The sequence below is a fragment of the Salmo salar genome, chromosome 15, assembly GCF_965601325.2.
Source record: "Salmo salar chromosome 15, fSalSal1, whole genome shotgun sequence".
In the NCBI taxonomy this organism is placed as follows: Eukaryota; Metazoa; Chordata; class Actinopteri; order Salmoniformes; family Salmonidae; genus Salmo; species Salmo salar.
The window spans coordinates 55,853,057-55,997,235 of record NC_138305.1 but is presented as its reverse complement, the minus strand read 5'-3'; the positions used below and the strand labels follow the sequence as shown (position 1 = coordinate 55,997,235).

The 144,179-nt window shown below is 42.7% G+C and overlaps 2 protein-coding genes and 1 long non-coding RNA gene across 3 annotated transcripts; 1 reads left to right on the top strand and 2 right to left on the bottom strand.

The window, feature by feature from the left end:
- The first annotated feature begins 76,455 nt into the window (after positions 1-76,455).
- Positions 76,456-135,624, top strand: vsnl1a (visinin-like 1a). The gene is made up of 4 exons (XM_014144860.3): positions 76,456-76,707; positions 88,026-88,192; positions 134,190-134,405; positions 134,792-135,624. The coding sequence occupies exons 2-4, from the start codon at positions 88,031-88,033 to the stop codon at positions 134,987-134,989; spliced, it is 576 nt and encodes a 191-aa protein (XP_014000335.1). The 5' UTR covers positions 76,456-76,707; positions 88,026-88,030; the 3' UTR covers positions 134,990-135,624.
- On the bottom strand, positions 123,690-128,531 carry LOC106571606 (uncharacterized). The gene is made up of 3 exons (XR_001320951.3): positions 128,080-128,531; positions 127,674-127,759; positions 123,690-127,502 (listed from the first exon to the last, which is right to left on the bottom strand). It is a non-coding gene; the product is annotated as an uncharacterized LOC106571606 (long non-coding RNA).
- A 2,244-nt stretch (positions 135,625-137,868) lies between the features above and the next one.
- sf3b6 (splicing factor 3b, subunit 6) lies at positions 137,869-143,441 on the bottom strand. The gene is made up of 4 exons (XM_014144864.3): positions 143,298-143,441; positions 139,879-139,997; positions 139,593-139,731; positions 137,869-138,248 (listed from the first exon to the last, which is right to left on the bottom strand). Exons 1-4 carry the CDS (start codon positions 143,325-143,327, stop codon positions 138,159-138,161), a joined length of 378 nt encoding a protein of 125 aa, XP_014000339.1. The 5' UTR covers positions 143,328-143,441; the 3' UTR covers positions 137,869-138,158.
- Between the last annotated feature and the right edge of the window lie 738 nt (positions 143,442-144,179).

Here is a 144,179-nt window from a genome sequence, read left to right as displayed (position 1 = left end):
ATTTGGGCTTGGTTAAAACCCTGTATGGGAGATCAAAGGGTAGCTGTGGATATATAGATCAACTCTCCAGTAGGAGGGGCAGCACAGCCTATAGTTTTTTCTGCCAGTGGATATAACGTTGAATATCTGACGTTGTTGTAACAGACGTTTGTCTATGTTGAAATTTGGTCACCATGATGACATAATCCTGTGGTTGAAATTTCACCCTCAAAATAACAGTTGATGACTTTCTTCAAATCCAATGTATTTTCCAAGTAAATTCCACGTCACAATATGTTGACAAATTACGTTGAAACAATGTTGATTCAACCAGTTAGTGCCTAGTGGGTAGCCCCTTTGTCAGGTGGGTGATTGGTGGTTTTATTGTATGATTGAGCATTAAGACTGAACAATGTATTAAGAGATGATTGTGTTATGCTCAGGCATTAGAAATGAGTGTGGTTTTGGCCAGTAAATTGATATAGATGCAAAGAATCACTTATCCCTTAACACTTGGTTGGCTCCAAAAAGGTTGGCATTTCTTAAACATGCATACATTTATATCTTTTCCCAAAGCCACCCTCATCCTAGCCTGGGTTCCAGTCTGTTTAGCTAACATTCCACTCCTTCCCACTGGGCACAGACGTCAATTCAACGTCTATTCCATGTTGGTTCAATGTAATTACGTGGAAACAACATTGATTCAACCAGTGTGTGCCCAGTGGGTTGTAAAAGACTGCAGAGAGGCCAATCTGTTTAGCATAACAACGAGTGCCAAGGAGTGGAATGATAGCTAAACAGACTGGTCCCTAGGCTTTCCTCCTCCATCTCTGATAAAAATGCTATTATACCAGCCTGCATACAGTGTCTCCGCTGTAATAATAATTCACCCATGCTAAAATATGACAACCACCCTTATTTCCAAAATTGTGCATGATTTGAGCATGTGAAGGCAATTTAAATAAATACAATTGATCTTCATCAAATATTTACTGTATGTCTCTAAGTGCCAGCAGGGTAAACGGACTGGAAACGAAGCACTTGTATTTCACCTAATTTCCACCCCCACCTAACGGTATAATATATTAAAGAGTGGATATCCCCAGATGTATCCCGGATCATCTCAAGAACAGCCGTGCTCCATGCGATTGGCCCAGGACGGCAAACAAGGCTTGTCTGTTTTTGACGCGACCACACCTGACCCACCTATCTTTATGGAAATGGAGCGGAACAGAAGATCGTGCCGTGTCCCCATCCCAGCCTGCCTCTCCCCATTCCCAATCAATGTCCCCCATCCCATATATGGAAGCAGTCGATAACCTTATCAAGACATGCAGAAAGATCTGCACTTGACTAGAGTGGGTGTGGCAGGCAGTCCCATGCAGCCCCAGCTCCACGATTTGAACAGACAGCATTGTGTCTATTGCACCCCGCCTACCCTCTATCCGTACCTCCCTCCACCCCGCCATCTCTCCCTCCATCCTTTTACCAAAGGGAGTGAAGGAGAATCCCTTTTTTTGAACTGCAGTGTTTTTTTTTCTGTAATAGGTTGACTGGCTGACTGTCTGCAGTGGCGGGGAGAGGGATGGACCCTTACAACCTCTCCCTACCTCTTCCTCTCTCTTCCCCTCTCTCAGTCTCTCTTCCTGTCTCCCTCGCTCTCCCTCTCTTTCTCTCCGATTGGTATTCTGGAGCAGTGGGCCTGTTCTGCAGTGTGGGTTTGTGAATGCTCGTGCACGTCGAGAGAGGAGAGGGGAATCGCATTTCAGTGGTGGGCGGGGTGAGGACTGGAGGGAACTGGGAGTGTACATGCACGCACGGTGCTGCGCCAGGAAATCCTCTCTGGAAGGACTATGTCATGGTTTTATTTTAGAGGCAGAGCATGTATGTAGATCTGTGATTCATACAGAAATGGAATATCGTATTATTGACTATTTTCATAAACCACGAGCTGACATGCTATCTGTTTTCTGATACAATGAGATCGAATGTCCCCCAAAAAATCTTATTGTTTTAGAAGGCTCTTTTCCTTGTCTCAGTGTTGTGAAATGACATTGATAGAATAGTACGGTACATAGTAGCCTTGAGACATGACTTTGAAAGGTGAGAAAAATGTCTGATGAACAGAACACCATTCAGTTTAAGCAGGCATTGGGTCAAGAATCAGTGCGGCTTGGTTGGGTTCTGTTTCGGAGGACGCACGGCTCTCGACATTCGCCTCTACCCGAGTCCGTACGGGAGTTGCAGCGATGGGACAAGACTGTGACTACCAATTGGATACCATGAAAAAGGGGTAAAAAAATGTAATAAATAATAAACCTGACAGAGCTTTTTTATTTTATTTAACCTTTATTTACCTAGGCAAGTCAGTTAAGAACAAATTCTCATTTACAATGACGGCCTACCCCGGGCCAAACATGGACGACGCTGGACCAATTGTGCGCCGCCCTATGGGACTCCCAATCACAGCCGGATATGATACAGCCTGGATATACTGCACAGTACACTACTGTAGCCTAATTCTGAAGAGTCTGTAGGTTTTTAATGAGTACAAATTTACATGGTGGTTGCAGCAGTATCGTAAGGATGTCCCATTATTAGCTTGGCTTGTTCATTCCTATGGTTTAACCAGAATGCAGCAGCCACTACTCTTAAACCTTTGGATGCCGTCTACCATAGTGACCTTCGCTTATCACAGGCGACAGTTTTAATACTCAGCACTGCATCCTGTATCAAAAGGTTGGTTGGTCCTCCATTGAAGTCCCGTAGATCACTTCACTATTCCCTTTTTGTTTACAAGCTTCTGACTTACCTAACTTTGTTGGTGAAGTATCAAAACCTGAGTTACAAAAGCCGTTGACAGGGTTGGTTAACTCTTGAGGTTCCGCGGGCATCCACCGAATTAGGTTAACCAACTTTTACTTTTAATGCGCCTCTTCCGCTGGAACAATTTGCAGAACTCATTGCAATTAGATGCTCTGGTGCTGCTCAGGCAGTTTATGGTGTTAATTGAGGACCAAGTAGCAGAAGGACTACCTGTTTTTCATACACTTTGTGTTTTGTATTAATTGCTGTTTGTTTTCCATTGGATTGGTTGTTCTATGGTTGTGATCAGGGCACCCTTGGGAATGAGACCATGGACTCAATTGGTTTTCCCTGAAAAAATACAGAATAATAATGAGAATAGGGCTATTTCCATTGTATTTTCCCCTCACTGCCGGCACCCGCAAGCCACAGAATGGACAGTCTGTTCCCTAGAATACGTTACAGGGGGACTGGGGAAGACTTCAATGGATTTTCTCTGAGCGCCGGTTGAACCCAATTACACTTGAAGCAATAAATCCTTACCAATGCAATTTCCCTTCCAGACCTGCCAGCCCCCTCCCCTCTCTTATCCTCTCCTTGCTTTCTCTCTCTCTCTCTCTCTCTCTCTCTCTCTCTCTCTCTCTCTCTCTCTCTCTCTCTCTCTCTCTCTCTCACTCTCTCTCGTATCCTCTCCTTGCTTTCTCTTGCTCTCTCTTATCCTCTCCTTGCTTTCTCTCGCTCTCTCTCTCACTCTCTCACTGTCTCTCGCACACGCTTGCTTGTTCTCTTTTTCTCTTGCTCTCTTGTTATAGCACTGACCTTCATCTTTCTCTCCCTTCCTTTCTTCCTCCTCCCCATCGCCCGCTCTCCCTCCCCCCTTTCTTCTCCCACCCTCTAAGTAGCCCTCTGTCACCCCACCTCTCTCTTTCTCAATTTCCCTCTCTCATCTCTCTCCACCTCTCCCTTTCCTTTCCAACCCCTGCCCTCACCGCTTTCTCTCTCTCACCCCCACTCTTTCTCAGCATTCCACTGGGGGCAGTCTTTTCCCATTGGGCTGTGGCACATATAGCTTCTTGCCCTCTCCCAGTCTCTCCCTGGCTCTGACGGGCTGTTTAACAGTAACCACCTGTGGGAACAGAACAGGCACATCAAGACATATTAACAATTAACCAGAAGGTCTGTCTGTCTGTCTGTTTGCGTGTCCTAAGTGCAGCCGTTCTCTGGACATGATGACCTCTTCACTTGACAGATGCTATCACCTCTGTCTCTCATTCAGTAGCGACCCATCATTCAGGGAAGGTAGCCACAGATAAAATTATGTCAAATCACGTTATATGTACAGTAGCTTTGATTGGACTGATCATGTCAACATCATACTTTCAAAATCTTAGCTAGCAGCCATCATTTAGGAATCAAGTCGACATTCTACTGGCTCAATGACGTCATCATGATTCAACCTTGTTTTTTCCGAGTTCCCAGTTGTTTTGAAAGCACCATAAATCCAGAGAATGCCAGACTTCAATGACAACATTTGCCCACGAAGGACTGCTGTGCCACCTTTCTGTTCAAGTGAGCCCAGCACAACAAGGTGAGTCCAAAGATGTATTGTATGCTGCTTCATAAATGATGTACTATGCCAGGGAGATATGTATATTGTAGCTAAGAAAGTAATACTAAGTTCTGAATTCTGTCACTGTACATTTCAATAGTGCTAAACAAATAGTTATATTGACTACGTCCGTCCTAGCTCGCTCATTGATGTCTTAATCGAAATTACAGATTGCCTCTTATCCGCTTGTCGTCCCCTTATGCCATAGTTTATACATCTCAATTGTCATTAGAAACCACATTTGTTTAAGCAAGTCAGCCATGTTTTTTTTTTAAAAGGCGGTAAATGAGGCTGAATGAACTGTTTCGCTGCCAGACAAGGCTCCGCTGATAGCCAGGTGTAGCAGTGATAAAGTGTTGGGACAGCTTTATGTAGGCCCTAACAGTTTGTGGGCACTGTTTGTCACCGTTATAGTGCAATTAATGTATTGTGAAGTGTTGTGTTGTGGCTTTTCTGGAATCCAGGCAGAGATGGAGATTCATTTTCTTAGGTATTAATCATTCAAACATTTATTTTGTATTGTGGCATGGCATCAGTGAGATTCAAACGTATGATCTTCTGTTCTCTATCCATGGAATTATCCACTGTGCCACCAGGATGGAGCTAGCATGCCATATTTTTTTTTAACTCCTACAAAGCTGTTCATTTTGATCAATTCAAACAGACCCCATTTCAAAAGGAAACAAGCGCTCATTAAGATCAGGTGTGGCCAATTCGTGGGCACGACCAACACACCTGAACACACTTAACAAGATAGAGGATAGAGAGTTTCGTTGATGCTGAGAATTAAATGTATGTGTTTTTAAGTAACATTCTTAGTTCTTGTGGTTTTAACGGATAGTTTTGTTAAAGTTCTGAGAAAGGAATGTATGTTTCTAAATAACATTCTTAGACCGTTCTTTGAACATTACTAAAGTTTTCTTGTGTTTTTCATGTAAAGTGTTCTTAAGGTTATGCTGAAGTACTGAACTTTCCACAGAAGAACATTGTTTCTTAACATTCTCTGAACTATTTGAGAACGTAACTTGAAATAGAACCATGAGGAAACCTGTAGGAAACGTTATGCTGAAGTACTGTAATTCCCACAGAAGAATGTTGTTAACGTTCTCAGAACTATTTGAGAACCTTCCCAATGTCAAAACAGCTGGAGAACATTCCTAGAATATTACGAAAATGGAGTTAAATGTAACTTGTTTTAACTTTTAGGAAACATTCTGTTAAAGTAATTTACAACACTTTTTTTGTTGTTGGTTAATTTCCTTAATTGTGCTGAGAATGTTTCAAAGCCAAGCAACTATCCTGCACCATTCCCAGAAAGTTGTGGGAATGTTGTATGCAAAATAACCACAGGACAACCACACTCTCACTAAGCTCTAAGAAACATATCCTTCTCAGAATATGATGTGCTAGCTCAACAACATGTAAAATCACCAAAGGTAATGATACAAACAGTATCACTGAGACATTATTTATGCTGTAAATTGTGTTTGTCAAATGATGCCTCATCAGAGGCACAGCCTGAGAGCCTAATGTCAGAGATTACTAGTTGTTACGAGCTGCAGCACCACCACCATCTTCTCCTCAACATGGAGACTCACTAACCCAGGGTTTCCCAAACTCGGTCCTCTGGACCCCAAGAGGTGCCCGTTTTGTTTTTTTGTCCTAGCACTACACAGCTGATTAAAATAATCAACTAATCATGAAGCTTTGATAATTTGAATTAGCTGTGTAATGTCAGGGCAAAAACCTAAATGTGAACCCCGCTGCACTAACCCCTGCATATTTAATAGGGCCTCTTTTGAACACCTATTTTTATCAGCTGGGTTGAATAATTCAGTGCATACTTCTCCTGTTCAGTTCGGTCTGCGTGCATGTGTGTTTATGTGTGTGTGTGTGTGTGTGTGTGTGCGTGTGTGTGTGTGTGTGTGTGTGTGTGTGTGTGTGTGTGTGTGTGTACCCCTCCACTAAACAGAGAGTCAGGAACGGAACACTTTGTTTTCATCTGTCAGTCATGTACTTCGGTTTAGCGCCCTGTTGTATTATCAAAAGTCTTCCTACGAAGAAAATAATCAAATATTCAGTTTATCCTGTCAAGTGCGTGGGAGAAACATTTTGTTTTTTAATCTTAAATTTCAGAGCCTTCGTCATCACCCCAGAGTCTTACGACAAATCGGAGTGGGTGTAAAATATGTCTGGACAACACATAATCCACTGGAGTTTAGGCTGGTGTGTGTGTGTGTGTGTGTGTGTGTGTGTGTGTGTGTGTGTGTGTGTGTGTGTGTGTGTGTGTGTGTGTGTGTGTGTGTGTGTGTGTGTGTGTGTGTGTGTGTGTGTGTGTGTTTGTGTGTGTGTTTGTGTGTGTGTGCGTGTGTGTGTGTACGTGCGCGTGTGGCTCCTGTATTCAACATTGTATATGGCCTCTGCTAACAACGACGCCTCGCCTCAAACCATTCTCCAAAAGGCCAGTGGTTGAATAGCATCCCACAATCACGCACAGAGAGCAACAACCAAGACTAAACGTTTGATTTGCAACCAAACAGCACAATCAGGGAAGTAGTCCCTCTTCATTGGCTTATGTCTTTTAATGGCATGATAACAGCTAGCTACCATTGCAGAGAAGTAAGGCTCTTAGTTGCCACCACCGTACTTCAAAGTGTTGTCATACAAAATATTGAATTAAACACCAGTTATGACAGCAGCAGTCCTGAGCTCTGAGCTCCAGAAATAGGCAATAAACAGTCACTGTTCCACATTTGACTGGGCAGTTGGGTTATGCCAATTATCCAGGAAAAGCTTCAGATGTACAGTTGAAGTCGGAAGTTTACATCCACTTAGGTTGGAGTCATTAAAACTCGTTTTTCAACCACTTCACAGATTTCTTGTTAACAAACTATAGTTTTGGCAAGTCAGTTAGGACATCTACTTTGTGCATGACACAAGCAATCTTTCCAAAAACTGTTTACAGACAGATTATTTCACTTATAACTCACTGTATCACAATTCCTGTCGGTCAGAAGTTTACATACACTAAGTTGACTGTGCCTTTAAACAGCTTGGAAAAATCCAGAAAATGATGTCATGGCTTTAGAAGCTTCTGATAGGCTAATTGACATCATTTGAGCCAATTGGAGGTGTAACTGTGGATGTATTTCAAGGCCTGCCTTCAAACTCAGTGCCTCTTTGCTTGACATCATGGGAAAATCAAAAGAAATCAGCCAAACACCTGAAGGTACCACGCTCATCTGTACAAACAATAGTACGCAAGTATAAACACCATGGGACCATGCAGCCATCATACCGCTCAGGAAGGAGACGCGTTCTGTCTCCTAGAGATGAATGTACTTTTCTGCGAAAAGTGCAAATCAATCCCAGAACAACAGCAAAGGACCTTGTGAAGATGCTGGAGGAAACAGGCACAAAAGTATCTATATCCACAGTAAAATGAGTCCTATATCGACATAACCTGAAAGGCCGCTCAGCAAGGAAGAAGCCACTGCTCCAAATCTGCCATAAAAAAGCCAGACTACGGTTTATGACTGCACATGGGGACAAAGATTGTACTTTTTGGAGAAATATCCTCTGGTCTGATGAAACAAAAATAGAACTGTTTGGCCATAATGACCATCGTTATGTTTGGAGGAAAAAGGGGGAGGCTTGCAAGCAGAAGAACACCATCCCAACCGTGAAACACGGGGGTGGCAGCATCATGTTGTGGTGGTGCTTTGCTGCAGGGACTGGTGCACTTCACAATAGATGGCATCATGAGGAAGGGAAATGTATGTGGATATATTGAAGCAACATCTCAAGACATCAGTCAGGAAGTTAAAGCTTGGTCGCAAATGGGTCTTCCAAATGGACAATGACCCCAAGCATACTTCCAAAGTTGTGGCAAAATGGCTTAAGGACAACAAAGTCAAGGTATTGGAGTGGCCATCACAAAGCCCTGACCTCAATCCTATAGAAAATTGTGGGCAGAACTGAAAAAGCATGTGTGAGCAAGGAGGACTACAAACCTGACTCAGTTACACCAGCTCTGTCAGGAGGAATGCGCCAAAATTCACCCAACTTTTTTTGGGAAGCTTGTGGAAGGCTACCCGAAATGTTTGACACAAGTTTAACAATTTAAAGGCAATGCTACCAAATACTAATTGAGTGTATGTAAACTTCTGACCCACTGGGAATGTGATGAAAGAAATAATAGCTGAAATAAATCCTTCTCTCTACTGTTATTCTGACATTTCACATTCTTAAAATAAAGTGGTGATCCTAACTGACCTAAGACAGGGAATGTTTACTAGGATTAAATGTCAGGAATTGTGAAAAACTGAGTTTAAATGTATTTGGCTAAAGCGTATGTAAACTTTCGACTTCAACTGTAAGTCAACCTGTTGCTGCCTCAGCTGTGTGATGCTGTATGACTGTAAAGAATGCTACACACCATGAGTATGTTAAAGAGCTCTGAAATACATTTACTGTATTATCTTGCTTTTGCTGACCGGCATGGCAGAATAGGCTTTCAGTTGTGATTATGAACTTGTTGTGTATTTGTGTGTGGTAGTATGTGTGAGAGAGAGAGAGAGAGAGAGAGAGAAAGAGAGAGACAGATGGTCCAGGCACAATCTTGTCCTGTGTTTTAGCCGCATGTGTGTGTGTGTGTGAAGTCTTGTTCACTGTGTGTGTCCCGTAGTGTTGTGTTGTTCTCTGCGTCGCTCCAGGGCCGGCGCTGTGGCACCTGATGGTAAACAGGGTGAAATGCCAAGACAACAGGCTATCTATTCACTAAGGAATGCTATGAAGAGACAGCACAGAGCAAGCTGTTGCACTGCAGTATTTCCACAATGTGTACACACACACACACACACACACACACACACACACACACACACACACACACACACACACACACACACACACACACACACACACACACATTCATTAATTCCAATTAGACTGGTTTGGATTCCTCATTTACCAAAATGGTTGCCATTATCATCCCATTCTGGAACTTTGAGGGTTGATGACCTGGCACCTCTAGTAATTTAATGGGATCTCTTTGGTCATGACTAACAAAACAATAGTGCCCACTCAAATACACTATCCAGCTAGCACATAACATTCTGAGAACCATATGTTTCTTAGAGTTTTGTGAGAGTGTGGTTGTCCTATGGTTATTTTGCATACAACTTTCCACAACTTTCTGGGAATGGGGCAGGATAGTTACTTGGCTTTGGAACATTCTCAGCACATTTAAGGAACATTACTTTAACAGAACATTTTGTAAAAGTTAAAACATGGTTATATTTCATTTCAATTTTGGTCCTGTAATGTTCTAGGAACATTCTCCAACTGGTTTGACATTGGGAATGTTCTCAAATAGTTCAGAGAACGTTAAGAAACAACCTTTGTCTGTGGGAATTTAAGTTCTTCAGCATAACCTTTCCTACAGGTTTCCTCTTGGTTCTATTTAAATTCACTTTCTCAAATTGTTCCAAGAAAGTTAAGAAAACGTTCCACAAAAAAAAAAAAACATTAGTAACGTTCAGAAAACGTTCTAAGCATGTTATTTAAAAACATATATTCCTTTCTCAGAACGTGAAAAAATCTTACCATAAAACCACAAGAAAACATTAGTAATGTCATTTAAAAACATTCCATTCTCAGCATCAACAAAACTCTCTATCCTCTCTTGTTAAGTGTGTTAAGGTGTTGCCACGGCTGTCTGAAGAAGGAGACCAAGGTGCAGTGTATGTATTGTTCCACATTTTATTATAACTGTGAAACTATGCAAGACCTACAAATGAGCTACTAAACAAAATAACAAACCGTGACGAAGAGGTGAAACATACACTACCTCAACATAATCTCCCACAAAACCAAGTGGGAAAAACAACAACTTAAATATGATCCCCAATTAGAGACAACGATGACCAGCTGCCTCTAATTGGAGATCATCCCAATAAACAACAACATAGAAATACAGAAACTAGAACCAACATAGACATAAATCAACTAGACAAAACCCCCTGTCATGCCCTGACCTTCTCTACCATAGAAAATGAAAGCTTTCTATGGTCAGGACGTGACAGTACCCCCCCCCCCCCCCCCCCCCTCAAAACTGTGGACTCCGAACGCACAACCTTAAACAACAAAAAGACAGGGAGGGTTAGGGTGGGTGTCTAATGTCGGTGGCGGCTCTGGTGCAGGACGAAGAACCTTCACATCCCGCGGATCCTCCTGAATCGGAGGCGGTTCTGGTGCGGGACGAAGAGCCCTCACATCCTGCTTATCCACCAGCATAGGAGGCGGCTCCGGTTCGGGGCGTAGCCCCCGCTCCGCCAGCTGATCCCTCCGCTTTCGTGTCACAGGACCGCGGATCATCGCCGGAGACTCCGGACTGCAGACCGCCGCTGGAGACTCCGGACTGGGGGACGTCGCTGAAGACTCCGGACTGGGGGCCGTCGCTGGAGGCTCCGGACTGCGGGCCGTCGCTGGAGGCTCCGGACTGTGGGCCGTCTCAGGAGGTTCCGGACTGTGGGCCGTCTCAGGACGTTCCGCACTGTGAGCCGTCTCAGGAGGTTCCGGACTGTGGACCGTCTCAGGAGGTTCCGGACTGTGGGCCGTCTCAGGAGGTTCCGGACTGTGGGCCGTCTCAGGAGGTTCCGGACTGTGGGCCGTCTCAGGAGGTTCCGGACTGTGGAACTGTCGCCGGAAGCTTTGGACTGTGGAACTGTCGCCGGAAGCTCTGGACTGGGAACTGTCGCCGGAAGCTCTGGACTGGGAACTGTTGCCGGAAGCTCTGGACTGGGAACTATCTACAGAAGCTCTGGACTGGGAAGGCGCACTGGAGGCCTGATGCGTGGGGCTGGCATAGGTGCCGCCAGACTGGTAACACGCACCTCAGGGCGAGTGCGGAGTGCAGGAGCAGGACACACCGGACTGGGCAGGCGCACTAGAGGCCTGATGCGTGGGGCTGGCACAGGTGGCGCCAGACTGGTGACACGCACCTCAGGGCAAGTGCGAGGAGCAGGCGCAAGGCGTACCAGGTTGGATAGACTCACTGGAGGCCTGGTGCGTGGGGCAGGTACAGGATATACTGGGCCGTGGAGGCGCACCGGAGGTCTCGAGCGTAGAGCTGGCACAACCCGTCCTGGCTGAATGCTTACTTTCGCCCGGCAAATGCGTGCGCTGGCACAGGACGCACTGGGCTGTGAATGCGCATTGGCGACACAGTGCGCGGAGCCAGCACAGGATATCCTGGACCGAGGAGGCATACTGGAGACCAGGAGCGCTGAGCTGGCACCACCCTTCCTGGCTGAATGCTCACTCTAGCCCGGCAAATGCGGGGCGCTGGCAACGAGCGCACCGGGCTGTGAATGCGCACCAGAGATACAGTGCGCATCACCGCATAACACGGTGCCTGACTGGTCACATGCTCCCCACGATAAGCACGGGGAGTTGGTTCAGGTCTCCACCCTGACTCTGCCAATCTACCTGTGTGACCCCCCAAGTTTTTTTGGGGGGGCTGCCTCTCGTGCTTGCCTTGATGGTATAACGCCTCGTAATATCGCCGTTCTGCTCTCGCTGCCTCCAACTCCTCCTTCGGACGGCGATACTCCCGGGCCTTGTCCAGGGTCCTGCTCTATCCAGGATTTCCTCCCATGTCCAACTCATCTTCCCCATAAACGCACGCTGCTTGGTCTTTTGGTGGTGGGAGATTCTGTCACGGCTGTCTGAAGAAGGAGACCAAGGCGCAGCGTATGTATCGTTCCACACATTATTATAACTGTGAAACTATGCAAGACATACAAATAAGCTACTAAACAAAATAACAAACCGTGACGAAGAGGTGAAACATACACTACCTCAACATAATCTCCCACAAAACCTAGTGGGAAAAACAACAACTTAAATATGATCCCCAATTAGAGACAACGATGACCAGCTGCCTCTAATTGGAGATCATCCCAAAAAACAACAACATAGAAAAACAGAAACTAGAACCCCACATAGAAATAGATAAACTAGACAAAACCCAACATAGAAAAAAGAAACTAGAACCAACATAGACATAAATCAACTAGACAAAACCCCCTGTCACGCCCTGACCTACTCTACCATAGAAAATAAAAGCTTTCTATGGTCAGGACGTGACAGGTGTGTTGGCCGCTGCCACTAATTGGCCACACCTGATCTTAACGAGTGCTTGTTTCCTTTTAAATGGGGTCTGTTTGAATTGACAAAAATAAACAGCTTTGTGTGCGTAAAAATAAATGGCATGCTAGCTCCATCCTGGTGGTGCAGTAGACTAATCCTAAAGATACAGAATGGAAGATTATACGTTCAAACCTCACTGATGCTGTGTCACAATAAAAAATACATTTGTTTGCATGATTAATGTCTAAGGAAATGAATTTGTGTCCCATCTGTGCTTGTAGTTAAAACAAGTTAACCCAAAATCACCTAGCAGTGTTATTAAAGGTCTTAATGAAACATTCAGTGAACTTTTGAAGAAAGTTATTCAAAAACCTCCAAATAACCTATCATTTCTGTTGTCAGTGTTAATAAAATCTCCTGGAAAACTTTTAAGGAACCAGAGTTAACTTAGAATCTCCCTGCAACCTAAAAATAAATGTTCCCAGAACAGGCAAAATGTCTCACATCTTTTCTCAGAACATTTAAAAACATTACGTTTTGCCAGTCAGGAAATGTATGGCTTCATTCCTACAACCAACGTGAAACCAAAAACCTACGTTCCCACAACTTCCAATGAACCAAACGTGCTAGCTGAGTAGATATACTTAATTTACAGCAATGCAGCACTCTGTCAATCTATCTCTTTATAAAAAAGATAGATTCATAACACTTAGTTGGTTTTGTGAGATGAGATACTTATGATGATGTGTTGTGAATGCCCCAAGTGGCCAAATTGGCTGCTACACACACGTATTACCATAAACTGATTAGCAGTCTGACAAGTCTGACTACCTATCTGCATTTCTGGAGGACAGTTGATAGAACGGATGGAGGGAGGAATGGGAATGGAGGTGCGCACACACACACACACACACACACACACACACACACACACACACACACACACACACACACACACACAGTTGATAGGCGAGGGAACATGCAGTATAGCAGTCCACTGTAGCACATTATGTAATAGAAACACTATTATGCAACAACATCAGAAGGGGGTAGGGATGGAACATGAAGTCCATAAGAATATTTAATCACACACACAGTTATATCCTATTCCCTATAGTGCACTTCTTTTGATCAGGGTTCTGGTCAAAAGTAATGCATTATATAGGGAATAGGGTGCTATTTGGGACACAGACAAAGCCTATAACTTTCTCTAGCTGTCTTGGTCCCGTTAGCTCGTGATAACTAAGTCATGTTAATATCGACCCTCTCTTGACGAGGATTCATTCATTACACGATAAGAACACAGGAAGGGCTCCCTCCTCCAAGCTAGACTGATACAGTCATGTATGACTAAGAGCTCTGGGTAATTGATGTGTTGCTGTATCGGCACCGTTACAGTATGTTGCCTGGAATTTAAAGGTACAATCTGTGATGTTGCTGTACTGCTGTTCACTGGTCATATCAATTCATGCTACAGCCTAACCATTGATTCTTGAATAGTTACACTTTCAAATGCATCATGAGTTTAGTACAACTGTCTTAGCCCATCATAACTCCAAAATGAGGAGGAAATTGAAAATCATGTGGCTGAAAAACAAATCGCAGATTTTGGCTTTTAGAGCTGTAATGGTTGGCTAGCTGGAGGATCCTCCTCGGCGGTCGGTCGCTAAAGCGACGTTACGTAAAAGAGACGCGTCTTCACTAAAAGCCAAACTGAGTGTATGTGTGTGCGTGCATGCGTACGTCTGTTTCTCTGCTGTAATGACCCTTGTTATGAAAGGACTTCTAACGGTAGACTAAAGAAAGTTTGTGTGGTAGACTGGTACTAGAAATGGAAAAAGTCATCATTATCCCTGGCGCTGGTTCCTGTCAAGGGAGAGAAAGACCAAGGTAATCGCTTTTTTCTTAAGAGGAGTACAAAGTACATTAGCTCAAAGGAGCAACATTTGTTTTAAGAATCATTGATGTTCACAGCCACTATATCATACAAACTCCTACATTAGCTAATATTGGGGCATAGTTCATGTCTGTTGTTCAGGTATAACTGTGAGGGTCTAAATCCACTTAATATCAAATAGACCCACTTTCATATATTGTGTTTTTTCTCTTTCCCACCAGACAACTGTGGCAAACTGCAGTAATGTCAGTTGTAATCTCTTTATCACATTTCAATGTATCAGTTACTTCTCAAAACAACAAATCACATTTTGATGATGTTAATCAAATCATGTAGTACAATAAGACGTATTGTTGCCATATTTCACTTTTGGTGGTGGATACACAAGGCATTTTAAGAAATATCATTTTTTTATTTAGCCAGTTAAGAACAAATTCTTATTTTACAATGAAGGCCTACCCCGGCCAAACCCTCCCATATCCCGGACGACGCTAGGCCAATTGTGTGCCTGCCCTATGGAACTCCCGATCACGGCTGGTTGTCATACAGCCCGAGATCGAACCAGGGTCTGTAGTGACGCCTCTAGCACTGAGATGCGGTGCCCTAGACCGCTGCGCCACTCTTGAGCAAAATGTGGCTGCTTATGCCAGCAAATGCACACCTTGCATACGTTAGTCACGTTGCATACGTCAATGAATCAGATGTTACAAGAATACATCTGAACGTCATAAAGAGCTGAGAGAAATCCACGCTGTCAGTGGTGGCATTGCTTAGCAACTGATGCATATGGCGCAGAAACATACACGCGCGCGCACGGTCATACACCAACCTTAATCTCGAGACACAACCTGTTCCCTTCAGTTTACGACTCCATTAATTTCACTGCAGTTGGCTTTAGGCCCGCACCACGATACACACCCATCTGTCCGTCCTGCAGAGACCCTGAGAGAGAGCGAAAGAGCGAGAGAGAGAGAGCGAGAGAGAGCGAGCGAGAGAGAGCGAGCGAGAGAGAGAGAGAGACCAGCGCCATCTCATGGGCCTTGGCTGGCCATTGTGGCAGTTCACATTAAATGAAATGCTGAAGTCCACATAAAGAAGTTTAGGCAGCCAAATGAGTTGAGTCTGCCTTTTTTCCCAAGCTAATCCTTTCTGAATCAGTAAGGCCTCAACAGTAACGGACAACCACGAAGTAAAGATCAGCTCAGTAAGGTTTGTTAAGAGATGGAGATGTGGAGTGGTGCAGCCTGAGATCTTGTGTTGTTTTGTGCTGACAGTGACAGTAGCCACAGCTATCGATTTCAATATTCAGTCACATTACACGTCTTGTCTAGCCTAGTGTGTTTGTTTGTTAGTTTACCTGTTTGTGTGTGTGTGTGTGTGTGTTCAGTAAATTTCCGCCGTCGAAGAGGTAAACAGTGTGTGTGTGTGTGTGTGTGTGCGTGCGTGGTAGGAGATTAATGTATGTGGATTCAATTGAATTCCAGTCACAGTCATATTAATCATTGTAGAAAACAACCCCCTAGTGACAAAATGCATGAATCTCACCCTCCTGTATATGCCACATCTTGCAGTAAACGTGTTGGGCACCATGGAGGCTCAAAGTCAAACAGGAACTGAAGAGGGAGGACATTGAAACGTGTGGTAATTGTTACATATAGAGACCAACGCTTTAGAGGAGACACCGCTCTGTACAATGGTGAATGGATATTGGAAACGCGCTGGTGTTGAATAACGTTCAGAGATTTTGCTATTAGATCTCAAGGAGGAAAGCACAAACCAAAATCATGATACAGTCAGGGATATGATTCTCTCACACTGACTGTCATGATCTGACATTCTATTTGATGTAGAGTTGCGCAATTCTGGTATCCTTATTTAAATTCCAAGGTTTTCCTGGGAAAGCCTCCAACTCTAATTTGATGTCAAAGTATTTGACCCACAACACAGGGGGAAAGTGACCATGGTTATGAGGCACCACAGCTCTCTGTGCTGGAACGTCAGCGGTGAGTCACACTGGTAATTAGAAGCGGTACAGTGCACCAATTGTGTTGCACACTCCTACACACACAGTCAATGTAAACATTAGCATAATAGCAGAAAACCTGGCAGCTAGCAGCAGGTGCAGCAGGTGGGTTTAGACTATAGAGAAACCAGGTAATTGAACCCTTAAGAGTCTAAGCCTTTTGGGGGTTTGGGGGGGGGGTCTACCAGTGTTGTAGTACTTGAGATCGGTTTCGAGATCACATATTAAGTGTCTTGGTCTTGTCTCTGTGTCAGATACATTTGTACTGGGTCTTGACTCGGTCTCGGACAGTGAGGACTTGTAATTTCATCCCTAGACCAGCGTAGTAAAAAAACTCCTACTTATCAGCTTCCATTCAGTCAGCTCATAAAACTGCTTCGCCAGGCCACATATATCCACTCCTTTATTGAAACATGAATACAGTATCTTAACAGCCTTTATCTCTATTATAGACATGTTAGTACAGTGGTGAACCTATAGGTCTTCAGTGTGTGACAGGTTAGTACAGTGGTGAACCTATAGGTCTTCAGTGTGTGACAGGTTAGTACAGTGGTGAACCTATAGGCCTTCAGTTTGTGACAGGTTAGTACAGTGGTGAACCTATAGGTCTTCAGTGTGACAGGTTAGTACAGTGGTGAACCTATAGGTCTTCAGTGTGTGACAGGTTAGTACAGTGGTGAACCTATAGGTCTTCAGTGTGTGATAGTTTGGTGATGCTGAAAGGACAGCAACTGTAATACCAGCGCACTCATGTAGGAGAAAGCACTTTTTGTAAAACATAAAGGTCCAGTGATTTAGTGGAGGTTATACGCAGGTAGAAACGGTATACCCACTTTTTTTACTGTGGCGTTGAGTATACTCCCTTCTTAATCCCTACTGATGTGTAACAAACTAGTGTAGTTGAGGCATACAATTTATCAATTAAAGTAGTCTACGGAATTGCAAAGCAGGTGAATTATATTCTCTAATTTTCTCTCATTTTGATACCATCGATCACCACATTCTTTTGGAGAGATTGGAAACCCAAATTGGTCTACATGGACAAGTTCTGGCCTGGTTTAGATCTTATCTGTTGGAAAGATATCAGTTTGTCTCTGTGAATGGTTTGTCCTCTGACAAATCAACTGTACATTTCGTGTGTTCCTCAAGGTTCTGTTTTAGGACCACTATTGTTTTCACTATATATTTTACCTCTTGGGGATGTCATACGAAAACATAATGTTACATTTTAATGCTATGCGGATGACACACCACTGTACATTTCAATGAAACATGGTGAAGCCCCAAAATTGCCCTCGCTACAAGCCTGTGTTTCAAACATAAGGAAGTGGATGGCTGCAAACTTTCTACTTTTAAACTCGGACAAAACAGAGATGCTTGTTCTAGGTCCCAAGAAACAAAGAGATCTTCTGTTGAATCTGACAATTAATCTGGATGGTTGTACAGTCATCTCAAATAAAACTATGAAGGACCTCGGCGTTACTCTGGACCCTGATCTCTCTTTTGAAGAACATATCAAGACTGTTTCAAGGACAGCTTCTTTCCATCTACGTAACAATGCAAAAATCAGAAACTTTCTGTCCAAAAATGACGCAGAAAAATTAATCCATGCCTTTGTTACTTCTAGGTTGGACTACTGCAATGCTCTACTTTCCGGCTACCCGGATAAAGCACTAAATAAACTTCAGTTAGTGCTAAATACGGCTGCTAGAATCCTGACTAGAACCCAAAAATGTGATCATATTACTCCAGTGCTAGCCTCCCTACACTGGCTTCCTGTTAAGGCAAGGGCTGATTTCAAGGTTTTACTGCTAACCTAAAAAGCATTACATCGGCTTGCTCCTACCTATCTTTCCGATTTGGTCCTGCCGTACATACCTACACGTACGCTACGGTCACAAGATGCGGGCCTCCTAATTGTTCCTAGAATTTCTAAGCAAACAGCTGGAGGCAGGGCTTTCTCCTATAGAGCTCCATTTTTATGGAATAGCCTGCCTACCCATGTGAGAGACGCAGACTCAGTCTCAACCTTTAAGTCTTTACTGAAGACACATCTCTTCAGTAGGTCCTATGATTAAGTGTAGTCTGGTCCAGGGGTGTGAAGGTGAACGGAAAGGCTGGAGCAACGAACCACCCTTGCTGTCTCTGCCTGGCCGGTTTCCCCTTTCTCCACTGGGATTCTCTGCCTCCACCCCTATTACAGGGGCTGAGTCACTGGCTTACTGGTGTTCTTCCATGCCGTCCCTGGGAGGGGTGCGTCACTTGAATGGGTTGAGTCACTGATGTGGTCTTCCTGTCTGGGTTGGCGCCCCCCCTTGGGTTGTGCCGTGGCCGAGATCTTTGTGGGCTATACTCGGCCTTGTCTCGGGATGGTAGGTTGGTGGTTGGAGATATCCCTCCAGTGGTGTGGGGGCTGTGCTTTGGCAAAGTGGGTGGGGTTATATCCTACCTGTTTGGCCCTGTCTGGGGGTTTCATCGGATGGGGCCACAGTGTCTCCTGACCCCTCCTGTCTCAGCCTCCAGTATTTATGCTGCAGTAGTTTATGTGTCGGGGGGCTAGGGTCAGTCTGTCACATTTGGAGTATTTCTCTTGTCTTTCCCGGTGTCCTGTGTGAATTTAAATATGCTCTCTCTAATTCTTTCTTTCTTTCTTTCTTTCTTTCTTTCTTTCTTTCTTTCTTTCTTTCTTTCTTTCTTCTCTTTCTTTCTTTCTTTCTCTCTCTCTCTCTCGGAGGACCTGAGCCCTAGGACCATGCCTCAGGACTACCTGGCTTGATGACTCCTTGCTGTCCCCAGTCCACCTGGCCGTGCTGCTGCTCCAGTTCCAACTGTTCTGCCTGCGGCTATGGAACCCTGACCTGTTCCCCGGACGTGCTACCTGTCCCAGACCTGCTGTCCCAGACCTGCTGGAACCCTGACCTATTCACCGGACGTGCTACCTGTCCCAGACCTGCTGTTTTCAACTCTCTAGAGACAGCAGGAGCGTTAGAGTTACTCTCAAAGATCGGCTATGAAAAAGCCAACTGACACTTACTCTTGTGTTACTGACTTGTTGCACCCTCGACAACTACTATGATTATTATTATTTGACCATGCTGGTCATTTATGAACATTTGAACATCTTGGCCATGTGCTGTTATAATCTCCACCCGGCACAGCCAGAAGAGGACTGGCCCTCCTCACAGCCTGGTTCCTCTCTAGGTTTCTTCCTAGGTTTTGGCCTTTCTAGGGAGTTTTTCCTAGCCACCGTGCTTCTACACCTGCATTGCTTGCTGTTTGGGGTTTTAGGCTGGGTTTCTGTACAGCACTTTGAGATATCAGCTGATGTAAGAAGGGCTATATAAATACATTTGATTTGATTTGATTTTGATTTGATGTGCGCTGCACAGATAGCCTAGTATCAAATCAAACTGAATACAACAAGTGTAGACCTTACCGTGAAATGCTTACTTACAAGCCTTTCTAATGTTATTTATGATTTTAGATGATTCCAACATGGCGGCTATCTGTATTGCGTAGTGTATTTTTCTGAGCAGAGTACTCAGATTATTGCAAAGTGTGCTTTCACAGTAAAGTTATTTTGAAATCTGTCAATGCGGTTGCATTCAGGAGATGTTAATCTTAACAGTTAACAGTTTAATATTTTATCCACGTTTTATAATGAGTATTTTTGTAAATTCACCGGCAGTTTTGGGGGAGATACATTTTCTCAACGTCACGCGCCGATGTAAAATGCTGTTTTTGGATATAAATATGAACTTGATTGAACAAAAAATGCATGTATTGTCTAACATAATGTCCAAGGATTGTCATCTGATGAAGATCACCAAAGGTTAGTGCTGCATTTAGCTGTGGTTTTGGTTTTTGTGACATATATGCTTGCTTTGAAAATGGCTGTGTGTAATGTTTTGTCTATGTACTGTCCTAACATAATCTAACTTTATGCTTTCGCCATAAAGCCTCTTTAAAATCGGACAACGTGGTTGGATTAAGGAGATGTTTATCTTTCAAATGGTGTAAAACAGTTGATTGTTTGAGAAATTTAAATTATTAGATTTTTGCTGTTTTGAATTTCACGCCATGTATCTTGTCAAGCAATCCCGTCACAGGGATCAGAACGGGAAGGGGTGGCCCCAAGAGGTTAACCAACAGTGCAGTTCAAGAAGAGTTAATAAAATATTTAGCAAATAAACTAAAGTAAAAAAAATACCAAAAAAATAACACAATAAAATAACAATGATGAGGCTATATACAAGGGGTACTGGTACCGAGTCATTGCGAGTAGCAGCAGTGTACAAACCAAATTAATGGGGGGGTGGGGGTAAATGTATATAGTCTGGTGGCCATTTGATTAATTGTTCAGGTGTCTTATGGCTTGGGGGTAGAAGCTGTTAAGCAGCCTTTTAGGTCCTAGACTTGGCCCTCCGGTACAGCTTGCCATGTGATAGCAGAGAAAACAGTCTATGACTTGGGTGACTGGAGTCTATGACAATTTTTTGGGCTTTCCTCTGACACCGCCTATTATATAGGTCCTGGATGACAGGAAGATTAGCCTGGGTGATGTACAGGTCCGTACGCACTACCCTCTGTAGCGCCTTACGGTAAGATACCGAGCAGTTACCATACCAGGCGGTGATGCAACTGGTCAGGATGCTCTTGATGGTGCAGCTGTAGAACTGTTTGAGGATCTGGGCACCCATGCCAGTCTGTGCTAGAGTCACTGATACTTCCTGCTTTAGTTTTTGCTTGTAAGCAGGAATCAGGAGGATAGAATTGTGGTCAGATTTGCCAAATGGAGGGCGGGGAGAGCTTTGAATGCATCTCTGTGTGTGGAGTAAAGGTGGTCTAGAGTTTTTTTCCCTCTGGTTGCACATGTGACATGCTGGTAGAAATGAGGCACAACGGATTTAAGTTTGCCTGCATTAAAGTCCACAGCCACTAGGAGTGCCGCTTCTGGATGAGCATTTTCTTGTTTGCTTATAGCCTTATAGAGTTGTTTGAGTGCGGTCTTGGTGCCAGTGTCGATTTGTGGTAGTAAACAGACGGCTACGAATAATATACAGTACCTTGCAATCCCTTGGGGGATGAATGGATTTTTATTTGAATTTCACATAATGGGGGATGAATGGATTTTTATTTGAATTTCACATAATGGACATACACAAAATTGTCCAAATTGGTGAAATGAAATGTAAAATATGTGTTGTTAAAACATAAAAAAGAAAAAAAAGAAAAGTGGTGCGTGCGTGCATATGTATTCATATTCTTTGGTATGAAGCCCCTAAATAAAATCTGGTGCAACCAATTACCTTCAGAAGTCACATAATTCGTTACATAAAGTCCACATGTGTGCAATCTAAGTGTCACATGATCTGTCACATGATCTCAGTATATATACACCTGTTTTGAAAGGCCCCAGAATCTGCAACACCACTAAGCAAGGGGCACCACCATGCAAGCGGCACCATGAAGACCAAGGAGCTCACCAAACAGGTCAGGGACAAAGTTGTGGAGAAGTACAGGTCAGGGTTGGGTTATAATAAAATATCATAAACTTTGAACATCCCACGGAGTACCATTAAATCCATCATTAAAAAATGGAAAGAATATGGCACCACAACAAACCTGCCAAGAGAGGGCCACCCACCAAAACTCATGGACCAGGCAAGGAGGGAATTAATCAGAGAGGCAACAAAGAGACCAAAGATAACCCTGAAGGAGCTGCAAAGCTCTACAGCGGAGATTGGAATATCTGTCCATAGGACTACTTTAAGCCGTACACTCCACTGGACTTTACGGAAGAGTGGCCAGAAAAAAGCCATTGCTTAAAGAACAAAATAAGCAAACACGTTTGGTGTTCACCAAAAGGCATGTGGGAGATTCCCAAAACATATGGAAGAAGGTACTCTGGTCAGATGAGACAAAAATGTAGCTTTTTGGCCATCAAGGAAAACGCTATGTTTGGCGCAAACTCAACACCTCACATCACCCCAAGAACACCATCCCAACAGTGAAGCATGGTGGTGGCAGCATCATGCTGTGGGAATGTTTTTTTTTTTATCGACAGGGACTGGGAAACTGGTCAGAATTGAAGGAATGATGAATGGCGCTAAATACAGGGAAATTCTTGAGGGAAACCTGTTTCAGTCTTCCAGAGGTTTGAGAGTGGGATGGAGGTTCACCTTCCAGCAGGACAATGACCCTGAGCATACTGCTAAAGCAACACTCGAGTGGTTTAAAGAGAACCATTTAAATGTCTTGGAATGGCCTAGTCAAAGGCCAGACCTCAATCCAGTTGAGAATCTGTGGTATGACTTAAAGATTGTTGTACACCAGCAGAACCCATCCAACTTGAAGGAGCTGGAAGAATGGGAAAAAATCCCAGTGGCTAGATGTGCCAAGCTTATAGAGACATACCCCAAGAGACTTGCAGCTGTAGTTGCTGCAAATGGTGGTTCTACAAAGTATTGACTTTGGGGGGGATGAACAGTTATGCACGCTTAAGTTTTCTGTTTTTTTGTCTTATTTCTTGTTTGTTTCACAATAAAAAATATTTTGCATCTTCAAAGTGGTAGGCATGTTGTGTAAATCAAATGATACAAACCCCCCCCAAAATCAATTTTAATTCCAGGTTCTAAGGCAACAAAATAGGGAAAATGCCAAGGGGGGTGAATACTTTCGCAAGCCACTGTAGATGAGAACTCTCTTGGTAGATAGTGTGGTCTACGGCTTACCATAAGGTACTCTACCTCAGGCAAGCAATACCTCAAGACTTCTTTAATATTAGACATCGCACACCAGCTGTTATTGACAAAGACACACACCCCCACCCCTCGTCTTACCAGACGTAGCTTCTCTGTTCTGCTGCTGCATGGAATATTACATTTACATTTAAGTCATTTAGCAGACGCTCTTACCCAGAGCGACTTACAAATTGGTGCATTCACCTTATGATATCCAGTGGAACAACCACTTTACAATAGTGCATCTAAATCTTTTAAGGGGGGGGTTAGAAGGATTACTTTATCCTATCCTAGGTATTCCTTAAAGAGGTGGGGTTTCAGGTGTCTCCGGAAGGTGGTGATTGACTCCGCTGTCCTGGCGTCGTGAGGGAGCTTGTTCCACCATTGGGGTGCCAGAGCAGCGAACAGTTTTGACTGGGCTATCCCACCAGGTCTATATTATCCGTGTCGTGTCAACGGAATATCATCTGCAGGCAGCAAGAGTGTGCAGCTCTCCACTGGTTTTGTCATGGAGCAGCTCACAGAAGATTGACATCGGTAGCCGGTAGGGTAGGAAAGACGTATCAACTTATGATATCTACCAGTAAATTCTAACTGTGGCAACAATGGGTATGCAAACCAGGTATTGAAAAAGTTTAGTACGAAGTGTTGGTTGGTAGGCTATTTGTGATGCGCAATTGTCATCATGCTCTGTTTGCATCAGGGGCGTAGACATGTATGGGTTATTTTGACAGTGAAAATCTGAATAATCGAAAGGAAAAACTCATACAAAGACAAAAAAAAAAGGATTTTTCACACAGGGTGCCGTTCCTTCGCTCGGCGGGCCGTTTGGGAATTGTTGGGCAGAATTTGAGTATACTCACTCCTCCAGGCACCAGGGCCGATGGCATGGATGGACAAATGGCATGGATGGCATGGATGGGCTTGGATGATTTTGAGAGTGAACATCTGAAAAATCTATTTGAAAACTCATCAAATACTTTTAAAATAACATAAGATTTTTCACACAGGGTGCCGTTACTTCGCTGGGCGGGCAGTTTTGGAACTTTTGGGCAAAATTCTAGTATACCCACTTCTTCAGGCACCCCTACATACGGCCGATGGAAAGACAGCAGTCACACACAGCATGATGTTAAAGGATAAGCAGTCCATAAACTCAGACATAATAAGCCAGTAGGTCCCAATCATGAGATTACAAAAACACAACCATTGAGCATTTCCCAATTGAAATGTACAACTATTACTTCCCATTGCAAAAACATTTTACATTTAGCACACAAAGTAACCAGTGACCTAAAGTTTAAAGTGGAACTGACAGCGTTTTAACTCCTGAAACAAAGAGACAAAACGTCAAACACAAATATCAAATTCCCAGTTTTTGCTACAAAACCAACTTTATAAGAGGTTTTAAAAATCGGCTATTTTTGACTCAACATTCCATGATGTACACTAAGGCATTGTTGGCTAAATAGATGGATGCACATCAATGTATGATTCATATAATTCAGCAATAATCATATAATTACACTTCCTGGTAGTCCAAAAAATATTGCTATCAGGTTGTAAGCAGGCCTGGAACATTGTTGGCTGCCTCCATTCTGGATGCATTGTTTCAGTTTCAATGACTCAATATCCTGGACAAAAACGGACAAATGCAACTAAGGCTGGGAATGTCAATACAATCAAACTAGCAAGGGCAATGATCACAAGTAAGTCATATTGTGGCTAATAGGCTAGCATATCTATTTATGTACCAAGCTAAAAACACGGAGCCTAACGTTAGCTAGATGACTAGCTAGTTAGCTGCTAGGAGAATGTCATGTCATGTCATGTCATTGGAGGAGTGGGTGAGTGACTGACTTTTTCCTCTCATATCCTTTTTCGGTGGCTATACAGCTATAGATGCAGGTGTCATTTGGTTAGCTACCAAGGACTTGAAAGACAGTTATCCAGTTTGCATATCTCTATCTACTCCGATTTCAGAGTACTCTCGTCTGAGTGTGCCAGAGCGCAGAACAACTGATGAATTTACGAATGCACAACACCCGCTGAATATGACCATAAAGGTAGACAAAAAAAGTAATAGTCAAGAACGCTCTAGATCTGCTACAGCAAGTAAAATTGTCAGAGTGAGGTGTTCTCTCATTTGTGTCTGGAAGTAGCTAGCTAGCAAGCTAGCCAACATTAACAAGTTAGCTTGGGTACTTGGTTGGGACAAGCATGCATTGGCAGGCAAGGTAAAATGGTGCTAGAGAAGAAGGCAGACGTTTTACGTGTCCTCAACCGATTGTGTTTTTTTGTTCGTTTATTTGTGTTGTTTGTAACTTAATTTTTTACTTATTTTGTACATAATGTTGCCGGTACTGTCTCTTATGACCAAAAATAACTTCTGGACATCAGGACTGCGATTACTCACCACTGACTGGCAGAATCCTTTTTTTCCTTTAACGAGCCCGATGCGAACGATATACTGCTTTCTCGGAAACAGACCCAGATCCCCGTGATTTACATGAAGAGGAGGCGGAGAAAAAGGGACCAGAGGGCGGGCTGCCTTCTGAGAATTTGTAGGCGATCAAATAAACCCCCACTTCCTTCCATTCTGCTAGCAAACGTGCAATCTTTGGACAATAAAATAGATGACCTACGAGGAAGATTAAACTGCCAACGGGACTTTCAAAACTATAATATCTTATGCTTTACGGAGCCATGGCTGAACGATGACACTATCAACATACAGCTGGCTGGTTATACGCTGCACCAGCAGGATAGAACAGCGACTTCTGGTAAGACAAGGGGCGGCAGACTATGTATTTTTTTTAAATAACAGCTGGTGCATGATATCTAAGGAAGTCTCGAGCTATTGCTCACCTGAGGTAGAGCATCTCATGATAAGCTGTTGACCACACTATCTACCTAGAGAGTTTTCATGTATTTTTCGTAGCTGTTTACAAACCACCACAGTCAGAGGCTAGCACTAAGGCAGCATTGAATGAGCTGTATTCCGCCATAAGCAAACAAGAAAACGCTCACCCAGAGGCGGCGCTGCTAGTAGCCGGGGACTTTTAATAGAGGGAAACTTAAATCCGTTTTACCAAATTTATATCAGCATGTTAAATGTGCAACCAGAGAAAAAAAAACTCTGGACCACCTTTACTCCACACACAGAGATGCATAGAAAGCTCTCCCTCGCCATCCATTTGGCAAATCTGACCATAATTATATCCTCCGGATTCCTGCTTATAAGCAAAAATTAAAGCAGGAAGCACCAGTGACTAGATCAATAAAAAAGTTATCAGGGGACTGAAAAGATTTGGCGTGGGTCCTCAGATCCTCAAAAAGTTCTACAGCTGCACCATCGAGAGCATCCTGACGGGTTGCATCACTGCCTGGTATGGCATCTGCTCAGCCTCTGACCGCAAGGCACTACAGAAGATAGTGCGAACGGCCCAGTACATCACTGGGGTCAAGCTTCCTGCCATCCAGGACCTCCATACCAGGCGATGTCAGAGGAAGGCCCTAAAAATTGTCAAAAGGCTCCAGCCACCCTAGTCATAGAGTGTTCTCTTTGCTACTCCATGGCAAGCGGTACCGGAGCGCCAAGTCTAGGTCCAAGAGGCTTCTAAACAGCTTCAACCCCCAAGCCATAAGACTCCTGAACACCTAATCAAATCCCTACCCAGACTATTTGCATTGCTCCCCCCTCTTTTACACCGCTGCTACTCTCTGTTGTTATCATCTATGCATAGTCACTTTTATTACTCTACCTTCATGTACATATTACCTCAACTAACCGGTGCCCCTGCACATTGACTCTGTACCGGTACCCCCCGTTTAGTCTCGCTATTGTTATTTTACTGATGCTCTTTAATTACCTGTTACTTTTATTTCTTATTCTTATCTGTATTTTTTTAAACTGCATTGTTGATTCGGGGCTTGTAAATAAGCATTTCACTGTAAGGTCTACACCTGTTGTATTCGGTGCATGTGACTAATAAAATTTGATTTGATTTTGATTTGAAGGTGCAGAAGGACACGGAGGCTACAATTCCTCATCGCTTATCAGTGCAATTTTGATGGCCAACTAGCTGAAAAAGTTTGAGAGGGTTTTTCCAATGTTCCTTCGTTAGCTTTTAGCTCAGCTTCCTCTGGCTAGCATTAGTTGTTTATCTTGTTGATGTGCCTAATGGCTTGTTTGTATAAAGGTTCATTGTAGCTCTGATTGGCTATAGCACACCGGTCTGTGTAGATTCTAGTCCTTGACAAGACAGATGTTTTTATTTACTGCAGTGTCTGTCTGTTAATTGTCCAAACGCATGGCCACTTTCCCATTCTATATTGCTATGGAATTTTCACAAATTCCTTAGTATACGTAATTCCCAAACATTCTAAGATTTTATGAAAACGTGAAAATGACCATACGACCTAAGTGGTTGTTTGTAAGAAAATGTTTTAAAAAGCGTAATTTTCTTCCTGGGGATGAACAGATTTGAATAAGATTTAATGTTGCTAAAATGCTGTCAGTTCCACTTTAAATGCAACGATGTTTCACACACATATATTATTTTCAAAGAGATGGCTAAACACAGCAAGCGTGCTGCAGTAAAAAACAGTTCCTTTCACCAGATGATGATCATTTGAAACTTAACTTCTTGTTGAAAGTTATTTTTGAAAAGGGAGAAGCTAACAAATTAGCAACAGCATCCTCTTTGATAACACCTGCTGCAGCCGCTTCAAACTAGCCGACAACAAAAGCTAGCTAGCTACACCTTGGGAAACTACTGCTCGCTATTGTGCAGTGACCTGTTGGCTTTCAAGAAGGCAGAAGTTTCCATACATTTTCGTAAAAACGGTCCCAGCCATTAAGTCAAAATGTGATTGGTTGATTCCACTGTCACTCCAAAACTTTGCCCTAATGAATGGCAGATTCCTTTATGTAGCTTCTGATGATCTAGCCAATGGCTGACTTACAGTAGCTAGCTAGATTTATCTCCCCAAAGACCAGCAAAGAAAAATCCTGATTGAATCTTTTTTTTCTTCTCTCTTCTGTGTTAACCGCCCCCCTTCGGTCTTGTTCTTAACTCTTGGTCTTGGTCTTGAATCGGTCTTACTTTAGGTGGTCTTGAACACAACACTGGGTTCTACTAAGCTAACATATTTAATTGTTTAAAGATGGTCATACAAAGGATCATTTGGATATTTGATTTGGAATTTTAGGACGCCTGTAGGTAAAAAAATGTATACAATTTAAATACTTGATGAAACTTGGAATTTGGCCTTTCTGCTATGAGCCAGTAGATTGAATAACATATTCTTACAAAAAAAAACAGATAGTCAAAAAATATATCAAAAGAAGGTATGGTTTAAAGTGTCTGAAATGCATCTACGAAATATAGGAAAGCATACATTTAAAAATAAAAAATAGTTACATGTGTAACCCTGGTTCCAAAAAAGCCTATTCATTTTCTTATTTTTTTCTCAATTTCTTTTACCCCTTTTTCTCCCCAATTTCGTGGTATCCAATTGGTGTTTACAGTCTTGTCTCATCGCTGCAACTCCTGTATGGACTCCGGAGAGGCAAAGGTCGAGAGCCGTGCGTCCTCTGAAACACAACCCAACTAAGCCGCACTGCTTCTTGACACAATGCCCACTTAACCCGGAAGTCAGGAAACACCGTACTCCTGGCGACCATGTCAGCGTGTACAGCGCCCGGCCTGCCACAGGAGTCACTAGTGCGTGATGGGACAAGGACATCCCTGCCGGGCCAAACCCTCCCCTAACCCGGATGACACTGAGCCAATTCTGCGCCACCCCAGGGGTCTTCCGGTCGTGGCCGGCTGTGACAGAGCCTGGACTCGAACCCAGAGTCTCTAGTGGCACAGCTAGCACTGCGATGCAGTGCCTTAAACCACTGCGCCTCTCGGGAGGCCCAAGCCTATTAATTTTCATTCATTTTTTTACCGGTCTGTACCGGGTTACCTTCAGATGAGTCTCGTGAAGCTTGTGGGCATCGTAGACCAGATGGAGAACACATTTGTGTTCATGAGCGTGTGAGCTTTCTATATTGAACAAAAACATAAACGCAACATGTAAAGTGTTTCATGAGCTGGAATGAAAGATCCCATAATTGTTCCATACACCCAAAAAGTGTATCTCTCAAATTTTGTGCACAAATTATTTTGCATGCATGTTAGTGAGCATTTCTCCTTTGCCAAGATAATTCATGCACCTGACAAGTGTGACATATCAGGAAGCTAATTAAACAGCATGATGATTACACATGTGCACCTTGTGCTGGGGACAAGAAAAATGTGCAGTTTTGTCATACAACACAATGCCACAGATGTCTCAAGTTTTGAGGGAGGGTGCAATAGGTATGCTGACTGCAGGAATGTTCATCAGAGCTGTTGCCAGAGAATTGAATGTTTATTTCTCTACCATAAGCCACCTCCAACATCGTTTTTGAAAAATTGACAGTACGTCCAACCGGTCTCACAACCGCAGACCACGTGTAACCACGCCAGCCCAGGACCTCCACAACCGGCTTCTTCACCTGAGACCAGACACCCGGACAGCTGATGAAACTGAAGAGTATTTCTGTCTGTAATAAAGCCCATCCATGGCTGCGTTCCTGCACAATCATGTGAAATCCATAGTTCAGTGCCTATCAAATGTATTTAAATGGACTGATTTCATTATATGAACTGTAAAATCATTGAAATTGTTGTATGCTGCGTATATATTTTTGTTCAGTATAGCCCAAACCATGCAGACATTAGCATGCCATGCAGACATTAGCAGACGTGTACTAGACTCTTTCTGCAATCAGCCGCTCTAGCTACATTGTAATCAGACAGGGACTTAGGCTATATTAGAGACATACAACATAATTGATATCTGACCGAAGGGACTGAGAATCCTTGAATGCTTTGGCTGCTCTTTATCGTTCATAGAGATAATCTCTGGCCTGCTGTATTTATTTCTAAACCACCAGAGGCCTGTGTGTATGATCTAATATGGAGAACCAGTGAGCAGTGGGAGGAGGAGAGAGAAGGTCCAACTGTAGCTGCAGGACAAATCTGTTGTTTCTGGCCCATAGTGAATTATAATGAATTAGTCTGCTATCCCTGTTGTGTCCTCATGCTGTTGTAGGTACATTATTAGGACAAACCAAGAGGCGATGAACTGCATCCCAAATGGCACCCTATTCCCGATGTAGTGCACTACTTTTGACTAGGGCCCATTGGGGGCCTTATTAGGATTACATGATTAGGATGTTCAGGGGTCCATTAGATTTGTGTTCTCAAATATTGAATGTGGAGTGACATTTTTTTTTTATGGGAAGACTGAGTCTATGGCTTGTTGTTGTGTATTACTGAGATAATCAAGACAAAGTCAATGAGGGCCAGAGTTCTCTAATACTGTACACGGGATAGAATTATGACTCCACTTATACGGAGGGTAGAGGCAGCAGCTTCTCAGTACGGTGCACTTCAACCTAATTTGTTTCTTTCTGGGGCATGGCAGCCTTATCCTTGTTTTACGACCAGAGGCCTTGTCAGTGTTGTTAGAACTAATACAGTGGTTGAGGCGACCTTCTCCAAGCGTCCAGTCAGCGTGAGGAGAAGGGATTAGCTGGCTGCTCCATTGAGGGTGATCCTATGCTGCTCAGTACTCGCTACAGAAAAGCCTCCTGCCATTTTAACCACAATGCTCTCTGTGGTCATTTGACATTATCAATCATTGGCACAGGATTTCCTCTACGTGAAAAACGACGATTCAATCTGAAATGTCAGAAAATGACGCCGTCATTTTCTATTAAATATTCAGCAAACAGTTAAAATATAATTCCCCCAGAAAATCCAAACACCGCAATTCCTTCTGTTTGTTTTCCCTTTAAAAATCAGCAGGGGAGCAGCTTGGGTTGATGTCATTTAATAATTTGATTTCAGATTTTTTTTCTCCCTTAGTAAAACTCAATGTACTCCATTTGTTGTGGTGTTCGAGGGGGAATCCAGGCTGTGGTAATTAAGCTGCTGTGTTTTCCAGACATGCCCGGTTAGAACTGGCTCTTCTCTCCAGATCTCTCCACATTCCACAAACACACACACACGCTCACATGCATGGATACACGTAGGGACGCGCGCACACAGACACTAACGCACAGGGTTAGGACTGGGCCTACTCTCCAGAGAGCTCTCGTCGTCTCCTCATCAAATTAGCAGCCTCAGTAATGATATCTGACACACTATCAGTGGAACTCTCCTCACTACGCCTGTCACGTCCAGTCAGTGTGAGGCTCGTCCCCCCTCTGTTCAACCATGGTCCATACACAGAAGGGTCCATAACGCAGGTGTGTGTGTGTGTGTGTGTGTGTGTGTGTGTGTGTGTGTGTGTGTGTGTGTGTGTGTGTGTGTGTGTGTGTGTGTGTGTGTGTGTGTGTGTGTGTGTGTGTGTGTGTGTGTGTGTGTGTGTGTGTGTGTGTGTGTGTGTGTGTGTGTCTATATGTGTGTGCTGCAGGACTCTATGTAAAACTATGCAGTATTCTTGTCTGATACCGCTATGGGTTCTTTGACATTCTTTCCCTGTTACTATTACATTAAGGACGCACCAATAAACTTTTCCTGTTGAAAAACAATATCCCAAGTATAAATACAGAAATACATACACACTTAAGTTTAATTAATTAATTTATTTTTAAACAAAATTGTGTTTTTTTTTTTTTAGACATAACTGCACACTCAAGGAGTTAGTCTGATGTGTGCACTCTGATGTCATCGGTCTCCCTCCTGGCTTGCGGGAACAATAGAGGAAAGGCCCAAAAGAGGAAAGCCCCCCCTCCCACTTGTGCCATGTCATGTCATACCCGGAGATGCGAATTTTGTTCAGTCAACCAGGTGATAATGAGGTCTTTAATGTCTTTAGAGGTTTGTAACTCTCAGTCAGAGTACGAAGTGAAACTCAAACAGCCATCGAATTAGGCCCAGAACCCTAGTCCCAAAAAAAGCACCCCAAAAAATGTTCTGAGTGTGGAGGATTAATGAACAATGAATTCCTCTCAGCTCCAAATCAATTTCCCATCACACACATCCGTCCTAAAATACCCTCAAATAGTAACCCAGGACTCTGGGAGAGCTCAGTTCAGTACAGTGCTGTTGCAGCAACATCTATTTAAAGCTATGTGCGATGCAGACAAAGCACAGACCGAGTTGGTTCTATCGATTGTATTCCTTTAACAATCCCCACATCTTTCATTTGAAAGTCTGCTTTGGGATCCACCCGGGAAGTTAAGCGAGCATCTTAAGAGACAGAAAGTCTGGAGGGAAAAAAACGACTGATGCAGCTCAGTATGAAATCAGCAGACAAAGCAGATGAGCCGACAGTAAACTCCTCATTGTGCTCTAGTGAGCTAATGTAATAGGACAGATGAGCACAGTTCTGCTTATCTAAGTGTGCACGCGTGCGTGAATGTGTGTGCGTGTGTGTAATATGTGTGGTGTACAGTGATTGGTGATTTTCTCTGATATGGATCGTCCCACCACCCTCCCTATGCCTCCCACCTCACCCTTAGTGCCCAACAGAACACTGTTGATGATGTTACCATGTTTCATAATGATTGGCTGTGGAAACAGCCAGGAGCAGATGTGGGATGTGTGCTGCTGCGTGTGACGGTCACGGTGCTTTACAGATGTCACCGTCTCATTTCCAAGCGGGTCTGATGAACCAAACGAGACCGCGGCGCTCGTTATGACGATGGAGCTCGATAGTGGATTGACGGATCAAGACCAAAGTGACTTGGTTGTTTTCCTCCGTCTTCATTTCTTTAATTTCCTTAACTTAAGTAAAAAATCATTCCATAAACGGTAATTATCTTTACAGTATATGAACATGCCATGCATTTTCCAATATGATTTAGTGTATTTTGTGACCCCAGAAGAACTCTAACTATCCGAGTATTATCCAAGTACTATCCAAGTGTTCTGTGTGGTTCAGTGCTTCAGGCTCAGTCCTCTCCAAAAGGTTATTATGACCCACAGCAGCTGTTACAGCTCTGGACTCCCCACGGACACACTTCCCCAAATTGCTGAATATTCACCATGCAGCACTTTCTAATGGACTTTGAATTAAGGCAGCATAAACTTTGAACAAACACACAAACACACTCAAGCATCAGCATACGCCCACACACACACTCTCTCTCGCTCTCTCTCTCTCACACACGCACATGCACACATACAACACACAAACACACAGGCAAATGCACACACACACACACACAAACAAAAGCACTTTCGTGAGGGCTTTCACCTTCCGTTTTGCCTAAAATATAAAGGTTTGTATTTTTGTTGTGCGTTCAATGTGGCCCCTAATGTATCCTGCATTATGTATCTTTCAGGAAATGTATTAATTCTAAAGAACACTTTTGTGATTATGTATGCCCTTCTATTCTCTCAGATGCCCTTGTATTGTATGTAGTAGGCAGCAGTGAGAGTTTTTCCTAGAAGCCCTAATGGGACAGTGGGTGGTGGGTGGACAAAGGTGTGTGTGAGGGGGGGGGGGGGGTAGCTAGAGATGGAGAGAGAGGGGGGGGGTTCGAGAGAGAATGAGTGCTGTTGAGGTGGCAGCGGATGGAAATTGCCTTTCATAACAACAACAGCGATCAGAAATCCAGAGGGGCCTCATCAATATTCATTGAACGACGCAGACCCCAACAAACACAAAGGCATCTCAGCAAGAAGGAATGCCCGAGCTGTGGTTTTCCTAATCACAAATTACACGGAGGAACACGATAGCACAATCTGGAGCCATTAGATATGTGGTATTAGTTATTATAGCGACCAGGGCTGCACAGCTTCATTTCATCTGAAAGATAAAACTCCTTCTCTGTGGACCAAAGAAAGAAAGAAAGAAAGAGAGAGACAGACAAAAAGAGAGAGCGAGAGAAAAGGGGATGAGAGAGATGCCAGTCAGAACAGGCTTACCGTTAGCTATGTATTTAGTCCGGTTGGTATTTACTCACCGAGTGACTGATTTACACGGCAGTTAAATCTAGTCGTTGGAATTGTTGTGTATTCTGATTAGTGTTGGACAGAACAGTAAATCATGGGGCAGCTACTTCCATCAATACTCTCTGTGTGTGTGTTTGTGTTTACGGGAGTGTGTGTGTGTTTGTGGGAGGAAGCTGCTAGAGAGATTTCAGCATAGCATTTCAGTATATTACAAATATACAGTGACTATACCAAACATTAGGAACATCTTCCTAATATTGAGTTGCACTGCCCTTTGACCTCAGAACAGCCTCAATTCATTGGGGCATGGACTCTGAAAGGTGTCTAAAGCCTTCCACAGGGATGCTGGCCCATGTTGACTCCAATGCTCCCCACAGTTGCGTAAAGATGGCTCAATGTCCTTTGTGTGGTGGACCATTCTTGATACACACAGGAAACTGTTGAGCGTGAAAAACCCAGCAGCGTTGTTCTTGACCCAAACTGGTGTGCCTGTCACCCACTACCACACCCGTTCAAAGGCACTTACATTTTTTTGTCTTGCCCATTCACCATCTGATTGGCACACATACACAATCCATGTCTCAATTGTCTCAAGGCATAAAAATCTGTATTTAACCTGTCTCCTCCCCTTCATCTACACTGATTGAAGTGGATTTAACAGGTGACATCAACAAGGGATCATAGCTTTCACCTGGATTGACCTGGTCAGTCTGTGTCATGGAAAGAGCAGGTGGTCCAAATGTTTCGTATACTCAGTGTACATCAGAGGCTTAAGTGTATGTAATGCTAATGAGCATTTCTGACATTCATGTGTGTGAGGGGTGGGGTTGTGGTGGTGTGTGTGTGTGTGTGTGTGTGTGTGTGTGTGTGTGTGTGTGTGTGTGTGTGTGTGTGTGTGTGTGTGTGTCTTGGTGGCTATATAAAATCAAATGTTTTCATTGTCTAGCCTCATATTGACCAGTCCCAGGTCTGATTTCTGACCGCATCACTTTTAACTGTGCCTCATTAAAACAAAAGGCTGTAATGCATTCCCCTGCAATTCATTCTCATGTCATTAACGCAGGCTTTTATGCGTTTAATAAGTACTCATGACAGATCTTGCTCCAACCCTACTTCAGACGTTTAATTGGAACAAATCCTGGGTCCCTACACGGCTGCTCTCCTTTCCTAGCAATTACTATGTGATGGTAGCAGCCGACATCCAACAGAAATCCCATTTTTCAGAGTGTGTCGTGATCTGTTATTGTACAGCAATTACACTCGACCAAAGCCCCCCCCCCCCCGACCATCAAGCATCAGAAACACACTGAGTGCAGTCCTTTCACTTCGGTATGAATAATTCCACTAAAACAGTGGTGTTTTGAAGAGAGAGAGAGAGAGAGACTCCAGATGATCATATCTCTGGGTGTAGCAGTGTAATACGTCTATCTCTCTCCCTCAATGTTAATATTCTGCTCCGCTGTGCAAGGAGACAGGTTCAGACCATATAGCAGTAGACCCCCAACACGAACCTGTGTGTGTGTGTGTGTGTGTGTGTGTGTGTGTGTGTGTGTGTGTGTGTGTGTGTGTGTGTGTGTGTGTGTGTGTGTGTGTGTGTGTGTGTGTGTGTGTGCATATGTGTACGTGTGTGTGTACTGTGCAGGAAGGCAGGGAGCAACTATTTGCACCAGTAGAACCCCATACACAGACTTAACTACCCAGAGAGATAAGACTTGAAAGCTATGTCCTCTCATTCCAGCACCCTGCATGCACCGAAGTGTGTGTGTGTCTGTGTGTGTGTGTGTGTGTGTGTGTGTGTGTGTGTGTGTGTGTGTGTGTGTGTGTGTGTGTGTGTGTGTGTGTGTGTGTGTGTGTGTGTGTGTGTGTGTGTGTGTGTGTGTGTGTGTGTGTGTAAGCAAGTGCGAGTAGGGGGTGGGGGACGCCTGTGTATGTATACTGTAAAATTATTGCTGAATGCGTTTCATGCATGTGTGTGTGGGTGTGTGTGTGTACACTTTATGTCAATGTTTCTGCCTTTGTGTGAATGGTTATTTTATCTGCCTGGATTATGTGGGGGATTCTCTCCTCTCCTCCACCACTCCACAGCACTGCAGAAGGTCTTTATGTATTGGGTTCTCACAGAGACAGGCTTCCATGAGAGAGAGAGAGAGAGAGAGAGAGAGAGAGAGAGAGAGAGAGAGAGAGAGAGAGAGAGAGAGAGAGAGAGAGACAGGCAGGCAGGCAGGCAGGCAGGCAGGCAGGCAGGCAGGCAGGCAGGCAGGCAGGCAGAGGGAGAGAGAGACGTGCAGAGGGAGAGCGACAGGGAGAGGGAGACAGGCAGAGGGAGAGAGAGAGAGAAATATGCAGAGGGAGAGAGACAGGGAGAGAGAGACATGCAGAGGGAGAGAGAGAGAGCCAAGCAGAGGGAGAGGGAGAGAGAGACAGGCAGGCAGAGAAAGAGGAGAGAGAGACAGGCAGGCAGAGGGAGAGGGAGAGAGAGACAGGCAGAGAGAGAGGGAGAGAGAGACAGGCAGAGAGAGAGGGAGAGAGACAGGCAGAGGGAGAGAGGGAGAGAGAGACAGGCAGAGGGAGAGAGAGACATGCAAAGGGAGAGAGAGACATGCAAAGGGAGAGAGAGACAGGCAAAGGGAGAGAGAGACAGGCAAAGGGAGAGAGAGACAGACAGGGAGACAGGGAGAGAGAGACAGGCAGAGGGAGAGGGAGACAAGGAGAGAGAGAGAGAGGCAGAGGGAGAGGGAGGGAGAGACAGGCAGAGAGAGACAGGCAGAGGGAGAAGGAGAAAGAGACAGGGAGAGAGAGAGATAGGAACAAAAGGAGAGTGAGAGAAGGCCACGATGCTCACACTGCAGGCAGAGGGAGGGACCAATCAGCCGTCAGGGGGTTGTCCAGCCGTTACCGCCGCCGACGCCTCATTGCATTCCATTCTTCTCTACAGTAGCAGCTGATAGGGTACTCGAGCACAAAGGCACCAAGAGAACAGACACTAACTGTTAAATGGGGACAGTCAGTTGGCTGTTTCAGCTTGGTTTCTGACGAAGGGAGATGGGGAGATGTAAGCAATGTTTTCATTACATAATGTTATTGTTATGTTATAGCCAAGCTTTGCTACATTAGGTCAATATTTCAAGGAAAAGATTATGACGAGACGGCTTAGCACGGCACGGACACTAGCCTTTTGTAGCTATCAAAATGCAACAGTCATAACATTGGCTGGGAGGGACACTAGGCGAATCAGAGAGGGAGGGGACATCACTTTGTTTGTCAGGGACGTTCCTTGGCATACGAAGCTCATCAACTGCAGTGCAAGTCAGATGCAGCTAATATGAGTTTTAGTTATTAGCTTCCAACATAAACACAGTGTTTGGTTCTTTTCGTTTAGCCAGCATTAATAGCTTTCTTAGAAATGATTCAAATCTTCTTACAGTACAGTGACCATAAGTAATAGGAAATGTATTGACTGTCTATGACAAATTAGTGTGTGCGTATGTGTGTAATGATTTATCCATACATCCATTCTCAGTGTGGCTGCCGTGGATAGATTCGCTGTTGACGGGGAACACATCTGGCGCTGTTAACAGTCACTGATCAATGATTGATTTCTTACACGTGACGATTGTGCTTATTGATGATCCTTTACACCTTTTCTTACTGGTCAGAGAGACTTTACGATTCAGAGGCAGGCTCGTCTGGTGAGGGGGTGGCTGTGGAGGCGGTGCATATTTTAATGTGACGCACGTCTACTGCCATTGATACATTTTGGTTCCTTCCGAGTGGTTACCTTACCCTAAACCACTGGAAACCAAATGTTGTCGTAATGAAAGTGAACTCTGTTGTCCTATACTGTGCATATTTGTCATTGAGTGATGAGTTTTATGTTTTGGGTGCGTTGGAACCTTCCCATCCTCGTGTTTCAATCCTCAATGCGTCCTTCCTCAAGTCATGTCATATTCATTTCACTTTACTCATCCAATCTCTTGATGAACTCTCTTGCCCGCTCCAGGGCACGCACGCACACACACAGAGACAGACAGACCTCTCTATGTGTCTCTCTCTCTCTTTCTCCCTCCTGTGCTCTTCCCTGACTTGGGGCCAAGCGAAATGAGACTCAACATGTAATACAGTAAGTGTGATTTCTAAACCCCCCACTAAGGGAACTGCTGACCCTTACAATATGACAACCTTCCGGTACATTCATGTTCACTGTAGACCTACAGTCAGTCAGTAGAATCACTGACACACTCCTGACAAACCCCAAAAAACTGAGTAAGGAAGAAGAAGAAGAACTGAGGTCCTTTATTTTCAAAGGAACAGAAGACAGATGTTTTTTCTCTCGTTGTTTTAATATTCACAATCTCGGTGAGCCGCAGAGCCAGGCCATGTAATGGCAGTCATTACTTGTTTTTGGGCCCTCCATTTTCTGAACCATGTTTGGTGTTTTTGGGCCCTCCATTTTCTGAACCATGTTTGGTGTTTTTGGGCCCTCCATTTTCTGAACCATGTTTGGTGTTTTTGGGCCCTCCATTTTCTGAACCATGTTTTGTGTTTTTGGGCCCTCCATTTTCTGAACCATGTTTGGTGTTTTTTGGGCCCTCCATTTTCTGAACCATGTTTTGTGTTTTTGGGCCCTCCATTTTCTGAACCATGTTTGGTGTTTTTGGGCCCTCCATTTTTTTAACCACGTTTGGTGTTTTTGTGCCCTCCATTTTCTGAACCATGTTTGGTGTTTTTGGGCCCTCCATTTTCTGAACCATGTTTGGTGTTTTTGGGCCCTCCATTTTCTGAACCATGTTTTGTGTTTTTGGGCCCTCCATTTTCTGAACCATGTTTGCTGTTTTTGCAGTTCCAATGGAGCTAAATGTAAACACATATTGTATAGTGCTCCTATCTATAGTACTCCTATCTATTCATGCATTTTAAAAATTATTATCATTATATATATTTTTTTTCTCACCAATTTCGATCTTGTCTCATCGCTGCAACTCCCCAACAGGCTCAGGTCGAGTCATGCATCCTGCGAAACATGATGCCTAACCACGCTTCTTAACACCCGCCCGCTTAACCCGGAAGCCAGCTGCACCAATGTGTAGGAGGAAACACCGTTCAACTGACGACAGAGGTCAGCCTGCGGGCACCCGGCCCGCCACAAGGAGGCGCTAGAGCGCGATGAGCCAAGTAAAACCCCCCCGGCCAAACCCTCCCCTAACCCTGATGACGCTGGGCCAATTGTGCGCCGCCCTATGGGACTCCCGATCCTAGGAGGTTGTGATACAGCCCGGGATCGAACCCGGGTCTGTAGTGACGCCTCAGACCGCTGCGCCACTCGGCAGGCCCCGCATTTTTCCATGACTATGCAATGGGTAGACTGGCCACATTGAGTCTTCACCTAAAATGTTTTTCCAGGTCACTGGGGTATCTTACGTTGCTCACTCAAGTACACATGCTTTCATGCGAAACGATTTTGTTTACAACATACGGTAGAGAGATAAAATATCACAAGAAATATCACAATGGATGCAAAGTTGTATCTTCAATCTGCGCTCCTGTTTCTCTTCCCAAAAGCTCTGGGAATAAATGAAGTGTCAACCATCCAGGATGAATGATAGTCTGTGCCATATGGTTCACGATGCCATGGCATCAACCTCCCACCTTATTCTAATGACTGCTGCTAGAACAGTGTTATTGGCTGACCCCTAAACGATGCACTCTGCGGCTCCCATTTTACTTGGAAAAAAGTAACTTCTGACAACATATAAATCTTGCACTTGAGTAAATGGTGGGGCTGACATGACTGTATTGCGATTAGAAATAAATGTGATTGCGATTCAATAGCAACGTGTATTTCTATCCAACCAAAGGGACTACGATACAGCGCGCTAATATTGTCTGTAACTCTGCTTTGACCTTTGACACCTTGATGTGAGACTTCTTTGTACTGTATATGTTTTGATCAAAATGTGCCTCATCTTTCGCTGTAAAAAAAGAAACATTTGACTAACTCCAGTGTCTTAGTGGTTCATTTTTAAATTTCACTGCTTGTCCCGACGTGTCTTTTGAAACTTTTACGAGCGGGGGTAAAAGAGCACCGTCCTCAGCATATTTCCACGCGTCAAAACCTATCTTTCATCTTCAGTTGCGTAAGAGAGGCCCTAAGGACCGTGTTTGACTAGAGCTGCCTTCCCAAACCATGGCTGTGGACAAATCTACTTAGTGCAATCTCTGACAGCGTCGTCACTGTGACTTCCCTCGCTGACTTCAAAAAGCACTCTTCGGAAGCGAAATGGTTGGGTAACGACACATCAGGGTTTATTTACACAACTCCCTACGTAGTTAAGTAAGTGTCTGAGACTACTGGGTAATCACTCCATAGCACTAGGTAATATCATATGCATTACTTATACTGTATATATGAAAAGCTCAAGGAGATATAGCATTCAGAATTAGGTAGGTCCCTTGGGAGGAGTGTCTTGGGTAGAAAGTAGCTGCGTAGGTGTAGCCTATAACCTTCAGTCATCATTTCATATAAAGGTATGGATTTTTCTACGTTTAAAGGTTATGTACAAATTGCCAATGTCATCTCTGCCTTTTAATGAGAGGTTTAACCTCTCACGGATTGCATGTTCTAATCTGCCCCCGGTGATACAGAGAGCGGCGGAGTGAGTCTGACAAAGGGAATAGACACCCCCGCTATAGTCCAGGGGGTGCGTCTGATAGAGAGAACAGCCTTTGAAATGGACCCTGCTACCCGCTACAATCCAACCAGCCTTCAGCCTGTGAGAGCTCGACTGACAGCTCGTTGAGAAGGAGACATTTGTATCCACAGTGCAGAACATTGAGTATTTAGTTGCCGTGGATACAGTGGAAACTGTGCGGAGAGTCTGGAGACATCCCTGTTCATCTTGTTTGTATTGAGTGACCAGATCATTGAAAGTTAAATAAATCAAAAGGTTTCTCTTGTATTTCAGGAACAGATCCTTAGTACACTATCATTTAAGGAAAGGAGTAGGTGACATCATAGAACTCATTTGAATATTGTCTGTACCTAGAATATAAAAAAGGAATACATACATACATCACGCACACACAGGACAGGCTAACAAGAGGATAACATTGCACTCAATTTATAGTAAAAAGAGGAAACCAACTAGTATAAATCAGTCTAAAGTACAAATCCAGCCACAAGCTGAGTTCATTGATTTCAGATAACATTTACAAAGGCTATTTTCAAGTCGACCGATACATCTCCCAGTGCTTTGCTGTGCAGTATACACACTGTCACCATAGGAGAACCCTTTTCGGTTCCAGGAACTTCTTCAAAGGGTTCTCCTATGGGAGCAGCCGAAGAACCCTTTTAGGTTCTAGACAGCACCTTTTTTCTAAGAGTGTAGCCTACTAACTACTAGGAAACACATACAGTCAGGCAATAAGACTTGATGACTGCAAGCAAGCAATATTGTCAGATTTTCTATCTCCACCTCTCTTTCTCCCTCTCCCTCACTCTTCCTTCTTCTCCCTGAGCTGCTGTGGAAGCCTCAAAGAATCAAATCAAATTTCAACGACACGCACGCACACACTTATGAAGAAACAGCCATACGTTGAATAATCGAGGCAGGTATTGTGGGAATGTGTCAGAGTCAAGGTAAAAGAGGTGCTGCCGCTACGGCTGCGTTCTCCTTCGCTTCTCACACCCACTCTACTCTCTCTTTTCATCCCTTTATCCCACCCACACGGAGGCAATTGCCTTGGTGCTTCCCTCTATTTTCTCCTCAGAGTCCTGACGTCACTGCGGGCAGGAGGCTATAAGTGAGTGAGTAAGTCAGTAAGTAAGTAAGTCCTCAGCCTCAACCTGCCAGCTCCAGCCCCCTATTAAGTTAGACAGGCTCTGGGGGATGCTTGTTATTTAACAGCCAATAGCGTGGACCGGTGTTCGAGACTTTGTGTCAAAGTTCAGAACCCTTTCCACATAGGTTTCTAAATGGAACCCAAAAGGGTTCTGCCTGGAACCAAAAAGGGTTCTCCTATGATGATTGCCGAATAACCCTTCTGGAACCCTTTTTTTCTGAGTGTGGAGGCCTGCATCATGCATGGAGAGAGAGAAACAGAGAGAAAGGGATAAAAAGACAGGGAGAGACAGGAAGAGAGAGGGAGAGAGAGAAAGACAGGGAGAGACAGGAGGAGCAGAGGAGAGACAGGGAGAGAAGGGAAGGAACAGAGAGACAGTGAGAGAGATGGGGAAGGGAGGAAGAAGAGACAGGGAGAGGAAAAGAGAGTAGAGAGAAACGGTTAGAGAGAGACCCATTTGTGCACCGCTCCAAGATGGTGATGAAAGTTAAATGAAGTTACACTGCAGCATGGTAATGTGAATTCTCCAGGGCCAGAGAGAAGGGGATTGGTTGGAGTGGGCCCGGGGGTACATTTTTCAACTATCATTCAACTGAAAGCGAGAGAAAAACCCACAAATACAGTACCCTAGCCACGCAACAGACCAGGCCGTGATGAGGCTTAGTTTCCAGGTAGCAGAACCGTTGACCAAAGGTGCCATGTCCGATTTGTTCCCTTCCTGATAAGATGAAAGACTCTGCCAGTTTGTTGGATAAATAATTCACATTATAGTGGAGTAGGGGGGAGGAGAGGAGAGGGCATTGTACGGTTAACCTCTGCCTTATTACAGCTTATGTTACCCCACTGCAGTGCAGCTCTAAGTCTTAGTGTGGGAGAGGGCTGTGACCTACCTGTATAGTATCATATATCAGACCAGGCTTGAATACCTATTCCAAATACTCGAGAAGCATTTGACGTAGCTTTCCTGACGTACAGAGTTTGCGCTAGTTCTTTTGTGCCTGACTAACTAAATCAAGCACACCTCAAAAGTGTTCGGAATATTTCAAACGTATTCGACCCAGGTCTGGTGTGGGGTTTTAATGACAAAGTCGTCTGTGTCCATAGGGTTAAAGCTAGAGCCACCCCAGCTCTGATAAATGAGCCTCTCTCTCACATGTATCATTATGTATCTTTCTTGTCCCTTTTCAAAGGTGAAACAGCTAGTGGTACTGAGCTGGGGTTACGTATACCTCATCCTCTACTTTTGACTAGATCTTGCACCCTATTCCCTGTATAGTGCACTACTTATACGGCCCTTTCAAAGTAGTGCACTACACTGTATACAGAATAGGCGGCCATTTTGGATACACCAAGTGCCGGGTCGCCGTCTGCCTCTGCAGATTGAGAAGCCATTTTATTCCTCAACCAACTGCTCAGCTTTGTGTCCTCAAAGGTCAGGATTTGTTCTCAGTGCAGCTACCAGCTATCGATCCCTGCCTTCCATCTCTTTCTCTCTCTTTCTGTCGCTCTCCCTGGGGCTCTTCTACAGTAAAATATTCCCACTCAGCTCGCAACTCAAGACAACCTGAAGAAATATAATCGCCTTGAAACTCGCCCTCTATTCTGATCTTCAGCCAAAGTGGGGGCAACCGAACCGCACTCACTTCACAGGAATATTCTCGGAGGTACCCTTAGAAAGAAATGGCACCAGTCTATAGTGAAAAGTCGAAGCTGAGCAAGCAGGGGAACTGTCCAATAAATACAATATGAACTCTCTGTTTGTCCAATAGATATCTCTCTTTGAGCTTTTGCTGCAATAAGAGGATCAAGTATTTGGTTTACTCTGTAACCAAAGGAAGAGTGACTCAGCTGTATGAAGCCTCTACAACAAAGCCTTGGCTTGCAGTGCAAAACTCACTGCTTGGAATCTCACCTGGAGGGAGTTGATGTGCTGCATGACATGTTACCCTAGTGATAGGTCTCCACTGTCAATCCACTCAACACTTTATAGTATGATGATGACATTTCCATAGTTATGTAAGATGTTGTGAATGATATTTGACAAGATTCTGAATTTGTGATTTATGATATAGGCTTAGTGATATAGCTAGTTGTATAGTGATTATTATAAACATACAGAAAGCTCACCAGTTAAGTCTGCTACGATATCAAACGTCTTTGTTGTTATGAGTCAGATCCAACTTGTACTGCATACAACATTAATCGACCTTTATGTTTCATTAAGACTATTTTATGTATAGCCAATCACTTATTTTGTATTCAGCATCATGTAACAGCAACCCTCACAATGTTGTATTTTCCATACCTGAATGATAATTGGTTAGGGAGAAGGTGAAAACATTTAGATATACTTTTATACAGGTATCTCACCATCCCTACCCGAACAAATTCAGTCATAATGTTTAGTTTGTGATTGTTACTGTACAGTATTATTTAATTATTCTCCAGATAGCTTCAGGTCTCCGAGAGCGTTCAAGCAAGTAGAATATCGACTATCTCAGCATGGCACATATAGGCACGCAGTGGCCTCAGCCCACTAAGATCAACGAAAGAGCAATTGATTTCACACCCGGCCTTAATTCTCCACTGAAATATCATGCTCTACTAAACAGTGTTCTTTGTGTCAAATCATTAGCAACCACGATGAGCAGTTTATTCTGGGTGTAAACTGTGAAGATAATCCCATTGTCATTTTGTTTCTGTCAGATTGGTCATTTTTCATCTGGTCTGTGAGTGTTTGTATAATTTTTCTCTGTATAAGGGAACGCCTCAGATTAATACTGGTTATTATACCGACCAACACATGAAGAGCTTGCGAAACATCTGACAGGTGATATAGCCAATGTGATGAAATTGTTTTGAACATGTTTTCTGTTATTGATGGAGTTCCTGTTTTTCATCGTTTCTGGATAAAGGCTGCGTTATTTTCAGAGTTGAGGCAGCTTTCCACGTACATCTCAGACAACAGACTAAATAGGCAACTAAAACAAATGCATGTAACGCATTGCAAAATACATACAACATCATTGGGTGCTTTTTAACCCATTAATCAAATTTCCGTTATTTTCCTGAATATAAATAAAAATGAGTAATGATTGATTCCTTTCATCTCATGTCATTCATTAACGTTCAGGTTGACCACATGCAGAGTTCGTCAGACTGGAAACGTACCAAGGGCTCTCGTTGCAATCAGGACCACTTAACTGATACTCACAATTTATTTTGCTGCATTGCAGTATTCGTTCCCACCAATCCCTCTCCCTCGATGGGAGTGGGGAAGAATAATACATGACTGTCCAACACAGACAAACCAGAAACATACACACACACACACACACACACACACACACACCTCTCCATCTAATGACTGGCAATCATTTTGCAACATCCTCATCATGTATAAAGCCTTATAGGAAGCGCAGGAGAGACAGTTCCTCCCTGGTTTCATTAACTCTCTAGTCCAGAATATCGGCGCTATAACCATCCACTCATTAATAACGCTGATTACATTTTCCTCCAATATTTCCTCCCACTGAAATGATCAGGAGGGATGATCCCCATCTGAAGAAGATGAAAGTGAACAGACAGTTAGAAAGACATCAATATTAACTCGAAGCACATCCCATCTGACCTCCACCTTTCTTTTCTCCGCAGCAATTAGTCAAAGGTTTCGTCCCCCAAATAGCACCTATATTCCCTGTAATACACTACTTTTTGCTAGTACCCATAAGGCTGTGGTCAAAAGTAGTGCACTAAATGGGAGGGTCCAAACCGTGTCAATAGCCCTGGTGGGAGATAGTTGACCATGGAAGTGTGGCCTGGCCAGGGTCAGAGGAGTGATAATCCCTCCCAGAGGATACAGTGAGGGAAAAAAGTATTTGATCCCCTGCTGATTTTGTACGTTTGCCCACTGACAAATCAATTTATAACATTTTTGACATGTGTTTTTCTGTATTTTTTGGTTGTTATTCTGTCTCTCACTGTTCAAATAAACCTACCATTAAAATTATAGACTGATCATTTCTTTGTCAGTGGGCAAACGTACAAAATCAGCAGGGGATCAAATACTTTTTTCCCTCACTGTATATAGAATGCTTTTTGACTAATAATACAGTTATGATAACAGCTTTGCCTTGAGAAAGGGGAGTACCTTATGATACAACATGAAGGTAGTCCATTCCAAAATTTTTGCAACCTTGATAAAGATGAGCAAAAAAGACTGCATAAAATACGTCACACCAAAAAAATTCTATATTGCACGCTCAAAGTAATTGACGAGGTATATTATTTTATACAAATACAATTGCTCAGAGAAATAGATTTTGTGATAACAAGTAATACTTTTTCTTCACAAATAGATAGGGGTCAAAATTATTAGCACCCGTTTTCAATACCTTTCAATACTTCACCTTGAGAGAATATTGGCACAGAGCCTTTTTCTAAAATGCAAACAGCATTGGCATTGGTTAAACGGTATTGACACTTGAGTTGGAACCGGTGCTATGGCCAGATGATATGAAAATTGAGCATTTTTCTAAAATTAGCTCTTTGCCATTATCCTCGCAAGGTGAGTATTTAAGCAATAAGGCCCGAGGTGGTGTGGTATATGGAAGATATACCATGGCTAAGGGCTGTTCTTGAGCACAACGCAAAGCGTTAGAATATTGGCCATATATGGCCATGGTATATTGGCCTACAAGATGGCGCCAACAGAGATGGTCGCCTCGCTTCAGATCCTTAGGAAACTATGCAGTTATTTGTTTTTTTAATGTATTATTTCTTACATTTTTAGCCCAGAAAATCTCAAGTCATATTACATGCAGCCGGGAAGAACTATTGGATACAGTTCAAGTCGGAAGTTTACATACACCTTAGCCAAATACATTTAAACTAAGTTTTTCACAATTCCTGACATTTAATCCCAGTAAAATTCCCTGTTTTAGGTCAGCTATGATCACCACTTTTTTTAAGACTGTGAAATGTCAGAATAATAGTAGAGAGAATGATTTATTTGAGATGTTATTTCTTTCAACACAGTGGGTCAGAAGTTTACATACACTCAATTAGTATTTGGTAGCATTGCCTTTAAATTGTTTAACTTGGGTCAAACGGTTCGGGTAGCCTTCCACAAGCTTCCCACAATAAATTGGATGAATTTTGGCCCATTCCTCCTGACAGAGCTGGTGTAACTGAGTCAGGTTTGTAGGCCTCCTTGCTCACACACGCTTTTTCAGTTCTGCCCACAGATTTTCTCTGGGATTGAGGTCAGGGCTTTGTGATGGCCACTCCAATACCTTGACTTTGTTGTCCTTAAGCCATTTTGCCACAACTTTGGAAGTATGCTTGGGGTCATTGTCCATTTGGAAGACCCATTTGTGACCAAGCTTTAACTTCCTGACTGATGTCTTGAGATGTTGTTTCAATGTATCCATATTATTTTCCTTTCTCGTGATGCCATCTGTTTTGTGAAGTGCACCAGTCCCTCCTGCAGCAAAGCACCCCCACAACATGATGCTGCCACCCCCGTGCTTCACGGTTGGGATGGTGTTCTTCTGCTTGCAAGCCTCACCCTTTCTTCCTCCAAACATAACAATGGTCATTATGGCCAAACAGTTCTATTTTTGTTTCATCTGACCAGAGGACATTTCTCCAAAAAGTACGATCTTTGTCCCCATGTGCAGTTGTAAACTGTAGTCTGGCTTTTTTATGGCGGTTTTGGAGCAGTGGCTTCTTCCTTGATGAGCAGCCTTTCAGGTTATGTTGATATAGGACTTGTTTTACTGTGGATATAGATACTTTTGTACCTGTTTCCTCCAGCATCTTCACAAGGTCTTTTGCTGTTGTTCTGCGATTGATTTGCACTTTCGCACCAAAGTACGTTCATCTCTAGGAGACAGAAAGCGTCTCCTTCCTGAGCGGTATGACGGCTGCGTGGCCCCATGGTGTTTATACTTGCGTACTATTGTTTGTACAGATGAACGTGGTACCTTCAGGCGTTTGGAAATTGCTCCCAAGGATGAACCAGACTTGTGGAGGTCTACAATATATTTTCTGAGATCTTGGCTGACTTCTTTTGATTTTCCCATGATGTCAAGCAAAGAGACACTGAGTTTGAAGGTAGGCCTTGAAATACATCCACAGGTAAACCTCTAATTCACTCAAATGATGTCAATTAGCCTATCAGAAGCTTCCAAAGCAATGACAACATTTTCTGGAATTTTTCAAGCTGTTTAAAGGCACAGTCAACTTAGTGTATGTAAACTTCTGACCCACTGGAATTGTGATACAGTGAATTATAAGCGAAATAATCTGTCTGTAAACAATTGTTGGAAGAATTAATTGTGTCATGCACAAAGTAGATGTTTTAACCGACTTGCTAAAACTATAGTTTGATAACAAGAAATTTGTGGAGTGCTTGAAAAATGAGTTTCAATGACTCCAACCTAAGTGTATGTAAACTTCCGACTTCAACTTTAAAAGCGTTGTCAATTTACCAACATTACGACCAGGAATACGTCTTTCCCGAAGCGGATCCTTTGTTCGGACATCCACCCTGGACATGGGATCTTATCCCAGAGGCCGACCCCAAACAATGCGGTCACCGCAGGAGAGGCAGACGGAGCGGCCAACGCTGGTTTGACCAATCAGATTCCACGCTTCAAGATTGCTTCGATCATGTGGACTGGGATATGTTCCAGATAGCCTCAGATAATAACATTGATGTATACGCTGACTCGGTGAGTGAGTTTATTAGCAAGTGCATCGGAGATGTCGTACCCACTGTGACTATTAAAATCTTTCCTAACCAGAAACCGTGGATTGATGGCAGCATTCGTTGCAAAACTGAAAGCGCGAACCACCGTTTTTAATCATGGCGAGGTGACTGGAAACATAACCCAATACAAACAGTGCAGCTATTACCTCCGCAAGGAAATCAAACAAGCAAAGTGTCAGTATAGAGACAAAGTAGAGTCGCAATTCAACGGCTCAAACACGAGACGTATGTGGCAGGGTCTACAGTCAATCACAGATTACAAAAAGAAAACCAGCCCCATCGAGGATATCAATGTCTTGCTCCCAGACAAATTAAACAACTTCTTTGCTCGCTTTGAGGACAATACAGTGCCACTGACACGGCCTGCTACCAAAGCCTGTGGGCTCTCCTTCTCCGTGGCCAATGTGAGTAAAACATCTAAACGTGTTAACCCTCGCAAGGCTGCCGGCCCAGATGGAATCCCTAGCCGCGTCCTCAGATCTTGCGCAGACCAGCTGTCTGATGTGTTTATGGACATATTCAGTCAATCCCTATTCCAGTCTGCTGTCCCCACATGCTTGAAGATGGCCACCATTGTTCCTATTCACAAGAAAGCTAAGGTAACTGAACTAAATGACTATCGCACCGTTGCACTCACTTCTGTCATCATGAAGTGCTTTGAAAGGATCATATCACCTCCACCCTACCTGATACCCTAGACCCACTCCAATTTGCTTACTGCCCCAATAGGTCCACTGACGATGCAATCACCATCACACTACACACTGCCCTAACCCATCTGGACAAGAGGAATACCAATGAAAGAATGCTGTCCATTGACTACAGCTCAGCATTTAACACCATAGTACCCTCCAAACTTGTCAATAAGCTCGAGACCTTGGGTCTCAATCCTGCCCTGTGCAACTGGGTCCTGGACTTTCTGGCGGGCCGCCCCCAGGGGGTGAAGGTAGGAAACAACATCTCCACCCCACTGATCCTCAGCACTGGCCCCACAAGGGTGCGTTCTCAGCTCTCTCTTGTACTCCCTGTTCACCCATGACTGCATGAATATGCACGCTTCCAACTCAATCATCAAGTTTGCAGATGACATACAGTGGTAGGCTTGATTACCAACAACAATGAGACGGCCTACAGGGAGGAGGTGAGGGCCCTCGGAGTGTGGTGTCAGGAAAAAAACCTCTCACACAACGTCAACAAAACAAAGGAGATGATCGTGGACTTCAGGAAACAGCAGAGGGAGCACCCCCCCATTCACTTCGACAGGACAGTAGTGGACAAGGTGGAAAGTTTCAAGTTCCTCGGCGTACACATCACGGACAAACTGAAATGGTCCACCCACACAGACAGCGTGGTGAAGAAGGCACAACAGCACCTCTTCAACCTCAGGAGGCTGAAGAAATTTCCCTTGTCACCTAAAACACTCACACACTTTTACAGATGCACAATAGAGAGCGTCATGTCGGGCTGTATCACCACCTGTGATGGCAACTGCACCGCCCTCAACAGCAAGGCTCTCCAGAGGGTAGTGCGGTCTGCAAAACGCATTACCGGGGGCAAGCTACCCACCCTCCAGGACACCTACAGCACCCGATGTCACAGGAAGTCCATAAAGATAATTAAGGACAACAAGGACAATTAAGGACATCTCAAAGGCCATCAGACTGTTAAACAGTCACTAACTTCCATCACTAACTTAGAGAGGCTGCTGCCAACATACAGACTCAAATCTCTGACCACTTTAATAAATGGACTTAATAAAGGTATCACTAGTCACTTTAAATAACTGCACTTCAATAATGTTTACATATCCTACATTACTCATCTCATATGTATATACTGTATTCTATACCATCTACTGCATATTGCCTATTCCACACGTCCATATCACATCCATATATTTAGCCCAGTCAAAACTGTTCGCTGCTCTGGCACCCCAATGGTGGAACAAGCTCCCTCACGATGCCATGACAGCGGAGTCAATCGCCACCTTCCGGAGACACCTGAAACCCCACCTCTTTAAGGAATACCTGGGATAGGATTAAGTAATCCTTCTACCCCCCCCCCCTACCCTCCCCCCCAAAAAAGATATAGATGTACTATTGTAAAGTGGTTGTTCCACTGGATATCATAAGGTGAATGCACCAATTTGTAAGTCGTTCTGGATAAGAGCGTCTGCTAAATTACGTAAATGTAAATGTAAATTTATAAACGCAGCAAAAAAAGAAACGTCCCTTTTTCCGGACCCTGTCTTTCAAAGATAATTTGTAAAAATCCAAATAACTTCACAGATCTTCATTGTCAAGGGTTTAAACACTGTTTCCCATGCTTGTTCAATGAACCATAAACGATTAATGAACATGCACGTGTGGAACGGTCATTAAGACACTAACAGCTTACAGACGGTAGGCAATTAAAGTCACAGTTATGAAAACTTAGGACCCTAAAGAGGCCTTTCTTCTGACTCTGAAAAACACCAAAAGAAAGATGCCCAGGGTCCCTGCTCATCTGCGTGAACGTGCCGTACGCATGCTGCAAGGAGGCATGAGGACTGCAGATGTGGCCAGGGCAATAAATTGCAATGTCCGTACTGTGAGATGCCTTAGACAGCACTAAAGGGAGACAGGATGGACAGCTGATCGTCCTTGCAGTGGCAGGCCACGTGTAACAACACCTGCACAGGATCGGTACATCCAAACATCACACCTGTGAGACAGGTGCAGGATGGCAAAACAACAGCCCGAGTTACACCAGGAACGCACTTTCCGCAATAGGCTGAGAGAGGCTGGACTGAGGGCTTGTAGGCCTGTTGTAAGGCCCACCATCGCTGGACCAGATAGGACTGGCAAAAAGTGCTCTTCACTGACGAGTTGCGGTTTTGTCTCGCCAGGGGTGATGGTTGGATTCGCATTTATCGTCGAAGGAATGTGCATTACACCGAGGCCTGTACTCTGGAGCGGGATCGATTTGGAGGTAGAGGGTCCGTCATGGTCTGGGGCGGTGTGTCACAGCATCATCGGACTGAGCTTGTTGTCATTGCATGTAATCTCAACGCTGTGCGTTGCAGGGAAGACGTCCTCCTCCCTCATGTGGTAGCCTTCCTGCAGGCTCATCCTGACATGACCCTCCAGCATGACAATGCCACCAGCCATAATGCTCGTTCTGTGCGTGATTTCCTGCAAGGCAGGAATGTCAGTGTTCTGCCATGGCCAGCGAAGAGCCCAGATCTCAATCCCATTGAGCACGTCTGGGACCTGGTGAGGGCTAGGGCCATCCCCCCCAGAAATGTCCTGGAACTTGCAGGTGCCTTGGTGGAAGAGTGGGGTAACATCTCACAGCAAGAACTGGCAAATCTGGTGCAGTCCATGAGGAGGACATGCACTGCAGTACTTAATGCAGTTGGTGGCCACACCAGACACTGACTGTTACTTTTGATTTTACCCCCCCCCCCCCCCCCCCCCCTTTGTTCAGGGACACATTATTCCATTTATGTTAGTCACATGTCTGTGGAACTTGTTCAGTTTATGTCTCAGTTGTTGAATCTTGGTAAGTTCATACAAATATTTACACATGTTAAGTTTGCTGAAAATAAACGCAGTTGACAGTGAGAGGACATTTCTTTTTTTGCTGAGTTGATGTACATATTCTCATTCCTCCCTTTATATTTGTGTGTATAAGGTAGATGTTGTGAAGTTGTTAGATTACTTGTTAGATATTACTGCATTGTCGGAGCTAGAAGCACGAGCATTTCACTACACTCGCATTAACATCTGCATGTGACCAATAACATTTTATTTGATGTGATATATCACAAACCCCTGAGATGCCTTATTGCTATTATCAATCAAATGTATTTATAAAGCCCTTCTTACATCAGCTGATGACATAAAGTGCTGTACAGAAACCCAGCCTAAAACTCCAAACAGCAAGCAATGCAGGTGTAGAAGCACAGTGGCTAGCTCTGTAGAAAGGCCGTAACCTAGGAGGAAACCTAGAGAGGAACCAGGCTATGAGGGGTGGCCAGTCCTCTTCTGGCTGTGGAGATTATAACAGAACATTGCCAAGATGTTCAAATGTTCATAGATGACCAGCAGGGTCAGATAATAATAATCACAATGGTTGTAGAGGTTGTAACAGGTCAGCACCTCAAGAGTAAATGTCAGTTGGCTTTTCCTAGCCGATCATTCAGAGTATCTCTACCGCACCTGCTGTCTCTAGAGAGTTGAAAACAGCAGGTCTGGGACAAGGTAGCATGACCGGTGAACAGGTCAGGGTTCCATAGCCGCAGGCAGAGCAGTTGAAACTGGAGCAGCAGCACGAACTGGTGGACAGTATACCCCCGGACAGGGCCAAACAGGCAGGATATAACCCCACCCACTTTGCCAAAGCACAGCCCCCACACCACTAGAGGGATATCTTCAACCACCAACTTACTATCCTGAGACAAGGCCCAGTATAGCCCACGAAGATCTCCCCCAAGGCACGAACCAGAGGCGGGGCGCCAACCCGGACAGGAAGATCACGTCAGTGACTCAACCCACTCAATTGACGCAGCCTTCCTAGGGACGGCATGGAAGAGCACCAGTAAGCCAGTGACTCAGCCCCCATAATAGGGTTTGAGGCAGAGAATCACAGTGGAGAGAGGGGAACCGGCCAGGCAGAGACAGCAAGGACGGTTCGTTGCTCCAGTGCCTTTCCATTCACCTTCACACTCCTGGGCCAGACTACACTAAATCATAGGACCTACTGAAGAGATGAGTCTTCAGTAAAGACTTAAAGGTCGAGACCGAGTCTGCATCTCTCACATGGATAGGCAGACCATTCCATAAAAATGGAGCTCTATAGGAGAAAGCCAGGGACAGTAAGGCGGCCTGCGTCTTGTGACCGTAGCGTACGTGTAGGTATGTACGGCAGGACCAAATCAGAAAGATAGGTAGGAGCAAGCCCATGTAATGCTTTGTTGGTTAGCAGTAAAACCTTGAAATCAGCCCGAGCCTTAACAGGAAGCCAGTGTATAGAGACTAGCACTGGAGTAATATGATCAAATTCTTTGGTTCTAGTCAAGATTCTAGCAGCTGTGTTTAGCCCTAACTGAGGTTTATTTAGTGCTTTATCCAGGTAGCCGGAACGTAGAGCATTGCAGTAGTCTAATCTAGAAGTGACAAAAGCATGGATACATTTTTCTGCATAATTTTTGGACGGAAAGTTTCAGATTTTTGCAATGTTATGTAGATGTAAAAAACCTGTCCTTGATACAGTCTTGATATGTTCGACAAAAGAGAGATCAGGGTCCAGAGTAACACCGAGGTCCTTTACAGTTTTATTTGAGACAACTGTACAACCATCAAGATTAATTGTCAGATTCAACAGAAGATCTCTTTGTTTTTTGGGACCTAGAACGAGCATCTCTGTTTTGTTCGAGTTTAAAAGTAGAACATTTGCCACCATCCACTTCCTTATGTTTGAAACACAGGCTTCCAGAGAAGGCAATTTTGGGGCTTCACCGTGTTTCATCATAATTTACAGCTGTGTGTCGTCCTCATAGGAGTGAAAGTTAACATTATGGGGCGAATGACATCACTAAGAGGTAAAATATATGTTGAAAACAATAGTGGTCCTAAAACGGAGCCTTGAGGAACACCAAAATTCACAGTTGATTTGTAAGAGGACAAAACATCTAGAGAGACAAACTGATATCTTTCCAACAGATAAGATCTAAACCAGGCCAGAACTTGTCCATGTAGACCAACTTGGGTTTCCAATCTCGCCAAAAGAATGTGGTGATCGATGATATCAAACGCAGCACTAAGGTCTAGGAGCACGAGGACAGATGCAGAGCCTCGGTCTAATTTACCACCTTCACAAGTGCAATCTCAGTGCTATGATGGGGTCTAAAACCAGACTGAAGCGTTTTGTATACATTGTTTGTCTTCAGGAAGCAGTGAATTGCTGCACAAAAGCTTTTATATTATTTTTGGAGAGGAATGGGAGATTCGATATAGGCCGATAGTTTTTTTTATGTTTGGCTTTTTCAAGAGAGGCTTTATTACTGCCACATTTAGTGAGCTTGGTAAACATCCGGTGGATAGGGAGCCATTTATTATGTTACTAATGTAAAAAGAGCAGTAAAAATAAGTGTTTTGTCATACCTGTGGCATACAGTCTGATATACCACAGCTGTCAGCCAATCAAAATTCAGGGCTCGTACCACCCAGTTTATAATTAAGCAATAAGGCCCGAGGGGGTGTGGTATATGGCCAATATACCAAGGCTAAGGGCTGTTCTTATGCACGACGCAACGTGGAGTGCCTGGACACATATATTGTCCATATATCACAAACCCCAGAGGTGCCTTATTGCTATTATAAACTGGTTACCAACGTAATTAGAGCAGTAAAAATGTATATTTTGTCTTACCTGTGGTATACTGTCTGATATGCCATGGCTGTCAGTTAATCAGCATTCAGGGCTAAAACCGGCCAGTTTAAAATGAAAGTAATACCAAAGATTTGTATAACTAAACCAAGATAGACCACAGCTTGTCGTTTACAATGGGAACAGATGAGTCATAGTGGGCAGAACAAACAAGGAGGTGGGCAGAGCCAAGCACGCGCAGGCGATATCCTATTGTATGCATCAGCATATTTCCGTTAGGGAACGCCTACTATGTGAAGTGTGTGTGTGCAATAACTAAATTTGCCTTTGCACTCCTTCTAAACAGTGCGATTTTTAAAAACTTTTGCAAAAGGGTAAAGTCAACAAAACTTAGTCCACTCTGTTCATAACAACAGTTTTGGGAACAGAAAACTGCATTGAAATCAAATGTTTAATCAATGAGAAAATTTGCAGAATGTTGGCCAAAATCCATCTCATTCCATCTTCTCCCGCTGCCCGCCTGTGGACTTTCTCTCACTGCCATATTTGGTTGTGAATGGAAATGCCAACCAGATGCTTCAGATTTATACATCCAGTGAAATATCTGTCTCATTGTTCTATCTGTGGTTATACCATGGCATTGTTGAATACTTGTTTCTGATTGGCTTGAAGGGCATTGTGCTGGATTTTTTTTAATGTTTGTGCTTTTCAAATAACTAATTTCTGTGTTCTATTCATGTGCTTTTCTATTAATGTGTTCATGCAAGTGACTGACTAAATGAATCCTCACTATCAGTAGCTGCAATTTGGCAGTATGCCCAGACCATTGTTTTGAGAACGAAATATATCTCAGTTTCAAGTTCTCAGCTTAGAGAGAAGAAGCCTGAACCAGTATTGATCAGTCACATGAATTAAACAAAATGGTAATGATGAATTAATTATGCTAAATCATGCAGTTGGTTGGAACCTCTCCAGCACCCTGATAATATAAGATGATTCATTTAAGATTGACTTCAAGTGTCCCTGGTGGTAATTTCCACGACATGGATAAGAATTTTCACAACAGCATTCTAGAGCATGCATTATTTCTCTATAACGCACGGTATATCAGCACGGTAGAATTCAGTGGCCGTAGTTCATCTTATATGTTCTATTGTTTAGCTGCTTTAGAAAGCAAAAGTCGATTGAAAACATTATTGGCACGGTTGAATTCCATTTTCATAGTAGCAAGCTATGACTGATGGTTTGGTTAGCTAAATTAGCAAGTATGTTTATTTGGTTACCAAGGCAACTACTGTAGATATCTAGTAAACTTGCTCGCTCCTTCAGTGGATGTTGAACACATTTCTACCTGCAAATGAACACATTTCTAAATTATAGCCATGGTATAAAAAGGGATAATAATGAACTTGGTGCTCTGTGTTCTCTGGAAAATAAATAATGCAACTCGGTGGAAGGTTATTTCCACTCTGCTAGCACGTCGTGGAACACACCTTTTAACGTCGTTCATTATTTTCCATAGAACACATAGCCCCTCTCCGACTATCCATTAGGTATTACCCCTTTTTTGTGTGTGTGTGTGTGTTCGAGGCTGGAAGTATTGCTTGTTAAACATCTTTTGGAGCATACACTATAGCTCAGTATTAGTATGATTTATTTTATACAGTCTTTTTTGCTCATGATTATCAAGAATGACAATAATTTTTGACCTGACTGCGTGTAGTAGACAAGGTATAGACATTTGTTCGTCTTTTAATCATTTGCTGCATTATTCCACTCAAGCAAATAACTTATTTGAAAATATTCAATGGTTAAAAAATAATAATACTGTAGCCAAATACATAATAATGACCATATTTGATTTCACTGAATTTCTGAATATGCAAGGAAGGCCTATAGAAAATCCACTTTAATCAAAGTAAAGGAAATACTCAAATGAATGTTGCAAAGCATTCCCTGAGCTTCACCACAGTCTGCAGAAAAAGGAGGGTCCATTTGCACCACGTACAGCAGCATTCAATATAAATCAAAAGCAGACAGAGAGACAGAGATTTATCTGAGGCAATTAAAGCAGAGAAACACTGAGATAGATAATATAAGACCATGTCCCAAATTACACCCTATTCCCTAAGTAGTGGATTACTTTTGACCAGGGCTCTGGTCAAAAGTAGTGCACTATTTAGCAAATAGGGAGGGTGCCAGTTGGAACGTAGAGTGTGGCGTTTTAAACCTGGCCCCTCCATCGCTTAAGCGGCTGTAAAATTCTGTCACCAACTAAGAATTAAGGGGATGGATGACTTGATGGGTCCTAGCATTGTTTATTACAATGCCATCAAAAACCAAGTGTGATTAAGTGATACAAACAAACACTAACAACAGTTTACATGGTGTGGCTGTTTTTTTATATCCAAAACAAAAGGACGTTACCATTTATAACCCTTCAAATGGTGTCTATTTGTTTACTTTCAAGACAATACAATGCAGTCTAACAGGCTAAAACAAAATTATGAAATCCCCAATGAGCAGCACCAATGAGCAGCATCACCCCGACAGCAGGTTGAGTGGCACCCTGAAGATGAATGGTGGTATCAGGGGTTTGTGTGGAATGTGAATTAGTATCCAGAGTCTTAGATCAATATACTATACACAAACTCACTGACAGCAACCTTCCTCTGGCCTATTAAGCAGCACTGAAATGAATATAGCTAATAAAGTCTAGTTTGTTTCATCCTAGCTATTATATCTGCTCAGAGATCCCTATCAAACATGCAGTATGAAATAAAGATGATCCGATTTGCAAATCAAATGATCATATTGATTTGGCTCAATAATGAAAAACTAACATTTACACTATAACATTTACTAGATCTCTACCATAGAACAGCCATGAGCTCAGAGATGAGTTCTCCTAACACAATCAAAATGCCCAGAATGTCAGATAACTGTCACCACTAAAAAAGCCTGAATGCCCTGAAAATGCTTGGAGATTGAAAAATGGCTTGACTTGAATCTCGTGTAATCTCAAGGTGTATCTCTCATTTGCAAAATAACAATGGACAAAATGTAGCCATGCATGAGCCACTGTATTCCTGGTTAAGAAACAGAGTGAGGAAGCACCAAAGAGAAGGAAATAATGTAAGGCAATATTAAGGGATATTGCAAGATTCTGGCAATTGTGACTGGAAGTCTACAGGTATGCTAGCGTATGTTACTATACCTGTGGACTTCTAGTCATTGCGCTAATGCTAGTTAACATTGGCTCGCGAAACTACCTCAAACTTCCTTTATACTGGGTCCAGAGCCATAAAAATGGTATCCACGCGTTCATCTCTCTGGGTAAGTAGAATCTCACAGTAACCCTTTAACCTAAAAATTATTAATTCAGAGTTTAATTAAGGTATTTTATTTTGAAGGACTTCATGGGATTTTGTCCAATATTATTCAGTGTGTTCCGTAACTGTAATCTGCCAAACAAATAGCTAACTACTAGGGCCTAACCCTAATGTGGCAGGCTACTTAATTGAGTTTATCAAATGGAGGTGCATCGATTTTGTAGGGAAAACATTTCCCGGGGGGCGTTGCCCCCACACTGTCTGGCAACTTTTTTCATTATGCAGGCTACTTTATGCAGGATATGGGGATATTATGCATGATATCCCCATATCCCCACACGTGAACGTTTACTTGCATTGAGAGTTATGTGTCCCATACTAAATGCTAACTATTGGTCATACACATTAAAACATCATGTTTTATGGGTGTAACATGGACGTCTTAGCTACATGAGGTCACATCTTTTAATGATTTTAACAGGTAACGCTTACAAGATACTTAGCATGTTGATCTGAAATCCATCTTCCATTGCAGATATGAATCATTCAGCACAGCTTGAATACAAAATATATAAATTATAATGATGCACAATGTGTGGGTGGGTGGCATACAAAGTAATACAACCATCTGTACTAAACAATTACAGTGGCTTAATAGGTGATTTCGCACCTATCACCTAGACCAGTGCTAAATTACCAAACCCACGCTCCTTCCCTTGATTCAGACTAGGGATGCACATTTCGGTCAATTTACCTGCTGACTAACCGACCCTCATTAACCGGTTAACAAACAGTTACATTTGTTCCAAACAGTAAAATGACATGACCAACAGAATATACTATACATACTTACATACAAGGAAATTACATTTTTCATGAAGAGTTTAATTGAAACATGCAACAATAGCAAGCCTATCATCTCACAGCCAAAAAGGCTGTATTATTGAACATGTACAGTGAGGGAAAAAAGTATTTGATCCCCTGCTGATTTTGTACGTTTGCCCACTGACAAAGAAATTATCAGTCTATAATTTTAATGGTAGGTTTATTTGAACAGTGAGAGACAGAATAACAACAATAAAATCCAGAAAAACACATTAAAAAAATGTTATAAAATTATTTGCATTTTAATGAGGGAAATAAGTATTTGACCCCTCTGCAAAACATGATTTAGTACTTGATGGCAAAACCCTTGTTGGCAATCACAGAGGTCAGACGTTTCTTGTAGTTGGCCACCAGGTTTGCACACATCTCAGGAGGGATTTTGCCCCACTCCTCTTTGCAGATCTTCTCCAAGTCATTAAGGTTTTGAGGCTGACGTTTGGCAACTCGAACCTTCAGCTCCCTCCACAGATTTTCTATGGGATTAAGGTCTGGAGACTGGCTAGGCCACTCCAGGACCTTAATGTGCTTCTTCTTGAGCCACTCCTTTGTTGCCTTGGCAGTGTGTTTGGGGTCATTGTCATGATGGAATACCCATCCACGACCCATTTTCAATGCCCTGGCTGAGGGAAGGAGGTTCTCACCCAAGATTTGACGGTACATGGCCCCGTCCATCGTCCCTTTGATGCGGTGAAGTTGTCCTGTCCCCATAGCAGAAAAACACCCCCAAAGCATAATGTTTACACCTCCACGTTTGACGGTGGGGATGGTGTTCTTGGAGTCATAGGCAGGATTCCTCCTCCTCCAAACACGACGAGTTGAGTTGATGCCAAAGAGCTCCATTTTGGTCTCATCTGACCACAACACTTTCACCCAGTTGTCCTCTGAATCATTCAGATGTTCATTGGCAAACTTCAGACGGGCATGTATATGTGCTTTCTTGAGCAGGGGGACCTTGCGGGCGCTGCAGGATTTCATTCCTTCACGGCGTAGTGTGTTACCAATTGTTTTCTTGGTGACTATGGTCCCTGCTGCCTTGAGATCATTGACAAGATCCCCCCGTGTAGTTCTGGGCTGATTCCTCACCGTTCTCATGATCATTGCAACTCCACGAGGTGAGATCTTGCATGGAGCCCCAGGCCGAGGGAGATTGAAAGTTCTTTTGTGTTTCTTCCATTTGCGAATAATCGCACCAACTGTTGTCACCTTCTCACCAAGCTGCTTGGCGATGGTCTTGTAGCCCTTCCAGACTTGTGTAGGTCTACAATCTTGTCCCTGACATCCTTGGAGAGCTCTTTGGTCTTGGCCATGGTGGAGAGTTTGGAATCTGATTGATTGATTGCTTCTGTCGATAGGTGTCTTTTATACAGGTAACAAGCTGAGATTAGGAGCACTCCCTTTAAGAGTGTGCTCCTAATCTCAGCTCGTTACCTGTATAAAAGCTCGTTACCTGTATAAAAGACACCTGGGAGCCAGAAATCTTTCTGATTGAGAGGGGGTCAAATACTTATTTCCCTCATTAAAATGCAAATCAATTTATAACATTTTTGACATGCGTTTTTCTGGATTATTTTGTTGTTATTCTGTCTCTCACTGTTCAAATTAACCTACCATTAAAATTATAGACTGATAATGTCTTTGTCAGTGGGCAAACGTACAAAATCAGCAGGGGATCAAATACATTTTTCCCTCACTGTAACTTCTGTAATGAAGCAGCTGATGTAAAACGTCATTTTCAAACATTTGCCAAAATGCAATCCATAGGAAAACACCATTTGAAACAGCGCACCTGATGCGAGTGATTCCTTTTATTCTCAACAATGAAAGGAAGTTGATATGTAAACCAATAGAACTGGAAAGTGGTTTCAATTATAAAATGATTAAATAATTGCCTCCACGTTTCTATGGTGGGATTTTGGCTAGGCTACTTTGAAGCAAGGTAAGACATGCCTCATAATATGAAGTTACACCTTCAGGTTTCAGACAATTAAGTATACGTTTTCAAAATACATAGGGCTATAGCCTCCAGCTCATATTGCAAAGTGGTGGGGAGGCGTTGATAGCCTGCCTACCTTGCCTATGCACTGGAAGGGCGAATGCGTAGGCAATAGAAAGCTGGGATCCTCCTCTCTTTTTAATCGTGGCCATCAAAACCAGGTTTTTAACAAGCGATTTCTTTTAGAATTCTTGCGCAATGACTGTGCACATGTTTCACTCCAGCAGCATCCAGCTGTATTGCTGTCTGACTGGTGATATTTCCGCTGAAAACTAGGCTCTGGTTGCTGTGCCTGTGTGATAAATAAGATACATGACGACTAATGAAAAAACACACCAACGCCAATTTAAATCACAACATTATGGAAATTAACCTATAGACCGATAAGCATCACCGGTCAAATGTATTTCCAGCGGCTAACCATTAACGGTTAATCGGTAACATCCTTAATTCAGACTGAATGCACCTCAGCTGGCCTCTTGACTCACTGAAATTACAATCAGTTTGTTCCCGCAAATTGGAAGTAGCCAGTGTAATGAAAAAAGTTACCAGCTAGGGGGATGTAGGGGCACGTGGGGGACTGCCCCCCCCCGGAAATGTTTTTCCCTATACAAAATCGAATTTGGTGGCAATTTGTTAAAGTCAATTAAGTTGCCGGTCACATAAGGGTTAGTAGTCAGCTATTTGGCTGGCGTTTGGGGCTTATTGAACAGATTGTACAATCCATACAGAATTAGAATTTAGAATGTAGAATTGAGGTTAGAATCTGCCCTAAACACAATAAACTTTTTAATTGTATATGCTAATATGAGTACTTTTTTGTTTTTTGTATGACCAATGTCCTTCCCACATACTAATTAGGGCTTTTGGAATCAAAGCCAACTCTGAATGCAATATAATACTATCATACTGTATAATGCTCTGTTCAAATCCTCTTACCAACCTGGTGCTTTTTAAAGAGCACATAATGCTGAATATCATAATAGCATACAGTAATATGATGGGGGTTATTATTGTTCCATAGTTAGGTTACTCTCTACAGCCAACATTACGCAGCTGGACGAGATGCAGTATAATTCAGTCATTCATTCAGGTTTGTTCTTCTGTTGCATGGCTAAATTGCCCTGAGAATCATCTTGTGCGCAGAGGTAAACCCAATGTGCATTTTTCGATGTAGAGTCGATGATCTGATTCAGTGACTGTGGAACACAAATTGTTATTGGGCTAAAGGCTAGGCCTATTAACACCACTGTACTGTACAGCTATTCCACGTGAACTACTATACACTGTGATTCTCATGGGCTAGAAACGTCAATAACAATTCAGTACTGTTTTGTTTCATCTATATTATGTGATCAATGATCATACAGTATATTGTTATGTTTCATATGTTATGTGATTCAGAATTCCAATGAATTCTATGATTCCGCTCCATCACTATAGATCAGAGCTTGGCACAAATTCTCGTATTCTTATGGTCAGAAACGGCATGATAACGTACTAGTCTATACAGTTGCTGTTTTGTTACATATGCTAAATAATATGAATCATGGTCAGAAACTCACTGTTAACTGCACTAAGGTACAGTTACATTTTTTTGTTATACATGACATATGAGATGCATCAACTATTGCAAACTCAAACTCGGCCATTTAATGATGACAGATACCTGATGGTTTAGATTTGTGCGCATTAGATGCTGTAGTTGTTTCGCTGGTTGAAAGAAGAGATAAAGCGGATGATGCAATCGTTTTTCTTCCATTGAAGAAACAAACTGTGATCTATCAGTCTTCGCTAGGCCTTTCTATACTCATTAAAGACATGCGGTCCTATTTTGATGATACAGTTGACATCTATCTGCAAGGGGGCTGGATATGAAGGGAAAATAGATCCTTTTCAAGTGTAAAATTAAATCTATGTAATGGCTGCTTTCCCTTGAAATTCATAACTATGAAATTAGGGAACATGTAAGATGACGTCTTTGTTTTAATGACGTCTTCGTTTTAACGACTTGTCGGCGATTACCACTACATTATCAATTAAGAAAATAAATATTGGAGGAAAGAACTTCTCGACTGTTATACGGCATATGCAAAGTCTCTATCTGCATGTTGCAGTTTCGAGTCTACTGGTGCCTTGAATGCCCCATATCCATTTTAATTAAAACAAACAAATCTAAGTGTGTCTAATCCTTACATTTTTGGCCCGAAAGAACATAATACTGCCTGCCAAGTTCCATTGTCAGCATTAAGATCCTGGATCCTGGGTTACATAACTATTGGAGCTCATCATTGCAGTAAATTAATTACATGGGGGAGCATCTTCTCAGGATTCAGAGGAGTAATTTTCGAAGAACCTCAAAAGACAGAGATACGTTCTGGCTCTGTGTGAGACTTTGAAGTGTTTCTCACTTCCATCCAGAGTCGTAATATCTCTTTCATGTCACAGTCAGAGGCACCAGACTCAGCGGCTTTAACTAAGCACAAACTTGACCATTCATGTAATCAGAAAACTGAAAACCTGGCAGAGTACTGATCAGAAACAGACATTTTTAGGCCTGTATGTAACTAGGTAAGTCAGTTAAGAACAAATTCTTACTTACAATGACAGCCTACATGGGAAAAGTGGGTTAATTGCCTTGTTCAGGGGAAGAATGACAGATTTTTTACCTTGTCAGCTCAGGAATTCAATCCAGCAACCTTTCGGTTACTGGCCCAACACTCTAACCACTAGGATACCTGCCACCCCTGTATATCACAAGTTACATAACCCACAGAGTCTCTGTATGGAAGTGGGATAGCTTGTCAGATGAACTCTACTTTTCTTGTATTTGTGCTTTGGAGGAATATGAAAAGCTGTCATTAGATGTTTCAGATGTTTCAGAGAGAGTTAGAGAGAGAGAGAGAGTCTGGTGAAAGAGTATACTTATATCGCCATGGAGATTGCTTTACACGGATGCTGAAGAAATTACGCAACCAGATATCTCTCCGGCTACAGTACCTTAAAGGTGACAAAGTAATCAACCAACAACATCTCACCGATGCCCATGTAATTTATAGCTACACCGATAGATACATATCGGGAAGAAATTTGATTTAAAATGACCAAAGGGTCTTCTGTTCCCTGACGGTTTGGTATGTTCCTGATTGAACATTATTAAATATTTCAACTTTTGTTGCTAAATCCATACCAACCTCATTTTGCAACGTCATGCACAGTCTGTCTTGGTTTTTCAGGAGCGGCGGGCAGACGGTGGCGCCTGGAAGGAATGACTGCCAGCCCCTGAGGCATACTTGACTATTATTGTTACCACCATTACATTTCCCCACAGACATCTTTCATTGCCAGCCTCATCACCTGTGTGGCCTATCCCAGACTGACACTGGAAAATCCACAAAAACTTGATTATAGAGGAGTCTGTGGTGCATTATCCAAAAACAGACAAATTAAAACATTGATTCGAGATTGGCATGTTTTAAAAATGATTTGCATGTTCTCGGGTAGTGTTAACAGAATGAGACATTTTGTCAGTATGTGATAACAATAAATATGTAAGAGAGAAGAGCTTAACCTAGGGATATATCAATTACCTAAATTGCATGGGTATTAAGTACTCTATTTGAAATGTACATAAATATCCTCTGGTGAACATGTATTTTCAAAACTCAACTCCAAGCCTCACACAATAATGTAGCACAATCATTCAATAACCTGTGTGGCTCAGTTGGTAAAGCATGGTGTTTGCAACACCAGGGATGTGGGTTTGATTCCCATGGGGACCAGTATGAAAATGTATGTACTCACTACTGTAAGGCACTCTGGAGTGTCTGATAAAATTCAAATGTGAAATGCATTTTTAAATACATAACTTCCATCAATTAATACTCTGAGAATTGAAATAAATAGCAAACGATAACACACTATTCATAAAATACTACATAAATACATTATATGAAGTGCTCACTTGCTCATTTGAAGTAAAGCAATAAATACTATCTTATACTTTCAATAAATAGCATGGCGTTGTAGTTAAACCCAGAAATACTATACCATAAACATGATGGTATTTCATGTGTTGAGGGCTCACTTGTAAAAGAGACCTGGGTCTCAATGTGAACTTTCCTGTATAACTGAAGATGAAATAGAATTTAATGAGGCATCATATCCACCATAAATACACGTCATCAAGTGCTCACTTGGAGCAGTGGTGAAGTGGTTTAGTCTTAGACGTCTTAGAGAGTCCAACCCTGATGAGATGTGTGTCCATTTTTAGAGGCTCTAACCTCTTGGACTGCTGCTGCTCAGGCTGTCCTGAAGGCAAGATAAGGACACAAATCGTATACTGTACTGTACTTATATGTGTATGAACAGGCTACCCCCTGCTGTGTACAATATCTCGGTCTAACTCCAATTACTGGGCCAGATATGTTAGAGAGCTGCTGTTGATAGCCCGATGTTCCAAGAGGAGTAAAAGTCCTCAGTAACAATGACTGAAACTCCTTCAACATATATATATATATATTTTTTTTTTTACAAAAGACTCCCTGAGAGTGGCTTGCTATTAACTCTCATTTCCATAGTGTGTGTGTGTGTGTGTGTGTGTGTGTGTGTGTGTGTGTGTGTGTGTGTGTGTGTGTGTGTGTGTGTGTGTGTGTGTGTGTGTGTGTGTGTGTGTGTTACCTACTTCGGTTTAACTGGTCCAGGCATGGGAGAAACATGAAGGCAGGAGACCACATATTGCATCTCTTGCCTGCTCCCTGCTCCCTGGGGTAGACACAAACATTGCCAATCCAATCAAATCAAATCAAATGTATTTATATAGCCCTTCGTACATCAGCTGATATCTCAAAGTGCTGTACAGAAACCCAGCCTAAAACCCCAAACAGCAAGCAATGCATGTGAAAGAAGCACGGTGGCTAGGAAAAACTCCCTAGGAAAAACTCCCTAGAAAGGCCAAAAACCTAGGAAGAAACCTAGAGAGGAACCAGGCTATGAGGGGTGGCCAGTCCTCTTCTGGCTGTGCAGGGTGGATATTATAACAGAACATGGTCAAGATGTTAAAATGTTCATAAATGACCAGCATGGTCAAATAATAATAATCATAGTAGTTGTCGAGGGTGCAACAAGCACGTCCGGTGAACAGGTCAGGGTTCCATAGCCGCAGGCAGAACAGTTGAAACTGGAGCAGCAGCACGGCCAGGTGGACTGGGGACAGCAAGGAGTCATCATACCAGGTAGTCCTGAGGCATGGTCCTAGGGCTCAGGTCCTCCGAGAGAAAGACAGAAAGAGAGAAAGAGAGAATTAGAGAGAGCATATTTAAATTCACACAGGACACCGGATAAGACAAGAGAAATACTCCAGATGTAACAGACTGACCCTAGCCCCCCGACACATAAACTACTGCAGCATAAATACTGGAGGCTGAGACAGGAGGGATCAGAAGACACTGTGGCCCCATCCGATGATACCCCCGGACAGGGCCAAACAGGCAGGATATAACCCCACCCACTTTGCCAAAGCACAGCCCCCACACCACTAGAGGGATGTCTCCAACCACCAACTTACCGTCCTAAGACAAGGCCGAGTATAGCCCACAACGATCTCCGCCATGGCACAAAAGCGTTCATGTTAAGATAAGATAGACCAGTGATGGGCAACTTTGATAGGGTGGGGGCCACAAAAACAATCTGAACTTATCATGAGGGGCCGCAGTTGCTTGTGGGTTTGCGTACCCAAATGATGCACTATGCAGAAATCGCTCCGAAATTTCCTGGTTGCTAAAATTCTGATAGTTTGCCTGATTTAATTTTTGGTGACAAAACAACCATGTATAGTATAATGTAAAGAATCATTGTACTATCTAAACCGTTGTGAAATATATTTTCCATAAGCAAAAATATTGTCTTTTCAGCTGTTTGAAGCTTGTGTACAAAACCGAAAAGTAAAATATGCAAAAACAAAGCTTAAGAAAGGGAGCCATAGAAATGTCAATGGGAATTTGGTCGGGATGCCAACAAAGTTACATTTTGCAGCTTTAAAGCAACTTTGCTGCAATTCTATACATGTTGCCATGGGGAGGAGAGAAGATTTAGCAATTTCACAATTCTTTTCATGCAATTCTACTTATTTTGCCATGGGGCGGAGAAGAAAATGTGCTGTTTTACAGCTAATTTCCTGCAATTCCACAGGGTGTAGAGAAATGTTTCAAGGTTTTAATAAAATATTTGAGTGAGACTGACTAACATTAGCGGTGTGTGGGTATAATCACTGGAGAAGCCAACCCATAAAAAAAGGCATTTTACAACCTATGTGTTGTGATAATTACGTTGTTTGCTCTATAACCTGTTAGTTCATATGCCTTGACAATGTGATATATAGGCCTAAAGGCCGAGACAATAACAAGACACAGTGGCAGAATAAATTCAACCACACCTTTGTTTCATCACAAAACCAGAGAGCAACATCTGTCCTGTGAAGTCCACAAAGCATATTGCATGTAACAAGCAGTTACATGACCTGCATACAGCATGGTCAAGCAAGTTAATTACATTTTTTGACAACTAAACAACCATTGATTTAGAACCACGGAGAGTTACCGCAAGTCGAAACGATAACAGGAGCTGCCTCCACTATTTCAACACCATTTCAAATTCAACATTTCAACAATACCAAATCCCCTTCCCTTGACTGTTTTTTGGTGCTCCAGGACCATCCACAATTGAGCTCACTCAGTTTAGCACTTCGCTGACTGGCTATTATAATTTTTTACATTTTATTAAGGGAGGCCAAATGCTCACTGGCTTCCCTTGCATTCAATGCTACAGGTGGCAACAACGTGATATTCTTTTTGACCAGACAGCATCAGCTAGATGGGCTACACATACGTAGAAAGAGGGGTGCTTTTTTCCCTCACTCGGATGCTTTCTCTGGGGAGATACATTCAGCTTCTTGTGAATTGAAGGAAAATGATGAAACGCACAGAGATGAAAGATAAAAAAAAAAAAATCTTTTTTTCTTTTTTTCTTGGTAAATGTTTCAGGGAAGCCTGGCATCCTTTGGCATCTGTGAATACACTGACTAACAAAATCAATGGGGGCTCCCCGATCGGTAATTCGACCATGATTACCAAGTTTAGATAGCTGGCCGCTAGACTAACTTAACAATAAAAAAATATATAGCTGACATGGGATAATTGAGTGACTGACATAACAAGAGACAAACTGCTGAAGCATAACCAAATTTTGAAATTGCACCTTGTGTATTCTACTATTTTAACCTGCAACAGTAAGTTGATACCCCGACTGAGTTCTGAAAAATAATAATACTAATTGGGAGGGGGGATTGATCCGATGGCCTTCAAAAGGGGGCTGCATGGTGCCAGTTGCCCATTCCTGAGATATAAACATTTTTTGTGGGGACAGTGATAGTCTATGACAGTATTGTAATGGCATAGCTGTAAGTAATTTTGGAACATGTATTGATTGTCTAAAAATGTACACAAAATGTGACAAAAAAAAAAGAATTGTGTCAGATTGATGCAACAAAAAATTAAAAGTACAATCCTAACTACTCAGTGATCTTTCTTGTTAGGGTTACATCAATTAGCTTGTTTTCTGAGACATATTTATGCAAGACAGTTAACTAATGAGTGAAGTATCAGACCAAGGCCTTTTGCTCAATTACAAATCACACCAACCTTTGTGCTTGACTGAAGAGTACATTAACTTCTCTCCAACTATGACGTGATGGCTGCATTCAAGAGATACCTCCTGCTCACGGTCAAGGCCCCCACATGTAGTTTCTGGTTCTGCTTGATATATTTTCAGTCTGTGGTCATCATCTCCCAGTGATGTGCCTCCGCATGGTTTGTCTTCCACTGCATCCTGGCTGCTTGGACGGTCACTACTGCTCTGTCTAGAAGATGAGAGATGAGATGAGATAATACTTTATTAATCCCCAGGGGGAAATTAGTTTTGTCATACAGCAGCCATAATAAATTCCATAGAAACACTCAGGTCATTAAAGCAGTTTTGTCCTCAGCTCCAGGATCCCTAAAGCTCCACAGTGCATATGTTGCTTCTTCGGATGAATTCTCACTTGGCCCGTCACTGATCTCGAAACACAAGCAGAGCTATTCCATGACCATGTCGAACCTCTCCTTCATTTCAAACTCTGGGAAGTAATGGGTTTCAGAGACTGGATGAATGTTGTTGTCAGAGGTGAAAGTGGGGGGTTTTGCCTGAGGGGGAGAATCAAACTGGGAAGTTCCATAGAGAAGAGTAGAAGTCTGGCCAGGCTTTTCTGGACTGATGGAGTGGAGATTTGGGTGAGATAAAGTCGGGGACAGGGACTTCATTTCACCTGGTTTTTCCACAGTTGAAAAAGCCCCCCTCAGCTTTCTCTTGGCGTTGGTCACCTACTTCCTCTGATATGTCCTTGTTAATGCTCTCCTGATGGCATAGTGCCACCAGCACTGTGAAGTTGGAACTATTGGTGTCAAGGGGAGAGAGCTGGATATTTTCGACCGTTTCAAACCCAACGGGCACACAGTCAGACAGGATATGTGCCACAGATGGCATGACTGAGGCTGATCGGTCCTCCTCTCAGTCCCGTACTGTGTCATCCTCTGGGTTTGAATCTGATCCTGGGACGACAGCATTGTTGGGTACTGAGGTGAAAGGGACAGCATGATGGTTTTCAATCTTGAGTAGTGCTTCTGTTCTGTCAGTGTGACCAAATGCGGGACCCTCCTTGGCAGCCTGCAAGAGAACAGTTCCAGGTGTAGCTTCTACAGGAAGGTGGAGTGTTGGTAGGTTGTCAATTTTGCAGAGTTCTCCTTCAACCCAGTTGTTGATCCACTCACCACTCAATGCTCCTATGATACCTGTGTTTACCATGTCACTTTTAGGTATCATTCCAAGTTCCTAGTTCACTGAATCAACATGCAGATCAGTTTCTGTAACATTGTCACTACTTTCCACCGTTATCCCATCCAGAACTGCGTACTCAGATGGAAAAATAACAGTATCATGTGTCTTTAGTTCGTCTTGATTGGTAGGAACCTGGCCAGCTGGGTCCCATTCCTCACACATGTGTTTTGCTGTGTCAGAACTTGTTTCACTTCCCTCTTCAGTATCAGAACTCTCTTCAGGGCCAGGAGTGCTGCTGAGAGGTGTCTCTCAATAATGGATCCCCTAGCTGTTCCACCAATAACTGACAGGTGTCCTCATATTCACATTTGAGTTAGGTTCCGTTTTGAGCATCAAAATCACATGAGCTCCAACGTAGCATTCCTGACATATTCCGCGGGCCTCAAGGGGCAATATTTTGCTTATGGTGGGTGGAGAGGAGACGTACTTTCTTCAACTGGTTGAGATGATCCAATATCTGCAGTCCTATCAGAAGTTTCTAATGAGACTCTGTCAACGTCACAGCAAACTGCATGTTCGGCTAAACTCGTTGCGATCAACATCAGCTGGCTCTTGACCGAGGACAGTTGACACTGGCAGTTTCTGTGTTGTGTTGTAATAATCACCCAGTTCACACAACGTTTCAGCTGTCACCGTGCCAACAGCGTGCCCCCACATCGCTTCACAGAGATCATTGTGCTTAAGAACCATATTGATCGCAGCCCCATCACTCAGCATAGTACTGTCTAATACCGCATAACAAGTGACCGAGCCATCTACATATTCAACTACTGTCTCAGCTGTGGCAGAGCTGTCATTATGCATGAAGTCCTCCTTGTTAACTTGGGCGTTTCCTTCTCTATCACAAAGATTAGCATTTTCTATCACTTCTCCAATCTGGCTACATTTCCTTCATCCCCCCCCCCCCCCCCCCCCCTCCTGTAAAGACATCTCTGTAATCACTGGGTAATGTGTAATTCCCGGCATCTTTCTCATTGCTGATACTTTGATTAAATCCACGTTCTTCCTCATTCTGAATCTGATGATTGTTTTCACCTTCAGCACAGACTATACTGAAGCTATGCTGTAAATGGCTGAATTCAGAGGCAGGCTTTCACAGGTGTAATCAGGTTCTTCAGAGCCGTCACTCACACTTGAGCTGTGGTCGTTTACTGGGTTGTGGCTGTCACCATTTTGTTCCGTCACTGCTGCTTTATCTGCTGAGGGACTAGTACCGGCGAGAGTGCATTCAAGTGATTTCCCAGACTGATTGAAACCATGACTTGAGGATGTATCAGTTGTTGTGTCATCAGAAGTGTGAGACTTTTCTGACGCACACCCTGCTTCGTCTCTAGGGCGAACGCTGCAAGAAGACGTGCCTGTTTGACTAAATGGATGCTGCTCTCATCTTCCCCTTGACGCAGGCCATGAGCGTCTACTTCTGTAACGCGAGGACTGACTACACACAATCCTGCACTTGCCTGATTATCTCTGAGAGCTTTACTCTCCTCTGTTCCCATTTCTTCACAATTGTATCTTGTCAATTTGTATTTGACATATCTGTCTGTTTGACATATTCAACTCCATATGTTTTATTGTCCTGAAGAATAGGTCTATTCTGAAGTGACGTGAAACCGGCAATGTTCTGGAAACTCAACAGTTGTGGGAAGTTGAAATGGGTTTTTCCACTGTGTTTGTTTGTTATTGTGCAATCTGTGCGTGGTCATTTAGGAGACAAAGGAGCATCATCTTCCTCAAACGGAAAACAGCTATCTTGTGTGTGTTTATCCATTCCTTTATCATCCACTAAATCTAAAGCGAAGACAGATTTACTGTCAACCCATGTTTTTATTCTAAGAACACACATTGAATAAGACATGTTGTCTATAAAGAGTGTTTGCTATATCAAAGATGCATTTCACATGAGAATCAAACACCAATAGACTGACTAATGATTTAATGATTTAATGATTTAAAAGCAAAGGGAATATTTTGTAGCTTCTTATTTCAATATGGTTGATGATATACATATAGTCTGTGTTCGAATACTCATACTAACCGCACTAACCATACTATTTGTGATGTAAATTGAGTATATAGTATGCTTATTGTTCATAGTATGTATATACATAGTTTGTATGCCAAAAGTTCGGTAGACAGAATACGCTCAACTGAAAGGATACAGTATTCTACAATGAAATAATAATATACAGTATGCAGTATATACTCATTAAGTATGTAGTATACAGTATGTTAGTACGGGTATTCGAACACAGCTATAGGCTTACAGCAAATGCAATAAAGTAGGCCAGTAAATTGAATTCTACATTACTGTATGCTTTGATAGCAATTGTAGACTTTCAGCATTTACAAGCGCCTGCTGAGTATGTATGCATCCTGTAAATCCATCAAGCAGGTATTCATTCTTGTTATTAACCTTTCACTGACACAAAATCTCAAACAGATGAAAGGTAATCCAACCATAAACATTCAATGCAAAAACATTCATCATCTTCAGTTAGTGGATGTAAAACTGTAACACTGAATTGACAAATGGTTCTTATACATAATATATGTCTACATAACCTTACAGCAGGTGAGGAACAGTTTGACTATGCTTTCCATTGTTGCTCGTTTTATTGAGGTGCACAAGCTGTCTAGAATCCACTCAACTTGGCTCCAAAAACGTCAACTGAGCAAAAATATAAATGCAACATGTAAAGTGTGGTCCCATGTTTTAGGAGCTAAAATAAAAGGTCCCAGAAATGTCCCATACGCCCAAAAAGTGTATTTCTCTCAAATGTTGTGCACAAATGTGTTTACATCCCTGTTAGGGAGCATTTCCCCTTTGCCAAAAAAATCCATCCACCTGACAGGTGTGGCATATCAAGAAGCTGATTAAATAGCATGATCATTACACAGGTGCACCTTGTGCTGGGGACAATAAAAGGCCACTCTAAAATGTGCAGTTTTGTCACACGACACAATGCCACAGATGTCTCAAGTTTTGAGGGAGCGAGCAATTGGCATGCTGAATGCCAGAATGTCCACCAGAACTGTTGCCAGAGAATTTAATGTTCATTTCTTTACCATAAGCCATCTCCAATGTTGTTTTACAGAATTTGGCAGTACCTCCAACCGGCCTCACAACAGCGAACCACGTGTAACCACAACAGCCTCGTACCTCCACATTCGACTTCTTCACATGCGTGATCGTCTGAGACCAGCCACCCAGACAGCTGATGAAACCGTGGGTTTGCTCAACCAAAGAATTTCTGCACAAACTGTCAGAAACCGTCTCAGGGATGCTCATCTGCGTGTTCGTCGCCCTCACCAGGGTCTTGACCTGACTGCAGTTCGGCGTCATAACTGACTTCAGTGGCAAATGCTTACCTTCGATGGCCACTGGCACGCTTGAGAAGTGTGCTCTTCACGGATTAATCCTGATTTAAACTGTACCGGGCAGATGGCAGACAGTATGGTGTTGTGTGGGCGTTGTGAACAGAGTACCTCATGGTGGCGGTGGGATTACGGTATGGACGGGCATAGGATATGGACAATGAACACAATTATATTTTAGCGATGGCAATTTGAATGCACAGAGATACCGTGATGAGATCCTGAGGCCCATTGCCGTGCCATTCATCCGTCGCCATCACCTCATGTTTCAGCATGATAATGCATGGCTCCATGTCACAAGGATCGGTACACAATTCCTAGAAGCTGAAAATGTCCCAGTTCTTCCATGGCCCGCATACTCACCAGACATGTCACCTATTGAGCATGTTTGGGATTCTCTGGATCGACATGTACGACAGAGTATTATAGTCCCCGCCTATATCCAGCAACTGCGCACAGCCATTGAAGAGGAGTGGGACAACATTCCACAGGCCACAATCAACAGCCTGATCAACTTTATGCGAAGGAGATGTCGCGCTGCATGAGGAAAACGGTGGTCACACCAGATACTGACTGGTTTTCTGATCCACACCTCTACCTTTTTTTCAAAGGTATCTGTGACCAACCGATGCATATCTGTATTCTCAGTCATGTGAAATCCATCAATTAGGGCCTAATGAATTTATTTCAATTTACTAATTTCTTTATATGAACTTTAACTCATTAAAATCTTTGAAATTGTTGCACGTAGAATATATATTTTTGTTTAGTGTTGCTAGGAGACAGCTAATAGTATAGAACCAAAGATATACCCAGCTAACAACAAACGTTCACACAAGTCATCACCTAGTGTTTTCATAGGAATGTTTTAGTGACGTGCAAAGACGGTTTCCAAGAGACCATTCACTTAATGTCAGACAGAACTTACCCAGAACATAGTCCCAGTCAATATTCACGTAATAATAATAATATATTCCCCCTGACCACGCCCACAAATTGTGGAAAACCAACATTCTTTCCTATTGACCCCCATTGTAAAAGAGGCAACTTCGTCGTAGGGTTTTTGTTATACCAAAATAACAAAACATGCCAAAAAGCTGCTGTGTTATTCAATGTACATGTAGACAGATCAAAAATCCTGACTTATGGTTTACAATGCTCCCAGATAGGGAATTAGAGCCTGCGAGAACAGCCCTGTGGCTTCAGGTTATTTGTTGTGGGAGAGTGGGAAATGTTGGGACACGATGCCCAAGTAGGCTAGACATAGCTATGTGTTTGGAAAAATATTTCAACACAGGTAAGACATTGAACTTCTATTGTAGGCTACATCGGGTTTATGAGCAGCTGAGAAATAAATATAACAACACTTATTTCACTCCACTCATAAAACACTGTTTAAGGAGCATGCTCTCGCTGCCCGACAGGTGATATTCGACCCAAACTCTGTATGCCATGGGCTCCCAAACTTTTTTCCTGCTGCTAACCAGTGTTTAGTTTGGTAAACCGAGGGAAATCTGTTCAGGAACATTGATAGTAACACCAATTGTTCTGTGTATGTTTGGTGGGACGTTGCTGGAATATTCTCCTAAGCCACAGAAAACTGGACACATTAATGTTCTTGCAACGTTCCCATGAAAAGTGTCTAGGACAATAATATTGTTAGTTCTGAGAACATGGTAACCATGTTCTGGGTAAGTTCTATTTGACATTAAGGAAATGGTCTCTTGGAAACATTTCTTGCACATCACGGGAACATTCCTATTAAACCTCTTAAGGGAGTGTTCTCAAAAATTGTGGGAATGTTTGTTGTTAGCTGGGATGGTGCCAAATTTATGAGCCGTTTTAGACAGATTCGCTAGCAAGGTCACTTGGCTTCTCAGACAACTTTGAGAAGGTACTAGCTAGCCTAGCAAGCTAACTTCAGCTAGCTTCGCCAAATAGGCCTACAAATAGTTACTGAACACTGTCTGTGTGGTGCTGATGCTGCTGCCACCAGCTGTTTGGCGCGAAACAAGCATGGGTGAGTGAAACTAGGCCCTTGGTTACACCAGATATGCTATGAGAATAGGATAGATAAGCAGCCCACATTTTGGTAGCCTTTAAAAAAGAAAAGCACAAAGAAATGCTTAGTTACATTATCACTTGTTCCAAGGTACAAATCTGTTGTTCTGCCCCTAGGCAAGGCAGTTAACCCACTGTTCCCCAGGCGTCGAAGACGTGGATGTCGATTAAGGCAGCTCCCCGCACCTCTCTAATTCAGAGGAGTTGGGTTAAATGCGGAAGACACATTTCAGTTGAAGGCATTCAGTTGTACAACTGACTAGGTATCCCCCTTTCCCTTTCAAATCAATTGCTGTTGTTTCTGTTGAAAGTAGAACTGGTTGGATAGCAATTGCTGGCAGATATATAATCACTATATGTTAGCAGATTGATTGCATGCCGTAGGCATTTTATATTCACAGCATAGCCTATATCTGCTGACGATGACCCTCCTGAGACTGCACATTTAATCCACATCAAAATCCACCTGCTCATTCTATTTCATAGTTCTGCATAACATAGGTGCAGCAGAAGGCTTGTTTCTTTCCTCATCTTGCGCAAACTCAAAAAGCACCCCACCAAAACAGTAGTCTTCTGCATGCATCAACCACTCTGTGTGAGGGAGATAGAGAGAGAGAGAGAGAGAGAGAGAGAGAGAGAGAGAGAGAGAGAGAAAGAGAGGGAAAGAGAGAGTCGTGATGCACACGGTCTGACGCTGCGCTTCATTGTATCCTCAGCGAGTGTATTAGTGTGTGTAGACGGTCCTGCTGGCTTGTAGCATCCTCGGAACTGCATCAGTGAGTTTCGACTAGACTCATTGCTTCCCAAGAAAACCTCACCACAGGGGTCGACAGAAAAGTAAACGTTTGACTAATAGCGTCTCTGTCCGCACGTAACCCACTCTGAAGAAGAGCGCAAAGCCCCATTAACTTCGCACTCTTTCAAGGTAAATATGTTTTCTTTGTTGTGGATAATAGTCAAATGCATTAGGGAAACCCTCCCTCTATTCCATTATGATTTGTATAGATACGTCATTCATTGCTAGATACAACTGCATAGTATGCAGTATAATGTATTTAACAATTAGGTTAGTTGTCTTTAAAAAAAAAAGTTGGAAATAAATGGAAATAAATAAAGGCGTTTGCAGCATTAACATTGGGGAAGCATGCCCCATCTTCTGAAGATGCTAAATCATAGTGGATCATCAGTACGACTACAAATCATAATTTTGTCATTTAGGCTATAGAAAACAATTACGTCCTTTAGGGCACTTTGTGACCCAAACATATAGCCTGATACTGTATGGGGAGGGAGTGGGTTAGCTTGGTCCACTGGTGGATATTTCAAAAACAAAAGTATCAGGAGTCCAACAAGAAAAAGGCTACATGTCAATAGTATCCAGTTAGAGGTGTGTGTGGTGTTGTTTTCATTCATTTGTCAAATGCAATATATGACATTTTTAAATGCAGCGGTAATATGGCATTTTCCTCTCAGCTTTCCTCCACTGTGGTTCTGATGTGTTTAGGAGATGCTTCCCTGCGACTGGCAGGTCGGTATGCGCTTGCTGGGCTGCACGCAGGGAACCATTTGGCCGATGATAATAGTTTAGAAACAAAGCATGTGTGGTGAAATAACGATAGAAAAAATACCAAACAATGAAAACAAGTTTTTTAAATTGAGATTCTTTTTTTTATATCATATTATGTTGTTTAACGGATATATTTTCTTGAAGCCATGCTCTTGTTTGTGGTGGTGCTAAGAGGTCATGATTGCAAGACCTACAGTGCATATGGCACATGTCATAGATAGTGATTTTATGTAGGCCTATAGTACAACTACTAAGCATTTATTCATGTATATATGGCTATTGGTATTGTCCTGGGTTTTAACTCAAGGTCATTCCCTATTGGAAAATGATGGAAAGGGGACATGCTGTTACATAATGTGCCTGGCCAATGTACAGAGAGAGTACATATACTGTAAGAGAATCAGCCAATGACTATTCTTTACTAATAGGTGGCTAATAGGCGGCCCCAGATCCTTAGAAACGTACTGTATGCAATTCGGTACTGCCTCAGTGTACTGACAAGAGGTTTTAATAAGTCAACATGCTTTTTCTCTCTTCAATGACCTGCAGACAGACCTCATGTGGCAGAGTTGCACTATCTGGGTCTTTTTTAATAACACGACTAATGCTACAGCAGTAGATTCAGACAATGATTTCAGGGAATTATTTGATAAACTGGAACAAGTCACGATGAAGTTAAAGCATTGGCTAATATATTTGTTAGATGCCTTCCAGTTTGGAAAGTTCAGTTTGAAACTTCTCTTCTCCTCCCTCCAGTGTCGCCTCTAGCCTTTTGGTGGCCCTAAGGTTAGGCTAAATTTCAGGCAACACCGTAGGCTACACCTCTGTAAGCACGGACTGACGGCGACGCCTTTTGGACTTCATTTTTTGGTGCAGTACAGACTGAACCTTGGTTTCCACATCGGTATTTGGTCTGGTTCGGACAATCTCTGAACCAATCATATACAGTACCAGTCAAAAGTTTGGACACATCTACTCATTCAAAGGTTTTTCTCAATTTTCTTGCTATTTTCTACATTGTAGAATAATAGTGAAGACATCAAAACTATTAAATAACATACAGTATATGGAATAATGCAGGAACCAAAAAAGTTATATTTAGATTCAGATTCTTCAAAGTAGCCACCCTTTGCCTTTGTGTTATTTCATAGTGTTGATGACTTCTACATTATTCTACAATGTAGAGAACAGTACAAATAAAGAAAAACCCCTTGAATGAGTAGGTGTGTCCAAACCTTTGACTGTAACTGTATGTCATGTTTGGTTCAGATTTGGTGCGGTCCAGACAGGCCTTGATTTCAACATCCACGGACATTGATTTTTGGTCCGGTCCGGACTACTATGCTACAATATATGCTATTATTTGGTTCTGTTATGTAAAATACAAAATAAATCATTATGTGATCTTGCAAGACATTGATTCAGCTTTGATCTAACTTTACTAAACAAGCACCATTGTAAGACGTGATAATCTTGTTTTTGTAATAATGATAATAATAAGTGAAGAGTATGACTATTAGGTGTAAGCAGCATATCTTGATGAGGGTTATTTTAAGCAGTTTGAGCGCACTTCGAATCGTGGTGCTGAAAGGACAGCACCCTAACCAAGTGATTTATGAACATCAAGGCAGACACGCTGTGAATTTGGATCCTAGATCTCGTTGGAGTGATGATGAGGTTCATGTGGTGGATCAGTTTGTCTGCATACGCAATAAGCACTCGAGCAGGAGAGCGAGTTCAAGTGCGTCGTACATGAGCCCCAAGTCCATCACAAAATGTTTTGAGGAAAGCCGTTTTAGCATCCCCTGGTAGAGTTTTCTGTCTTTGGCTGCACACCTGGATTGTACAATATTTGAACTAGGTTTCCCTCTAGGATTTTGCCTGTGCTTAGCTCTATTCCGTTTCTTCTTATCCTAAAAAAGTTCATAGTCCTTGCCAATGACAAGCATACCCATAACATGATACAGCCACCACCATGCTTAAAAATATGTAGAATGGTACTCAGTGATGTGTTGTGTTGGATTTGCCCCAAAGATAATGATTTTTATTCAGAACTTAAGGTTAATTTCTTTGCCATATTTTTTTGCAGTATTACTTTGGCCTCATGGTGAAATCCCTGAGCAGTTTCTTTCCTCTCCGGCAACTGAGTTAGGAAGGATATCTGTATCTTTGTAGTGACTGGGTGTGTCAGCGGAGGCTCCTCAGAGGAGGAGGGGGAGGACCATCCTCCTCAGAGAACTTCATACAAATAAAAATTGTGAAAACTATTTAGTTAAAACTATACTAAATATATTCACATTTCACCAAATAATTGATTAGAACACAGTGTTATGCAATGAAGGTCTAAGGTAGCCTCAACAGCACTCTGTAGGGTGACACCACGCTGTAGCTGGAGGTCAGCTAGTTTCTGTCCTCCTCTGGATACATTGACTTCAATACAAACCTAGGAGGCTCGTGGTTCTCACCCCCTTCCATAGACTTACACTGTAATTATGACAACTTCCGGAGGACGTCCTCCAACCTATCAAAGCGCTTGCAGCATGAACTGACATGTTGTTCAAAGGAACAACTAATTAATCTAGTACTGAAAGCATAAGGTACAGCGAGCTAGCACTGCAGTGCAGAAAATGTGGAGAGTAGTTGACTCAAAGAGAGAGAAAGACAACAGTTGAACAGTTTTGAACAAATACATTTTCTTTACAAATGAGAGAGAGAGAGAGAGAGAGCTAGCTATATAAAAAATATAAATATTTTCACTTACTTAGCTAGCCAATGCCGCTAACTAGTTTAGCCTACTCAAACACCCAGCTCAAACAGAGAGGTATCTATGTTACCTATCTGGCTATGGCTATCCAACATTGAAATTCTTCCAAGTCAAGGTAAGCTTTTGGTTTTATTAATTTATTGCCACTGATAAACTGCTTTCTAACTATACACTGTACTGCATGATTGTAGCGGGTTTACTAACAAATTAGTTCTTGTAGCTATGCTAACTTGACTTTAGCTACTATGAGACAACGATGTAGGCTGTGTGTAGCAGTTATGGTGTAAAGGTTTGGCTTTGTAAGGTTTTTTCAACTGGTCACAGACAGCTGATGTGTTGTGCACTGAAGTCCACAAGCGAAGGGAAAAGGTGAAAGGACGAGAGAGCGTGAATGAGAGAAGGAATTATCCAACGATCAAAGAGATCACGCTGTTTGTACGTGGCTGCTATGAAGGTGAACTGTGTTTGTGTGTGATCAAGGCGGTATTCATTCCGCCGATTCTGTTTAAAAGAAATCTTAAAACGGAGCGAAACTGGGATAAACATAACAGAATTTGTCCAATAGAAACACTCGTTTGCAACTGTTGTACTAATGGTTACACCCTAGATCAGCTAGATGCAGGCAAGATTGTAAAAGGCGGTATTGAATGTGTCACTGTCTGTCACCTTGATTACTCAAATTTCTCTCGACCTGTGCATCTACGTTGTAAACTTTCATTCATAGGCTAGGTTGTAGCAACCTCATGATGGGTACAGGGAAAATGTGAGTATCATGTAGTAGCCTAAGCCTATCAATGTTACATTGAGCTGCGTGAATGAAATATGAATGACAGTCATTCAATATGTTGTAATAGAAACGGCAGTGAAATTCCACATGACTGTTTAGTCACGGTAATTAGGTTTGTCCAAGTTCTGATGCTACTGATGGCCATTAGTAGCCTACCAAAATTGATAACTGCCTGGTACTTAGGGCTCTATTGTCCCTCTAATCACTCTGCCATCAATGTAAATGCAATTAAAAAACAAATCAAACACTTCATGAGAGCCCATGAGCTCAGGTTGCACAACATTTCTATAGGCTGTGCAATTGTGTGAGAAAATAGAGTGATGGCCTCTATTAAAAAGAGGAGGTTCTCATCAGCTTTCTATAGGCTAGGCCAACTATATGTATTTCTCAACCTTCCTAAGTTTAAGCACATTGCTTCTCTTTACAACAGGTGTATAGTCTCTCTGGCTAGCATGAAAATGAACCACGGGAATAGCGTCCTCCATTCGCCATTTAAGTGCATAGATGACATGTATTTTTTCCCCTGCCGTTTTGAGACAGGTGCATGATAATGGTCCATTCTAAATCCAAACAAATTTCACATGTAATATTTAGTATATGTAAAGACAAGATTAAATCAGGAATAGTCTGATGGGTGTGTCTGATCACTTGTGTATCACTTGTGAATGATATATTATCACTTCTGAATGATGCCCTGCTTAAGGAAAGAAACAGAGCATGCCTTTTTTTGCGACTTTTTCAAATTATAGTCGTACACCTAATGTAGCCTAGCTCATAGGCCTATATGTTTCAAATTTGTGGAATATAATTTTCAACATAAAAATGCACCTTTCTAATAAAAGCAAAACATGCATAATCGTATTTGCAGTCACTTCTGAGAATGGTGTTTTCCTGCTAATTGAACATTTGCGCTTGTAGCCTACTTCCGTGTGTGCATTTGTGCGCTTATAATGTTTGGAAATAGCCTATTAGTTGATCAGCATTTTAAGCTAAACATTGTAATCTGTTGTCAGCCTCATTACTTAAAAAAAAAAATGGATGCCAGTGGTTGTATTAATTTGGGATCTACAACTATCCCAGACTATGTTTGGAAAATCTATTTCTCGCATAGAATAGGTCAAAACTTGTACTCTGGGGGATAGTACATTGACATAGGCTAGTGCTTTTGCTGTTCATTAGGCCTACTCATCTTGTTGGCTGACGAAAAGTAAATGTGGACAGTTCTTCCAATATCTTCAATATGCACCTCGGAATTGGATAAGGACAAGCGACAAGCACAGTTGCTTCCCGATGTGTCTGTCTTCACCTGTAGCCTGTGAGAATGACTGGATCAGGCGACCAAGTGCCATGTGAGTGAGAAGTGCTTTGGAGCATGCAGCTGAAAGAAGAAGGGAATTATGATGATTATATTCAGCCCAAGGGCACAACGGCCAAAAGGCATGGATTTTTTTATAGGGCCACACAAAGGGGATGCCACCGGGAAATTCAAGGCATTATCAAGTGCTTGTCAAATTGTGAACGAAAGACTGATGAAGTGTGTACAGCCTGTGCAAAAATACAAAGCAGAGCTCATGCCTTTCATGCGACTTTAGAGCTCATTAGAGTCGCATCACTCAGCCTTAGAATGTATTAAAATCAAAACATGAAGCCCAACGTTTGTATCACAACTAAAGTTACACAAATAACTCTAAATTAAGCATATAGGAGTACTTGTTTCTTTGTTAACCGTTCAACACAGAATAGCCACATGTGCGCACTCCCTCAAATCGTTTGGAGAAAATATCCTTTCTATTTTATTCAGATATTGCATTCTTCATACTATAAAATAATGCCATGGAATTCTAAGCAAATATTGTCTGCTAAATGAACTAGTGTAGCCCACATTCATATGATATGGTATAGCCAGATCAGGGCCTAACATATGGACAACTCAGAGTATGCTATTCTGTTCTTCTGAAGTAGCCTACATTTTACTTATATTATGTTTCTTTAGACCTGTCTAAAATAAATTATGGATTTATTGTGATGGTGTAGACTATATTACATGAATTTATTAGACTTTTTAAAATGTAGATGTTCCAAAGGTCTGCATCAGTAGGCTATGTGTGGAAGCCAGGAGATGCTAAATGTGCTTATGTTAATTAACGGTCAATTACTGTGAGACCAGCAGTTATTTGCTTGACAATCACCGGCTGACGAAATGTCATGACCGCCACAGCCCTAGCAATGCTCATCAAAAAAATAATCGTCCTCCCTCATCTTAAACTTCACCAACCGCCACTGCCATGTATTCTCAAATTGAAAAGGGTGAGGGAGCGCCGCTCCCCCGTGCTACATACAGCAGCACTACATCCCTGCATGTCACATCTAGTCACTCACTGTGAATAGCTGATGCTGATGCTCTGAACTGAACTTGTACTTCAGAAATATGTACAGTTTCATCATCAGCGGATAGCCTAGTTCGCCGCCGATGGCTCTTGGCAACAGTGCTGTGTTTGAGAGCTTTGCAAAGAATTGACCCATTATCAGACTTGCTGTGCTCGCAGGGTGTGAATGGAGGAGCTTTTAAAGTGTCACACCTCTCAGAGTGGATGGGTAGTAGCCCGGTAGTTGACGATGTATGCTCATCATCGCTCTAATGGGACAGATCGGTCTGCTGCTGCTGTTGTTTTGGGGTCTACTTTATCGGGGTCTCCCTTAAATTTGTGTCAGAACATACTGCTTGCTTCGACAATACAGCCCCATCCAACCGTCGCCTGATGTTTGTCAATTGGGTATGCTCACAACAACACAGCTTCTTGTGGAGATGTGCTTTGACTTTCACTATCAAACCGGTTGCTGCATTGTTGGGTCAGGAGAGCGATAGTCTGACGTTGGCTTCATACACTGCTAGGCTACTACCTTTGTGGGTTCATAGCATGGTCCTATTGTGGGTGTGTTCAGTCCTCCTGCGCTTTAGTTAAGAAGGAGCCAACAACAATAATATCAGAGGTATGGAGATAGTTACAGTATCATGGTCTTTACTAGACCTGTGCCATGGCCAGATTGATAGCCCAGCTAAAGCATAGCCATGGTTACTCGTCACGCACGCAATGTTCTCCAAACTACCTCCACCACTTTGGTATATGTTCCATTTGATGATTTGTAATTAGAGCACAATCTAATTTCATTTCATGACATGACAGTTCTGGAAATAGTTTAAGTGGAGTGTAATCTTCAGTTGTTCTACGATCCCAAAGAATAACATGATATACTTGTTTTGTTAGGAAGGCAATTAGTATATGCTTGTCAGAACTGCAAATGTGTCCATAACATTAATATGGCAAGGGGCAGGCCTGGTGATGTTCTTTCGATGTAGCCTAACAGTCGCCTTCACTCAAGCCCTGTCTGTTGAGACTGAGAGTCACTTGGGTCAGCGTTAAATGTAATATATTTATAATTCATTCACTTTACAGTGCCTTCACAAAGTATTCAGACCCCTTGACGTTTTCATTACAGCCTTATTCTAAAATGGAATAAATATAAAAAAATCTACACATAATACCCCATAATGACAAAGCGAAAACAGGTTTTTAGCATTTTTTGCAAATGTATTAAAAATAAAAAACGGAAATACCTTATTTACATAAGTATTCAGACCCCTTGCTATGAGACTCAGGTGCATCCTGTTTCCATTGATCATCCTTGAGATGTTTCTACAAGTTGATTGGACTCCACCTGTGGTAAATTCAATTGATTGGACATGATTTGGAAAGGCACACATATGTCTATATAAGGTCCCACAGTTGACAGTGCATGTCAGAGCAAATACCAAGCCATGAGGTCGAAGGAATTGTCCGTAGACAGGATTGTGTTGAGGCACAGATCTGGGGAAGGGTACCAAAAAATGTCTGCAGCATTGAAGGTCCCCAAGAACACAGTGTCCTCCATCATTCTTAAATATAAGAAGTTTGGAACCACCAAGACTCTTCCTAGAGGTGGCCAAACTTCCAGAAGGTCAACAATCTCTGCAGCCCTTCACCAATCAGGCCTTTATGGTAGAGTGGCCAGACGGAAGCCATTCCTCATTAAAAGGCACATGACAGCCCGTTTGGAGTTTGCCAAAAGGCAGCTAAAGGTCTCTCAGACCATGAGAAACGAGATTCTCTGGTCTGATGAAGATCCTCTGCTCTGAATGCCAAGTGTCACGTCTGGAGGAAACCTGGTACCATCCCTACGGGAAATCATGGTGGTGGCAGCATCATTCTTTGAGGATGTTTTTCACCGCCAGGGACTGGGAGACTAGTCAGGATCGGGGGAAAGATGAATGGAGCAAAGTATAGAGAGACCTTTGACGCAAACCTGCTCCAGAGCACTCAGGACTTCAGACTGGGGCGAAGGTTCACCTTCCAACAGGACAACTGCCCTAAGCACACAGCAAAGACATCACAGGAATGGCTTCGGGACAAGTCTTTTGAATGTCCTTGAGTGGCCCAGCCAGAGCCTGGACTTGAACCCGATTGAACATCTCTGGAGAGACCTGAAAATAGCTGTGCAGCAACATTCCCCATCCAACCTGACAGAGCGTGAGGGGATCTGCGGAGAAGAATGGGAGAAACCCCCCAAATACAGGTGTGCCAAGCTTGTAGCATCATACCCAAGAAGACTCTATGCTGTAATCGTTGCCAGAGGTGCTTCAACAAAGTACTGAGTAAAGGGTCTGAATACTTATGCAAATGTGATATTTCATTTGTTTTATTTTTTATAATTTAGCACACATTTCTACAAACATGCTTTTGCTTTGTCATTATGGGGTATTGTGTGTAGATTGATGAGATTTTCAATTTTTTTCAATACATTTTCGAAAAAAGCTTTAGCGTAACAAAATGTGGGAAAAGTCAAGGGGTCGGAGTACTTTCGGAAGGCACTGTATATCAACAGCTGTCTCAATCTGAGATATCAAGAAACACTCTGTGTCAAGAAGGAGACTTTGTTGGCTCATGCTGCTACCTCAGTACAATGAAAGAGTATGGGACAGAGTATTTGTACCATAGCTACCTCACTCAGTACAATGAAAGGATTTGAGACTTGACATCAGGGTTGTTTTGCCCTAGCCTGCAGTGCGAGCTAAGGCACAGATGATAGTGAGTGTACAGTACACTCTATGTCTCAGGGGAATAGGCCATTCTAAACTGTGGTAATCACTAAGGACAGAGAGCATCTATCCACTTCATTCCATAGACCAGAGAGGTTGACATCCAGTTAATTTATCAGGCAATCTGAGGCCTCGCCTTGTGCTAGGTTAGGTATTCTATTGGTGATGTCTTGCCATTGTTATTCCGTTCTGTTCTGTGGCTAGCTCACAATCCCTATTAATTGTTTTTTTGGCATGGCAATTTGATTGTGAGTCCCGCTTGTCATGCATTCGGTTTCACCTCTAAGCCATGAAATTAAATATATATATATTTTTTTTTCTGAATTCCTTGTGTTATTAGTATTCGGTTGGTGTTGGATGAATAATCACTTTTTATGTGGTTGTTTACCCCTTAGCAGAGGCAATGTTAAAATACTGCATGTAATTAAATCATAATTTGCAATTTGTTATCTTCTAGAGAATACTCTTTGTCATATATGTGATAATTCAATCAGAAATAATATAATTTATCCTTTAAAGTGCTGCTCTTTGTTTGCTACAGGAGGAAATTAATTAATTGATATGGCCTTTCCGATGGTATCCTATAATTTCTCATTGTTTTATGCAATTGCGACATTGAGTACTTTCCCCATTTTACATTAATCTGGCACGCTAAGAATTACACAACAATAACATCTGGGCACTTCCACGCTAACAGAGTGATGCTGAGCAGGGTTGGGCTGATGTTCATATTGAAGGCAGTCAATTCAGGAAGTTAACTAAAATTACACTACAATAATAAAAAAAAAAGACATTTATTTTCAATGACTTCTCTATAAACTGAAAAGTAGACGCTATTTATTTCAAATGTTAAAGATTTCAGAATTTTCTATTCAAATTACTTCCTGAATTGATTGCCTTCAATTCAAATTGAGCCCAACCCTGATGCTGAGACTCAGATGTTTTACTGTAAAATGTATTTGCTAATTATGCTAAGTACATGGTGCTTAATTAACTAATCTGGCTGAAACAGAATCAGTGTGATGTGCTGTGTGCATGTGTGTGTGTGTGTGTGTGAGCAGTGTGAGCTGGGCTGATACAGAGACTGAGGTGCAAACAGCTGCAGGCTGTGGAGATAGGGCTAAGGCTAAGCAACGTGGGCCGATGGGGAAATTAGACACAGCAAATAATATGAACCAAGTCACAATTATGGCATCACATTAAAACGAGCGACTCGGGTCCACTCAGCCTAATAATCTCAAGGGATTGCTGTTGGATACAGACTAATTTGCTCCAATTTCCAGTGGTCTAACCCGGTGCATGTGTGTTGTTGAGTGATTTTAGGTACTTAGGCAGAGCAGAAGTGATGGATTGCATTGTTGTTTGCATTATACAGTATGCTTTGATGTAGTAGCCAGCTACGGGGAGGTAGGCTACTCCCTACTGTATGCAGGCCTAAACTCTACCAATGTATCAAACCTGTTAGGTTAAAAATAAGACAATCATCGAAGCTATCCAAGAATATGCTTTGGTCCATTGATCATCTGTGTTTTATTGTCCCTGGTGCAGCTAAATATAGACATGGTATATAAATCCACACATAGTGTTCAACATCATTATGTTGCCCTAAATATCACATAATGTATAGGACTGGGGTGATATTTTAGTTTCACAGGTGTTTTGGACACATTACAGCCATTTTAGCAACAGAGGTGTGGAGTAGGTGTGTAAAATAGAATTTGCCGCTCTAGAATATTCTCCCTCGTTCAAAGCAGGCCTGATTGATGACTCTGCTGATTTCTGTCATTGTTTGTCCAGACTGTCCCAGGTACTTAACCTGGTCTGGTAGAAATGCAATGGAAAGAAAAATATGTGGAATTCATTCTTTGCAGACTTTCCAAAATAGTTCAGCGTCATTCTTTCCATCCAGACATCCGAAAAGAACATCGTGACCGTCCCATGATTTTTTTCCCGCTGACATTCTATAATAATTATTCTGACATGTTTTCCAGACAAAATGGGAGCGAAAAACAGCAAGCTGACCCCGGAGGTGATGGAGGACCTGGTGAAGAGCACGGAATTTAATGAGCACGAGCTGAAACAGTGGTACAAAGGCTTCCTGAAAGACTGCCCCAGTGGACGACTCAACCTGGACGAGTTCCAACAACTCTATGTGAAGGTAGCTACAGAACACTGTCACTCTGCCCTCATCCGACTGCACCCTATTACATATAAAGTGCACAACTTTTCACGAGATCCCATCAGGCTCTGGTCAAAGGTAGTGCACTATATAGGGAATAAGGGTGCCATTTGGGATGCACACTACCACTGTCACTTTGCCAACATCTGCATAGACAGACACTTTTATCAGCAATGTCTCTATATAGTAGAGTAGAGTAGAAGAGTGGAGAAGAGAAGCACAGTGCTACATGGCTTCAATTTCCCCACAAGTCCATGTGTTCTAAAACCATACAACTCAATACTCTACGGACATTTTGAGAACTAGCGGAAATGCAAAGGTTTTGGTAGTTTGTACGGATAACAGAAGCGTATGTCATCGCAGTGGCAGAGCAATCGAACCAACATGATACTATGGCAAGCTCAATGAAAGTACTGTAATGAGTAACGAGAACATTACAGTACGCGATATCATACTCCTCTCCTATTCGTTCCCTCAGCTGTATCTGTTATGTTATTCATTCCCTCTTGTATCTGGGCAGGAAACTGAGCACTTTGATTAAAATCTCCTTTAATATTATTACTCAGGGAAAAGTCTTCAAAAAAGGAAATTAATTCAATTAGAACCCATGAATTATAAATGTTTTCGTACTAAATACATTAGATAGCTAACATTTAATTAAAACTATGTTCAATCTTTATAATCTTCTATTTAATGAATCGAAATAAGAACATTAAGGTCTTATACCCTTAGACCACTTTGTATCCTATGCTGTGTGAATATTGACCATGTGTACAGTGTCATGTGTACTGGAGGGTAGATTTATGATTAGTGGATATATAGTCACTTACATCATCACCCTGGTCAGTCCTCTCAGGAAATGCCCCGTAATGAAAGACCATTACATTAGCCATGTTACAGAGTTCTAATGGCAGGCTCGAAATACCATCGCTGCTCTAGATTGTTTCCGAAATGGCACCCAATTCCCTAGATAGTGCACTGGTTTTAACAAGAGCCCTATGGGTCCAGGTCAAAAGTAGTGCACTATAAAGGAAATAGGGATGCACCCATAGTCTGCTTTAGTGGAGGCTTTAGAACACGCTACTATACATAAACACACATTCAAATATACAGTTGAAGTCAGAAGTTTACATACACCTTAGCCAAATACATTTAAACTCTGTTTTTCACAATTCCTGACATTTATTCCTAGTACAAATTCCCTGTCTTAGGTCAGTTAGGATCACCACTTTATTTTAAGAATGTGAAATGTCAGAATAATAGTAGAGAGAATGATTTATTTCAGCTTTGATTTCTTTCATCACATTCCCAGTGGGTCATAAGTTTACATTAACTCAATTAATATTTGGTAGCATTGCCTTTAAATTGTTTGACTTGGGTCAAACGTTTCGGGTAAACTTCCACAAGCTTCCCACAATAAGTTGGGGGAATTTTGGCCCATTCCTCCTGACAGAGCTGGTGTAACTGAGTCGGGTTTGTAGGCCTCCTTGCTCCCACACACTTTTCAGTTCTGCCCACAACTTTTCTATAGGTTTGAGGTCAGGGCTTTGTGAATGCCACTCCAATACCTTTACTTTGTTGTCCTTAAGCCATTTTGCCACAATTTTGGAAGTATGCTTGGGGTCATTGTCCATTTGGAAGACCCATTTGTGACCAAGCTTTATCTTCCTGACTGATGTCTTGAGATGTTGCTTCAATATATCCATTTAATTTTCCTTGCTCATGATGCCATCTATTTTGTGAAGTGCACCAGTCCCTCCTGCAGGAAAGCATCCCAACAACATGATGCTGCAACCCCCATGCTTCACAGTTGGGATGGTGTTCTTCAGCTTGCAAGCCTCCCCCTGTTTCCTCCAAACATAACAATGGTCATCATGGCCAAAAAGTTATATTTTTGTTTCATCAGACCAAAGGATATTTCTCCAAAAAGTACAATCTTTGTCCCCATGTGCAGTTGCAAACCGTTGTCTCTTTTTTATGGCGGTTTTGGAGCAGTGGCTTCTTCCTTGCTGAGTGGCCTTTCAGATTATGTTGATATAGGACTGGTTTTACTGTGGATATAGATACTTTTGTACCTGTTTCCTCCAGCATCTTCACAAGGTCCTTTGCTGTTGTTCTGGGATTGATTTGCACTTTTCGCACCAAAGTACGTTAATCTCTAGGAGACAGAACATGTCTCCTTCCTGAGCGGTATGACGGCTACATGGTCCCATGGTGTTTATACTTGCGTACTATTGTTTGTACATATGAACGTAGTACCTTCAGGCGTTTGGAAATTGCTCCCAAGGATGAACCAGACTTGTGGATGTCTACAATTTTTTTCTGAGGTCTTGGCTGATTTGTTTTGATTTTCCCATGATGTCAAGCAAAGAGGCACTGAGTTTGAATGGAGGCCTTTAAATACATCCACAAGTACACCTCCAATTGACTGAAATTATGTCAATTAGCCTATCAGAAGCTTCTAAAGCCATGACATCATTTTCTGGGATTTTCCAAGCTGTTTAAAGGCACAGTCAACTTAGTGTATGTGAACTTCTGACCCACTGGAATTGTGATACAGTGAATTAATTATAAGTGAAATAATCTGTCTGTAAACAATTGTTGGAAAAATGACTTGTGTCATGCATAAAGTAGATGTCCTAACCGACTTGCCAAAACTATAGTTTGTTAACAAGAAATTTGTGGAGTGGTTGAAAAACGAGTTTTAATGACTCCAACCTAAGTGTATGTAAACTTCCGACTTCAACTGTACATGCAGGCGGCCTACATGTACACCCTCTTAGCCCCAATTGGGGTTCTGTGTGCCTGGCTGAGAGGGTTTTGTACTCCGACACTTTGGAGAACATTTTACTGTAATACACAATCAATGCATTGAGTGCACTGTGGGGGAACATTATGTACCATACAGACTACAGAGTGGCGTTCCACAGAGGTTTTAAAGGCTGATGGCTGCTGACATGTTAACCTTTTATTGTGGCATTCTATTTTGTTTCCAGGCAACAGGATATCAGTGATAAGGTTTTATTTCAATCCAAAGCCTCAGATAGTGAAAAAATGTATAATGTCACATTAGCTGGACAGACTGTTCCTGTGAAAAGGTGTGTTTGTGCAAATGCGTGGGAGCGCTTACGTGTGTGTCCCAATGGTGTGTGTGTGTGTGTGTGTAAGGTATATTCGATGTGACTTACATACACTCCCCTACGTATTTATTTGGACAGATAAGCAAAAACATTTAATTTGGCTCTAAACTCTTCCATTTTGGGTTTTAGATCGAATGTTTTATATGAGGAGAAAGTACAATGTCACCTTTTGCATACATTCAGTGCTTTCAGAAAGTATTCAGGCCTCTTGACTTTTTCCATATTTTGTTAGGTTACAGCCTTTTTCTAAAATTAATTAAATAGTTTTTTCCTTCATCAATCTACACACAATACCCCATAATGACAAAGAAAAAGCAGTTTTCTAGAAATGTTTGCTAATTTATAAAAAATTGAAAAACTTAAATAAAACATTTACACAAATATTCAGACCCTTTAGTCAGTACTTTGTTGAAGCACCTTTGGCAGCGATTACAGTCTCGAGTCCTCTTGGGTATGACGCTACAAGTTTGGTACATCTGTATTTGGGGAGTTTCTCCCATTCTTTTCTGCAGATCCTCTCAGGCTCTGTCAGGTTGGATGGGGAGCGTTGCTGCACAGCTATTTTCAGGTTTCTCCAGAGATGTTCGATTGGGTTCAAGTCCGGGCTGGGCCCCTCAAGGACATACAGAGACTTGTCCCGAAGTCACTCCTGCGTTTTCTTGGCTGTGTGCTTAGGGTCGTTGTCCTGTTGGAATGTGAACCTTCGCCCCAGTCTGAGGTCCTGAGCACTCTGGAGCAGGTTTGCATCAACGATCTCTCTGTACTTTGCTCCGTTCATCTTTGCCTTGATCCTGACCAGGGGCGAAAATCTGATATCAACTTTGGAGGGGACAATTACATGAAATTTTCTCAAGAGCAATTCCTGAGGGGGACACCAAAAGTAGTGCTGTAACACATAGCCTACATTGTAATATGGTAAATGTATATTGAGGAACCAAAGAAATAAGGTGTTTGCCGTACTCCTAACTACCGGTACCCAAAACTACACAACTAATCACCATTGCCTTTAACAAATCTTAGTTCAGTCACCAGTTTAAGTTGAGAGTGGGGGTATCCATGGCATTTTCCAATTATGTTCCTATTTTACAAGTCAAAAAAATTGAGAACCTTTCATAATGTTGCCAAACAAAGACTCAACAAACTTACCTGAGACTCCCTGTCTCTGCCAGTCTGTCCCTGCATATCTGTCCCCAACTCTGCTGTCTGTGTGCCATCTGTTTCCTGCTCTGCCTAATGACATCATTGTGAAACATTACCATTAGAATTTCATTTCTTTCTTATGAACATTTTATCAACTAGTCTTTGAGATATTAGGCTACTAGGGTTCTTACTATGCGTTTTGGTGTATATGCTGCAACCTTTTGTAATTTTAATAGTTTGTTTCATATTGGCTGGCTTCCAACAACAGCTGAATTTGCAAAGCTAGCGAGCACCAATTCAGTTTCAGTGGTGTTTGCTATAATCTTTGCTACCCGGGTTAAATAAAGGTGAAATAAAATAAATAAATAAAAGTTCCCTTGCGACAATTTAGCTTTTGCAACGAGACCATTAAATATATTTAAGACAATGGTAGAAGAGAGTGTAGTTCTATTCAGTTTGGACTTCAGTTTATCGCTAACCTTATCACAGGGACTTTGAAGCACTAACTTACATCATCTGCATGCTGATCTTGGAATAAATTGATGATAGCAAAGATTCCATCTTTGACGACGCCACATAAATGGAATAGGTACTAGCTAGCTTAATAGTTAATATTTGCTCGCTAGCTCTGCATATTCAGCTAGTGTGTGTGCGCGATTGCCTAGATTAACCTCACGTCAGTTACGTTCATTGAGTGCCTTTCAGACAGTAGATACGACCCCTCTGTTACCTTGCCAACTAAGGAACTGGCAGTGGATCAAACCATTGTGAGGCAAAGGGTGGGGGGGGTCGCAATCTTTTGAAACTTACAAACGCGCTATTAAGTGTCTATAATCAGCACAATTGCTTTCATTGCATATTATTAATATTATTTAAATTACATAGTTATGTTCTAGTGATATATTGGGGGGGACAAATCATATTTTTCCCAGGATGGGGGGGTCGTGTCCCCCCCGGGATTTCCGCCCCTGATCCTGACTAGTCTCTCAGTCCCTGCTTCTGAAAAACATCCCCACAGCATGATGATGTCACCACCATGCTTCACCGTAGGGATGGTGCCAGGTTTCCTCCAGACGTGACGCTTGGCATTCAGGCCAAAGAGTTCAATCTTGGTTTCATCAGACCAGCAAATCTTGTTTCCCATGGTCTGAGAGTCTTTAGGTGCCTTTTGGCAAACGCATAGCAGGCTGTCATGTCCCTTTTACTGAGGAGTGGCTTCCGTCTGTCCACTCTACCAAAAAGGCCTGATTGATGGAGTGCTGCAGAGATGGTTGTCCTTCTGGAAGGTTCTCCCATCTCCACAGAGGAACTCTGGAGCTCTGTCAGAGTGACCATAGGGTTCTTGGTCACCTCTCTGACCAAGGCCCTTCTCCCACGATTGCACAGTTTGGCTGGGTGGCCAGCTCTAGGAAGAATCTTACTGGGTCCAAATTTCTTCCATTTAAGAAGGATGGAGGCCAATGTGTTCTTCAATGCTGCAGAAATGTTTTAGTGCCCTGCCCCAGATCTGTGCCTCAACACAATCCTGTCTCGGAGCTCTACAGACAATTGCTCTTCATGGCTTGGTATTTGCTCTGACATGCACTGTCAACTGCGGGACCTTATATAGACAGGTTTGTGCCTTTCCAAATCATGTCCAATCAATTGAATTCACCACAGGTGGACTCCAATCAAGTTGTAGAAACATCTCAAGGATGATCAATGGAAAAAGGATGCACCTGAGCTCAATTTCGAGTGTCATAGCAAAGGGTCTGAATACTTATATAAATAAGGTATTTCTGTTTTTTGTTTTGAATAAATTTGCTCCATTTTCTAAAAATCTGTTTTTGCTTTGTCATTGTGGGGTATTCTGTGATGATTGTTGGATACATTTGTTTTTTGTTTTGGTTGTGTGTCGATTATGTTGTGCCCAATAGAAATGAATGGTAAATAATGTATTGTGTCATTTTGGAGTCATTTCTATTATAATTAATAATATATGTTTTTGAACACTTCTACATTAATGTTACAGATGCACAAAGATCATGCCCCCAAAACATTCTAACCTCTCACCATTACCAATAACAAGGGAGGTATTAGCATTTTTTGGGGGTATGATCTTTGTTCGTCTGTAACTGATTATGCATAATTATTATCATATGATACGAAAATAGCGGTCTTTGGCCACTCACAACAGCGGTGGGTTTGGCCTTTGAAGGAACAATGCATATTCAGAAAATATCTCATCCCTACTGTAAAATATGGTGTTGGTTCTTTGATGTTATTTGGCTATTTTTCTTTCATTGGTCCTGAAGCCCTTGTTAAGGTCAACAGTTTCATGAACAGCATAAGGCCATTTTAGTCAAAAATCTGCTTGCCTCTGCCAGGAGGCTAAAACTTGGCTGCAGGTGAATCTTCCAGCAAGACAATAGCCCCAATCACACATCAAAATCCTCAAAGAAATGCTTAATTGACCTCAAAATCAACATATTGCAATGGCCATCTCAGTCTCCAGACTTGAACCTCATTGAAAACCTGTGGTTTGAATTGAAGAGGGCAGTCCATAAGCACAGACAAAGGATATCAAGGATCAGGAAATATGTTGTATGGAGGAGCCCACTGGACACAGACTGATTGAATCAACGTTGAACCAATGTGGAATAGACGTTGAATTCTGTCTGTGCCCAGTGGGAACAATATAAGATCCCTCCCATGTGTTATATGATCTCATAAAACATTTTAGAAAAAGGCTCAGTGTCGTTATCCTCACAAGGGGAGGGTGCTGGAGTATTGATAACAGGGGATCCAATAAAAAATAATTAACTTGTTAAACAACATCTCTTTCTCTGAGCAATTGTATTAGTATAAAATAATATAATTGTAAAAAAATTAACATTTTGAGCATACAGTATTTGTGTTATTTATTTTATACAATCTTTTTTGCTCATCTTCATCAAGGGATCCAATAATTTTGGACCGCACTATAGGTATGAAAATAACCTAAAATAAAAAGGTGACATTCTGTTCTGTCGCCTCATGAAATGCTGAAGTATAGAGCCAAATGTACACATTTTAGCAACACCGTCCAACTAAATATGTAGGGGAGTGTGTGTTTAGTGATCGTGGGGAGAGAAGGGGGGATGGGGCAGTCGGCCATGACATAATGCTTTTGAATGGTTCACAAACCATCCACCTGAGACAACTGTCCAGATGCCATTTCTGTCACTGTGCTAAATACTGAAGTATCTCTACTTCTATTGTCAAATCTCTGGAGTCCCAGTGTGCTCAAATAGGCTAAGTTAAATCTAAATTCAATCTTTCGTTTAAATCACTCCTTTTTCATTTCAACTGTATTTGTAGTGGCAATCCTTTTGTAGGAATCAAGGGAGTAAACTTTTTTTGGGGTGAGCACAATATCAGTGCATGCTGAAGGCATAGCGTTGGTGTTTTTCTTTTTTGCCTCTGTGGTGGTAGATTCTATTTTGATCCTCTCTGTTGTCTCTGTTTGCATGCGCAGCTGCGTACCAATGATTTCCAGTAATAGTTTTCCAGACCAAACTCAGAAATCAATCAGCTATAAAGATTGAGATGCGTCATTGTGAGCACAATGAACTGCTAGCATGTTTGTTTTCAACTTAAGCTAGTGACTTTTCCACATTTTGTTACGTTACATCCTTATTCTAAAATTGATTTAATCGTTTTTTCCCTCATCAATCTACACACAATACCCCATAATGACAAAACCAAAACAGGTTTTTAGATTTTTTAGCACATTTATTAAAAAAAATACATAAATATCATATTTACATAAGTATTCAGACCCTTTACTCAATAGTTTGTTGAAGCACCTTTGGCAGCGAGTACAGCCTCAAATCTTCTTGGGTATGATGCTACAAGCTTGGCACACTTGTATTTGGGGAGTTTCTCCCATTCTTCTCTGAAGATCCTCTCAAGCTCTGTCAGGTTGATGTGGAGCGTCGCTGCACAGCTAATTTCAGGTCTCTCCTGAGATGTTCGATAAGGTTCAAGTCCGGGCTCTGGCTGGCCCACTCAAGGTCATTCAAAAGACTTATCCCGAAGCCATTTCTGTGTTGTTTTGGCTGTGTACTTAGGGTCGTTATCCTGTTGGAAGGTGAACCTTCGCCCCAGCCTGAAGTCCTTAGAGCTCTGGAGCATGTTTTCATCAACGATCTCTCTGTACTTTCCTTCGTTTATCTTCCCTTAATCCTGCTAGTCTCCCAATCTCTGCCGCTGATATATATCCCCACAGCATGATGCTGACACCACCATGCTTCACCATAGGGATGGTGCCAGGTTTCCTCCAGACGTGACGCTTGGCATTCAGGCCAAAGAGTTATATCTTTGTTTCATCAGACCAGAGAATCTTGTTTCTCATGGTCTGAGAGTCTTTTAGGTGCCTTTCGGCAAACTCCAAGCGGGCTGTCATGTGCCCTTTACTGAGGAGTGGCTTCCGTCTGGCCACTCTACCGTAAAGGCCTTATTGGTGCAGTACTGCAGAGATGGTTGTCCTTCTGGAAGACTTTCCCGAGGAACTCTGAAGCTCTGTCAGATTGAACATCGGGTTCTTGGTCACCTCTCTGACCAAGGCCCTTCTCCCCCGATTGCTCAAGTTTGGCCGGGCGGCCAGCTCTAGGCTAAGTCTTGGTGGTTCCAAACTTCCTTCTTCCATTTAAGAATGATGGATGCCACTGTGTTCTTGGGAACGTTCAATGGTAACTAAATTTTTTGGTACCCTTCCCCAGATCTGTGCGTCGACACAATCCTGTCTCGGAGCTCTACAAACAATTCCTTCGACCCCATGGCTTGGTTTTTGCTCTGACATGCACTGTCAACTGTGGGACCTTATATAGACAGGTGTGTGCCTTTCCAAATCATGTCCAATCAATTGAATTTACCACAGGTGGACTCCAATCAAGTTGTAGAAACATTTCAAGAATGATCAATGGAAACAGGATGCACCTGAGCTCAATTGTGAGTCTCATAGCAAAGGGTCTGAATACTTATGTAACTTATGTTGTTTTAAATTTTATTTTATAAATTTGCAAAATGTCCAAAAACTGTTTTTTGCTTTGTCATTATAGGGTATTGTGTGTACACTGATGAGGACTTTTTATTTAATCCATTTTAGAATTAGGCTGTAACGTAACAAAATGTGAAAAAGAGAAGGGGTCTGAGTACTTTCCGAATGCACAGTATTTTAATAGCAATGTTGAATAATACAATATTGGCTGTCAAGCCAATTACAGAATCTTATATTACTGTAGCCTCCTATTTCAATCCTGAAAAGTATTTGTGATGGTAATGACATTTGTTTATGATGATAATTATTAGTTGTTGGCTTAGGTCGCTAGCTAACTACAGTATCTTCAACCTAGCCTACACTCTCGAAAATGCTGGGTTGTTTGGATGACCCAACTGCTGGGTTGCAGGCATTGGGTCACTTAGTTGGGTTGTTTTCTTAAAAAGAGCCAGGTAGGGTTGTTGATGTTGGGTTATTAAGATATGACTCAGAGGATCAGATCAGAAAACTGCAGGCGTGGTTTAGTCGGAGCGTGGCTTTCAGATAGTTGTTTTTGGCCACACGAGACAGTAAATGTCATTCCTGTTATTCTGTTCTGCTGTATTGTCATCACATGCTAAAGATGGAATCCTTAATGGTGAAGCTTGCATTTGTTTGCGATATTACAAAAGCTAAAGTTACTGCAAACAACAAACACCGTTTTTTTCCCCTCTGACACCATTGCACGCCCGAAAGAATAGCAGAATATGTCATGCATTTTCTTACCACGTTGTGCGACGCTCCTCACCAGAGGTTGACCAAGGAGTGAAAATTCATTCCTGTCCCGTCTTGTCCTGTCAAGTCTTTTCCGTATTTTCCGACTCACGCAACAGTTTTATAACCCCGGATTTATCCTGTCCGATCCTGATAAAAATCACTCCCGTCCCATGCTAATTTTTACGTGCAGAAATCAGAAATAACTTCCTCCATTAGTTGCTAGTCTCTCTGTCCCCCACTCTGCATGAAGAATTGTGTTAGTGGAAACCAAGACTATTCTCAGGGCAGGCCTGGTTGTAGCTAGATATGTTCAAGTCGTGTTGTGCACAATTTTAGCATTTTAGCTAAACAAATAGATAAAAGTCACCTTGTCGAAGAGAGATTTACATGGTTATCAAAACGTCACACCAGGGTAAGCCTACACGAAACACAGCCCTTATTTTAAGTGTTTCTAAAAAACAATTGGAACCATTTCCTTGTTTGACCACTAGGTTTTATGGGTATTTTGACTCATACTGCGGTACTCTGCCCAGGTTCCGGGGTAATGACAGTGGTGTCAGGTAAGTGACTGGGTTGCCAGTGTGTGTTTGGTCTTGTTGTGATGATGTAGATGTTGCCGAGTCATCAGTGATGAACAGCAGAGTATTGGACTTAATGTATGGTTCCTGCTGAATACAGCCTTCACATTGTAATTAGCCTAAGGGGAGCATATGCACTGCGGGAGAAGGGGGGAGCAAATGTGCACTTGGTGCTGTATTCTAATGATGAGGTTTTTTTATTTTACCCTTATTTTACCAGGTAAGCTGACTGAGAACATATTGTCATTTACAGCAACAACCTGGGGAATAGTTACAGGGGAGATGAATGAGTCAATTTGAACCTTGGGAGGATTAGGTGACCATGATGGTATGAGGGCCAGATTGGGAAGTTAGCCAGGGCACCGGGGTTAACACCGCTACTCTTATAATAAGTGCCATGGGATCTTTAGTGACCACAGAGAGTAAAGACACCCGTTTAACGTCCCATCCGAAAGACAGAACAGATCAGAGGAAAGAGGGCCTCCTACTGACACTCCAACACCAATTCCAGCAGCATCTGGTCTCCTATCCAAGGACCAACCAGAACCAACCCTGCTTAGCTTCAGAGGCAAGCCAGCAGTGGGGTGCAGGGTGGTATGCTGCTGGGGAGGAGGAAGATGAGGAGTAGGTGGAGGGGGGTGGAGGACGAGGGTAGAGAAGGAAGAGGAAGATGAGGAGGAGGATTTGGTCAACACTGTCAATCTTTTCAGTATAAAAAGTTCACATGAGTACATCTGAAACTCGGTACATCACTAGCATACAATACACAGTGCAGTACATCACAATACTGTAACTGAAAAGAGATAAATGGCAATGTGCATTGGCAACCGGCCTTGGTTTCTAATGAAAGACTCGCAGTGACATCACCCGCCACCCCACAGAGCACCATGCAGTAGTCTGCAGGACCTTGGTCTCTCTACATAGCAGGGGATCACACTGATCGAAACCCAATCCAGCTCAGCCTAACACGCACGCACTCGCACACACGCAAAGGCACATACAGAGGTACACACACACACACACACACAGACACACACACACACACACACACACACACACACACACACACACACACACACACACACACACACACACACACACACACACACACACACACACACACACACACACAGATGGAAACCCAACCCAGCCCTCACACTGCACCACACCAGGAGACACAGAACAGTAAGCTGACCTGGATTGATGGGATGGATAGATAGATTCTGGTTTGGTGCTTCTCACTTCTGTTGCTGTAGGGTGTTTGATGCAGAGGGTGTAAGTGTGTGTGTGTGTGTGTGTGTGTGTGTGTGTGACCCCCCCCAGACAGTCGGAGTATTACTGTCACAAGTTTAGAATGAATGACGTTGTCGGTGCTTTTATTTCCACAGATGGAAACAGTCATATGATCAGTGACAGAGAGAGACGAGGCCAGCAGCAATCAATAATATGACAAGCAGCTCTCGCTCAGCCCAATCAAAGCTCTTCTCTGTCCCGGCAACTCAATGGCGGAAAAAGCTTCCCCATAACGTCAGGACAGCGGAGTCCCTTCCCATCTTCCGAAAATCTTCTGAAACCATACCTCTTCAAAGAGTACAATATCTTTAAAGAAAAACACAGCGCCCCCGGTCCCCAAAAAATTACCTGCACTTGTCTTTTCCTACTAGCACTGAGGAAAAATGTACTTACTAAGACTGTGATATGTGGTTATCTCACCTAGATATCTTAACCATAAAAGCCCCAACAGGGGTCAATTTTGACCCCAAGGGTTCTGTGTTAATATGAAGAAATGAAAAATAATCTCTCTTTTGTATACTAGTGGTTTACGATTAAGTTGAAAAATGTGGACATAATAGTAAACGTTGTGATAAAAGCACAAAGGTAGTTAGTTGTATGTACACTGAAAATATATCGATTTTGGCCCCTGGGGGGCGTGTCAGACACTATAACCAAAAAATATCTGAAAAATGTAAATACATTCCAGTCAATGTCTCCATACCAAGTTGAGAGTCTCACCTTCAGATTCAATTGGTTTGATTCAACTGAGTTGATAGCCCATAGCGTTCCAAAGTTAGAGATAAACAAACGTCTGGTGGCACCGGAGCCCATATCGGTGGCCATCTTACAGTAGGTCCTACCGGTATATCAGATTATCTCAATGATCAATTTCTCAGCCTCTGAGTATCACAGAAACAGAACACTTTGAATGAAGGACATACAACTTTCATAACAAGTGGCTATGGATGAAATTAATCAAAATACCTGTTCAAAACATGAAAAACATACAAAGGGTTCAAATGAATGACCTAATTGTAAGTCGATCTGGATACGAGTGTCTGCTAAATGACTAAAATGAATAAAAAAATGGAGAGTAGACACTTAGAAGTGCAATCTGAAATATTTAATGATATTCAATTAATGTATACCCATTGATTCTTGAAGAATATAACATAGTACCTAATGAACTTAGATATATTATACTGTCTTACCCCGTTATAGCCCAGAATATACAGTGCATTTGGAAAGTATTCCGACCACCTTCCCTTTTTCCACATTTTATTACGTTATAGCCTTACTCTGAAATTGATTCAATAGTTTTATTCCCTCATCAATCTACACACAATACCCCATAGTGAAAACTGTTTTTTAGAAATGTTTGATAATTTACTCAAATTAAAAAACTGAAATACCTTATTGACATAAGTATTCAGACCCTTTGCTATGAGACTTGAAATTGAGCTCAGGTTCATCCTGTATTCATTGATCATCCTTGAGATGTTTCTACAACTTGATTGGAGTCCATCTGTGGTAAATACAATTGATTGAACATGATTTGGAAAGGCACACATCTGTCTATATAAGGTCCCGCAGTTGACAGTGCATGTCAGAGCCAAAACCAAGCCATGAGGCAGAAGGAATTGTCCGTAGAGCTCTGAGACAGGATTGTGTCCAGGCACAGATCTAGGGAAGGGTACCAAAAAATGTCTGCAGCATTGAAGGCCCCCAAGAACACAGTGGCTTCCATCATTCTTAAATGGAAGAAGTTTGGAACCACCAAGACTCTACTTAGAGCTGGCCCGCCCGGTCAAACTGAGAAATCGGGGGAGAAGGGCCTTGGTCAGAGAGGTGACCAAGAACCCTATGGTCACTCTGACAGAGCTGCAGAGTTCTTCTGTGGAGATGGGAGAACCTTCCAGAAGGACAACCATCTCTCAGCACTCCACCAATCAGGCCTTTATGGTAGAGTGGGCAGACAGAAGCCACTATTCAGTAAAGGGCACACGACAGCCCGCTTGTAGTTTGCCGAAAGGCACCGAAAGACGCTCAGACCATGAGAGATTCTCTGGTCTGATGAAACCAATATTGAACTCTTTGGCCTGAATGCCAAGCATCACGTCTGGAGGAAACCTGGCACCATCCCTGCGGTGAAGCATGGTGGTGGCAGTATCATGCTGTGGGGATTTGAACGGAGCAAAGTACAGAGAGATCTTTGATGAAAACCTGCTCCAGAGCGCTAAGGATTTCAGACTGGGGCGAAGGTTCACCTTCCAACAGAACAAGAACCTTAAGCACACAACCAAAACAACGCAGGAGTGACTTCGGGACAAGTGTCTGAATGTCTTTGAGTGGCCCAGCCAGAGCCCAGACTTGAACCCAATCTCTGGAGAGACCTGAAAATAGCTGTGCAGCAACGCTCCCTATCCAACCTGACAGAGCCTGAGAGGATCTGCAGAGAAGAAATGGGAGAAACTCCCCAAATACAGGTGTGCCAAGCTTGTAGCATCATACCGAAGAAGACTAAAGGCTGTAATCGCTGCCAAAGGCGGTTCAACAAAGTACTGATTAAAGGGTCTGAATAGTTATGTAAATGTGATATTTCTGTTTTTTATTTGTAATAAATTTGCAAGACCTGTTTTTGCTTAGTAATTATGGGGTATTGATGAGGAAAAAACTCAATTAAATCAATTTTAGAATAAGGCTGTAATGTAACAAAATGTGGAAAAAGTCAAGGGGTCTGAATACTTTCCGAAAGCACTATATATATTTTGTCATTTAGCAGACACTCTTATCCAGAGCGACATACAGTAGTGAGTGCATACATTTTTCGTACTTGTCCCACAACAAACCTGGAGTCTCTCTCTCTCCCCACCTCTCTCTCTCCCCCCTCTCTCTGCCTAAGTATGTCTGTAGTGATGGTGGTCTAAAAATAGCGGCTGTCATTTGGAGCGCTCACACGCCATGCTCCATCACTGTCACAACAGAGGGAGAATTGAAAACAATAGTATATTGTTCACTTCATTTTGTCTGAACTGGAGTCATTTCTCAGTATTTTGTACAGCAGTGGAACTGTTCGTGTGAGGTGCTGCATAAATATAGAGGCAGCATCAGTAGAGGTAACACCAGTAGGTTACATATTTTGTTCAGTTATGATTAAGATGAGATTGAAATGTATCTTGATATTGGCTTGTCTGTGTGTGACACAACCTTCCATGGAAGCTAGTGGAAGCGTCTTGGTGAAGGGGTAGACCGCAGAAAATTGCCAACTCTAATTTAAAGGGGGAATATGGGATTGGTGCGTCCATGTTTAGACTTTTAATGCCTAATTAGCTAATGCAAAGCAGATTAGATATGTACTGTATATCATTCCTAATTTTAACCTATTGGCAAGAGGGAACTTCCTCCCTGACCTCTGTGGCTTAGCTGAGCTCCCTAACTGAATTGAACTATCCATTGGTTAAATGATAGCTGTTGCAGCAGCGTTTACATTACATTACATTTAAGTCATTTAGCAGACGCTCTTATCCAGAGCGACTTACAAAATGGTGCATTCACCTTATGATATCCAGTGGAACAACCACTTTACAATAGTGCATCTAAATCTTTTAAGGGGGGGGGGGGGGGTTAGAAGGATTACTTTATCCTATCCTAGGTATTCCTTAAAGAGGTGGGGATTCAGGTGTCTCCGGAAGGTGGTGATTGACTCCGCTGTCCTGGCGTCATGAGGGAGCTTGTTCCACCATTGGGGTGCCAGAGCAGCGAACAGTTTTGACTGGGCTGAGCGGGAACTGTGCTTCCTCAGAGGTAGGGGGGCCAGCAGGCCAGTGGTGGATGAACGCAGTGCCCTTGTTTGGGTGTAGGGCCTGATCAGAGCCTGAAGGTATGGAGGTGCCGTTCCCTTCACAGCTCCGTAGGCAATCACCATGGTCTTGTAGCGGATGCGAGCTTCAACTGGAAGCCAGTGGAGAGAGCGGAGGAGCGGGGTGACGTGAGAGAACTTGGGAAGGTTGAACACCAGACGGGCTGCGGCGTTCTGGATGAGTTGTAGGGGTTTAATGGCACAGGCAGGGGGCCCAGCCAACAGCGAGTTGCAGTAATCCAGACGGGAGATGACAAGTGCCTGGATTAGGACCTGCGCCGCTTCCTGTGTGAGGCAGGGTCGTACTCTGCGAATGTTGTAGAGCATGAACCTACAGGATCGGGTCACCGCCTTGATGTTAGTGGAGAACGACAGGGTGTTGTCCAGGATCACGCCAAGGTTCTTAGCACTCTGGGAGGAGGACACAAGGGAGTTGTCAACCGTGATGGCGAGATCATGGAACGGGCAGTCCTTCCCCGGGAGGAAGAGCAGCTCCGTCTTGCCGAGGTTCAGCTTGAGCTGGTGATCAATCATCCACACTGATATGACTGAAAGACATGAAGAGATGCGATTCGCCGCCTGGTTATCAGAAGGGGGAAAGGAGAAGATTAATTGTGTGTCGTCTGCATAGCAATGATAGGAGAGACCATGTGAGGATATGACAGAGCCAAGTGACTTGGTGTATAGCGAGAATAGGAGAGGGCCTAGAACAGAGCCCTGGGGGACACCAGTGGTGAGAGCGCATGGTGCGGAGACAGATTCTCGCCACGCCACCTGGTAGGAGCGACCTGTCAGGTAGGACGCAATCCAAGCGTGGGCCGCGCCGGAGATGCCCAACTCGGAGAGGGTGGAGAGGAGGATCTGATGGTTCACAGTATCAAAGGCAGCAGATAGGTCTAGAAGGATGAGAGCAGAGGAGAGAGAGTTAGCTTTAGCAGTGCGGAGAGCCTCCGTGACACAGAGAAGAGCAGTCTCAGTTGAATGCCCAGTCTTGAAACCTGACTGATTAGGATCAAGAAGGTCATTCTGAGAGAGATAGCAGGAGAGCTGGCCAAGGACGGCACGTTCAAGAGTTTTGGAGAGAAAAGAAAGAAGGGATACTGGTCTGTAGTTGTTGACATCGGAGGGATCGAGTGTAGGTTTTTTCAGAAGGGGTGCAACTCTCGCTCTCTTGAAGATGGAAGGGACGTAGCCAGCGGTCAAGGATGAGTTGATGAGCGAGGTGAGGAAGGGGAGAAGGTCTCCGGAAATGGTCTGGAGAAGAGAGGAGGGGATAGGGTCAAGTGGGCAGGTTGTTGGGCGGCCGGCCGTCACAAGACGCGAGATTTCATCTGGAGAGAGAGGGGAGAAAGAGGTCAAAGCACAGGGTAGGGCAGTGTGAGCAGGACCAGCGGTGTCGTTTGACTTAGCAAACGAGGATCGGATATCGTCAACCTTCTTTTCAAAATGGTTGACGAAGTCATCCGCAGAGAGGGAGGAGGGGGGGGGGAGGGGGAGGAGGATTCAGGAGGGAGGAGAAGGTAGCAAAGAGCTTCCTAGGGTTAGAGGCAGATGCTTGGAATTTAGAGTGGTAGAAAGTGGCTTTAGCAGCAGAGACAGAAGAGGCGAATGTAGAGAGGAGTGAGTGAAAGGATGCCAGGTCCGCAGGGAGGCGAGTTTTCCTCCATTTCCGCTCGGCTGCCCGGAGCCTTGTTCTGTGAGCTCGTAGTGAGTCGTCGAGCCACGGAGCAGGAGGGGAGGACCGAGCCGGCCTGGAGGATAGGGGACAGAGAAAATCAAAGGATGCAGAAAGGGAGGAGAGGAGGGTTGAGGAGGCAGAATCAGGAGATAGGTTGGAGAAGGTTTGAGCAGAGGGAAGAGATGATAGGATGGAAGAGGAGAGAGTAGCGGGAGAGAGAGAGCGAAGGTTGGGACGGCGCAATACCATCCGAGTAGGGGCAGAGTGAGAAGTGTTGGATGAGAGCAAGAGGGAAAAGGATACAAGGTAGTGGTCGGAGATTTGGAGGGGAGTTGCAATGAGATTAGTGGAAGAACAGCATCTAGTAAAGATGAGGTCAAGCGTATTGCCTGCCTTGTGAGTAGGGGGGGAAGGTGAGAGGGTGAGGTCAAAAGAGGAGAGGAGTGGAAAGAAGGAAGCAGAGAGGAATGAGTCAAAGGTAGACGTGGGGAGGTTAAAGTCACCCAGAACTGTGAGAGGTGAGCCATCCTCAGGAAAGGAACTTATCAAGGCGTCAAGCTCATTGATGAACTCTCCAAGGGAACCTGGAGGGCGATAAATGATAAGGATGTTAAGCTTGAAAGGGCTGGTAACTGTGACAGCATGGAATTCAAATGAGGAGATAGACAGATGGGTCAGGGGAGAAAGAGAGAATGTCCACTTGGGAGAGATGAGGATTCCAGTGCCACCACCCCGCTGGCTCGATGCTCTAGGGGTATGCGAGAACACGTGGGCAGACGAAGAGAGAGCAGTAAGAGTAGCAGTGTTATCTGTGGTAATCCATGTTTCCGTCAGCGCCAGGAAGTCTAGGGACTGGAGGGTAGCATAGGCTGAGATGAACTCAGCCTTGTTGGCTGCAGACCGGCAGTTCCAGAGGCTGCCGGAGACCTGGAACTCCACGTGGGTCGTGCGCGCTGGGACCACCAGGTTAGAGTGGCAGCGGCCACGCGGTGTGAAGCGTTTGTATGGCCTGTGCAGAGAGGAGAGAACAGGGATAGACAGACACATAGTTGACAAGCTACAGAAGTGTTGTTTACAGCGTTGCAGAGTAAAGACAGAAAGTCAAAGTCACACAAGGTTTTATAATTTTTTCTAAAGGACATAAATTTGCCTTGCTTCCCTAATCAATAGGCAACCCATGTGCTGGAATGAAGACGTAGATAAAGAGAGTTATAGTCTTCAAGAATCAATGGCTACATGTCATTAAGTTAAAAGTTGAAATATAGAGGTACCAATCTCAGATTCCCTCTCTAAATTACAGTTGGCAATTTTGGGATGAAGTGCAGTTCAGGCTTACCTTACACCACTTAAACTACGGTTGGCACATACTCCCCTGGCCTACTCTTTCTGTCTCCCTAAGGTCTCCCACCAGCCCAGTCAGTCCACCCCACCCCACCCCAACACTAGTGGCTGTGATCTATTGCTGCTGGGGCTGGGGATGGAGGATGGTGTTGGGAGAGAGTGCTGGGTCTAGGGCTCAGGAGGATGGGAGTGGAGTTGGGGCTGGAGCTAGGGGCTGGGGAACTGGCTGGAGCTAAGACTGGGGCTGAAGCTAGGGGCTGGGGACAGGGCTGGAGCAAAGCTGGGGCTGAGAGCCTGCGTCATACGTCAGACCGTGAGAAACGTCGCATTTACCAGAGACTACATAGGGATAGAGCCCCACCCTAGATTTCTCAGTGATGCCATTTTCTCACAGAAGAGCAGCAATACAAATGCATTAACATAGTTATTGTTGAATTGTGCAAAACAACTTGTGGTTATGTTCATGTTGTTAATCATAAACTCATCCCCCAATGCAGGAAATGTGTGATTATTAGACTGACTGCATTGTGACTAGCTGCATTCAGTGACCCAATATATAATACATCCCTTCCAGTTTTAGACAGTAACAATCAAGTAAAAATCAAGCCAGAGAGTTTATGATCAAACATTGGCACTTAATTTAAATCAATGAAATTAAATTTAAGAACGATATGCTTTAATGATCTAGGAATCATCAATGACTTTTCCGACCATGAAAAATTTCGAAAATCATTAAAGTATTCATTTATTTTGCCTGACAAAGTTTGTTCAGCTACGGCCACTTTAGAGGTGTTAAAAAGCCTTTATATACCGTAGGTCTAACCGTGCCTGGGACTGTGTGTGTGTGTGTGTGTGTGTGTGTGTGTGTGTGTGTGTGTGCGCGCGTTAGGGCTCGGCGATATGAACAAAAATCCATATTGCGATAATTTGCCTAACTTGATGCAATAACGATAAATATAATGATTCCTTTATAACATTAATGTGCGCCACAGTTTGTTTTTTATTATTCTTTAAACTACTATTTGATTTTAGCCATAAATTGTCCCATTAACAATCACCCATATTAGCAAACTTATTTCATTTCAAACTTCTAATTTCTCTAGTATAGGCTACTTATCGTAATGAATGATATCAGCCAAATGCCTGCGGTAAGTGATCGGTATTGTCTGTGTCGATCATTTTCATCTTATTGTCCCAGCTCTAGTGTGTGTGTGTGCTGGACTGGGATTGTAGCAGAGCAGCAGAGTAGAGGGGGGTTGTGTTGTGTTGTGCCAGCCAAGCCCTGTTATCCCGCAGGCCAACTGCCCATCTAATTCAATCACTAGAGAAAGGGCAACATGCCCGTCCACTGCTCCTCTGACTCTGACTGCAGAGAGGGAGAGAAGGGGGTGGGGGAGAGAGAGAAAAAGAGAGAGAGAGAGTGTGAGAGGGGACGAGAGAGGGGATGGGGAGGGTGAGAGAGCGAGCGAGAGAGAGGTTGAGAGGATGGGAAAGCAAGAAAGTGTGAGAGATAGAGAGAGAGATGCTACACTAAATAGGATGATGGTGTGAACTAAACTCTTTATTTTAATTCACTACATAACAAAATGAATGTTCTCTTAATTTAGTGCTCCCTATGGTCTGTTTTTAGCAATGGTAGGAGATGTAAGGGGACATGGTTCAGTGTTATGTAAGGAGACAAAAATTCAGTGTTACGCTACATTAGTGTTGTCATGATACTAGAATTTTGGCTTTGATACCGATACCAGGTTTAGTATAACAATACTTGATACCAAAACGATACTCGATACCAAAATAATATGACGACAAAAAAGTTAAGCGTATTAGCTAAAATCACAGAATAACTTTTTTTTTTTTTTTTACAATGAACAATGTTGATAACTGGTAGAACAACCAAATTAACAAATAGTATGTATTCTATATTCAATTTCTTTCTAAAATAAAACACTATATTAAATAACTGAAGAATATCTTAAATTACCCTTATGCGAAACCCTATCTGAGACTCTCAGCAAACTAAATCATATTACAATTACATCTAAACTGTTTCAAAATTTTATTTGATACATATCAGGGTTAATTTGTTCATCTATGGCCATAATATTGGGTCAAATGACATTCCTTAGACCTATGATTAATTATTAATCACAACTAATAGTTTAGTTCCAAAACGACATAAACAACACATTGTTTATTAGGTACACCCATCTAGACCCCCTTTGCCTCCAGAACAGCCCGAATTCTCCGGGGCATGGAAACGTTGCTCATTTGGTAAAAATGGACCTAACGTGGCCAGGAAAACATTCCCCACACCGTTACACCACCGCCACCAGCCTGTACCATTGACACCAGGATCGCCCCAGGATGGGACCATCGACTCATGCTGCTTACGCCAAATCCTGACTCTGCCATCAGCATGATGAACAGGAACTGGGATTCGTCAGACCAGGCAATGTTTTTCCATTCCTCAATTTTCCGTTGTTGGTGATTGCATCCCCACCAGAGCCGCTTATTCTTGTATTTAGCTGATAGTAGTCGAACCCAGTGTGGTCGTCTGCTGCATCCGTGACAAGGACCGACGAGTTGTGCATTTCGAGATGCCATTCTGCGTACCACTGTTGTACTGGCCCGCTTGTTAGCTTGCACAATTCTTGCCATTCTCCTTCCACCTCTCATCAACGAGCTGTTTTTGCCCACGGACTGGATGTGTTTTGTTTGTCGCAACATTTGACATAAACTTTAGACACTGCTGTGTGTGAAATGCCCTGTTTCTAAGATAGTGGAACCAGCATGCCTGGCACCGACAATCATACCAAACTCAAAGACGCTTAGGTCACTCGTTTTGCCCATTCTAAGGTTCAATCGAACAGTAACTGAATGCCTTGATGCCCGTCTACCTGCTTTATATAGCAAGCCACGGCCATGTAGCTCACTGTCTGTAGGAGTGATTCATTTTTGTGAACGGATGGTGTACCTAATAAACTGGACTCTGAGTGTATATTGCAATAGTCTACACACCTTATGATGGATTCTACACAGCATAATATGATTCCCAGAGTGCTCCGCCCATAGCTGCTGGCTGGCTAGGGGCTACTGCTAGCAAGCCCAGACAAATGCGAAATAATCAAAATATATTGCTGTCATGGCTAAGTTAGGAGTGCATTTCACATTACTTTTGCGTTGTAATCATATTATAATGCTTACATGAATGTCATGCTGAATATATGTTCATGTCATTGTCACTGAAAAACAATTTGAATTTAGTTGCTAGTAGAATATTATTACAATGCAAATGTCATGTGTAAAACTGTTTTCTATGTCTGCACTGCACTGCTTTGTAACCCCTTTTGCATAGCTGTTTCGGTGGGCTGGCCCTCATCTGCTCTGTAAGCAACTTTTCCCATATTTCCCTTCTGGAGTCAGTTTTGCCAACAAGCTGCGGGCGTGGAAGTATTATGCTTTCGTAAGAAGAAGCCATGCTGTCAGCATTTTCTCTCTCTTGCTCGCTTCGCAAAAGTTGCTTGCACTGTTTCAGCTGCATGCGCAAGCACAAGTAGCCTGTCTAGTTTACTACTGCCCCTTTGAGGAGATTCAGACAAATTATTAGACAGACTCGATCCTCTCAATCCGTATATGATGTGAAACACATTTGACATAAGTACCGAAAGTAAAAAAATGTTCCATGTTCTCGTATGGAAAAGTAGAGAGGTTTTGGTATACAGTGCAACACTATTCTACATTATTATGAAGCGGAATCATTTGTGGCTTATAAGTCAAGTCTATATTATGACTGAAAGATACATCTACCAGATGGGGAACTGTGAAACTCACTCAGCCTGAAGTGTCGCCCCTTGTGCAATTGAAGAAGGCTCTTCAGGAGTTCGGTCAGGCGTGTTTGCGAGGCAAGGGTCCTGAGTCCTCAGTATAAGCTCAGTCAGGGGGAAGCAGTACTCACTAAGCGAGCAGTGAAGCCTTTACACACGCAGACATCCCCATCGCTTTTATTTTGAGTCCATGCTCTGGTATACTGTAGGACTGGACTGTGGTGAGTAGTGCAGCGCGAACAGGGTCACAGAATATGGAGGAGCATTGGTGATCTGAGCACATTAAGTCTAGGCTAGCAGACTAGGGGCAACCCCAGGGCCCGCATTAATAAATCATATCAGAATAGGAGTGCTGATCTAGGATCAGTTTAGCCTTTTAGATCATATTGAATAATATTATATGGACAGGGGTGACCTGATTCTATATCAGCACTCCTGAACAGATAAGGGAGACTAGGGCTGTCCCCGGGCTTACCTGGCAGCCACTAAAAGCTGAGTTAGAGGGAGGGAGGCTGGCATTTTCAATGGCCCTGCTCCCTCTCTCACTGACTCCCTCTGCTGGTTGATAAACAGACTGACAGTATTGTGGCAAGATGACGCTCCGGGGTGAAGTTTCCCCTAGGTAGAGATCTATGATCAGCTATCTCGTTCCCCAATCCTAGCCAGAGCACTGGTGAAAAGTAGTGAACTGTATAGGGAATAGCGTGCCATTTGGGATGCAGCCTTAGTCAATTTGTTGATACCATAATGTGGTTTCAAATCCAACCTCTCCTTGCCATCCTCCCTGCTGTTTTGGAGGATATCTGTAGTGTACAGCCTTTTGTATAATCTGTCATAATTAGCTTGTTTTTTTCTCATGATACAGTCATGGTGGCTACTTGGGAGTGGGCATGCTGCTGTGCAATCTTTCCCTGTACCCTCCGCTCTCTCGATCACTCTCTCTCTCTCACTCCCTGTAGCCTCCTCTCTCTCTCTCTCTTTCTCTCTATCCCTCTCCCTATCCCTCTCTCTCTTTCTTTCTCTCTTTCCCTTCAGCCTCTCTCGCTCCCTAGTCCTGCGGGGACCAGTAAAGACGTTTTAATTTGACATGGTAAGCATATGCTGTTTATCCCTTCCCAGGGTAATTAGTAAATTATAAAAAATGCTATTTGCAAAGCTGAATGGTTGGTGAGAGACACGTTGCGGCCACTCAGTGTGTTTGTGTGTGAGTTTTATAGCTGAGACAGTGGCCCCGGAGGGTGCTGGCTGGCTATATTTCCTGAGTTTGGCTCTCTCCCCTCTCTCTGCCTTGCATGTCATTGAGGTGTTACGTAAGAGTTCAGAAAGCATCTTAGAGACCCCGTTGGTTGGGCGGTTGCACAAAACTTGAAACATCCAAATGCTGGATTATGCATGCACTCAGCAGCCCTCTCTCTCTCTTTCTGCTCGCTGAACAAGCCAGCATCTGTGTGTGAGTGATGCTCTCTCGGGACAAGAGGTTGCATCTGAAATGGCACCCTATTCCTTCTATAGGGCCTGTAGGGCTCTAGTCAAATGTAATGCACTGTATAGAGAATAGGGTGCCATTTGGGACAGAGATATGGTAACAGCTCCCTTTCCCTGCCGTCTCTGTGCTGTAAGGCTCTTAAAATAGGCCAACTACGTTTGTTGTTGGAGAGGTTGCATAAAACATAAAGCCTTATTCATCCATGAACTTAGTGACTGTCACTAGCCAGCCGGTTAACTAATCAACCCTGCACCTTAGCAGCTGCTGCCCTATGTACATAAACATGGAACACTGGTCACTTTAATAATGTTTACACACAGTTTTATCCATTTCATATGTGTATACTGTATCCTGGCCGAGGCCATCCTATTTAACTATTTCTGTACATATACTATTCTATCCTACATATTCTTCAGACATACTACAAATTCTGTTCACATACTGTCCATAACGTCTATACATCCCATCACACACACATATATGTATATATATACACTAACGTTCAAAAGTTTGGGGTCACTTAGAAATGTCCTTGTTTTTGAAAGAAAAGCACATATTTTGTCCATTAAAATAACATCAAATTGATCAGAAATACAGTGTAGACATTGTTAATGTTGTAAATGACTATTGTAGCTGGAAACGACAGATTTTTTATGGAATATCTACATAAGGCGTACAGAGGCCCATTATCAGCAACCATCACTCCTGTGATCCAATGGCACGTTGTGTTAGCTAATCCAAGTTTATCATTTTAAAAGGCTAATTGATCATTAGAAAACTCTTTTGCAATTGAAGAGTGAAGAGAAAAGAAGCCACTCCGGGATGCTGGCCTTTCTTTGCAGAGTTCCTCTGGCCAGTGTCTGTGTTCTTTTGCCCATCTTAATCTTTTCTTTTTATTGACCAGTCTGAGATATGGCTTTTTCTTTGCAACTCTGCCTAGAAGGCCAGCATCCCGGAGTTACCTCTTCACTGTTGACGTTGAGACTGGTATTTTGCGGGTACTATTTAATGAAGCTGCCAGTTGAGGACTTGTGAGGCGTCTGTTTCTCAAACTAGACACTCTAAATGTACTTGTCCTCTTGCTCAGATGTGCACCGGGGCCTCCCACTCCTCTTTCTATTCTGGTTAGAGCCAGTTTGCGCTGTTCTGTCAATAGAGTAGTACACAGCATTGTACGAGATCTTAAGTTTCTTGGCAATTTCTCGCATGGAATAGCCTTCATTTCTCAGAACAAGATAGACTGACAAGTTTCAGAAGAAAGGTCTTTGTTTCTGGCCATTTTGAGCCTGTAATCAAACCCACAAATGCTGATGCTCCAGATACGCAACTAGTCTAAAGAAGGCCAGTTTTATTGCTTCTTTAATCAGAACAACAGTTTTCAGCTGTGCTATCATAATTGCAAAAGGGTTTTCTAATGATACATTTTGCCTTTTAAAATGATAAACTTGGATTAGCTAACACAACGTGCCATTGGATCACAGGAGTGATGGTTGCTGATAATGGGCCTCAATTCACCTATGTAGGTATTCCATTCAAATTCAGCCGTTTCCAGCTACAATAGTCATTTACAACATTAACAATGTTTACACTGTATTTCTGATCAATTTGATGCTATTTTAATAGACAAAAATGTGCTTTTCTTTCAAAAACAACGACATTTCTAAGTGACCCCAAACTTTTGAATGGTAGTGTATATACAGTACTCATTCCAGGGTTTGTCTTTATTTTTACTATTTTCTACATTGTAGAATAATAGTAAAGACATCAAAATGATGAAATAACACATATGGAATCATGTTGTAACCAAAAAAGTGTTAAACAAATCAAAATATTTTATATTTGAGATTCTTCAAAGTAGCCACCCTTTGCCTTGATGACGTCTTTGCACACTCTTGGCATTCTCTCAACCAGCTTCATGAGGTAGTCACCTAGAATGCATTTAAATTAACAGGTGTGCCTTGTTAAAAGTTAATTTGAGGAATTTCTTTATTTTTTAATGCGTTTGAGCCAATCGGTTGTGTTGTGACAAGGTAGTAGTGGTATACAAAAGATAGCCCTATTTGGTAAAAGACCAAGTCCAAATTATGGCAAGAACAGCTCAAATAAGCAAAGAGGAATGACAGTCCATCATTACTTTAAGACATGAAGGTCAGTCGCTAAAACCATCAAGCGCTATGATGAAACTGGCTCTTATAAGGACCTCCACAGGAAAGGAAGACCCAGAGTTACATCTGCTGCAGAGGATACGTTCGTTAGAGTAACCAGCCTCAGAAATTGCAGCCCAAATAAAAACTTCACAGAGTTCAAGTAACAGACACATCTAAATAACAACTGTTCAGAGGAGACTGCGTGAATCAGGCCTTCATGGTCGAATTGCTGCAAAGAAACAACTACTAAAGGACACCAATAATAAGAAGAGACTTGCTTGGGCCAAGAAACACGAGCAATGGACATTAAACCGGTGGAAATCTGTCCTTTGGTCTGATGAGTTCAAATTTGAGATTTTAGTTCCAACTGCCGTGTCTTTGTGAGACGCAGAGTAGGTGAACGGATGATCTCCACAGGGGTGGTTCCCACCGTGAAGCATGGAGGAGGTGTGATGGTGTTGGGGTGCTTTGCCTATGACATTGTCAGTGATTTATTTAGAAATCAAGGCATACTTAACCAGCATGGCTACTACAGCATTCTGCTGCGATATGCCATCCCATCTGGTTTGCGCTTAATGGGACTATCATTTGTTTTCAACAGGACAATGACCCAACACACCTCCAGGCTGTGTAAGGGCTATTTGACCAAGAAGAAGAGTGATGGAGTGCTGCATCAGATGACCTGGCGCCAGAGGAGATGGCTGCCGTTTTACAGGCTCTTAACCAATTGTGCTATTGTGTGTGTTTTTTTGCGTTATTTTGTACATAATGTTTCTGCCACTGTCTCTTATGACCGAAAGAGCTTCTGGATATCAGGACAGCAATTACTCATGTTGTACTGGACAAAGATTTTTTCTTTAACGAGTCGGACGTGAAGGATTTACTTCAGCCACCCAACAAGGCCCTCAAGACGGAGATATCGGGGACGAAGGTCGGGCCGCCTTGCAAGGATCCGACGGCGAGTGGGTAACCTGCCTCTACCATCAGTCCTATTAGCCAACGTACAATCATTGGATAACAAAATAGACAAGCTACTATAACAAATATCCTACCAACGGGACATTAAAAACTGTAATATCTTATGTTTCACCGATTTGTGGCCAAATGACAACATGGATAAAATACAGCTGGCGGGGTTTACGCTGCATCGGCAAGACAAGGGGTTGCGCTCCGTGTATATTTGTAAACAACAGCTGGTGCACAAAATCTAATATTAAGGAAGTCTCTATGTTTTGCACGGCTGAGGTAAAGTATCTCATGATAAGCTGTAGACCACACTATTAACCAAGAGTTTTCATCTATATTTTTCGGAGCTGTCTATTTACCACAAAAAAACAATGCAGGCACTAAGTTCACACTCAATGAGCTGTATAAGGCCATAAGCAAACAGGAAAACGTTCATCCAGAGGCAGCGCTCCAAGTGGCCGGGGACTTTAATGCAGGGAAACTTAAATCCGTTTTACCTCATTTCTACAGTATGTTAAATGTGCAACCAGAGGGGAAAAAACTCAAGACCACCTTTACTCCACACACAGAGACATGTACAAAGCTTTCCCTCACCCTCCATTTGACAAATCTGACCATAATTCTATCCTCCTGATTCCTGCTTACAAGAAAAAACTAAAGCAGGAAGCACCAGTGACTCAGTCAATAAAGAAGTGGTCAGAGGATGCAGATGCTAAGCTACTAGACTGTTTTGCTAGCACAGACTGGAATATGTTCCGGGATTCTTCCGATGGCATTGAGGAGTACACCACATCAGTCACTGGCTTCATCAATAAGTGCATCGATGACGTCGTCCCCACAGTGACCGTACGTACATACCCCAACCAGAAGCCATGGATTACAGGCAACATCCGCACTGAGCTAAAGGGTAGAGCTGCCATTTTCAAGGAGAGGGACACTAACCCGGATGCTTATAAGAAATCCCGCTATGCCCTCAGACGAACCATCAAACAGGAAAAGCGTCAATACAGGACTAAGATTAAATCGTACTACACCGGCTCCGACTCTAGTCGGATGTGGCAGGGCTTGCAAACTATAACTGACTACAATGGGAAGCAAAGCCGCGAGCTGCCCAGTGACACGATCCTACAAGACAAGCTAAAATACTTATATGTTCACTTCGAGGCAAGCAACACTGAACACACCCTTAAACAGGTCAACATTCACAAGGCCGAGGGGCCAGATGGATTACCAGGACGTGTACTCCGAGCATGCGCTGACCAACTAGAAAGTGTCTTCACTGACATTTTCAACCTGTCCCTGACTGAGTCTGTAATACCAACATGTTTCAAGCAGACCTGTCCTTGACGGAGTCTGTAATACCAACATGTTTCAAGCAGACCCCCATAGTCCCTGTGCCCAAGAACACTAAGGTAACCTGCCTAAATGACTACCGAACAGTAGCACTCACGTCCGTAGCCATGAAGTGCTTTGAAAGGCTGGTCATGGCTCACATCAACACCATTATCCAAGAAACCCTAGACCCACTCCAATTTGCATACCCCCCCAACAGATCCACATATGATGAAATCTCTATTGCACGCCACACTGCCCTTTCCCACCTGGACAAAAGGAATACCTACATGAGAATACCTGCGTTCAACACCATAGTGCCCTCAAAGCTCATCACTAAGCTAAGGATCCTGTGTGATTTGATTTGATAGGTGGTTGGCCGAAGCATTGTATCTGCTTTAGTTTTCGAGATGATCAGTCCCTGAGGGAGGAGCTGGTTTTTACATATTATGTATTCATTTATTCTGAACACAAGGCTTTGTTTTATGACAATCTCGACTTGCATGCTCTTCCCTGTAGTCTCAATGTGAGGATTTTATTTGACAGTTTTATTTGACAGAATTCTGTTTGCAGACTGGCTACCCCTGAACAGACAGCATATTACTGGACGGGCAACCCGGAATAGCCAAAAACTGAAAACTCCCATGACACGCACAGGCTGCTATCAGAACTATCCTATTACATACTTCACTAAACTGATCAATGCACACACCATATAGCCCAGGGGACTTAGAAAGGCCTTCCTAAGAACTCTAAAGATGTAGTTTCTAAGCGGACACCCAAACCTTGTTGTGGTATTGTTGGTTTGTATATATTGCATATTTTAAACATGCATTATATTAAGTGTTTTGCTAGTTTACGATTTTACTATTTGATAATTATATACTGTATGATTGATGCTATGATTGTAAATAGGTGTACAATTCAGTCTATGACTGCGAGAAACCAATAACTTCCTACTAACACTAATAAGTGATGTTGAAATGCAAGTAACAGCTACATTCATTTAGCTAGCACATACAATGCATTCGGAGAGTATTCAGAACCCTTGACTTTCTCCACATTTTGTTACGTTACAGACTCATTCTAAAATTGATGAAATTGTTTTTCCTCAATCTACACACAATACCCCATAATGACAAAGCAAAAACAGTTGTTTAGACATTTTTTACAAATGTATAAAAAATGTACAACTGAAATATTACATGTACATAAGTATTCAGACCCTTTACTCAGTACTTTGTTGAAGCACCTTTGGCAGCGATTACAGCCTCGAGTCTAATTGGGTATGACGCTACAAGCTTGGCACACCTGTATTTGGGGAGTTTCTCCCATTCTTCTCTGCAGATCCTCTTAAGCTCTGTCAGGTTGGATGGGGAGCGTCGCTGCACAGCTATTTTCAGGTTTCTCCTGAGATGTTCGATCGGGTTCAAGTCCGGGCTCTGGCTGCGCCACTCAAGGATATTCAGAGATTTGTCCCGAAGCGACTCCTGGCTGTGTGCTTAGGGTCGTTGTACTGTTGGAAGGTGAACCTTCACCCCAATCTGAGGTCCTGAGTGCTCTGGAGCAGGTTTTCATCAAGGATCTCTCTGTGTTTTGCTCCGTTCATCTTTCCCTCGACCCTGACTAGTCTCCCAGTCCCTGTTTCTGAAAAACATCCCCAAAGCATGATGCTGCCAGCACCATGCTTCACCGTAGGGATGGTGCCAGGTTTCCTCCAGACGTGACGCTTGGCATTCAGACCAGAGGATCTTGTTTCTCATGATCTGAGAGTCTTTAGGTGCCTTTTGACAAACTCCAAGCGGGCTGTCATGTGCCTTTTGCTGAGGAGTGGCTTCCATCTGGCCAATCGACCATAAAGGCCTGATTGGTGGAGTGCTGCAAAGATGGTTGTCCTTCTGGAAGGTTCTCCCATCTCCCCAGAGGAACTCTTTAGCTCTGTCAGAGTGACCATCGGGTTCTTGGTCAGCTCCCGGACCAGGGCCCTTCTTCCACGATTGCTGAGTTTGGCCTGACGCCCAGCTCTAGGAAGAGTCTTGGTGGTTCCGAATTTCTTCCATTTAAGAATGTTGGAGGCCACTGTGTTCTTGAGTACCGGTGTTGTACCTTCAATGCTGCAGAAATGTTTTGGTACCCTTCCCCATATTTGTGCCTGGACACAATCCTGTCTCGGAGCTCCACGGACAATTCCTTTGACCTCATGGCTTGGTTTTTGCTCTGACATGCATTGTCAACTGTGGGACCTTATATAGACAGGTGTGTGCCTTTCCAAATCATGTCCAATTAATTATATTTACCACAGGGGGACTCCAATCAAGTCTTAGAATCATCTCCAGGATGATCAATGGAAACAGGATGCACCTGAGTTCAATTTCGAGTCTCATAGCAAAGGGTCTGACTACTTACGTAAATAAGGTATTTCTGTTTTTTATTTTTAACAAATTCATAACATTTAAAAAAAAAACTGTTTTCACTGTCGTTATGAGGTATTGTGTGTAGATTGATGAGGGAAAAATCTATAATTTAATCCATTTGAGAGTAAGGCTGTTACGTAACAAAATATGGAAAAGGCCAAGGGATCTGAATACTTTCCGAATGCACTGTATATCACTGACCCATTCATGCAGCTTTAGAAGGCTCTGCCTCTCCATGTCTCCATGTCACACACTGTCAATGGAAACTGTTGTGTATGACAGAGACAGAGTCACCATGGTACCCGTCCAGCCCAGGCATTATTGGCCATTAGGGCAGAGACTGGAAAGAGGGCAGGTCATCCATTTGGGCAGCCCAACCCAGGTGTGCATCCCAAATTGTACCCTACTCCCTATATAGTGCATTACTTTCGATCAGGGCCTATCCAGTCAAGCCCTGTCCTGTCGGTTGTCAAAAGACACTGACGATTGTGGGACAGGGTGCCAGCCAGGGTTGGGTCATCATAGGAGTCTGTACAGAAGCAAGTAGGAAGTCTCCATAAATGTTAGTTGTTGTTTTGTTGTTATTACAGTATATATCTAGTAATGGCTGTGGCAGTATGATCCTCTTCCACTTAATATGTCACTAAAATAGCATTTGGAAAAGATCATAACTGTTTCATATTATGTAGTCAACAGCAAAAGCTTTTACTCTGAGAATGTTCTCTTCTTATCGTGGTTATGAGACAGTGTGTGTCTCAGAGAGTAGGGTGATATGCCTCAGGCAGGGCTGTTGTCATTCTGCTTGCATAAGCCTTGTTGCATCCAGAGCCTGATCATGGCCACTGCTGTTATGATAATGTGAAATGGCCTCCGTTAGGAGTGTGACTGCATAGCTAATGTGGCCACGGCGAGCAAGGTCCCTGCATCTCTCTCTCCACTGCTCTCTCTTTTTATCGCTTCCTCTATCTATCTCTATCTAACACCCTCCCTCTCTTATATCCAACTCCTCTCCCTCCCTCCCTCCCTCTCTCTCTCCCACCCTCTTTCTCTCTTTCAGATAGGGCGAGGACAGAACAGAAAAGAGTGGAGGTGACAGCTTGTACTCTGATTATGAAGGCTTTTATGTTCCACTTAGTGCTGTGTGATTTGGGTTGTGTCTGGAGGGCTCTTGGCTAAGCTTGGAGCATCGGTCATCGCTGCTCTGTTCCTCTTTCTACCCGACAGACATCAACGTTTATTAGGCCAGCTGTGGCTGCCTGGGCCTATACACACACACACACACACACACACACACACACACACACACACACACACACACACACACACCTTTGTATGCACGCACCCGATCACGCACACACACACACACAGACGCACACATACACACACACACATATTACAGCCTCCCTGCTAGGATGCGGCTGCTGCCTGGTGGGGCAGCTTCTGGACCTCATAAACGGACTTGGGACACTGAACGTGTTTTTGTTGTTTTGGCTCTGTACTTCAGCAATTTGGATTTGAAATTATACAATGACTATGAGGTGGAAGAGCAGACTGTCAGCTTTAATTATTTGAGGGTATTTTCATCCAGAAATGTCTTGTAAATAATGTAGTGTGTCATTTTGGAGTCACTTTTATTGTAAATAAGAATAGAACATGTTTATAAACACTTCTACAATAAGTTGGATGCTACCATGATTACGGATAATGATGAGTGAGAAAGTTACAGACGCACAAATACCCCCAAAATGCTAACCTCCCCTGTTATTGTAATGGTGAGAGGTTAGCATGTCCATTGCTCATTCAACAGCCAAGCATACTCGAAAGTAATAGACCGGTTGCCTAGACATTATGGGTAGGCTGCAGTATTGCTGTCAGATAGGAGCGTGACATTATAGCCTATTTAATCTCTGAGCCTCTTCCAAGACAGGAGATAGAAACACAATCATCTATTGACAAAAGTTTGTCTTTTACATAATGTAGGCTGGCTGTAGCGTTTACTTTTAAATGGTTTTAATAGACAATTAATTATGCACAATGTGCAACCAGTGTTTGGCACACGCTATAGGCAGCATAGGGCTGTCCCCGACTAAAAATAAACTTTGTCTGTTCTTTCAACCAATTGATTGTTCAATTTAGTTTTATCTGCATTTTTCCATTTAAAGACACACCCAATGTGTTTTAATAAAAGCAACTATGTGCATTGAGCTTGTCTGATGCTTTAAATATTCTGTTTGATTAAATAAGACAAATGCCTGAAGATGGCGCCAGAGATCTAAATAACCAGAAAGAAAAAAAAAAAACTGAACCTGACCCAACTATTCTCCTCCCGCGCCTGCTGGCTTTCGCAGATTCTGCCAATATTCTCCTGAAGTTGCCAGTTATATGCCAAATGAGGAGTGAAGGAGTCGGCAACCTTTCTCATGTGGAATGCCAATTTATCTTACCATCTCTACTGATCTATGTGCCAGTTATTGTTTTCATATGCACATTCTCGTGAAACATTTATTTAATTTATAATAACGTCTTCATATCTCAAAATCATTGTCATGTAGTTAATCAAAATTCCATCCGAATCTAAATGAAAATGATACTAACCTAAAAAGTTTCCTAACTTCTATTGTCATTGCCAACTATGTAAAAATATACTGCTCAAAAAAATTAAGGGAACACTTAAACAACACATCCTAGATCTGAATGAAATAAATAATCTTATTAAATACTTTTTTCTTTACATAGTTGAGTGTGCTGACAACAAAATCACACAAAAATAAATCAATGGAAATCCAATTTATCAACACATGGAGGTCTGGAATTGGAGTCACACTCAAAATTAAAGTGGAAAACCACACTACAGGCTGATCCAACTTTGATGTAATGTCCTTAAAACAAGTCAAAATGAGGCTCAGTAGTGTGTGTGGCCTCCACGTGCCTGTATGACCTCCCTACAACGCCTGGGCATGCTCCTGATGAGGTGGCGGATGGTCTCCTGAGGGATCTCCTCCCAGACCTGGACTAAAGCATCCGCCAACTCCTGGACAGTCTGTGGTGCAACGTGGCGTTGGTTGATGGAGTGAGACATGATGTCCCAGATGTGCTCAATTGGAGTCAGGTCTGGGGAACGGGCGGGCCAGTCCATAGCATCAATGACTTCCTCTTGCAGGAACTGCTGACACACTCCAGCCACATGAGGTCTAGCATTGTCTTGCATTAGGAGGAACCCAGGGCCAACCGCACCAGCATATGGTCTCACAAGGGGTCTGAGGATCTCATCTCGGTACCTAATGGCAGTCAGGCTACCTCTGGCGAGCACATGGAGGGCTGTGCGGCCCCCCAAAGAAATGCCACCCCACACCATGACTGACCCACCGCCAAACCGGTCATGCTGGAGGATGTTGCAGGCAGCAGAACGTTCTCCACGGCGTCTCCAGACTCTGTCACGTCTGTCACGTGCTCAGTGTGAACCTGCTTTCATCTGTGAAGAGCACATGGCGCCAGTGGCGAATTTGCCAATCTTGGTGTTCTCTGGCAAATGCCAAACGTCCTGCATGGTGTTGGGCTGTAAGCACAACCCCCACCTGTGGACGTCGGGCCCTCATACCACCCTCATGGAGTCTGTTTCTGACCGTTTGAAAAGACACATGCACATTTGTGGCCTGCTGGAGGTCATTTTGCAGGGCTCTGGCAGTGCTCCTCCTGCTCCTCCTTGCACAAAGGCGGAGGTAGCGGTCCTGCTGCTGGGTTGTTGCCCTCCTACGGCCTCCTCCACGTCTCCTGATGTACTGGCCTGTCTCCTGGTAGCGCCTCCATGCTCTGGACACTACGCTGACAGACACAGCAAACCTTCTTGCCACAGCTCACATTGATGTGCCATCCTGGATGAGCTGCACTACCTGAGCCACTTGTGTGGGTTGTAGACTTTCTCATGCTACCAGTAGAGTGAAAGCACCGCCAGCATTCAATAGTGACCAAAACATCAGCCAGGAAGCATAGGAACTGAGAAGTGGTCTGTGGTCCCCACCTGCAGAACCACTCCGTTATTGGGGGTGTCTTGCTAATTGCCTATAATTTCCACCTGTTGTCTATTCCGTTTGCACAACAGCAAGTGAAATGTATTGTCAATCAGTGTTGCTTCCTAAGTGGACAGTTTGATTTCACAGAAGTGTGATTGACTTGGAGTTACATTGTGTTGTTTAAGTGTTCCCTTTATTTTTCTGAGCAGTGTATATTGCAGCCTACAGGTAGAAAATATCCTAATAAAACAAAAATCTTATAAATCACATTGGCTACACCAGTGGTGGAAAAAGTACCCAATTGTCATACTTGATAAAGTAAAGATATCTTAATAGAAAATGACTCAAGTAAAAGTGAAAGTCACCCAGTACAATACTACTTGAGTAAAAGTCTAAACGCATTTGGTTTTAAATGTACTTAACTATCAAAAGTAAATGTAAATGCTAAAATGTACTTAAGTATCAAGAGTATAAAAATAAAAAAGATTGAAAAACAGCTGTTGGCTATGAGCTTTGATGCATACACTAAAAGCAGTTAATTTTGCAGGTCTTCATGGAAGGAAACATCACATTTCAAGTATAAATAATTTCAAATTCCTTATGTTAAGCAAAGCAGATGGTCACATTTTCTTGTTTTTTATTTATTTACAGATAGCCAGGGGCAAGCTCCAACTCTGACATAATTTGCAAATGAAGCATGTGTTTTGTGAGTCCCCCAGATCAGAGGCAATAGGGATAACCAAGGATGACCAAGTGTGTGAATTAGACCATTTTCCTGTCCTGCTAAGCATTCAAAATGTAACGAGTACTTTTGGGTGTCAGGCAAAATGAATGGAGTAAAGTACATAATTTTCTTTAGGAATGTAGTGAAGTAAAAGTGAAAGTCGTCAAAAGTATTCATAGTAAAGTACAGATACCCCAAAAAACGACTTAAGTAGTACTTTAAAGTATTTTTACTTAAGTACTTTACACCACTGGGCTACACATGGCCTGTCTGCAACAAAGAGCTGAGTACCAGCACCTCAAAATTTCACAGTGCTTGAGCTCCTGTTCTTCTTATAGAATATTAGCTCAAAAGTATTATGGAGCTCATGCACCTAAATATAAACAGCACCAGCACCCAAAATGAGTACCGGAACCTATTTCACTCCAAGTCAAGCACTGATAAGAAGTAATCAGGTAGGCCTATTTTATGTCGTTTCCACTGGATCAGAGCATGACATTTCTCCCTTTCACGCTGCGTGGTTATCGAAAGGAAGAGAGCTGGAAAGATTTTTCAAATACATTGAGGAACTATTATTATTCTCAATGGATGGAAAAACAGACATTGTTTGCTTGTGTTTGAGGTGAAGAAAACATTACTTTGAGAAGCTCCACAGGTCATTCATTAGTTGTGGTGCGTTAAGCCAATCAGAAATACTATCAGAGTCCCAGATGGGCAAATTTATATGCCTAAATTGGCACGCAGATAAGGTAGCCTATAGGCCTACTTCTATGCATGCGTGTCCTTACTCAACATTGACAGGAACTGTCTAAACAAAAGACAATGACTAAATTGACAAAACTCGTAAATGGAAATAAATAAACCAAAACTTGTTTCTCACAAGTGTAGCATAGGTTGTGCACTCTGCAAACAATGTGTCCACTCCGACAATGATAATGACAAGACTGGAATAAGAATATTGAATGCATTAACAGAAATTACAATAACCAAAATAACAAACATTGTAGATATTATAGGAATTAACGTAAATGTATTGCTGGTGATATATGTAACGGGGAATTGATGTACACTAACAATCAATCGCAAACAATTCACACAATGAAGTTATGAAACAATGAATGTGCTCAAATTGGCAGGAGAGAGCGCATTCTGGAGAGAGAAGTGCATTGGGCATCTGGGTTAAGGTGACCAGATTTCTGAAATGAAAACCTGGGACATTTCCCAGTCAATATATAATTAAAATATCCAATGTTATATTATCTATGAAATAAAAATGGGGTACAATTCCGGTTTCATGTATTTAGCAGGCACACTGTGATAGACAGAGAAAACAACTATATTACAGAAACACTACAGACAAGACAGAACTGTCCGATCTGAACAGCCATTCAGTGGTCCTGGTAGAATAAGAGCAGAAGAGAACATGAGCAAAATTGATAAAACAGACAACAGTATATGTGAAATACTTAACAACATAATAAAGAAATAAGATGCTGATGAGATTGGTAACTACATAATATACTTATACCAACCTAATCTGTATATTTCTCAGAAGAATGTATCTTCTTCAGGATTGCTCTGTCGTTGGACAGCTTCTCCATGAACTCCTGGCAGGGAAGGTTGAAGTTTGTCTTCACAATAAGCATGGCCTTGATGGTAGGAACAGTGAACCTATTTCCTGCTGCTGTCCATATATCATTCATTTGGGAGAACACTCTCTCGACTGGTGCATTACTTCCAGGTAAGCACATGACAACATACGCTAATCTAGCCAGGTTAGTGTGTGGGATGTCGTTCTCTTTGAAGTGGGTAACCACCGTGCTCCATCTCTGACTAAGCGGTGTCTCAGATGTTTTCCATTCTTCAAGCGATTCCCCCCTTTAGGAACTCTTGCAGGCCAGTAACCTCGTCAAACAATGCATCCTCATTGATGGTCACATTGGGGCATTTTTCCTGCAGCGTACCTGCTGCCTTCTGGATCTCTTCACGCTGAGGTTGCCTTTTTAAAAGGAGACAATGTAAATCTTTTAGATTATCTGTGTGCTTTCCCCATGCTTGGAAGCAGTTCACAGCCATAGTGAAGAATGATTGGGATGTTTTGAGAAAGCTCTCTTTAGACATGGCTCCATTTTCCTCCAGCTCTCTCAGAAGTCCTCTGACCAAAACTGGAATGAAGTTTTCATCACGTCTTGCAGTCAATTTTGCCTCAACGTTTCTCAGAATTGCAGCTGACTCCACCGCACAGCGGTCCTGGCCTTCAAGCATCTTGATCGTGTCACTGAATATGGTCAGGTTTCCATGGACAGAGGCCAGCCAAAGTTCAGTTAGTGGATCTTCGAACATTGTTTGCAGGACGACAGGACATTTGTCTTCAGAAAGAAAAAAGGATTTAAATGGCACATACATTTTCAGCACTCTTTCTAGAGCAGGGAGCATGGACAGCCAGCGAACATTGCTGTGTCCTAAAATGTTATAGTACTCCTGGCCAACAAACTCACAAAAGCCCTTCAGTCTTTCTACTCTGACGGTGAAAATATGAACATATCCAAATATCTTTGTGAGCAGGTACTCAACATCATATCCAAAGCTGTTCTGGCCGTATTATGAATGATGTGGGCAGGACAACCTAAGCCAATCACCTCCCGCTGCAGAGCATTTTTAACTTTGGTATGGACATTGACCCTCCCCAGCCTATTCAGTCCTCCAAAGTTGGTATTTGTTGTCGGGCAGAGAATGTTTTCCAGGTTACATTTTTGGATGACCACCAGGACCTCAGCTGCAATTTCCTCTGCTGTTTCTCCATTCAAGTCAACAAAATCAAGCAGTTTTGTTTCCACAGATGTGCTGCCATCATATATCTTACAATATCTGACTACTATTGGCAGCAGCTTTACATGTCCATGATTGGACGCATCAATGGACAGGGACACAAATGCAACCTGGTCTAGGTCCCGTGTTACCAAAGTAGTTGCCCATGGTGCTAACACGTTACTCACTAGGGCGTCACGTTTTGTCCTAGCACATGTAAACTTTGGCTCATAAAGCTTCCATGCCAGTTGTGCTGTGCAGTCCATAGATCTGTAACTGTGATTGTGTCGCATAGTGTGGTATGCAAAGACACCCACCTGCACAGCTAAACCATATTCTTCTTGGGAAGGCTCTACCTTCTTGAAGAATGTGGTGACAGAGGGCACACCAACACAGGCAATCAGAGGCTTTATGCTTTTTCATCTGCTGATGTTCTACCACTGACATTCTTCTCAGGCTGCCAATTGAAAGAGAGGAATTACAAAGGGTGCAGTGAACCATTCTATCATCTTGACCTGAGCGTATAAATGGAAATTCTCTCATCATGTTTTTCATAAGTGCATTTCCGTTTCTTGGAAAGAGTCATTGCATCTCCTCTGTCTGCTCTTCTTCACTCTCCTTGTGTCACTCTTCTTACTCTCAACTTTTTCTTCTCCTCCAATCTTTCTCCTCCTCTTTTCTTCACTCGTCTTCCTTCCTTTCCTTCTCTTCACCTTTCCACCTCACTCTTCTACACTCTCCTTGCTTCACTCTTTTTACTCCCTTCATTTTTCCTTTCCTTCCTCTCCAATCTGTATTAATAAATAGCATACTATTAGATAAAATATTTTGGTTAACAGATTCCCATTGCTTACCTCATTTTTGTATTTTAACTTTTAACATTGTATTTTAACATTTAACACTTTTAACTTTTAACATTGTTTGGAATAATAAATTGGCAGGCTCTGTAACCATATCTTTACCTTTCCTCCTATCTCCTTCACTCTTCTTCCTATCCAGTCTTCCTCATCTCCTTCCTCTCCACTGCTAATGTTATCCACGAACATTTCTAAATATATTTTCACACTACTCATTATAATGCCAAACCATTAAAATTGTAATCTACAAAAATATTCTGTAATTAATTGTGCATTCATTTAATATAATCACATTTTCAAAATAGCCCGTAAACTGCATGTTTACATGTGAACGTTTTTTAACCTAGCTACCATAACAGTAGCTAGCTAACCTAGCTAGTTAACTTAGTCTACATAGCTAACGTTAGCTAGCATAACCTGTTTAAAACCTTATTGAGCAGATTATCTATCTATATAATCAATTGTGACATTATAACATCACTAGCTAGTATCTCAAACAATTGTAACTTACCTGGCTTGAAACTACATTTGTGGTGATGTTGTGGATTCACTTGACCCTTGCTAACTTCTGGCCGAGTTTTCCACAGCAGTTTTCTCTAAAACTATCGCGAGCAAGTAGTTAGTAGAATAAGAGTTAATAGCGAGCAGCCCCCTCTGTTGGCCTAAACAAGCACAACACAATTGAGACGTCAACCGGTAGGCTCTGCTGCCCGGTCTTTCTTGCCAAGTAAAATATTTCACTTTGCGGTCTGTTTTTAACGCACAGTTAAAAACGGGGACAACTCCAGGCTGGGACAGGCCACCAAAAACCGGGACTGTCCCCGGAAAACGGGGACGTCTGGTCACCCTAATCTGGGTGCATCGATTTCTGCATTGGCCATGCAGCATTGTGATACAGATTTAACAGACGTCAGGGAATGCAGCATTGTGATACAGATTTAACAGACGTCAGGGCATGCAGCATTGTGATACAGATGTAACAGACGTCAGGGCATGCAGCATTGTGATACAGATTTAGCAGACGTCAGGGTTTTCATAATTCTTGCGCATGGAGCCTCCGACCACTATTTCGGATCAAGCATAAATATACTTTTAGTCTAGGCCTCCGGAATGGATTACTTCACAGAGATGGGTGCAAATATATATTTGTTACTGCTCGACTAAAACAATCTCGGTCGACCAACAGCCTAACGACCATTCAACTAACTGAGTTCAGCCCTAAGGCAGTATGCATTTTGTGTTTAAAAAAGTTATTACAAAATATATTTAAAGAAATCTGCCCACACCTCTACAGAAATGTGATAAAATTTGCTGTTACACATTCTTTTAGAAATGGACATGGTCTAGTTCCAACATTTCCAAATCATACACCAAATGAGGGCATTTTTGTTACCATAAAAGGTGAGTGGAGGGCGTGTTCCAGTGTTGCTGTAGCACTCGTTCATGAGCACACAAATACACTTGAAGTCGGAAGTTTACATACACTTAGGTTGGAGTCATTAAAACTAGTTTTTCAACCCCTCCACAAATGTCTTGTTAACAAACTATAGTTTTGGCAAGTCGGTTAGGACATCTACTTTGTGCATGACACAAGTAATTTTTCCAACAATTGTTTACAGACAGATTATTTCACTTATAATTCACTGTATCACAATTTCAGTGGGTCAGAAGTTTACATGCACTAAGTTGACTGTGCCTTTAAACAGCTTGGAAAATTACAGAAAATGATGTCATGGCTTTAGAAGCTTCTGATAGGCTAATTGACATAATTTGAGTCAATTGGAGGTGTACCTGTGGATGTATTTCAAGGCCTACCTTCAAACTCGGTGCCTCTTTGCTTGACATCATGGGAAAATCGAAAGAAATCAGCCAAGACCTCCGGAAAAAACTGGAGACCTCCACAATTCTGGTTCATCCTTGGGAGCAATTTCCAAACGCCTGAAGGTACCACGTTCGTCTGTACTAACAATAGAAGGCAAGTATAAACACCATGGGACCACACAGCCGTCATACCGCTCAGGAAGGAGACACGTTCTGTCTCCTAGAGATGAACGTACTTTGGTGCAAAAAGTGCAAATCAATCCCAGAACTGGCAAAGGACCTTGTGAAGATGCTGGAGGAAGCAGAAAGGTAGCTCAGCAAGGAAGAAGTCACTGCTCAAAAACCGCCATTAAAAAAGCCAGATTACGGTTTGCAACTACACATGGGGACAAAGATCGTACTTTTTGGAGAAATGTCCTCTGGTCTGATGAAACATAAATAGAACTGTTTGGCCATAATGACCATTGTTATGTTTGGAGGAAAATAGGGGACGCTTGCAAGGCGAAGAACACCATCCCAAGCACGGTGGTGGCAGCATCATGTTGTGGGGGTGCTTTGCTGCAGGAGGGACTGGTGCACTTCACAAAATAGATGGCTTCATGAGGGAGGAAAATTATGTGGATATATTGAAGCATCTCAAGACATCAGTCAGGAAGTTAAAGCTTGGTTGCAAATGGGTCTTCCAAATGGACAATGACCCCAAGCATACTTCCAAAGTTGTGGCAAAATGGTTTAAGGACAACAAAGTCAAGGTATTGGAGTGGTCATCACAAAGCCCTGACCTCAATCCCATAGAAAATTTGTGGGCAAGACTGAAAAAGCATGTGTGAGCAAAAAGGCCTACAAACAATGACTCAGTTACACCAACTCTGTCAGGTGGAATGGGCCAAAATTCACCCTACTTATTGTGGGAAGCTTGTGGAAGTCTACCCGACACGTTTGACCCAAGTTAAACAATTTAAAGGCAATGCTACCATATACTAATTGAGTGTATATAAACTTCTGAGCCACTGGTAATGTGAAGAAAGAAATTAAATCTGAAATAAATCATTCTCTCAACTATTATTGTGACATTTTCACATTCTTAAAATAAAGTGGTGATCCTAACTGACCTAAGACAGGGAATTTTTACTAGGATTAAATGTCAGGAATTGTGAAAAACTGAGTTTAAATGTATTTGGCTAAAGTGTATGTAAATTTCCGACTTCAACTGTACAATATCACTCTGATTTATCAAGGAACTGATACATCAAGCTCAAAGAGTTTCACAGTCAGTCCTATCATCCTGGCCCTCTTCTCTTTAGTGCTTTTACATAACTAAGTGTTTCATAACCTGACAGATTCACACAGATGAACAAGCTGAGGAAGAACAGCAGCAGACTCTTTCTCTTTCTCTATCCCCCTCTCTCTCCCCACCCTCCTCTCTCTCTCTCCCCACCTCTCTCTCTCCCCACCCTCCTCTCTCTCTCCCCACCCTCCTCTCTCTCTCCCCACCCTCCTCTCTCTCTCCCCAACCCCTCTCTCTCCCCACCCCCTCTCTCTCTCTTCTCACCCCCCTCTCTCCCCACCCCCTCTCTCTCTCCCCACCTCTCTCCCCCCTCTGTCTCTCCCCACCCTCCTCTCTCTCTCCCCCCACCCTCCTCTCTCTCTCTCCCCACCTCCTCTCTCCCCACCCCCTCTCTCTCTCCCCACCTCTCTCCCCCCTCTGTCTCTCCCCACCCTCCTCTCTCTCTCTCCCCACCCCCTCTCTCTCTATTCTCACTCCCCCTCTCTCCCCACCCCCTCTCTCTCTCCCCACCCCTCTCCACTTCTGCAGGACTTTTCCTTTGGTTTGTTTCTTTCTTCCCGTCTCTGCTGTCCCTCCTGACTGAGCAGGAACAGCCAGACAGTGCCAGGCCATATGGAGCAGCAGGGCCAGCCCTGTGAGGGAGTCAATTTGCATTTGTGCATGCTGTATCACAGTGTGCCTTACATCCTGGCAGGGTTACACAGGCCTGACCCAAGGCTCTGGTACACCCACAACACCCAGAGAGCACCCAGGCTCTCTGGGAACAGGAAGGCTGACCCCACAACTGCTCACGGCTCTCGCTCTCTCTGTCCATCTCTGTCTCTCCCTCTTCTCTCACTTTCCTTCTCTCGCTATCTCTCTGTTTCTCACTGATTACGACTGCATACTAACAATTCGATATTAAACTGATTATGGCATTAGTCACCTTAACACTTTACTCTGGTTATCTTCATCAGCATAAGGTTGTAACTGAAGTACGCATAGGCCAATTAAAACACCTGGTTTTCTGAGCAATCTTTCAAATGATGTACAGTTTAATCGGAGTTCCAGCGGTGTGTTTGATCCAGCACCAGCAGCTCAAGCCTCCCTGTTATGGGCGAGTGAAGTGAGTTTGGAAAAACTGAAAGTATGTATCTTAGAAATAGTTTTCACATACAAACTTTATGCTGTATGTCTAAACCCAGAATCAAATGGGCTTCCCAAAAATAACATGGTCGCTGTGATCTAGAACGTTTATTTTGAATGACGATTTTCTGCATTTACTAAAGTTCCATCAGGTAGCCTGATTTCGGATGTATCCATTTAAACAGGATTATTAGGGAAATAGTTATTCTTGCAAAGCATGTAAAGTTTAAATCAAACAGTTATATTAATCTATTTACAATAATAGTATTATTATTGTGTGCATGTAACTGTACTCACTCACTGTGTCATTTTCTCTCTATCCCTCTATCTCTCTTTCTCCTTCGATCTGTCTCTCTTTCTCTTCCTCCCCCTTCTCGCTATCTCCCTCTCTCTACCCCTCTCCCTCCCTCTACCTTCCTCTGTCTCTCCCTCTCTCTTTCCTTTAACTTTTAACTGCAGTCTGATCAGTTTGCCACTGCAGCAGATTTTTATGGGAGGACATTTCTGCAGATGGACAGTTTGCAGAATTCCCTCCCCAGGACTATTGCCTTCTGCTAGCTGCCATTAGAATTTATAGCCTTGCCCTGTGCTCTGGGCTCTGTGCAGTTCAGATTTCAAACAGGGTGTGGGTTCTGGAAGTGTCATTATGCAAAGACAGGCAGTGAGTGTAAGGTAACTTTTGTTTTAAGGGTACCTTCATAAGATCTTCATAACACATTCATAACCCATACGTAATGCATTCATGAGCATTTCATACATTCATTATATTCAAAGGAGTGAGTGTTTTTGTTGTTTTTAGTGTGAGAAACGTCTACAGGACAAACCAGAGCAACACTTTGAAAACAATTAGATCTGTAGGGATTTCTTTGGCAGTGGCACATCCCATTGTAATGCATGTGTTTTGAGAGCAGAGAAGAGCTCATATTCTCCAACACCTCTACTCCTGCTATCAGAGAGGGCAAGTGGAAGGTCTGCTCTAATGAATTCACCTTTTCCCCTGGAGAACCCAACTGAACCACAACCTCCCAACTAGAATACAGCAACAGAAACTCATCATATCTTACATGGTGTTTCTTTACAGCCCATTAGCCTCTACCCTGTCCGTCTGTTTATTGTCCACGGAGGCACTGTCTGAACCACAGTAGGTCCATGAATAGGAAAATGGATGTGTCAAAAATTCTCCCAAAAATTGTGATGTTTTACAGAAATCCCAGTTTGAATATTCCCAGAATCAGTATGGGATAAGCAGGAAATCCAGAATCCTTCAACTAGGATTTCTGAAAAAAATCCTAATATGTGTTTATTTAACACTCAATAAAAACAGCTTCAGTGAAAAGGAGCTGTGTAGAACAATTAATTGGTACAGAGCTTTTAAGGACATCATCCTCCTTAAAAATATGACAAATATTTATGATTTGTTAATGCTGTCCTTGTCATGTGATTATAAATGTAATTGGAATATAGGGTAAGTAGCAGTGGAGGATTTAGGCAGAATTCTAAATGATATTATTAAGCCTTTCGGGTTTGCACTAAACCGTGTATTGTTAATCACTGGGTGCATTTGTTGTAGCTGTGAGTTTGGGGGGAGGAACACTCAAGGATCCACCCTAATGGGGAACAGGGTGCAATGAAAAGTGCACTACTTTTGACCAGACCTAGTGGGGAGCCAATTGAGCTGCAGACAACATAGCTTCTAAAGTAGGCAGGCAGGCACTGTTAAAGTCAATGGCTGGACAAGTCTGCACTCTGAGAGCTTAAACATGTCAAAGCACCACGATGTTTCCATCTGATGAACAGAAGGAGCTTTCTGCTCTCTCCTCTCCCTCGTTCACTCTTCACTTCTCTCGCCCCTTTCCTCCTTTTTTCTATGCATCTCTCCTCTCCATCTCCCTCTCCCAGACTGATTATAAAGCTTAGGTCCGCATTGCATCCCACTGCGGGATCTCAACAATATGCTGTGGGGCTGGTGTCATACACGCTGAGTGTCAGACATACACTTACTCAGAATCCCATGCATGCATACACACACACACACACACACACACACACACACACACACACACACACACACACACACACACACACACACACACACACACACACACACACACACACACACACACACACACACACACACACACACACACACACACACACACACACACACACACACACACACACACACACACACACACACCCGCTTAGTAGGATGGCGATCAGGCACATCATGTACTGTACAGTACTGTATGTGCCATGAACTAATATCAAAGGTATAGACAGCTACATGTGGTATCGTCTTGAATGATTGATGAACCTGCTTGTGAGGCTGGGGTTCCCCTTGTAACTAATACAAATGGGATCTCTTCTGTTCTTTTTCTCTCTTTCAGTTTTTCCCCTATGGAGATGCTTCAAAGTTTGCCCAGCATGCATTCAGGACCTTTGATAAGAACGGGGACGGCACCATCGATTTCAGAGAGTTCATCTGTGCCCTGTCTATTACATCTCGAGGCAGCTTCGAACAGAAACTCAACTGGGCCTTCAACATGTACGACCTAGATGGAGATGGCAAGATCACACGAGTGGAGATGCTGGAGATCATTGAGGTAGAGTTCAGCCCGTACAGATTAAGCTTGAATCATAATCGGGGCCCATAGGGCTCTGGTCAAAAGTAGTTCACTATATAGGGAATATGGTACCGTTTAGGATGCAACCAAATCTCTTTGGTTCAGCTATTCATGTCATATGAGTTAAGGTGTTGAAATATTAGTCATGGTTACGGGGTCTTTCTCAAATGCCTTTTGTTCTGCACTTTAGATTTGACTCTTTTCCTTCTGAACGTTTACATTTCCTCCTCTTGCCCTTAATGCCCTCGTACAGTAGGTGCCTTGAATACAAATCAGGTTGGGTTTTTCGGAGAACGTGTTTGACCTATAAATGTCTCTACTTTAGTAAACAATGATTGAACTCTAATTTCTCCCCCTCTGTGAAGGCCATCTACAAGATGGTGGGGACTGTGATCATGATGAAGATGAATGAGGACGGCCTGACGCCTGAGCAGCGAGTGGACAAGATCTTCAGCAAGATGGACAAGAACAACGACGACCAGATATCACTGGACGAGTTCAAAGAGGCAGCAAAGAGCGACCCTTCCATTGTATTACTCCTGCAGTGTGACCTGCAGAAATAGAGGAGAGGGGAGCTTGAGAACCGCCACAGACTGCACAGAAGATTCATGTTCCATTCAGTTTGCAGCTATTTCCACTGAAAAAAATATGCTTGGACTACCTTTCAATGGATCCGCTTCTTGATGTTTGAAACACTTGTGTGCATGAGAATGTTATTTGCTAGAAACAATTTATACGTACATATACACACACATAACGAGCTACACACACCCCATAAGATACAAACAAACCACACACTCACTACATATTCACACTACGCACAAATATATAGATATATAAATATTATATTTCAATTATTTAAAATCAACTGCCAAAATGTGAAGTGTGCAAAGTATTTTCCATACACTCATTCCACTGGAGCTTGAGCATCAGTGATGTGCTATGTTGAATTACGCTACAACTTTATTGTTCTGAGTTTACTGACGCTATCTATGTGTTTCATATATTGAGTAATGTCAACCAAATCAAATTCCTATGGTAACGTAGCTGTTTCTGATAAACCATGTATCCATTCTTATAAAAGATTAGATTTGGATAGATAAAGAGATGGATTAGTAGCCTATTCATCACAAACGTTTCCTTCCAAATGTGCTTGTACTGTTGGTGAATATAAATGTAGTTCATTTGCATGCCTTTAGGTTTTGCCTTAAGAATGATCTCCTTATTTTGCATCCTATAAGAATAACGAAGACAAAGCCTATGAACGAAACGCCGTTAAACAGTTAAACATAAAATATTTGAATATGAAAAACATATTACAGTATAGGTCACAAGTATTGATGAATGGGATGTGTTGTTTGTGATTTGTCAAGACATTATTTTTGTGGGAGCATGTTCCTTGTAGATAATAATAGTTAATAATAATAATAATAGTAAACATACCCCTATTTAAAATCTACCATCTCATGAGCCCATTTTGAACGAGGAGATATTGAATGTGCCATATTTAACAACAAAACCAAAAGTCTGTATGAATACAAGAAAAATATTTGGCTGATTTGGACCGAAAGAAATGAAATACATTGAAATAAAACCACATCAGTATTGTCGGGGGAAGTATAGCCTATGAGGCATAACTAATGAGAGGCAATGTAACATCTATCTGAAAATTAGCGCAGCCCAATAACAATGTAGAGTTTTATAGTGTATTTTATCCTACGTATTATTGCTCCACTTAGTTTTGGTCTATGTCATCACACCATTTCTTCAATGAAGATACAGGTTGCATATCAATGTGCTGAATTCAATGAAGTTCCTGTCATGAGTTTATTAATACCACTCATAGATATAAAGAGGAAATGATCTAAGGCCAGTGCGACATTGTGTTAGACATTGATTGATATTATCTCATACCGTTTGTCTCTTTCAGTTTAAAAACGAGTGTAAAAAAAGAGCAATGTGTTGAAAGAACAAGTGAATGCCATACTTTATGAACCAAGCCAAGAGGACAAAACCCCTTAAACCATGTTTTGGTAGGCTATACAGTTTGCCCAAAGTGTACCCAACGACGCGCTCCTCTTTATTGATCAACTTTTTGTACTTTTTTATTCCTCTCACTGAAGCATACAAACTGTATAGTAGCTCCTTCCTTTTCAGGTGCACTGTATCCTATTCTCCAATAAAGACAACAGCTTAGAAATAGCCCGAGACCCCTGGCCTGGTCCCAGATCGGTTTGTGCCATCTTGTCACGGTGCGACAAAGGAGTTGGCAAGACAGCACAAACGGATCTGGCAGCAGGCTATGAGACCCCAGCTTGACTGGAAATATTAATTCACCTGTACACCTTCATTGTCTCGGTACTGTGGATCTGTCTCCGTACGATGGTCACACGCAATCTCACAGACAGCTCTGGCCCGATTTGGACAAAACTTTGGTGAATAATGCGTCTTGCCATAGAGATCCAGCGTTTACTAAATTACACTGAATGGACCTAGGCAGGCGCTATAGTAATTAACAGAAATGTGTTTGTCACACGATCCCAATTGGACCAAGGGAGGGCGCTGTATCATTGGTGGGGGAGGACATGTTTACTGTTGCCTTGTTTAAAGATTGCAGACACGGCTTATATAAATCACTAGTTGCAATTTGGTAACTAACTACCCATTTCGTTTCACATGCCATCTGCACATTTGGGAGGAGTTATTTGATTCATTTATTTTCAAATTGACTGCGATATCAAGACCAAGTCCACCATCATTCCTCAAGAAATTAGTCTGACCGTTTGTAATCTGAAACTTCACATGAACATCTTTGCCCAGAAATGTTTGTACTTAAAACTATTATTAATCAGATACCAAATGTAAGCAAAGGCAACAGTGTCAACTAAAGGATTATTTTGTACATGTAGCATGTATTGTGTCCCTGATAACATGGCTGCACTACTCGTGTTGTGATTTAAACTAATAAAATAACTATGGGCTGTTTTCTGAAAGTGTACTGCATATAGCCACCAGATGTCACTTGTGTCAGTGATATTAGAATACGCAGGCAAACCAATGGTAGAGATTGTCCTCTTGTTGATGTCTTGGGTATAGATCTACCAACTCCCAGAACATCTCAGTTCTCTAAAGACGAGCTGAACTACCCCCATGACAAATATGGTGTTAGCTGAGACAAAGTTATGTGAAAATAAAGCAGACTGATGTTATACTGTGAAATACTGACTGCAAAGATCCCTGGTTCAGGATAGTGTGAAAGACCCCGCGCATTGCATGTATATAATATACAATAGAACTGCAGGCAATCGTGTGTGCCTGTATGCAACGATTGTGACCTATACCTCTACTTTGACCTGGACCTCGTTACTTTTTCACCAAGAGTGCCATAACAGATGTGCATTCATGCAAGACGTATGGCCAGCAGCTTTTATAAAAAGGACCATTTTACCGAAATACATTTATTTGACAGAATCTGAAATCTAAAAGTGAATTTGTATGAATAGATTTTTGATGCATACATTTTGTGGAAGATTTTTCAGAGATGGTATGTGTTCAATATGCACCACAGAAACAAATGAAGTAAAAAGACAAACAAGCCTGCCAAAGGCAATGAAATCTAACAAAAGTAGAAAATACCTGCATGCTAAATTTTGCGACAAACAATTTCACACTTGTCAAAATGCACATTCTGTACCAGGGAAGGACAATGGGGAAAAGGGGAAAAAGGTGAGTCTATTTTGGGGGATCTGTGTTGATGCCGTATTTCTCCTTCAGAAGCTTCAGCTGCTCCTCTTTCTTCTTTGTGTCCATCTTCTGGAACGCCTGTGAGAGAAAGCGTGAAATGGAGACCATGAATTATACATGCTCAAGTGCAAAACTATACATTGTTTTTTTACAAATCAGACAGGCAGACCTGTCAGGCAATTTCTTTTTACATTGATTACAACATTTACCTCACATTAGCTCCTTAATGGTAGAGTCAGTGATGTACATAGTAAACTGCAATATCGGGCCGACATCCACAACAACGAGCAGTGAAACTACATAGACAGCGTGACGAGAGCGTACCGTCATACCTCCGTCAACGTGGTTTTCAGGGTGCTGCACTGGGAGCATGACGAGATGTGTGGCCACAAACGTCAGTGACGCAATAGCTGCGATTTTCTCTGGTTTTATCCGTAAACATTCAACTTTTCTTAAAGCTAAAGAATTTACGGGTAAGTAACCTTGTAATTTTATCAAATGTCCAATGAAATTGGGAGTATAGCAAGTGAAGTGATCAATACAGCTAGCTAGATCATCCAATGTAGAATGTACTTTGTCTTTTTTTAAATACACACCTAAAATGTGAGACTGAACCTTTCAACGTGTGCAGGCCAGGATGAGTTGCCATTTTCCTACTAATATATATTTTTATAAACACCACAAATGGCCGCTCTGGTCAGCGGGTGTGCTCGACCCCACCCTCCCTGAGAAGCCGGCAAGGCACCGATCCAAAAGGGATTTTCCAAGTGCCATTTTCCTATTTATTATTGAAGATTTGTGAATTTATATTTGATATTATGCATTTCTGTGAATCTATGTCTCTGCCATGCTCTGGCTGCCAAGAAACATAGACTAAAAGGGCAAAACTACGCTGCTTCAAGCTAGCCTTGGTTCGTAGACATGCTGCCTTTTGCATGTGGTATATCACGTCTCATAGATCAGCGCGAGTTGTTAAAACTGCGGATCACGTTACGGAGACGGTACGTTGGTCATAACCAGTGCGATGAGGGAGGCTAAACTTCTCCGATGTATTGGTCCCGCAGCTTCACATTGCAGCAGAGTGACGCGCAGTAGCGCACCCATGCAAATCCTCTGTGTGAGTGCATCATCTTGCATCGCTTGTCTGCAATATCTGTGGTTCACCCTGTTGCTCGTGGCAACAAATTACTTTGTCTCAGTTTAATTAAAATGATCACAGATCTGGACTTCCTCCAGACACCTACAGGGTAAAATGTAAAGTACCAGCATTGACTACACTGTTTGTTCAGTATAATTTCTCTTATCTACAAAGCGATGAAAGTTATTAATCCCTACTAGATACCCCTTTGACATGATTTATCGACAATGGTAAGAGACTTTGCAAGGTCCTTGATAGAATAGATCATACATAGGTCTACGTACCCTGTTTGCATTGTAGTATAAAACTACAAGATATCTGTTACAGACATTGAATCCAGACAGGTGATCGCAGGCGTTCTTGGCATCAAAGATATCCTCGTAGACTACGTAAGCTGTCCCTCTTGATTCCGGTGTGTTTCCACTGAAAAACAGGGCACAACAAGACAGACATAGAAGACAAGGATGAGACTTTGTGGTTGAACACCTGCCACAGTTCTGCAGACTACACACAAGAAGATAATACCTAGAATTGGGCTGATCCCATCCAGAGCAACAATCTTTGACTTACGTTCGAATCTGTCGTATTGGTCCATATTTCCCAAAGATGTCGTACATTTCTTCAGCTGTGATCTTGTATGGTAGATTTCTAATGTAGAGTATTCTGTTGACTTCAGGTGGTAATCGAATCTGCAAAGGAAACAGAATTCGTAACTGATAAGCTCCATTTAAGCCATGTTTCCATTGGCACTTTGAAATCAACCCAGGTTAGGCTGGCTCAAATTGCGTTGCTACTGCCTCCAGAAATAAAATATGTTATGTTGATAGGTAGCCAATATGTGACTGCAGCTGGCTTTGCTAATATTGCTAGCATGATATTGGAGAATTTAATTCACCCTCACCAGGACAGCAAAGAAAGAGCGAGCTAGCGAGGGAGGGAGAGAGAGATTGGAGGGGCACAGCCAGGCTTGTCGGCAACCAGTCAGGCAGGCAGACTACATCTTTTGATTACCGATGGACAGTTCAATCGCAATGCTGTATTTCTTGGCTTGCAATGTCTCGCGCAAGTTCACTAAAGTAGGGGCTATCAATGAGTAGGCAGAGCTATTCTACATGCAACAGACACCAGCGTTCTTCATAGTAAAGAGAAAGCGGAGCAGGCGAGGGAGAGAGGATCAGAACCGTGCGCATAGACGATATCTTGGTCATCTGTATTTAGCAATGCCTCGTAAATTCACCAACAGTATATATTAGGCTATCAATGAGAATGGCTAAGCTATTCTTCATAGTGTCAGTGAATTGAAGTTGAACATTACCAAATGCATCAGTTTAATTAGGCCTAAATGTGCAATAAAAAGTATTGCCTATAGCTTATTTAATGAAAGACTGGATGGCTGTTGATGTCCTAGGTCAGGGCTCACCAACCCTGTTCCTGGAGAGTTACCTTACTGTAGGTTTTTACTCCAACCCAAGTTATAATTAACCTGATTCAGTTTATCAACCAGCTAATTGTTGAATCAGATGCACTAGTTTTGGGTTGGAGTGAAAACCTACAGGATGGTAGCTCTCCACGAACAGGGTTGAAGAGCAATGTCCTAGGTAATAAATCGCAAAGCAGCCTCCCCGCTAAACCAGTTGGAAATGGCAAGTTCACTTTCTCATCCATAAACATAGTCAAGTGCAAATGCGGTTCAGAAGCGCAAATCAGCAGGATGTGGGGCATTGTTATCAGGAAGGACATCTACCAAGGATAGATCGCTAAAATAATGATTATGAGCACACTTCATCAATGTAAATATTATGGGAGAACTATACATACGGCAGCCAAGCACGAGTTATCAGTGTAGCCTGTTATCATCTAGACATGACGGTGAAATATCTTCACACCTACAATAACCTCCAGGCTTCTGTTATAAGAGCCAATTCAATTTGAAGAAAAATAATTATAAGGGGCATTTTGAAAAAACAAATCCTGTGTGAATCATCATCTGGAATAACACACATGCTTGGATAATAATTACAGAACCAACATCTCTAGTAATGCCTGTCTGAACAAGGCTATAACATGGAAAAGAATTGGCTTATCAGCGTAGAGTGCACACATCATCCAATGGGATCCGTCAAAGCTTCACACAGCAGATATATCACTAATATTCTAGTTCACACGTCACCTTCTATATTCAAACTAAAATAGGCCTTTTATAGGGAAATGGGCAGCGTCATGCTCATGTCATTCCACTAGAACACAAATGTAGTCTTCCTAGTAGGACTCCATAATAATGAGATGGTGTATTGGAACTTTGTAAACGGCTAAAAATCAAGCTAGGCTTCCTCTATATAAACAGGACATTTTTGTCCTCTACAAATAGAAGACAAATTGTGCAAGCTACTTTTGTCTGTTATAGATTATGGGGATATTATTTACATGCATGCTACGGCATCAACAATTAAATCGCTGGATGCTACTTATCATTGCGCACTTAGGTTTATTACATGTGCTAGCTACAGAACTCACCAGTGTTTTATATCAAAATGATGGTTGGACTTCGCTGTCTATGAGACGAGAACAACATGCTCTCGTGTTTGTCTATAAAGCACTTCAGAATAAGCTACCTTCTCATTTATCATCACTCATCAATATTAGAATTATAATTCCTAAAGCCAGGTCTCAAGCATGGATTACACTTGAGGCCCATGCGATTTCCAGAGTTGAGTATGGCTGCCTTTTCCTGTTATGCTCCTTGCCTATGGAATAGCCTGCAGACTAAACTTAAACTTGAGACTCTTGTCCCCCTTGCCCATTTTAAACATTTATTGGAGGATTTTTATATTGCTTGTAACTGTTTTGGGTAAAGCAAGTTCTTGTGCTGTTAGGGGAATAACCTGTGTAAATGTAATCTGTTGCTGTATTTTTTTTTTGTGTTATCTGTGATCGTTTTCTTAATCATTGTACCTAAACTTTATGTGTAAACATGTATACGCAGGGCACAGCTGTAAAAGAGACCTTGGTCTCAGTCTGTGTTCCTTGTTGAAATAAAGGTAAAATAATATTGTGTGTGCATTGTCTCAGCGCGTTTAGGGAGTAGAGCCAGAGTTGACTCCTACGACTCCAATCACAAGGGTCGGAGTCATGCACCACTAGTTTTATATTTAACTAGGCAAGTTATTTAAGAACAAACTCTAATTTACAATGACGGCCTACCCCGGACGATGCTGGGCCAATTGTGGGCTGCCCTATCGGACTCCCAATTACGGCCGGTTGTGAAACTGTGTGGAATCGAACCAGGGTCTGTAGTGACGCCTCTAGCACTGAGATGCAGTGCCTTAGACCGCTGTGGCGCATCCAGCAGTGATCAGCTTGGTGGTAGCATAATAAAGGCGTCACCAGCCCGAATTCTAATTGAGCTGGCACAAGTTGTGAAAGTTGTGATTCGAGCTGGGTTTCCCTCGACCCAGCTCGAATTTGAGAATTTCATTCGAGCCAACTCTAATTTGGCCTTAATTTTAAGTGCCGGTGAAAACGGGGCTTTATTTATAACAAAATCAAGTAAAATAAGTATCAACAGCTGTGCCAAGTTATAAACAGTAATGTTAACGTTACTAACGTTAGTTACACAGTTGAAAGGAAGCTACTACTAGCTAACGTTAACTAGCTAGCCAACTCGCATAGTTAGCTTTCTAGCTCGAGACTTCAGTAAAAAAAGCCAGCTTTAATTTCCCTCCAAAAATTACATTTAAATTGTGTTTTATAGTTAATGTCTTCATAAAATACAAATTAATCGACGAAGCCATCCGCCTTTATTTAGCGTTTCTTAATAACGTTAACGTCGCTAACTAACGTCGTTAGCTAAGTGAGTTAGCTAGCTAACAGTACGCGTCGCCAGCCATCCAGCTACCACGCTAATTCTGTATTTATAGAAGGTAAACCTGACTCAGTTGATTGTCGCTATCATTTCAACACAACAAAAAACATGATAGATGTGAACTTACATTAGCTCGTTTAGCTGCTTGCATAGCCATAGTTGTATGTTTTCTGTACAAACTCTAAGAAAAAAAATAGAGTACTGGTTTGGTGGTCGACAAACAGACGCAGCTTGTTTACGTATTTCCGTTTCCAGACGGTTCTGCGGCTGCTTCTTCTTATTCTATGGTGTAATGGCTTTCGCAACAATTACATGTGCATTCCGCCACCTACTGTGCTGGTGAATAATAAGGATCCAAAAGGAAAACAGTTGGGCAAAAATTAATAAAATATGATACAAACTACCAAAACATTTATTAACTAAACAAAATTAACCTGCTTTTCTGTAAAAATCTCATTCTAATCAGGCTCAGAAGCCTCCTGTGAGGGCAAAACATTTCCTAGCGACAATAGTTATTTTTGTGCTTCTACCGTGAAGTCTTGGTGCCCCAAAAACTTTTTGGCTGCAGATATAATGATATCCAGCTTTTTGGACTTATTAGACACTTGTGCTGTACAATTAATCACTGTGGCTATAAATGCCACAAAATCCACTTTCTTCACAATGAGGGTATCCAGATCACTCGATTGACAGTGTGTGTGAGTGTGTAGGGCCCTTTGAGTGTGCATAGAGACAGTGCAAAAACTGAAATAAAAGGTCAATAAACATACAAGGTTAACTCAGATAGTCTGCGTAGCTATTTATTGTATCAGTCGTATTGCTTGGGGATACAAGCTGTTCCAAGAGCCTGTTGGTGTCAGACTTGATGCACCGGTACCTCTTGCCATGCGGCAGCAGACAAAATCGTCTATGGCTTGGGTGGTTAAGGTCTTTAACGATTTTCCGGGCCTTCTTTTCACACCACCTGATATAGAGGTCCTGGATGGCACAGAGCTCGGCGCCAGTGATG

What these genes read in the sequence shown, in the direction of transcription:
- vsnl1a (XM_014144860.3), top strand. Translation starts at nt 88,031, where the DNA reads ATGGGAGCGAAAAACAGCAAGCTGACCCCGGAGGTGATGGAGGACCTG. An exon ending in TCCAACAACTCTATGTGAAG is followed by an intron (nt 88,193 to 134,189) that starts GTAGCTACAGAA and finishes TCTCTCTTTCAG; the next exon opens with TTTTTCCCCTATGGAGATGC. An exon ending in AGATGCTGGAGATCATTGAG is followed by an intron (nt 134,406 to 134,791) that starts GTAGAGTTCAGC and finishes CCCTCTGTGAAG; the next exon opens with GCCATCTACAAGATGGTGGG.
- sf3b6 (XM_014144864.3), bottom strand. Translation starts at nt 143,327, where the DNA reads ATGGCTATGCAAGCAGCTAAACGAGCTAAT. An exon ending in CCAATACGACAGATTCGAAC is followed by an intron (nt 139,732 to 139,878) that starts GTAAGTCAAAGA and finishes CCTGTTTTTCAG; the next exon opens with TGGAAACACACCGGAATCAA. An exon ending in TATACTACAATGCAAACAGG is followed by an intron (nt 138,249 to 139,592) that starts GTACGTAGACCT and finishes TTTCTCTCACAG; the next exon opens with GCGTTCCAGAAGATGGACAC.